General features: G+C 38.6%; 1 protein-coding gene across 2 annotated transcripts; it reads right to left on the bottom strand.

The window, feature by feature from the left end:
• Positions 1-23,153: 23,153 nt before the first annotated feature.
• On the bottom strand, positions 23,154-107,641 carry SLC38A4 (solute carrier family 38 member 4). Of its 2 annotated transcripts, none has more exons than XM_086399788.1 (16): positions 107,506-107,641; positions 58,512-58,744; positions 53,425-53,515; positions 52,803-52,918; positions 49,897-49,970; positions 48,940-49,032; positions 41,643-41,724; positions 41,474-41,556; positions 41,319-41,377; positions 40,165-40,440; positions 39,954-40,033; positions 38,774-38,874; positions 36,440-36,564; positions 27,770-27,914; positions 26,289-26,386; positions 23,154-24,115 (listed from the first exon to the last, which is right to left on the bottom strand). In XM_086399788.1, exons 2-16 carry the CDS (start codon positions 58,628-58,630, stop codon positions 24,014-24,016), a joined length of 1,644 nt encoding a protein of 547 aa, XP_086255914.1. In that variant the 5' UTR covers positions 58,631-58,744; positions 107,506-107,641; the 3' UTR covers positions 23,154-24,013. The 2 variants fall into 2 exon arrangements, with proteins under 2 accessions (XP_086255914.1, XP_086255913.1); XM_086399787.1 differs by lacking the exon at positions 107,506-107,641 and adding an exon at positions 72,819-72,929.
• Between the last annotated feature and the right edge of the window lie 36,538 nt (positions 107,642-144,179).

Below are 144,179 nucleotides of genomic sequence, written 5' to 3'. Positions count from 1 at the left end.
CATATTTAATTTCTAAGCATCTGGAGATTTTTAACTTATCTTTTGTGGTTAATTTTGAGCTTAATTCCACTGTGTTATGAACATAACATATGAATCATACTTTGTATGATTTTTATATTTGAAAAGTTTTTGAGGCCTTGATGGCTCAGTTGGTAAAGAATCTACCTGCAATGAGGGAGACCTGGGTTCAACCCCTGGGTCATATATACCTGTATATATATGTATGTATATATAAGGAAAATTTTGTTAATCTCTGTTTGTTCAAATCTCTATGTCCTTTCTGATTTTTAATCAATTACTTAGAGATTCCAGCTAATATTTTCCATTATGTTTATGGATTTATCTATTTATCCTTTAATTAAAAGGAATTATTTTAAGTTTTATTTCTACCACCACATGAACTGACTCAAAGTATCCTACTGGAGAATGAGTATTTCGCTGTCATCCCAGTCATTCCAGCTAAGGTCTGAGACATGTAAGTGAACCCAGGCATAAACAGATGATCCTGGTCCATACTAGAATGACCACCCAGTTGTTCTCAGTCTAAATTGGTAACTACAGACTCATGAGCTAGGTAAATATTTTGTTGCTTTAAGCCACTAAGTTTTTGGTTGCTATGTTATGAAGCAATGAAAGTGAAAGTCTCTCAGTCGTGACTCTTTGTGACCCCATGGACTATATAATCCATGGAATTCTCCAGGCCAGAATGCTGGAATGGGTAACCTTTCCCTTCTCCAGGGTATGAAGCAATAGATAAAATTAATTAGCAAATTTTTGTAATTTGGGGGCCATGTCAGCATTTCCTTCCTGGGTTTGACACTCTAATTGGTCTCCTGGGGCATGTTGGAATGTAGTTAAACATCTGAAAGCAACAAGAGGTGGTATAGATGGAACATGAGGAGACTTTGAGCAAGAGCTATTTCAGACAGAGAATGAGAAGATGATTTTATTGTCAAAGAATGATCAGTAGAGTTGGGGAGATTCAGAATCATCTCATTCACCATTTTAATTTTCATGGTTCCACTCTTTCTCCGTCTATGCTCTGCTTTCACATGAAGTTGTAAGACAGTTTTCCAAACAACATGACACTCCACATTTGAGTTTTGACTTATTTTTCTTGAGATAAAGAAATTCTCTTGTGATAATCTGAGAAACTGCCTGTTTCTCTGATCATGCCTTGATGTAAAAACTTACAACATCGAGCATTGGATTTCCTTTCTTTAAGCTTCAAAGTATATTAGAAGCATCCAACCCTCAGTACCTCTCTTGCATTTCTTGTGCCTTTCACACTGTGCTGTGGAAGTAGCCCCTATCTGCCAAAAGTGCTAACAGACACTTACTGCATACAGCTTTAACGATGGTTTAAGTAGCTTTTTGACATTGCATGTTGTGAATGACAAGTATTCCATTCCTTAATGGCAGTTGGATCTTCACTACCTTCCATCCACCAAATCAGAGAACCAGTCCCTGTCAATTGAGGTACCCCCAGTAAAAATTCAGTAGAGTCAACTGAATCTATTCAAGCCAGTTTAAGCAGGAAGACATTCAGTGTAGGAAATTAGATGCTTTTTAAAACTTTGAAGGCTTAAGCTGAGCTTCTAGGAATGACTCCTTAAATGGTCTTGAAGACCTGATCTCTAAGCGAGCTTCTACGTTGATTACAAGCAGGAAGCTCAGAAAAGAAAAAGCTGCCATCACAACTACTGGTTCTAGGATGACTCCCACCCCTGCTCTCTTCCATGACATGGGCAGGTAAATGGATCCCCTTGCTCTCAGTACTCATAAAGCCAGAGATGGTCTTAAAAGACCAGCATCTTCTCTATCTGACAAAGAAATACCCCATGACACTGTTTTCCAGAACTAACAGAGCAGAACTTTTCGCTTTCTAGATACCCTAGAATTTGAATCGTCCAAATCTCATGCAAATATATTTGTTGGCCTAAGCTCTGTGACTAGTTGAACTCCAAGGAATCAGGGACATTCAGCCCCTATTTTCTGACTGCACAAAGTGTATCTGTAGCCCTATGGCATCAGCAACATTTGTGAGGGAACAGAGATAAGCAAGCCCATTGCAGAACCTGACACAAGGGCCAGAGATATGCATGATGCTCAATTTATGTTAATTGTTACTGTTATTGGCCTGGCATTGCTCATCACGGGAATAAACAGACGATGGAGTAAGGAAGCCTGAGGCTTCTTCAGGCCAGAGTAGCAACAAACCTTTATTTTGTTTCTCTTTTTAAAAATTTTTAAATTTAATTCTTACTCTTTTTTTAACTTTATTTATATTTTTTGGCTGTGCTGCATGGCTTGTGAGATTTTACTTCCCTGACCAGGGATTGAACCTGCAGCCTTTGTATTGAAAGTGCAAAGTCATAACCACTGTACCCCAGGGAATTTTTTTTGTTATGAGTGTCATGCTCTGATAAAAGGCATTCCCAAAATAGTGATGCTGAAAGGGGGCAGTTTTTGATGAGTAACTTTTCAGACTGTTTCTCTCTCATCATGAACTTCCTTCATAAATTAACTTCCCTATTGAAAAAAATTTTCACTTTCTGTCTCTCCTTTCCTTGTTTTCCCATTTCTGTTTCTTGGTTTTCAGCTCTCCCTCCAACTCTTTCTTGCTCTTTTCCTCCCTTTTTCTCTCTCTTTAATGACTTAAAGTTTTTGTGTTATTAGAAACATTTTATTGTTTTTCTTCAGTAAAGCCTTTTGGATTTCACTAAAATGAATTAATATTTGTAAAGCATTTAAAATAGTCCAGACACATAGTAAGCATTGTCTGAATGTTCACTTTTATTTATTTACTGGCTTAAAAGAAGACCTACTTCAGGCATACTCTGGGGTCCATCTTTCACAGTAGGGTTTTTTTTTTTAAACCTTCAGGAATTAAACCATTTTGGATAGGATCCTACTTTTTTACAGCTATAAATAATATCTGTAGATATAATCAAAGCCTAACATTGTATTAGTTTGTGTACAACATAATGATTTGATATACGTATGCATTACAAAGTGATCACCTTAATGAACTTATCCATCACCTCACATAGTTACAATTTCTTTTCTTGTAATGAGAACATTTAAGATTCATTCTCTTTGCAACTTCCAGATACATAATGCAATATTTTTAACTGTAGTCACCATGCTATATACCATATCTCCAGGACTTATCTTATAACTGGAAGTTTGAACCCTTTGACCACCTTTACTCATTTTGCCCCGTCTCCCACCCACAGCATCAGCAATTGCCAGTCTCTTCTATCTTTGAGTTCAGCTTTTTCAGATCCCACATGTAAGTGACATTATACAGTATTTGTCTTTCTCTGACCAACTTATTTCATTTAGTGTAATGTCCTCAAGCTCCACCGATGCCGTTGCAATTATTTTATACTAAATCTTGCTCTCAAGTGAAACACATTAAGACGGTGACTTCAGGGTTGCCAGGACAAAGTTTCTAAGCCTCTAGCTAATACATTGTAGGGAGAATAAAATGATGCTGAACTTTTGGTCTAATTTAATGTGATTAAACCACATTTTATGAATAAAGATAACTCAGTTGCTTTAGGTGCTCAGTTTTGCATTTGTTTAACACCTTGTTTCACACCCACTTGCATGACTGCTTAACAAGACTGGATACTGACTTTCAAGAGAAACCCAAGATAAATTGAAAGGAAACTACATACCTATTCATCATAGACATATTTATATATTGGACAATTTTAATTATAACCTATTTTTTTTTAAAGGACTCTGAAAACATCAAGAAAATAGAAGTACAGTGACAGTGAATAAACACTTTTGAGCCTGAGAGAATGTAGCAGAAACTGAAGGGCCCACATCATATCAGGGCAAACTTTGCCTGTGAAGATGTCCTTCAGATTTGTGGGAGACAGAGAGAGCGATTGTGAGTGGGGACCCCTGAGTCTGGCTCACTTGAGCCCTTACAGCAACTAGCTGATTTGTTTTCCTGCATTTCAGGCACAGTTGAGGTTAATGCAGTTGTTGCATGGTCTTTTCATCTACACATCCTTCCTTATGTTTTCCTCAGCTGTGACCAACCCAAATGGACACTGGGTGCCCCGCTTTCAGCCTCTGAGATAGCAATTTTATCTTTTAAGTCACTTCAAAGGAGCATTTTACAACCCCTGTCTCAGTTTCTTTAAGGTGGGGAAATGATCATTTTAAACAGGGTTGCAGTAGACCTCATGTTTGGCACCTTCTTTGTTAGATTTAACCACTTTGGGAATAAAAAGAATGGCAGAGGAGGAGGTTCTCGACAAGAACAGTCATTAACAGAGCCCAATTCAAGAACTAACAGATCTTGATGTTTGCAAATCACCTCTTACATGAAATTACATAAATTCATCAGAATGTAAGTTCTTCAACAATGATGATGAAACTCCATCGATGACTTGTGGCCAAGCAAGGATCCAGCTGTTTTCTCCAACATGACAGGGCTCTCTCCAGCATAGTCAGTGTGACTGACAGATGGCTACGTTATGATCATTACAGATGATCATTTAGCCCCATTTTCCAAGAGAATCCTGGTTTAGGCATATTGTCCCTGCATTCATCCAGTTAATAGCCCCATTCACTCTCATGTGTGTACAGATTTGGATGATAAACTGCATGGACAACTTCTTTAAAAGACAAGCAAGTGGTCGGGAACAAGTCACACATGTGTGCATTATCTGCTCTTGTCCTACAGGGTTCCTGGAGTTCTGATAAACTGTGGTTTCTGCTAACTGAATCGGGAGCTTAATGGAATCTTCAGTGACAGGTGTGGGGAAAGTGCTCCCCACTCACCTGTACTCCCCCTCCAGCCTTCCATTAAAACTGTACAAGACAAGACCATTGGCATCATTTTTCTCACTTCCCATGTCCTCACTTCTGTCCTTTATTCCCTTTCTGCTGCTATTCCTTTTCTCCTTCTCTCCCTCCCCATCCCCCTCTTCTTACCTACCCTCCACTCCCCCTCACCATCCTCCTTCTATTTCTCCCTCTTTTTCTTCTCCTCCTCCTCCTTTTTCTTCTATTGTTCCAGATTATTTTAAAATCGCATTTTCTATTTTAGGAATCTTTGCTCAGCAATTGTAATACATATTACACCTGCAATATAAGAAATTATTTGTCTTGATTACATGCTCTCCTGGTTCCTTTTTCTATTTCTCCTATTCTTGCATTTTTTGTATATCTGTCATTCTTCTTCTTGAATTACATTTTTATTTTGGGTAATATTTTTCAGAGGGGTCTGTGGGTGGCAAAATTTCTAAATTGCTTGCGTGTTCAAAATTATCTTCTTTTGCTTTCAGACTTGAATGGCAATTCAGCTGGAAAAAATTTACAAATCTTTTTCCCTCAGAATATTTTGGTTATTTCTCCATGATTTTCTGACTTCTTCACTTGCTAATCAGAAGTCTGGTGCCAGATTCATTATAACTCCTTTGTGATATTCCTTCCCTTCTACCTTCTCTTTTTAAAAAATTTCTTCCACCTTCTCTTTTTTAAAAGTTTATAGAATTTTTTTTTATCCTTGGAATTCATGAAAATCATCGGAATGTGAGTTTTCTTAATATTTGTGTAAAACATGCTAAACCCTTTTGATCTGAACATATTTCTTTAGCATATAGAAATTTCTTCCACTGTTTCTTTGATTTTATTTTTCCTTCCATGCTCTCGGTTCTCTCATTTTATTGGGTAAATATTTGAATGTATATTTATCTGGATACAGCTCCAAGTTTATTAATTTCTCATAGTTTTCATTTTTATTTTTTGAATTCTTAAAAAAGCCCTTAGCCTAAGCTTCCAGGTTGCTAAGTATGCCTGTAGTCCTCTCTGTTTCTGCATTCAGTTCTTCTACTGAGTTGTTAGCAACCAGAATTTTAACTCCCAAGAATTACTTTGTGTTCTCTTGCATTAATTTTGCTTCCCCTGATGATTTTTTTACTTCTCCCATTTATTGCTTTTCTTTCTGTTTTCTCAAATGGTGTCTGCTTCTATAGTAAGTGGGTTGATGTGATGAGTGGGCTTTTTCTGAAGTCCAGAGAAGCTTACCTTTAAGTGTGAGGCTGCATGTCCTCAGAGAAGCCAGAAATGACCTGGGACATTACACCACTTCTCTCTCTAGCCCAGTGGTTCATGCTGGGCACTTCCTACAAGTAAATCTATTGTCTAGAGAGGTATTTTTAGGACTTTAGACTGGGGTGAATGCTACAGGCAGTGACCTCAAAAGCAGATTCCTATGTCCTGTTAGGTTTTGCGAACATCCAAGTCTAGTCCATCCGCTTTATACGATACAGAAATTACCTCATATTCTGGTCTGCTAACATCAGCTTTTTGGTTTACTAGTGCTTCTAAGGAGAAGGCAAGGGCACCCCACTCCAGTACTCTTGCCTGGAAAATCCCATGGACAGAGGAGCCTGGTAGGCTGAAGTCATGGGGTTGCTACGAGTCAGACACAACTGAGCGACTTCACTTTCACTTTTCACTTTCGTGCATTGGAGAAGGAAACGGCAACCTACTCCAGTGTTCTTGCCTGGAGAATCCCAGGGATGGAGGAGCCTGATGGACTGCCGTCTGTGGGGTCGCACAGAGTTGGACACGACTGAAGCGACTTAGCAGCAGCAGCAGCAGTGCTTCTAAGGATTTGGTTTTTATCCCTTCTATGGTATTGAGGGGACAGCAAGTAAGTAAGTAGTCCACCCATTTTTAGCTTTAAGGCACACCACTTCTCCAACTATTCTCATCCCAAAGATTTGCCCAATCTAAGCCATATAGATTGTATGGTTGATAAAGCTGAGCATAAAACACCTCTTATTATGTGCTTCTATTTACTGCTTTCTAATTATGGCTCCAATTTTGCATTTTTTCCCCCAATTTCTAACTCATTCATGCTTAAAAAAATCCTACAGTATGCTTCAACTGTATTATAAGGACATTATTACTAAGTTGAGCCAGTCACAAAAGACAAATATTGCATGATTCCACTTACATGAGGTGTCTAAAGTAGACAAATTCAGAGTGTGGTTGCCAGGGGCTGTGAGGAGGGAGAAAAAGTTGTGCAATGGATACTGTTTTAATTTTGCAAGATGAAAAATTGCTAAGATGGTAAATTTTACATGTTTGTTAACCACACACAAAAAAATCATAGCTTTAAATCTCAGTTTAAGAGAAGCTTTAAATAATCCAGTAAGAGGGAAACAATTGGCTTGAATTTAACCATAGGTGTAAGAGACCAGTGTCAAGCCCTGTTCTAATAGCAGGTTTGCATAGCAGGAAGGGCTTCCCCAGTGGCTCAGTAGTAAAGAACCCACCTGCCAATGCAAGAGACTCAGGTTTAATCCTGGGGTCAGGAAAATGCCCTGGAGAAGGAAACGGCAACCCACTCCAGTGTTCTTGCCTGGGAAATCCTATGGATGGAGGAGCCTGGCAGGCTAGAGTCCATGGGGTTGCAAAAGAGGTGGACACCACTTAGCAGCTAAAACAGCAACAACAAAGGATGGTTGATAGCTGGAGGCTATGGGGCTTCTGAAGGGACAAAGTAGGCAAAATGCGTTGCCAAAGGGTTAGAGAAATGCTGACTGTTACCCTGGAAAGTCAATGGCTGTTCTGATTCTGACACTTAGGGATTGAGCAACACAATGTTGAGTTGGTAGATGACATTTCTGCCAAATGCCTTCAAGGAGTCAAAGGATGTTTGGAAAATGAATCCTATGGAATATTGTATGTTGTTCAGGAAGTTATGAGCTTCTTTTGAAGATTATGTGTGTATATGAATATGCTATGAAAAGTTAAAAATATACAAGGTAAAAGATTCGTGGAGACAAAATCAGCAAAATGGTTTTGACCTGCTTTTCCTTTTTAAGCCCCTTTCATCTAACTTTCCCTAGTCATCTAATTTGCTAAAAGCTAAATTTAAAACGCCTCTGTGTTACAGGACAACTCTTCACACTGCTGTTCTAATTGCATGTTTCCAATTTCATGGCACTGACACCACACTGAGTATCAAGGGGAAGTTATGAAATACCAAAATTCCAAATGACCTAACTAATATATGAAAATCAAGAAATACTAATGTTATCTTTTGATGAAAGATCATGAAAGCAAAAACAGAACACTCAAATTTCTAAGCTGGAGCCTTATTTGGAGCAGGAGGATTTTTGCTATGTGAAGTTAATGATTTTAAACACCAAGTTCAGTTCAGTTCAGTCACTCAGTCATGTCTGACTCTTTGAGACCCCATGGACTGCAGCATGCCAGGCTTCACTGTCCATCACCAACTCCCGGAACCTACTCAAACTCATGTCCATCAAGTCGGTGATGCCATCCAACCATCTCATCCTCTGTTGCCCCCTTCTCCTCCTGCCTTCAATCTTTCCCAGCATCAGGGTCTTTTCCAGTGAGTCAGTTCTTTGCATCAGGTGGCCAGAGCATTGGAGTTTCAGCTTCAGCATCAGTCCTTCCAGTGACTATTCATGACGGATTTCCTTTAGGACTGACTGGATCTCCTTGCAGTCCAAGGGACTCTCAAGAGTCTTCTCCAACACCACAGTTCAAAAGCATCGATTCTTTGGTGCTCAACTTTCTTTATAGTCCAACTCTCACATCCATACATGACTACTGGAAAAACCATAGCTTTGACTAGACAAACCTTGTCGCAAAGTAATGTCTCTGCTTTTTAATATGCTGTCTAGGTTGGTCATAGCTTTTCTTCCAAGGTGCAAGCGTCTTTTAATTTCATAGCTGCAGTCACCTTCTGCAGTGATTTTGGAGCCCTCCAAAATAAAGTCTCTCACTGTTTCCATTATTTCCCCGACTATTTGCCATAAAGTGATGGGACTGGATGCCATAATCTTCGTTTTCTGAATGTTGAGTTTTAAGCCAACCTTTTCACTCTCCTCTTTCACTTTCATCAAGAGGCTCTCTTTATTTCTTCTTCACTTTCTGCCATAAGGGTGGTGTCATCTGCTTATCTGAAAGGGAAAACTAATCCAAAAGCCACCTTTTATTTCAGGAGGGTCTTGCTTAAGTGATTTTTTTTGTCCTCCTATCTTCTCATTATTATGAATATTTGCTTATAAATGTATTCTCCCAAGTAATCAATATCAAAGTATCTGCAGATTTAGCATCTGGTGAGAGCCCTCTTTCTGGTTTGAAAGTGGCTTTGCCTCTTCATGGCAGAAAGAGAGAGAGAGCACACACTTGGCTCTCTTCTTCTTTGTATAAGGGCACCAATCCCATCATGAGAGTCTCACCCTCAGGACCTCATCTAAACTCAATTACCTCCCAACAGTTTTACCTCCAAATAAGCATCAGATTTGGAGATAGAGCATCAATGTATGACTTTGGAAGGGGTAAAAACATTCATTCCATCTCAGTGTGTGTGTGTGTTACTGATGAGAGAGAGCTACATGGGGCTGGGATGTGAAGAATTGCATAAGCCAGGAAGCTATGTCCTGGTCCTCTACTTTAATGTGAGATTCTGCCCAAACTTTTGGGCAATCTGTCTTTCAGGGAGATTTTCAAAGTATCACGGGAATTCAGCAATTTTGAGACTTTTACTTGGTAAGTTTTCCTCTAAGTTTTCCTTTAGTTCAAGTCTCCTTCGTAGACTCAATGGGTCTCTGGTTCAGATCATTTGGTTTAATCAGTCCACCAGATGAAGGGCTTTGTTGCAGGGGGGTCTTTCCCAGGATCCCCTGGCAAGGGCTGGTATCTACCACTCAAACCTTCGAAGCCTCACTTCTTCATTTTTCTACTCTCCCATCAGCAGAGTTGGAGCTGGAGTTGGAAATAATACAATATAATTCAGTTAACTCTTATTCTAAACAAGTAGTGAAAATAATTACACAAAGCTCTACTAAATAATACTTCATTTCATAACATTATTAAATAGAAAATGATCTATGTGATGAGTATCTTTCATAAGTAAATAATTATTTGATGAAATAGTCTATCTTCTTTTCATTTTCTTGCATAGCAAGACATAAACTACTGTCATTTAAACAGCAGCTATATCCATTCAGCAACCCATCCTGGCCAAGATTTGTACCTTTAGGAAAAGAGAGAGATCCAAAATGGCAACTATTTTTAATCCTCTTTAAGTTGCTGAGTTAGTATAGGCTGAAAGAAATTCTGATTATTCATCTGAGGACAGAGGTTTGGTCTGTAGACCAAGTTTAGACAATATTTTACTCACAGAGTGAAACTTGGTGATTTTCCAAAGTTTTAAGGTGAAAAACTGGCAATAACAGAAAAAATATGCCCATCACTTTATGGAGAGCAATCAAGTTTTCCTTTGAGATGACAGTACCAGGAACAAGATCATAGAAGAATCAGTCTCATGTAGCTTATTCACAAATAACCCTGATTAAATTAGCCACAATCCTGTGCCAGGGAAGCTGAGCTATGAACAGCAAAGAATTGGGGTTCTGGCTTTCTCCCTGCACCCCCAGGGCTGGTGGAAATACTCCAGCTTAGTGACAGTTTCACTTAATGTCAAACTAAGAGTAAAGATTGTGGTCTACGAATCTTGTTGTTGGAGCTATATACTGTGTGATCCAGGATTGAGAATTACAAAGACCAGGAAGGCCAAGCGCAGTGTGGAGATCTTTTCACTATTACCCCTTCATTCCTGGGCCCTCAATTTCCCTTTTATAATATTTTCTTCTTATGGGTCTACTAACTAACGAGTTAGATCAAAATAGGTCTGATTTGGAAAAAATTCATATTGCAGTGAGTTCATGTTTCATATGGTTACCTTCTGTAACCTTTCTTTGGCTGGTCTGGCCCCCTGCATCCTACCTCCAAAGCACACACAGACACACACACACACACACACACACACACATCACCACCACCACCATCATAGAATTAGAGTGGTACATGGTGGCAGTAATCAGACCATTGTGTTCTACCATGCATAGGAACTCTAAAAAAAAAATGGAGCCTATGTCCTTTTTATCAAAGAATGTTAACAATGTTTTTTACAAAAGATATATTTTATTAAAGTTAAGATGTTTTAAAATTGTAAGATACACCATTATTTTATGAACCACTAGAAAAGGAAAATTTCTGTCAAACTAAAACACAATGCTTTATATATTTTCTCTTTTTATTTTGTCAGTCTTGGTAGAAGTTTATCAATTTTCAATTTTCCAAAGAATCAGTTTTTATCAATTTCCCTGTTGTTTTCTCATTTTCTGTTTCCCTGATACATGCTCTTACCTTTGTTGTTTTTCTTCCTTCTGATTCCTTCTGGTTTATTTTGTTCTTTTTTTCTCCTGTTTCTTAACTTAGGAATTTAACTTATTGACTTGAGAGCTTTCCTCATTTCTAATGTAAACAATTTAGTGCTGCAAATTTTCCTCTCAGCACTGCATTAGATGCAGCCCACATCTTTTGATATGTTGTTTTTAAAAATTTTAGTCAGTTCTATGTATTTAAATTTTTCTTAGACACTTTTTCTTTGATCCAAGGAGGAAATAGAAGTGGGCGTTTAATTTCCATATCTTTCTGTTACTGACTTTTAGTTGATTCCATTAAGGTCAGAAAATACACTTGGTATGACTTCAACCCTCTTAAATTTGTTGAGGTTTGTTTTATGGTCCGTGATATGGTTTATCTTGGTTGGGGTTCTGTGAGTGCTTGAATGAAGTCTATGTGTTCTGTGGCTGGTGATAGCGTGTTTCATATGTACCAGTTAGAACCTTTTGGCCGACTATGTTATTCAGATGTCTATCTTTACTGATTTTCTGTCTAGTAGTTCTATCAGTCTCTGAGAGATGAATGTGGAGGTCTGCCACTGTAATTGTGGATTCATATTTCTCCTTCAGCTCCATCAGTTTTTACTTCATGTATTTTGAGGCTCTGTGGTGTTGGAGAAGACTCTTGAGAGTCCCTTGGACTGCAAGGAGATCAAGCCAGTCAATCCTAAAGGAAATCAGTCCTGAATATTCATTGGAAGGACTGATGCTGAAGCTGAAACTCCAATACTTTGGCCACCTGATGTGAAGAACTGACTCATTGGAAAAGACCTTGATGCTGGGAAAGATTGAAAGCAGGAGAAGAAGGGGGCCACAGAGAAAGAGATGGATGGAAGGCATCACCGACTCAATGGACATGAGTTTGAGTAAGCTCCAGGAGTTGGTGATGGACAGGAAAGCCTGGTGTGCTACAATCCATGGGGTTGCAAAGAGTCGGACATGACTGACTGAGTGACTGAACTGCATTGAACTGATTTTAAGGCTCTGCTGTTTGTTTTGTGCACACTTAGAATCGTATTTTCGGCCGCATTGATTATTTTATTGTTATTTACATGATAGGGACAAAGGGACATTGCTTTGTCTCTATTATTTTTCTTTCCTCTGAAATCTATTAGATATTGATATAGTCATATTTCTATTATTATTAATTTTTTGCATGTGTATATTTTTTCACCCTTTTGCTTTCAACCTATGTCACTGAACGTGAAGCAAGTTTCTTGTAATCAGCATGTAATTGAGTCATAATTTTTATTCATTCTTCTAATCTTTTTTTGATTGGTGTACTTAGATCATTTACATTTAAAGTAATTACTGGTATGTTATTGCTTCAGTCTGCCACTTTATTATTTCTTTTCTTGCTGTTCTTTCTGGTTCTCATTCTTCTATTTCTCTTTTATTGGCATCCAGTGTGCTAAACATTTTTGAGGAATTCATCTTGGTTTAGTTACAGTGTTTTTGAATGTGTTTGTTTGGATAGTTTTTGTAGTGGTTACTCTGGATATTGTAGAATACATATATGATTTATCACATTCAACTGGTATCAACATTTAATCATCTTGAGCAAATTGTGATTCACCATTCACCTTTTTTTAATTCACCTTCACCATTAAAAAAAGATATTACCTTGAGTATCAGATGGTATTGTAATTTTTGTTTCTCACAAAAGGTATTGACAAAACTCATGAAGAAAAGAAGCGTCTATTGTATATATACATATTTCTGGTCTTTCATTTGTTTCTTCTTTACTGATGCTCTAACATCTGTTCTTTTATCATTTGCTTTCTGTTTGAAGGATGTTCTTTAATCAATTTTTAAGACTAGGTCTGGAACAATTCGTTCAGTTTTCCTTTTTGGGGGGAGTGTTGTTATCTCCCTTCATTTCTGAAGAATATAGAATTTGCAGTTGACAGTTCTTTTTCTCTCAGCACTTGAAAATTGCTGTGCTGCTTCTTCCTGATCTCCATAGGTTTGGTAGGAAATCCTGTAAGATTTGAACTGGTATTCCTCTGTAGATAACATTTTGTTTCTCTTGAAATGCTTTCAAGACTTTTTCCTCATCTTAACTTTTTAGAAATTTGACTATTATTTGTTGTGGATTTTTTTTTTAATTTATCCTTTAGAGTGTAGCTTTGTATCTTTCACCAAATTTGGAAAATATTTAGTCATTATTTCTTTAAGTTGACTTTTAAAAGCCAATTTCTTCTCATTTTCTTCTAGAATTCCAATAGTACAAATGTTGACTTTTTGTTTTCATCACATACGTTCACAGCCCAGTTCTCTTATTTCCTTCTCTCTCTCTTTCTCACTCTCGTCTCTTCCCCTCCCTCCTCGCTCTCTCTTTCTTTCTTTCTTTCTTTCCCTAGTGCCTCTTTCCTGCCTTTCTTTTGTTCAGATTAGATGAAAGTGAAATGAAAGTGAAAGTGTTAGTCGCTCAGTTCTGTCTGACTGTTTGCAACCCCATGGACTGTAACCCTCCAGACTCCTCTGTCCATGGAATTCTCCAGGCAAGAATACTGGAGTGGGTAGCCCTTCCTTTCTTCAGGGGATCTTCCAAACCCAGAGATTAAATCTGGGTCTCCTGCATTTGCAAGCAGATTCTTTATTGTGTGAGCCACCAGGGAAGCCCTCAGATTAGGTGAATTCCATTGCTATTTGCTCAAGTTCACTGATTATATCCTTCATCATCTCCATTCTATTACCAAGAACATCAATGAATTTTTCTTTAAATTTCTGTTATTGTATTTTTCAGTTTATAATTTGCAGTTGATCCTTTTTTGAACTTCAGTTTCTTTGTTAAAATGTTCCATTGTTTTCCTCTGGTTTCAAGAGAGTTTATAATTGACCACTGAAGCATTTTTATGATGGATGCTTTAAAATCCTTGTCAAATAGTTCCAACATCTGATTCGTCTCAGTGTTGGCATCAGTTAATTATCTTTTTCAATCAAATTGTACTTTCCTTGGTTCTCGATATGACTAATGATCTTCAGTTGTGTGTCAGACATTCTGTCCATTTAAATCTTTTACTGTAGCAGGCTGTCACTCTCTTTCGATTGGACACATCGGTCCTGGTCTACTTTGTGACTGTAGTATGAGGCACAGTTTAATTTTAAGAATCTTTGTTGTTTTATTTGCTCTGCTTGATTTGTATGATTCTGCTGGAGCTTCTACTGATTCCTGCTGTTGCTGTGGTAAGATAAGAAAAGATATTTTTAAAGTCACTAAGTGTGTGGCAATTTGTTATAGCAGTAAAAGGAATCTAATACATGGTTTGTGGAAGGCATGTGCATACATGTTTATGTGGGGAATGGGGAGGTCAATGAGATGAATCATTTTCTTGTGCATAATACTTGCTATTCCACTCCATCTTTTTACCTGATAACTCCCTTATTCTTTAGGATTCAATTTATGGGGTATCTGTTGCCAGAAACCCATGACTACTCCTCTTCCCCAAGGCTGACTTGGGCACTCCCTTTAGTGGTTCCAGGGAATCCTGGGTATATACTAAAGCATTTTCCATTTTTTATTGTAACTATCTGTATACATGTTTTCCCTCCTCAAGAGCCCTTAAAACTCCTTGAAGATGAGTACTGTTCTGTATTCTTGTACCTAATGTGGAATCTGGCATGTTCTTCACTGAGTAAATGTTTATCCAGTAAATTACTCAACCTGAGCAGCAAGGCAGAGTTTTCCTCCGAAGCACTTGCTGTATCTGCTCACTTCCAGGACAAACTGCTGAAATTGTTGTTGCAATGTATGCTTTGTAACTTTCCCATTGGAGAGAGTTCTTCCAGCACTCATTTGTGACTACTGCCAAGTCTTTGCATTAAAGATATGATTATGTTATAAGACAGAATCTTCTGACATTTCCAGTGATTACAAGCTAAATGATCTTGGGAATTACATTATACAGAAATTATTCCAACAAATATGAGGAAACTAAAGCTCAATAAAATTAAATGACTTACCCAGAACATGGATATAGGACTCAAAACTTGGTCTCCTGGCTCTGCTACACTGTTTTCTTCAAGTCATCCTTTTCTCATCCCAGTCCCACATCTGGTCAAGGTCTGTCCCATCCTTTGAGGGTCTGCTCCAGTCATTAACGACTATTCCCTAATTATGAATTGCACATTCATTTAATTATGCCTTTAGACTCAGCTTAAAATATAAAAATGTATAGAAATTGGCAGCATGGTTTATTTTCCAGAATAGAATTTGGAAGAAAGCCTTTTCTATTTCTGAAGAGTTTTTTCCTAATGATAAAAGGAATATATAATCTTCAAAGAAAATTTAGAAAATAATAGAAACATATGAAAATGAAAACTAACATTGCTAATCATTTTTCTACTTACAAATATCTACTTTTAACATTAGGTCACTTTCATTTCTTTTTTCTATTTCATGCTTTTATAATATATAAAATTGGGATAAGAAAGCTTTTATTCTTTTTTCACTTAATATTATACCATAGTTTTTCATTTTATTAATGAAAATATTTTTATTAAAATACTTTTGATGACTGCATCATAGTCCAGCCTATGAAGGTACTAGAATTTATTAAATGATTCCACAATTTTGTACATTTGTAATATTTCAGAACTATAAGATACTATATGTTGAAAGAAGACAGAGTATGTAATAGTCAATTCATTTTTCTGATTATTTCCTGCGAACAGAAATTAGTTAATCAACAGACATGAATATTGTATTCTATAGTTTCATATTGCTGTCATAGCCAAGTATCCCAAGTTTAGCAGCTTAAAAAGGCACTCATTTATTATCTCACAGATCTTTAGATCACAAGTCTGGCTGGCTCAACAGAATATTCTGCTTAGGCTCTCCAGGCTCAAATCAAGGTATTGGTGCCCTAGGCTCCTACTTGGAAACTTAGGAGAAGAATCATCTTATTGTCTTATTTAAGTTGTTGGAAGAATTCATTTCCTTCACACGGTTTACACGTGGTCTCCTCCATTTTCAACTCAGCAATGGCAAGTTGAGCCCTTCTGATTTAAACATTTTTGACTTTAGCTGAAGAAAGTTCTCTGATTTTAAGGGCTTATGTGACTAGGCTATTCAGCATAATCTTCCTATTTTAAGATCTGTACTTCAATTCTATTTGCCAAATTCAATTTCCCGACATATTTTCATGTGCCAGGGATTAGAGTGTGAACATCTCTGAGGAAACTACTACAAGCATTTATGAGGATCTGTATAAGCATGGCCAGAATGAGCTCCACATAAGGCTAGCAAAAGAAAGATTTCTGTCACCAGAATGAGAGTGATTAACTCCTCACAGTCATTAAAACAGAACGTTGTCTTTTCTTTATTTTATTACTCTGACAAAGCAATTTTTTTAGTTATGTTTTTACTTGCCTGCAGTTGATTCATAGTGAGATCTAATTATTTGTGAATACGCATTCACCATTCATTTCTGTATAGATTTCATGTCTGTTGTCCATTCTTCTATTAGATTCTTGATAGATCTGTATTATCTCTTCAAACATTGAGGATATATTGGTCTACATTTTGTAGTAGCTATTATCTTTGTTTATTCCTTAATGGACAGAATTATATTTTCCTGCTACATACTTATGTCTAATCATCATTGACTGCCTTTGTGCTTTTTGCCATTGTGTTTTACTTTCCCTGATGGCTCAGATGGTAAAGAATCCACCTGCAATGCAGGAGACCAGGGTTCAATCCCTGGGTCTGAAATATCTCCTAGAGAAAGGCATGGCTATTCACTCTATTATTTTTACCTGCCTTGCCTAAAGAATTCCAAGGACAGAGGAGCCCAGTGGGCTACAGTCCACAGTTGCATCACAAAGAGTTGGACACAACTGAGTGACTGATACCTACTTTCATATCCAGCTATCAAACAGTTTTTCCATAAATGTCTCCTCATTACGTTTTGGCTTTCATAATGATTTTGTTTCATTTTGGTGTTTGGTGTGAAGAAAAGCTCTAAACTGATTTTATTAAACTAATAATTTGTGCAACATTTTTTATTGAAAAAAAAGACAGTCATGAGGATGCATGATACAGAAGCAAAAACTATACAAACTGCTTCTGTACATGAAGGAAAATACAGAGTCAAGAGAAAATGGCAGGATTCCAAGCTGCTAAATGAGAATCTAATAAACTAATTTCTCTTGTTTCCTCTATATGTGCCTATAGCAAGGGCTGAGGGGTCTAGTAAAGTTGACTACAAGTAGCTGAAAAAGATGTTGGATGTCCTGGGCCTATATAGGCAGTACCAGGTTTCTGAACTAAGATTTAAAGTGACTTCAGGTCAGGTAAGATCAGGTCAGTTGCTCAGTCATGTCTGACTCTTTGAGACCCCATGAATCTCAGCACGTCAGGTCTCCCTGTCCATCACCAACTCCCGGAGTTCACTCAGACTCACGTCCATTGAGTCAGTGAGGCCATCCAGCCATCTCATCCTCTGTCGTGCCCTTCTCCTCCTGCCCCCAATCCCTCCCAGCATCAGAGTCTTTTCCAATGAGTCAACTCTTTGCATGACGTGGCCAAAGTACTGGAGTTTCAGCTTTAGCATCATTCCTTCCAAAGAAATCCCAGGGCTGATCTTCAGAATGGACTGGTTGGATCTCCTTGCAGTCCAAGGGACTCTCAAGAGTCTTCTCCAACACCACACTTCAAAAGCATCAATTCTTCAGCACTCAGCCCTCTTCACAGTCCAACTCTCACATCCGTACATGACCACTGGAAAAACCATAGCCTTGACCAGACGGACCTTTGTTGGCAAAGTAATGTCTCTGTTTTTGAATATGCTATCTAGGTTGGTCATAACTTTACTTCCAAGGAGTAAGCATCTTCTAATTTCATGGCTGCAGTCACCATCTGAAGTGACTTTGGAGCCCAAAAAAATAAAGTCTGACACTTTTCCCACTGTTTCCCCATCTATTTCCCATGAAGTGATGGGACTGGATGCCATGATCTTCATTTTCTGAATGTTGAGCTTTAAGCCAACTTTTTCACTCTCCACTTTCACTTTCATCAAGATGCTTTTTAGTTCCTCTTCTCTTTCTGCCATAAGGGTGGTGTCATCTGCATATCCGAGGTTATTGATATTTCTCCCGGCAATCTTGATTCCAGCTTGTGTTTCTCCCAGTCCAGCGTTTCTCATGATGTACTCTGCATATAAGTTATTATAATAAGCAGGGTGACAATATACAGCTTTGACGTATTCCTTTTCCTATTTGGAACCAGTCTTTTGTTCCATGTCCAGTTCTAACTTTTGCTTCCTAACCTGCATATAGGTTTCTCAAGAGGCAGATCAGGTGGTCTGGTATTCCCATCTCTTTCAGAATTTTCCACAGTTTATTGTGATCCACACAGTCAAAGGCTTTGGCATAGTCAATAAAGCAGAAATGGATGTTTTTCTGGAAATGTCTTGCTTTTTCTATGATCCAGCGGATGTTGGCAATTTGATCTCTGATTCCTCTGCTTTTTCTAAAACCAGCTTGAACATCTGGAAGTTCACAGTTCACGTATTGCTGAAGCCTGGCTTGGAGAATTTTGTGCATTACTTTACTAGCGTGTGAGATGAGTGCAATTGCGCGGTAGTTTGAGCATTCTTTGGCATTGCCTTTCTTTGGGATTGGAATGAAAACTGACCTTTTCCAGTCCTGTGGCCACTGCTGAGTTTTCCAAATTTGCTGGCATATTGAGTGCAGCACTTTCACAGCATCATCTTTCAGGATTTGAAATAGCTCAACTGGAATTCCATCACCTCCACTAGCTTTGTTTGTAGTGATGCTTTCTAAGGCCCACTTGACTTCACATTCCAGGATGTCTGGCTCTAGGTGAGTGATCACACCATCATGATTATCTTGGTCATGAAGATCTTTGTTGTACAGTTCTTCTGTGTATTCTTGCCACCTCTTCTTAATATCTTCTGGTTCTGTTAAGTCCATACCATTTCTGTCCTTTATCGAGCTCATCTTTGCATGAAATGTTTCCTTAGTATCTCTAATTTTCTTGAAGAGATCTCTAGTCTTTCACATTCTGTTGTTTTCCTCTATTTCTTTGCATTGATCACTGAGGAAGGCTTTCTTATCTCTCCTTGCTATTCTTTGGAACTCTGCATTCAGATGCTTATATCTTTCCTTTTCTCCTTTGGTTTTCACTTCTCTTCTTTTCACACCTATTTGTAAGGCCTCCCCAGACAGCCAGTTTGCCTTTTTACATTTCTTTTCCATGGGGATGATCTTGATCCCTGTCTCCTGTACAATGTCACGAACCTCCATCCATAGTTCATCAGGCATTCTATCAGATCTAGTACCTTAAACCTATTTCTCACTTCCACTGTATAATCATAAGGGATTTGATTTAGGTCATACCTGAATGGTTTAGTGGTTTTCCCTACTTCCTTCAATTTCAGTCTGAATTTGGCAATAAAGAGTTCATGATCTGAGCCACAGTCACCTCCTGGTCTTGTTTTTGTTGACTGTATAGAGCTTCTCCATCTTTGGCTGCAAAGAATATAATCAATCTGATTTCAGTGTTGACCATCTGGTGATGTCCATGTGTAGAGTCTTCTCTTGTGTTGTTGAAAGAGGTGTTTGCTATGACCAGTGCATTCTCTTGGCAAAACTCTATTAGCCTTTGCCCTGCTTCATTCTGTATTCCAAGGCCCAATTTGCCTGTTACTCTAAGTGTTTCTTGACCTTCTACTTTTGCATTCCAGTCCCCTATAATGAAAAGGACATTTTTTGGGGGGGTGTTAGTTCTAAAAGGTCTTATAGGTCTTCATAGAACAGTTCAACTTCAGCTTCTTCAGCATTACTGGTTGGGGCGTAGACTTGGATTACTGTGATATTGAATGGTTTGTCTTGGAAACAAACAGAGATCATTTTGTTGTTTTTGAGATTGCATCCAAGTACTGCATTTTGGACTCTTTTGTTGATCATGATGGCTACTCCATTTCTTCTAAGGGATTCCTGCCCACACTAGTAGATATAATGGTCATCCGAGTTAAATTCACCCATTCCAGTCCATTTTAGTTCACTGATTCCTAGAATATTGACATTCATTCTTGCCATCTTCTGTTTGACCACTTCCAGTTTGCCTTGATTCATGGACCTGACATTCCAGGTTCCTATGTAATATTGCTCTTGACAACATCGGACCTTGCTTCTATCACCAGTGACATCCACAACTGGGTGTTGTTTTTGCTTTGACTCCATCCCTTCATTCTTTCTGGAGTTATTTCTCCACTGATCTCCAGTAGCATATTGGGCACCTACCCACCTGGAGAGTTCCTGTTTCAGTGTCCTCTCATTTTGCCTTTTCATACTGTTCATGGGGTTCTCAAGGCAAGAATACTGAGGTGATTTGCCATTCCCTTCTCCAGTGGACCACATTCTGTCAGACCTCTCCACCATGACCCGCCCGTCTTGGGTGGCCCCATACAGCACGGCTTAGTTTCATTGAGTTAGACAAGGCTGTGGTCCTAGTGTGATTAGACTGACTAGTTTTCTGTGATTATGGTTTCTGTGTGTCTGCCTTCTGATGCCCTCTCACAACACCTACTGTCTTACTTGGGTTTCTCTTATCTTGGACGTGGGGAACTAGATTAGCATACATTAAATGAAGCTAAGTACAAGGCAAAAAGATACAATAACAAAAAAGAGAGAAAATTCTTGTACTCTCCAAATTTGAAAATCTAAACAATTATGACAATTAATTGACCATTCCAATTAATCTCATCCTCATTAAGACAGGAATTGCAAAACACATTTAGGAAAATGAGTAAGCATGCCATAGACTGGGAAAATACATTTGCAATCTGACAAAGGACATGTATCCAGAATATATAAAGAATTCTGACAAATACACAATAAAAAGACAACCTAATTTTAAAAATGAGCAAGTGATTTGAACAGACACTTTACAAAAGACAATGTAAATGGTCATTATATGCACGAAAAGTTTCCCACACTAGTCATCAGGGAAATGGAAACGAAAATCACGGTGAGATAATTTTCCACACCTACTTGAAGGGCAGCAAAGTACAAAAGACAATGTCAACTGCTGGCAGGGATGTGGAGCAACTAGAACTCGTGTATATTACTGGTGAAAATGAAAACGGTAGAACCACTTTGGAGAATGACTTGGAAGTTTCTTAGAAAGTTAAGCATACACTTAATGTATGACCTGTCAGTCCCACTACAAGTTCATTTCTACCCAGTTCTCAGCACTCCCATGTTGCTTTCCCTTCTCCCAAATATTTCAGATCTTTAACTATTTTCATCCTTCTTCTATTCCCTCTTTTTCCATCCCAGATGAATTCTTCATTAATTCACCATTAAGAGAGTCATTTCTTCCACATTCATTCTAGGATGATACAAAACAAGCATGATTTCAAATTAGCTGTGTATTTTGCCAGAATAAGATGGCAACTATTTTCTGAAAGCTATAAATATTAGTTTTATGTCAGAGTAACAATAAAAATGGAACATATACCAATATAAAAGAGACAATATTAAGATTTAAAATATGTTTTCACTTATAAATAATATTTTTCATGCCTTCAACAATAGAAAGAAAATTACATCATAGTCATTTGAAAAATTCATTTATTATATACCAATATACACTTTCTGTAATAAAAAAAAGCCTCCCAATATATTGAACCATCCTGTAAATGAAATAAGAAAATAAAATTTTCATCTGTTTATAAATGGGGCTAAATTAACCAGTACAATATACCATATGTATGCCTGTCCTGCAGTCTATGTGAACTCTAATCCTGAAAATGGCCATGAGGAAAAAACGACGCTTTATTATTTGGCACTGTAGTATTGCTCTTGAATATTTATATAATTTTACATGTTGATACTTTCAAGTGAGTCATTTCAAATGTAAAGCATTTAAAATATATACAGATGTTACAGCTTTTCAGTTTTTTGGATCAATCCATTGTATTTACATTTAAATACATTCAGATCAAACATTTTTAACACTCAGAAGGCACCTCTTTTCCATTTTCTATTTTGATACTCTCTTTAGATGAATTGAAAATAGAAATATATCTTAAAAATGCTATTTGGTAAATAATAGTAAGTAAGAAGTCGTGATAGTTTCTAGTAATGCTCAATTTCCCTAATAAAGTGCACCATTTTACAATATTATGCCTCTAGAGAATAATACATAAAACAAATATATATTTAAGTAAGGCACATTCCAGCAAAAACTATTGAAATATGATTTAATATTATCATACTAACATAACACCTGTATTTCATACTAGGCTATACCAAAATATACAACAAATGTGCTTGCTACTGATTGAGAAAAAAAGGAGCAAATCTAGAAATTCTAGGCAATGAGTACTAATTTTTAAATCCATTTCATGTAACTGTGTTGTAAAAGTGAGCGAGAATAGTAATTTGCATCTCTTTGTAGTGTTAGCACTTTTGTTTTTATAGACAATAGCTCAAGACTGTATTAAATGGCAAATCAATGTTAGCAAACACCTATTCAAGCTAAAATGAACTAAATCCTATTTTAGACCTGCTAAATTAAAAGAACTACCTTAGTATTGATAATTATTTGCAAATAGGACACTCATTTTCTTGTAGATGATTATGGTAATATTGTAAACACTGAAGAAGAGCATTACCAAACTATTGAATATATCACTCAGGTTTCAAATTTAACATATGCCCAATAGACAGATACATACATGGGGATTTTTGAGCCTATCAACTCAATTCCCTACCCCCACCCCCCATAACATAAATGTTTGACTGTGAAGAGAGAAAACTACACATGTAAAAAATAAAAATCAAATGTACCATACATTAAAACTCTGATAACCACAGAATAAGATTATATACATAAACATAAAGCAATCACAGTTTCCTGCACTGAATGTTTATCAAATAAAAATGTATTAAACAATACTGGGTAGTGTAGCTCCACATGAATAGTGGTATTCTAAAAATTCTGAATGAAAATGGAAGACGAGAGGGAGGGCATTGTTCAGTGACAAAAGTATGACAAGAGGACTGCGAATAACATTAATAAATGCTTCCAGAACATTCAGTATAGCAATAAGCATTGTTTTGCTGGTGCTCTATAATTTCAGTAAAGCCCCTCTCTATGTTTCATAAGATGTTTTAATATTTACAGAAGAATGATTGAATGAAGAAGTCATTAATTTAATGTCACAAGTGGGATGGGCAAAATTTTTTGTTAGTGTTGAGCATAAAATGCTCCAGCCTAGTGTCTGATCACTCATGTAACCTGTAGAGACAGTTCACAATACATGTCTTTAAATAGACCTGGAGTATTTGGTGCAAGATTGAGGGAAGGCATTAAGTGGTGATAGCTTTGCCATCAGGGCATTTTTGCTTGATGTTCTGAGAATACAGAAATTTGGTACTTTTGCGGGGAGAGGGAAAAGAGTATTATCTGATGATCATTACATGCAGCTACTCTTATTCTGCATACGCAAAAGCAAAAATACATCATCACACACTGCTCTAGTAAAACCTGGGTGGAAATGTGCACCACAGATTTTAAACATATAAATAGCCATTTGTGACAAAAATGATGATTTTCTCTTCTGTAGGTGCTTGGTAATATTGCTGGTAAACATCTTTGGAATCTTCCTGTTACTTCCTATGAATAACATTCCAAACAAGATAACTAAAATGTCTTTGGGAGCATAATTGGTAACCATCTCCAACAGGAAAAGATAGTATTTTTCCTTGGGTTAGTGATGCTTGGAATTTGGAGGATCATAAATCCAGTCAATTATAATGAGTGCCATGCTTCCCATCATGAAGATGATGCCAACCACGAGGAAAATTAAAGCCTGTAAGTCAGAAAGAACTTGTTAGGGAACACAGAAATTATACTTCCTTAGTGCAGTTTGCTTTCATAAGCTGTTTACTTAAGACAGCCATTTGATTTGCATATTGAATTGTATTATTCTTATAGCTGCCCATGCCTAGCAGTTAACCAATTTAGAACCCTACCTCAGGAAAGAGGGAAAGAATATGATAGTAGAGAGATTTAATCCAAATGTTCAATACAGAAAAATGGTTAATTGATTTGGTACATAAAATAATGGAATACCCTGTAATCCTTACAAACCAAGTGATAGAAAAAGATTAAATGACTTACGGAGGGCTCACAATCTTTTAGGTGAAAAGGGGCAGGTTATAAAAGAGTAGCATGTATGATATGATTAAATTTTTTTAAAAGCAAACAAAACAGAGCCTAGTGGCACTAGTGGTAAAGAACCCCTGCCAATGCAGGAGACATAATATGAAATGCAGGTCTGATCCCTGGGTCGAGGAGATCCCCTGGAGCGGGGCATGGCAACCTACTGCAGTGTTCCTGCCTAGAGAATCCCCAGAGGACAGAGGAGCGTGGCGGGCTACAGTCCATGGGGTCACAAAGAGTCGGACATGACTGAAGAGGCCTGAGCACACACACAATATAATGTGCATTGCATATTTCTTGGGAAAAAAAAGCCTCAAGGTATATGTGTGTGTATTAATACGTAATTACATATACATATACTAGTTTTTCCAGTAGTCATGTATGGATGTGAGAGTTGGACTATAAATTCTTCTTCTGAGTGCAGAAGAATTGATGCTTTTGGAACTGTGGTGTTGGAGAAGACTCTTGAGAGTCCCTTGGACTGCAAGGAGATCCAACCAGTCCATTCTAAAGGAAATCAGTCCTGGGTGTTCATTGGGAGGTCTGTTGTTGAAGCTGAAACTCCAATACTTTGGCCACCTGATATGAAGAGCTGACTCATTTGATAAGACCCTGAGGCTGGGAAAGATTGAAGGCAGGAGGAGAAGGGAACGACAGAGGATGAGATGGCTGGATGGTATCACTGACTCAATGGACATGAGTTTGGGTAGGCTCTGGGAGTTGGTGTTGGACAGGGAGGCCTGGCGTGCTGCAGCTCATGGGGTCGCAAAGAGTCGGAAACGACGGAGCGACTGAACTGAACTGAACTGAACATATACATATATGCCTATAATTGTAATATACCTGTAATTACATAAACATATAAATATTTCACAAATTTAACACTAAAAGGGGCCTTATAAACTACCACATAGACTTCCTAATTCTACATAAAAAGAAACAGCAACTGAAATCTTTTTTCACTAAGAAGGATCTAGGATATAATTTTACTCACTTTTATATCCAGTCAAACTGAAAAAGTGATTTACCAAGGTCACAGTGCTATAAAAGTCGAAGCGGAATGGACTACAAAGAGTGGAAATCTGGGGGCAAGATGATGGGAGGAGCTTTTGATACCAAACTTTCCTAAAGTCCCCAAACCATCCTGAGAGGAGAATGACTCACAGGCAAAATTCAGGGTCAGTCAGTCAGAGGCGCTTTTCAAGGCTTAATACAAGACTTTATTAAGCAGTCATAGATAATATTTAATATTGAATAATTATTTCTAGTATACATTTTTGTAGTACTATTGTGGGAAAGACATATATACTCCCCAGGTTAATAGGACTATAAATTATACGGAAAGAGACTAACTGGACAACAGATGGTTCTGTTCTTAGTCCACAGGGGACAACGAGGCACTGAGAAGGGAAAAAGAAAAGCAACATTTTTTGGCCTCACCTAGTGACTGTGACCAAAATGTTTATATTTTTTCACAACACTGCTAAGGAGCCTAATTCCTTCCTGCATATTTTCCTGTGGATAGTGCAACAATAGCTTGGTGGTAGAAACTGTTATAAATGTATGCCTGTGGGCAAACTCCATTAGCATTTGACAGGTAGGAAGGACTTAGCACAAGCTATTTAGTATGTGAAGAGAAGAAATCCCAGAATCATCTCAGGGCTAGAAATCTACACCTCTCTTTTTTCCACCAGAGAGTTCCAGCCATCTTCGATTTTCAGTTCTTGTACATCAATTCAGTTTTTGGAACATGTGCATGCATTTCCTGGTTTACTCTAAATAGTGGAAACTTAAAGGGAGAAATTGTAAACCTTACTTACCCCGACCTTTTGGGGTGACCTAAAAGGTTCTTTCTTGACAAGTTTAAGATAGAAAACTGCTGGAAGGATGAAGATCAGCATAGTGGCAGAAGAAGCCCCTGAGGAAAGACACAGGACAAGTCAGTCTTACTCAACAGGCAGAGATGCAAGGGCATACACTCAAAAGAAACCAAGTCTAAAACTACCCTTAGCAAAGCACAAAAAGCACTATAAGCTCATGGTTTGTTGTTCAGTCACTTAGTCATGTCCAACTCTTTGTGACCCCAGGGACTGCAGCATGCCAGGCTTCCCTGTCCTTCACCATTTCCCAGAGTTTACTCAAACTCATGTCCATTGAATTAATGATGCCATCCAACCATCTCATCCTCTGTCGCCCTCTTCTCCTGCCCTCAATCTTTCCCAGCATCAGGGTCTTTTCCAATGAGTTGGCTCTTCGCATCAGGTGGCCGAAGCATTAGCCCATGGATGTTTATTCAAAACAAAATATATTTATAAATAAAATTAAAATGCATCTAACATCATAGCTGCCTAGTAGAGATACATAACACATGATAAACAACAAAAAGGCCGAGTGTTGTAGGTTTAAAGGAAATTAGTAATATAAACACATACTGCTCTGCTAAGTCACTTCAGTCGTGTTCGACTCTGTGCGACCCCATAGACAACAGCTCACCAAGTTCCCCCGTCCCTGGGATTCTCCAGGCAAGAACACTGGAGTGGGTTGCCATTTCCTTCTCCAATGCATGAAAGTGAAAAGTAAAAGTGAAGTCGCTCAGTCGTGTCCGACTCCTCGACTCCATGGACTACAGCCTACCAGGCTCCTCTGTCCATGGGATTTTCCAGGCAAGAGTACTGGAGTGGGGTGCCATTGAACTCCTCACACACCCTTCTGATCCACTTCTAACTTTTCAAGTTGCTTACATCTGTGTTTTTATATTGTTTTATAAAGTTTTATATTGTACTTAAAATGTGAGTAAACCCTCAAATCAGCAGAATGGAAAATTAAATATATTAATGGGTCACCCAGTTAAAAGAAAAAATATGTTTACAAAGTCAATCTCCTCTTTCTCCAAAGATATCCTTTAATCCTAATCTGATACTCACAGACCATTTAAGTAGAATCTACCTTCTTTCCTCTTTTTTTTTTTTTTCTTGATGCAGAGTTAAGACCTCAGTCCAAACCCTGGGTTCACTCCAACATGATTTAACTTCTATAGGGCTAAGCTGCGTTGTTTGTCAGAAAATGCAGCTAGATTAGATGATCTATAAGGTAGGTTTTAGCACCAACACTTTCTGGTCCTGTCCATCAAGTCCAGTGTCACCTAGGAGGAAGGGATGGTGACCAACTGGAGCCCAGTTGGGCTACTCGGAATTCTAAGAGCCTGAGATGGACTGGGATCCTTGACCTCCCATCACTGGTTCCCTGCTCTCCATTTATGGACAGCTCGAGTTGACTAAATAAAAGCCTTTTGGAAACTTACCTATGAATCCAAAGATGTATTTTATAGTTGGCACAAGGATGACCAAAACATTATTAAGAGCAATAATTATGGCTGCAATCAGGAAATGCCTTATCCAGCTGAATGGTCTTTTGGGAAATAACAGTGTGGTCACTGATGTGCGAATCTGCAACAGGAAAGTTCAAAGGCAAGGTCAGTGCTTTGTGTTGTTTTTTTATTGAAAGTTCAGTTACAATGTTATGTTAGTTTCAAGTACACAGCAAATTGATTCAATTATACATATATATTTTACATATTTATACATGTACATGTATATTACATATATTTATACATATATTATACATATTCAATTATACATATAATTATACATATTTATGTATGACTATATATATTGTCTTTCAGATTCTTTTCCATTATAGATTATTACAAGATATTGACTGTAGTTTCCTCTGCTACACAGTAGGTCCTTGTTATCTATTTTATATACAGTAGTGTATATATGTTAATCCCAAACACCTAATGTATTTCCCTTGCCACTCCCACTATCACCTTTGGGTCACTGCTTTGTTTTCATCTACTTTTTCAAATATTCTCATCCCTCTAAAGCATTTTCTTTGTTTTTCTTTTCCCCCAGAACAGATCTTGATGCTGATATTTTTCCAAAAATGTAAAAAATTGTGGCAAAGTACAGATAACATAAAATGTATCATCTTAACCATTTTTAAGTCTCTAGTTCAGTGGTATTAGGTGCATTCATATTGTTGTGTAAGTTTGATGCTGATTTTTGATGTTTGGGAGGGAGTCACTTTTCCTTGGTAACCTATCTTGTGCTCACTTTCTCAGTTTTCAGAATTTTTTTCTTTAAAACAATCTCAGTCAGAAAGAGATAAAAGAACAGATAAATAAGATATATAATTCAGAGACACAGAAAAACCCCTGTTGATTTCTAATTATGTCTCATCAGCCTGGATTAAGTATGAAGGGCAAGCACTGAATTTATTTGCATATGATTGTGAGCAGAACTTTTACCAACCTAGCATCTCTTAAATTCACACTTTAACATTTTTATCACCTGGTATTTTAAGAAACATGATACTTTTTGTGTTTACTTCTTTCTTTCCCACCCCCCTTCCCCATCCCAGTATAGATTATAAATGCACAAAAGGCAAAGAACAAGACCTAGCAATCTTAACATTCCTCAGAGTTTCTATCTTAGTGTCTCACATGCAGAAGGCACCAATAAATGTTGATGGATTGAACAGAACAAATCTTTCCCCTCCCTTCAGGATTCTTATGAGATTTCAGTCCTATTGCAGCAGCTGAAATAACTAGGTAAAGGGTCAGGGAGGCTCCAATTGTAGCATCGGCTCAAGTTACCCTGATGTAACTGGATGAAAAGATCCTTGTGGGTAAAGGGAGGGAGAGCCTTTTATGTTTGTACAGCTTAACAAAGTTGAAAATATTCTTATCTTTGGAATCTTTTAGGAGACACTTTTGGACTTAGTGGAATTAGTTTATTGGCTTTGCAATAAATGAGCACTTCAGTTAAGCTAGGACTTCTTATTTTTAGAAATGTGGAATTGATTTTCACTTTAAACTTTTGCTTCTGAAGTCTCTTAATAGTGCAAAGATTGGAATTCACTGAAGAGAAAAGTAAAATATATTTTGAAACACACATGCAAATAACAAAAACTTTGAGTTGAATTGCCTCAGTTTCTAATGTAGCATTCTTTTCATGCCAGTCCACCAAAAATTAAAGCTATCTGTTTAGGTTTAAAAAGCAGTTTCATTTCCAGAATGGCAAATCTGTATAGTCTCTGGAAACAGTTTAAGACTGAGTTTGTAATGGATTTTAAAAATTGGATGAGTGAAAATTACACAATTCTGAAAAGTAGACTGAGGAAAACAAAAGGTTTGACTTTGTTTTTCCTAATAGTTTATTAATTCTACATTATGTCTGACAATTCGTGCTTATTCAATGCTGTCCAAACTTAACACACTTAAAATAAGCTTTCTGTGGTTTTAAGGATTTATTTGTCTGAAAGTGATAAAGTTATAGCATAAACAAGTAGAATACAGGTTATTTTCAGGCAGGGGGTCACATGTTTGTGCTTTTTATTCCTTTGTTGTAATAATGTCTTTAACTGTTTAAGCTAAGTTAGAGACAAGCCTAGAGAAGGTAATGGCACCCCACTCCAGTACTCTTGCCTAGACAATCCCATGGATGGAGGAGCCTGGTAGGCTGCAGTCCATGAGGTCACTAAGAGTTGGACACGACTGAGCGACTTCACTTTCACTTTTCATTTTCATGCATTGGAGAAGGAAATGGCAACCCACTCCAGTGTTCTTGTCTGGAGAATCCCAGGGACAGAGGAACCTGGTAGGAGGCTGTCTATGGGGTCACACAGAGTCTGACACGACTGAAGTGACTTAGCAGTAGCAGCAGCAGAGACAAGCCTATGTGTACTGGGTGTCTGAATGTAAATAAATACAGTTTCCTAAGATCTCATGGCTCTCAGAAACATTACAATTTGGCTTAATGATGTAAGAGTACAGAAAGCTTACAGGAATAATGGTTGAAGTAAATGGTGAAAGCTTGTGCTTCAGAATGAACAAGGAATAACAAAATCCCCAAAAGGACTGAAGACGTATAGAGTTGCCCAGTTATTCCTAAAATGGGCGACAGGGCAAAGAGGGAGATGGGAGATTGCTGGTGGTGGTAGATGGTGGAAAAAAATAGAATGAAACTTGCTAGTCGTTCCACATAAGAACACTGCCTTGCGGGGTGAGCCTGGAATCTTGAGGTCCCCAGCAGCTTTACCTATGTCAGGACAGAGGTGACTCTGGCTTATTACTGACTTATCTCAGTGTCCTTTTCTCTACTGACACAAACTGATAAGAACCTGGAAATGTGGGTCAGATACTGTGGGGACACAAGTCCCCCAGAGTGATTCCAGTCACGTTCCATGCAGCTCTAGAGAAAACATTTCCAGACTTAATGTTCCGAACAGGAGCCTATTAGGAGGTACTGTGTTCTAATATGCAGGCCCAATGGGAAAGTGAGAAATGTGGAGGCCAACTGGAAAGGGGGAGACTTCATTCTCAACTCAAAAAGAAAAAAAATCCATTCTATTGCTTAGAAGTGAACCACACTTCACTTAACAGGATTGTGTAGGACAAAGAGTGTAAGAAATACCGATGGTCACTGTGCTATTCCAGACATAGAAACATCTGCCATATTTCTATGCCTACATCCATATTCACTTCAAAAGAGGAAATCTGAAGGCAACATAAGTGAAAAGAATGGTTTTACTAAAATAAAATGAAATAGAAGTAGCTAGAGGATCCGATTGGGGGCAGGAAGAGAGGAAGATGACAGAGGATGAGATGGCTGGATGGCATCACCTACTCGATGGACATGAGTTTGAGTGAACTCCGGAATTTAGTGATAGACAGGGAGGCCTGGCGTGCTGCGATTCATGGGGTCGCAAAGAGTCGGACACGACTGAGCAACTGAACTGACTGAACTGAACAGAGGATCTGAGACATGATCTCTCTTTTGTCTTAAAGAGAAAAAGGTGCAGTGAGTAGAATTTGAGTTTTTGCTGAAAATGTCGATTCCATAATAGACAACCCAGCTGCATATCACCTTCTCCAGCTAAGAAAGAAAAAATGTTGAGCAGCTTGTAGAAAAACTAACCTTAATTCTCTTTATTTGTTCAATAAACACTTTGTGCCTTTTCTAAAAAGGAAAATGCTATCTGGAAAAAAGAAAGACAATAAATGGAGAGACAAAAGGAAAACCCAACCACAACTGACAACAAAACCCTTGTTATCTCTTCTTGGGCTCCTAAGAAAAATGACCAACAGATTTGTTGAAAAATGACCAACAGATTTGTTGAAAAATGGAGAACACCAAAAATACCTAAAACTGATAGATTTTAATCCAGATTAAACCTAATCCATTTTAGGTTTTGCTTGTTTTATTATTTATGTGTGGGGATATCAAAACAAAGTAAATAAACTTATTGGTCAAGAGTTTCTTAATTCAAAGAAACTCATCAGAAGAACCATGCTATTTGACTCAGCATGCGACACATGGAAAATTTTGGGTTGAAATTGGAAGAAACAAAGAAATGCAGCACAACCAATTTCTATCATTTTGGGAGAGAAGTGACTAAATGCAGCCTGAATGTATTTGACTAGGGCAAGGAGGCCAAACTCGTTTTTATGTCATCCATCAAAGCATGGAGGCTTGGTTCAGGTAGCCAAGATCCTCACTCAAACTGAAGTTCGTGGCAGATGTTGGCAAGGGGGAGAGTCTATGTCTTTTTTGCTAGAAAAGGCAGTTCATACAACTTAAGAAAAGGCAAGCTTCATTTGGAGATCGTCTTCCTTAGCAAATACGTTGAGCTCATCCTATGCCGGTCACCGTGCATACGCCTAACCTCTAGGGGAAAATGTGGACAATTATATAGACCATCTCAATGTAACATTGTAAGGGTGAGGCAGATTTACAAACAAAATGTTTCATAACCGCACAGTTGCACTCATCTCACATGCTAGTAAAGTAATGCTCAAAATTCTCCAAGCCAGGCTTCAGCAATACGTGAACTGTGAACTTCCTGATGTTCATGCTGGTTTTAGAAAAGGCAGAGGAACCAGAGATCATATTGCCAACATCTGCTGGATCATGGAAAAAGCAAAAGAGTTCCAGAAAAACATCTATTTCTGCTTTATTGACTATGCCAAAGCCCTTGACTGTGTGGATCACAATCAACTGTGGAAAATTCTGAAGGAGATGGGAATACCAGACCACCTGACCTGCCTCTTGAGAAATTTGTATGCAGTTCAGGAAGCAACAGTTAGAACTGGACATGAAACAACAGACTGGTTCCAAATAGGAAAAGGAGTACATCAAGGCTGTATATTGTCACCCTGCTTATTTAACTTCTATGCAGAGTACATCATGAGAAATGCTGGGATGGAAGAAGCACAAGCTGGAATCAAGATTGCCAGGAGAAATATCAATAACCTCAGATATGCAGATGACACCACCCTTACGGCAGAAAGTAAAGAGGAAAGTGAAAGTGGAAAGTGAAAAAGTTGGCTTAAAGCTCAACATTCAGAAAACGAAGATCATGGCATCCAGTCCCATCACTTCATGGGAAATAGATGGGGAAACAGTGGAAACAGTGTCAGACTTTATTTTTCTGGGCTCCAAAATCACTGCATATGGTGACTGCAGCCATGAAATTAAAAGACACTTCCTCCTTGGAAGGAAAGTTATGACCGACCTAGGTACCATATTCAAAAGCAGAGACATTACTTTGCCAACAAAGGTCCATCTAGTCAAGGCTATGGTTTTTCCTGTGGTCATGTATGGATGTGAGAGTTGGACTGTGAAGAAGGCTGAGGGCCAAAGAATTGATGCTTTTGAAGTGTGGTGTTGGAGAAGACTCTTGAGAGTCCCTTGGACTGCAAGGAGATCCAACCAGTCCATTCTGAAGGAGGTCAGCCCTGGGATTTCTTTGGAAGGAATAATGCTAAAGCTGAAACTCCAGTACTTTGGCCACCTCATGTGAAGAGTTGACTCATTGGAAAAGACTCTGATGCTGGGAGGGATTGGGGGCAGGAGGAGAAGGGGATGACAGAGGCAGAGGATGAGATGGCTGGATGGCATCACTGACTCAATGGATGTGAGTCTGAGTGAACTCCGGGAGTTGGTGATGGACAGGGAGGCTTGGCGTGCTGCGATTCATGGGGTCGCAAAGAGTCGGACACGACTGAGCAACTGAACTGAATTGAACTGAACTGAATGTTGAATGAAAATACATATTGAAGGATAGCAGTTACTTATGTGTTCTGAAATTTGGTTCTAATGGTCAATTTTGGTTTTAATGGGCATTGGATGGGAAATGCTTCCAGACCACAATGGGAAATACATCTAATGGGAAATATGTTGCCATTCTTGATAGTCAGATTTGTGCCAACGCCTTATCTGTTAAACAGGGGAAGAATTTCTATGGTCAATCTGGATTGTTAATGTCAAAGTGAAATGATCATCATCAAATGAAAGGCTAACTTCTACTTCCCGTAATTATGACTGCAGCCATCAGTGTCATCTGTAAGTAATGCATTAGCTCAACTGTTACCAGCTAGCTGGGTAACCCAACCAAGTCCATTAATCTTCCGAGACCTCGGCTTGAAAGCACCACATTTAGGGCTTATGAATAAAAAATAAAAAACCATGCAGAAGCACATAACAGATTTCTTTTATAAAATGCTTTGATTCAACAATGATATGAGTGCCCACTGTGTGCCAAAATTTAATCAGTAATATCTTTACACACAAAAAGAAGGGTTCCAGATATTCTTTTCTTGGCAATGCTGTCTGCTTGAAAATTTTACCCTATGGTACAGTTTCTAAAGGAGATCAGTCCTGGGATTTCTTTGGAAGGACTGATGCTAAAGCTGAAACTCCAGTACTTTGGCCACCTATTGCAAAGAGCTGACTTATTTGAAAAGACCCTGATGCTGGGAGGGATTGGGGGCAGGAGGAGAAGGGGACAACACAGGATGAGATGGCTGGATGGCATCACCGACTCGATGGATGTGAGTTTGGGTGAACTCCGGGAGTTGGTGATGGACAGGGAGGCCTGGCGTCCTGCAGTTCATGGGGTTGCAAAGAGTCGGACACGACTTCATGACTGAACTGAACTAACAGTTTCTGTCTACAGCTGTCTTCTGCTTTATACCTACAATGGGGCTGATTTTAGGCTAAAGCTGTGTGCATGACATTTGAAATACTTTCAGATAAATGAGAGACAAGGCATTATTTAAAAGTAAACTCTTAGCTGCCGTTGTAATAAAGATCTAATTTCATGCACTCATGAAAAAGGAATGTGCCAACAAATATTTCAGCACACAAGCTGCATTTAAAGTGACCACAGTGTCATTATATGACTAGCCCTCATGTGTTTGGCCCTGTATGGAACATTCTGTACAAGACAGTGCTGACTACTGTGCTGCTAATTTTCCCCCTAAAATGAATGGTAAATTCAGTGTTTATGAAAGGAAGGAGAGTTGGCAGGCAAGTGCAGACTTGTGTTTCTCCATAGGTAGTGGTTTTAAATTGTAATTCAAGTCTCCACAACCAGCCCTGCTCTATGATCCCCTAACAACTGACCCCAATAGTAAATGCCATGAAGGGACTGTCCCAATACCAGTCTGGCAAGAGGGTATGTGTCAGTCTTAGAAGCATTAAAAAGATATATGATGGATAATATGACTATTTTTTTAAAGGAAATTTGGTTGTAGTGTGTCATTTACTTAACATGAATCTCTTTCTCATTCACCTTCAAGAATCAGATTAAATAGGGTGACTTTTGAATGTTAAGGTAGCATAATAGCACTAGGAGGCAAAAAAATGAAATATCTTCAGAACTGTGGTGAAAATGCAATATAATCTGAAAGTGAACGTGGTTTTGGCTTTCAAACTTCAAAAGTTGTATGAATTACTACTCATTTCTACTAATCTATGAGAGAGAAGCTCAAGATCTGCTTTTTTAAATTTTAGTTTAAAAATAAATTTCAATCTCAATAAAACCATAAAACAAATAAATATATAGAAATAAATGGAAAAATACCAATACAGTATACTAATGCATATATATGGAATTTAGAAAGATGGTAACAATAACCCTGTGTAAGAGACAGCAAAAGAGACACTGATGTATAGAACAGTCTTATGGACTCTGTGGGAGAGGGAGAGGGTGGGAAGATTTGGGAGAATGACATTTAAACATGTAAAATATCATGTAAGAAACGAGTTGCCAGTCCAGGTTCGATGCACGATACTGGATGCTTGGGGCTAGTGCACTGGGACGACCCAGAGGGATGGTATGGGGAGGGAGGAGGGAGGAGGGTTCAGGATGGGGAACACATGTATACCTGTGGCGGATTCATTTTGATATTTGTCAAAAATAATACAATTATGTAAAGTTTTAAAATAAAATAAAATTTTTTTAAAAAAAGAGGAAAAAAAAAAGAAATAAATTTGGTGATTTTTTTCCCTACATTTGAAAAGTACTTCAGTTCAGTTCAGTTCAGTCGCTCAGTCGTGTCCGACTCTGCGACCCCATGAATCGCAGCACGCCAGGCCTCCCTGTCTATCACCAGCTCCCAGAGTTCACCCAAACTCATGTCCATCAAGTCGGTGATGCCATCCAGCCATCTCATCCTGTGTCATCCCCTTCTCCTCCTGCCCCCAATCCCTCCCAGCATCAGGGTCTTTTCCAATGAGTCAACTCTTTGCATGAGGTGGCCATAGTATTGGAGTTTCAGCTTAGCAGTTAAAAATACTTGCTCTATGGAATTCCCTGGCAGTTCAATGGTCAGGTCTCTGTGCTTTCACTGCTGGGGAGATGGGCTTGATTCCTGGTCGATGAACTAAAATCTGCCAAGCTGGGTGGCTTGGCCAAAATTTTTTTTTAATTTTAATAAGTAAATAAATAATAAAAACTAAAAATACTTGCTGTATCTACATAGTACATAGTCAGTAGGTTCAAAAGGCTATATAAAATATAATGTTCTCAGGAATTGCATTTGAATTGAATCAACATCAAGTCAGAGCATATGTACTAATCTATGTGGTCAAGCAGCATTCTTTTACCAAACCCAGGTACTTACAGGGAATAGCACTATGGGCACAGTTAGTGTTACTGCCATAAGAACAGCCAGGCGTACCATGAGGAGAGGGGTGTCAAATGTGTACACTTTGCTGTAAGCATGAAGCAATTCATCTTCAACTTCTCCTGCAAAGAGGAAGAGGAGAATGAGTCCGCTAGTGTAGTCAAATCGGCACTGCTCACCTTTGACAACATTTTATAGGAAGAACACAGTATAGCAGGAAGAACCCAGATCTGAGAATCCAGACACCTCTGTTTTTATCCTGTCTCAACTTATTAGTTGTGTGTGTGTGCTAAGTCACTTCAGTCGTGTCCAACTCTGTGTTCCTATGGACTGTAGCCCACCAGGCTCCTCTGACCTTGGGATTCTCCAGGCAAGAATACTGGAGTGGGTTACCATGCCCTTCTTCAGGGGATCTTCCCAACCCAGGGATTGAACCTGCCTCTGCTGCGTCTCCAGCATTGCAGGCAGATTTTTTACTGCTCGGCCACCTTGTGTGATCTTTATTCAAATGAACAAAGGGTCCTGAAATTTGTAAAGTTGCAGATTTAATATAAAATTGGTAAGGCTCTTCTCTGGGTCACTGACATTGTGGTAAATCTCTCTGCTTTACAGAAGCACCACAAAACAGGACAGGCTGAGGTCCTCTGGTTGAAAGGGATGAAACGACTAAGCCTTATCAGACTGTCACTTACATCTTGCCATCTCCTTCGACTCCCACCTACCTAGTGAGCCCTGATGCAGCTTCTCCAAACCCAGTATGGAAACCCTAGGACAAATAATCTCTTAACACTTTTCCAAGCTCAACAGTTATGACCCCATCATTACTCTCATAGACGTATTCTTGGACTTTGTCAAGTTTTTGTTTGTCTCACTGAGTTGAGACTCATTAGACTAAGTAACTGCAAGGAAATCAAACCAGTCCATCCTAAAGGAAATCAGTCCTGAATAGTCATTGGAAGGACTGATGCTGAAGCTGAAACTCCAATACTTTGGCCACTTGATGCAAAGAACTGACTCATTGGAAAAGACCCTGATGCTGGGAATGATTGAAGGCAGGAAGAGAAGGGGACGACAGAGGATGAGATGGCTGGATGGCATCACCAACTAGATGGACATGAGTTTGAGCAAGCTCTGGTAGTTGGTGATAGATAGGGAAGCATGGTGTGCTGCAGTCCATGGGGTCACAAAGAGTCGGACACCACTGAGCAAGTGAACTGAACTGAGACTAAGTAATAATGCAAAGATGAAGTAGTATGATTGCTATAGAGTCTTTCAGTGAATAATGCCCTAAGTTTAAGATGCTGCCCTCCTGGAAAACACAGTTCATTCAGGATTCCAGGCACACATGATAAGGAAATACTTATAGAATCAGATGTATTCTGATTTTCCGACTCCTTCCCTCGAAATCAAAGGAGGATAAAAATACTATCAATGACATTGTCCTGACTTTCATTAATTTACAACCAGCAGAGTTTATGCCCAATCTAAACTAGAGCTTGGTTAAAAACCAAATATTAGTCAAAAAGAAAAAAACCCAAGCAAATGGTGCCCTCTCCAGCCTCTTCCTCCCCAACTTGTCTTGCAATCAATTTAATTTACTGAGTCAGTCAGAAAAAAATACAAAACTATAGACAGTTTTATTTTAAAAATATATGTAAGTTGATAGCATTGGTTAATATTAATGTTTGATTCCCTGAGATTCATCTCTAGGGCCAGTGCATCAGGGAAGAGAAGAACAATCCTGCTCCTTTTGTAGTCATAGAAGAAATATTTTCAGCATAATCTAATGTGACCAGAATCACTTTGTTTTTTGAGAGTATGTCCCCAGATTGAAAGGAATGCTGTCGTGTCCCTTTCACTTAGAAACCAGTCACTATAATAGAATAGAATGAAATTAGCCAGAAAATTTGTCTAATGCTCCAGGCCTCCAGATCTGACTTGACTGGTAAACAAGAAGCAGGTTCTAACTCAAGGACTTTGTACTTTTTCTGCCATTTGTTTGTTAATTAGTTATTCTACCAAAAGAGCTTTGCAACATACAGCTGAAATACCCTTTATCCCTTAAGAAAAAGAATTATGATTGAGAGGTTTTTTTTTTATAAAATATGAGGGAGTTCACAAATTATTGTAAACTGTTAGGCAGCCTAATTCAATTTTTCTTAAGTCATTTTCTTAGGTCAAATGAGGAGGCTAATATAGCATGCTAATTGAGTATATGCATCTATAGATCATGCTGTTTATTGAGAGTAATTAAAAGAATTATACCTACAGGTTAATGATCTGTCCAACTAGGATTTGCACAAAGAGAATGACTTTGACAGAGTGACCTACCATAAAAGGTTAGGTAACCAAAGAGGGCAGCAAGCAGATACATGACGAGCATCCCTGTAATGGAGACATTCGACACTGTTTGCATCTTCCTCCGGGACCGACTGAAAAAGATAAAGGACATTGAGCTTTGATTTTCTGACCTGATGAAAATACTACATTTTTGCCATTTAAAAGCTAAGAACACAATATACGTCTGTGTTGTTCATTTTAAAACCACATTTTTAGTGCAGAAACATCACTTTTTAAAATTCGCCTTCGAGAATTATGGAGGATTTGCTTCCATTTTTCTTAAATGTTACCTCTTCAGTCTTAGAAATAACTATTTTCCTAGAAAAGGATCAGCTTATTTTATGTTGATAAGTACACTTGTCTATTGCACGTTTGAGAGTGTAATTGACACAAGGGTCAAGCTGGCTTCTAATGCAGAAAGCCTTCATACTTCACAATGAGATAGATTTGAGGGCAAGAATCCACAAGAATCAACAAAACACTCCTTCTAGGAGTCCAGACTACCTGAAAGCTTGATATTTTTACCTGGACAGCTTCTGGAAACCATTCTGGAGGCACCTGGCTGCTTAAACCATCATCAGGCCTCTAGGGTAATTGCTATCACTTCTCTTTGAGCTAAGATCAAGTGTAGATGAACTACTACATAGGACTTTCCAAGTAAATGGAAGTGCTCTAAAAGTTTTTCAAGAAGTATATCTGAATATATGGGGCAAGTTATTGTTGTTTAGTGAGAACTGAGTATTGAAGTCTGGGTAAAGAAGATGAGAATTATTATATGACACCTTCCCCTCAGGGTAAAAGAAGAAGCTGCTTAGCCAGGCCACCCTAACCATAATTTTTGGTCTGCATAGGTGTGGGTCATTTCCAACTCAGGTGACATCTTCTTCCCACCAATTTCAAATTCCACATGCCTGCCAAAATCCTTGCAGACATGGGCTCCTCCTCCCCCTGGACCCCTCACCTGGATCATTAGGATGAAGGAGTAGGAGAAAAGAAAGTAGCGAAGGGGCTGATTCATACCTTTGTGGTTAAAGCATGTTACTGATGAGTGGTTACAGCATAAACCTTCTGCAAAGACAAAGCTGTAAACTATGCTTCTGTATGAAGCACCTTTGAACATATAAGCACATTTTCAAAGCAAGTTTAAATGTTAAAATGATGGCTGCCTTACTCTTTAAGTTCACTGTAGATAGGAAGGACCTCAGGGTGGCATACAAAAGCAAATGCTAGGATGGGAATTGCATAGGCCGTCTGAAAAACAAAAATAACACCTCATATTTAGCATTCCAACACAGAGGGCTACCTCAGGCCATCTCAGCTTCTGAAATAAAAACTCAGAGACTCCATTGCTAGGCTCTTAGAGGTCTCTGGCTCTCACATACCCTGGAGTTGAAGACAAAGTATTTGGGCTGACACTTGTCATCACTGTGTGCTTCAAACTCTACTCCACTGCCATGAAGAGAGCCCTTGGCCTGGTTCTCATCGAGTCCGGCAGCATTCTGGTGGGTGTAATCCATCATGAAGTTCACACCACTACTCTCAGTGTTGTTGAGTAACATCACCACGTGCATTGGAACTGTATTGTTGAAAGTCAGATTCCCAACACTGTGATCCAGAATGGGCAGAGGACAGGGTATTTGGAATTTCTTGTAAATCACCTAGACCAGATCATTAACAACAACAACAAAGAGTCAGCCTTTTGAGGAAAACAATGAAACAAAAATCCATATGGTTGGTTTATGGGGTAGATATGAGGGAACTCTGCTGAAGATTCCTCTTAGACTTATGGATGATGGAGACTCCCTATAGCCTCTGTTCAAAGGAAGGAGCTGGAGCTATGGCTGGAGTTGGAGCTATGGTTGGCAACAAGACAGCATTTTGTGTGAATCCATCCTAAGCTTCATGCATACTCTTCCATGAGAAAGATGATCATTTCTTGCTGCATTTCATCTCTTTCATCTCTTCAAACTAATGAAAATAGTCATCAGAAACTCTTCCTTCCTCCTTTGCCTCTTTGGAGAAATGCTATATAAATGTTGGCATTCATGATATTTGCTGAAATTCCTCCTTTTAGAGGGGAGTGGGATAGGGTGGGAAAGGATTTCTTTCTTTAATTCCCCTTTGGTCACCTTCTCTTCATGCGTAGAATGAGTAAGAGAAAATGGCTGATTCATGCAAATAAGGATAATTCTAGAGTATATTCATTTATTTTCTGGGTCTCTTCACTTCTTCTTCCTCCACCTTTTTAAACACTGAGTTATTGTCACATTCCTGCTGAAGTGTTCCTTTTGTCCAACTATAACATCTAGTGTGCCTAGAACATACTATTAGCAATGGTCTTGACATTCTAACTCAACTATATTTAAACTCATGACTATTCGTCTCTCATTCCAAATGAGAATACAAGAAAATCGCTTGTGATGCAAGAACTATTTCATGCGAATGATGTGCTTGAACAAAAATTAGGACACCATTTCAAGCGCTGAAAGCATCACATGCCTACCAAGTTACAAGGATCATGTCAAAAATCACTTACCACACTGACAAAAAACACCATGCAAGTAAGAGAAAATCCGCTGGTATAACCAAGGTAACCTAGGAGTTAGGAAATTCCAGAAGGTGAATATGGCATCTACAGTCAGCTTACCTCTTAAAATATGAAATTAAAACCAAAGTGGAAAATGACTTTACCTAAATTTTTAAGAAGAGAAAGTGGAAGAATTATTCCAACAGACACAAATATGACGAGGTAGTTGCCGTTGAGATACCATTCTCTAGAAAAGAAAGACCAGAATATTAGGATCAGAAAAGACCAAGTAGAATGAGTCTATCGATGTTACAGAGAAAACAGAAGACATACCCAGTATTTTCTTCGAGTCCCATGAATGCTCTGATTACTTCAGGTAGTTCATATTTAATGATAAAGAGGTAGCTTGACATGGCTAAAATGGAAAACGTGACAGCTTAGTGGTGTTCATGGCACCAACGTCACAGGCAGTTGTGAGAAGTCCAGGCACTGGGGACATCCCAACTTCTCAGTACTTCCCAAACCGAAATAAAAGCCACCCACTGTGTATCCTGTATGCCTTCCAAGTTCTTCTCATAAATGGATATTGGGCCCTTTGGCTCTTCCCGATGGACGTTTGCCGACAGTATCAATGCTGATGCTGTGTTAAATCCAGCTCTGGGGTTTTCAGTGAAGCTGCAGTTTTGAAGCTTTCCTGTTAGTAGTCGTCATGGCCTTACACGTATGCCTGTTTGTATCTAAAACTCAGGCAGAGGTTTGACAACCAAAGGTGTCAACCACAAGAGAGGGGGGTAGAACTGCAAGGTGGAGTTGGGTAGAGTACGTGTCACTCTGCCCTCAGTAGGTGGACACCAGTTTAGTCCTGTGTGATCTCCATGAGGGCACACAAAATCTCAGACTGCTGATTCTCCAAATTAGAGTCATACTGGATTGATAAAGAAGAAAAGTACAAGAGAGGATAGCTTCTCTAACCTTTATCAGTGAAGTGTTTTTCTGTATCTTTTGTCCAAATAAGAAATCATAAAAAAGTGGCAAAATTTCTTGAGCATCTCTATAAGTGATGCACGCGTGAGCATGTACTCTTCTGAAAATTTGACCTATGAAAATGTGCAAACCCTCTCTCTGGAAAAACATTTATATAGACATGCACAATAAGATACAATTTGGGGGTTTTATGCAACATCCCTTTCCAAAGTCCATCCACTCAGTGAAGAATAATACTAATTTGCTATTTCACACATGGTCAAAGGGCTCAACTGAAAATAACACTGACAAGTTTCACATCGCAAGGTTTAAGGGTATGCTACATCCTTCTAGTGAAGTTTTGCTAACAGACATTTCAAGCAGCGATCCAAGTTGCAAATTGAACTATTAATAGTTTAAAATATTTCCTTAACCTCAAATAAAAGCAATAATAGTGAAAATAGTTCCCCACATGGTTTAGCTTTGCATGTGGCCAGCTGAAAAGCCATGTGAAAGAGGAAGATGCCTCTTATCGTCTTCATTCCACAGCTGAGGATATAATGATTATGAGAGCTTAAATGACATGTCCAGTATCACACAGCTTGAAAAATGACAGACCACATCCAAAATATAAGCTCCCTAATTTCAGGCCAGTGTTTCTTCTCTATTGTGAAATGAAATGATTTTTACAATATCTGATGTGTCTTCTGTAAACATGACTTGGTTAATCTTTACAAAGACCTTGGCCAAAGCTAAATCTTACAGGGTAAACAGAGGAGATATTTCTGATTAACTAGTTCAGTGAGGTACCATCCATTTTAGAGCTGTTAATTGCTGACTTTCAGTGATGTCACCCCTGTTAATGTGTTTGGTCTTCAAAAATTCAGAATGATCCAGACCTGTCTGGATAATGTCAACATTATTCTGCTAATATTGAAACATCCACGGTCAGTGTTAATTTTTCAGGGGATTGAGGGAATTAAATGTTCTAAATGTGGAATTGCCAAATACAGAAATACAAGTGCTTTCTTTTAGGCTACAATAACCATTAATCACATAGAGTAACCAAAATGAGAGATTTTCAGGAATGCTGTATGAAATTTCATCTTACTCCTTTAAAGCCATACTGTGTGTGTGTGTGGTGGGGCTTGATTGAGAGACCAAGCTATAGTTTATCCCATTGTTTAGAAGCATACTAGTAGCTACACTTGGAACAATAGACAGTGCTGTTGCCACTCAGCCTGTTGGGATCAGTGCTAAGTATGTGTATGTCCAGTTAGTTCTATGGGCCAAATAAGTATATTAGAATACCTGCAAAAGACTCCCATGAAATCCTTAAATTTAAATTTCCTACTATGAAATGCTTGATACTTAAATCTTCATTGTACCTGTTCAGTCGCTAAGCCATGTCCAACTTTTTGTGACCCAATGGACTGCAGCACACCAAGCTCCCCTGTCCTTCACTACCGGAGTTTGTTCACACTCATGTCCACTGAGTCAGTGATGCCACCCAATCATCTCATCCTCTGTTTCCCCCTTCTTCTCCTGCCCTCAATCTTTCCTAGCATCAGGATGTTTACCAATGAGTCACATCAGGTGGCCAAAGTATTGGAGCTTCAGCTTTAGCATCAGTCCTTCCAATGAACTTTCAGGGTTGATTTCCTTTAGAATTGATTGATTAAATCTTAATAAGGCTGAAAATTTGAACCAAATGTAAAGCAATTTATTTGGTGGAGGCTGGGGGACTTTTATGCTTGGGGCTCAATGCCAGTAAAAAGAATGAAACAATTACTGCCAAATTCTACCTGGGATTGTACTCTTACTATATAAAAATATGACAGACATAAATACAAATCATTATGATATGACTGGATTTTATTTATCTTCTTACTAACTATCCATTAGTAGGAGCAGTTATAGTTAAAGGTTTTTAAAGAAATTGCTGCATTTTAGAAATCCCAGATAATTCCAGTGATTTTATTAATCAGAAAGAATGGCCTCCTTGCAAGCTCTCTATAGCAGCATTGTTTGCAATAGTAAAAAACTGAAAACATTCCAAAACTGTTCATGGAGTGATTCAGTAAATCAATTACTGTGCATTTGTACAATGGAAAATTCAAAAACCATTATAAAGAGTAATATGCAAAAACATTCAAGGCATATTAGTAAATAAAAAGCAAGCTATAAATCAGTGTTATAAGATGATCTTATTTTAACAATAACACTATATTTGTTAAATTTGACAGAGAGGAAAACCTGAAGTGGTTTTTTCTAAGAGTGATTTACATAAACATTTCTTTGTAATCTGTTGCTGCTGCTAAGTCACTTCAGTCGTGTCTGACTCTGTGCGACCCCATAGACGGCAGCCCACCAGGCTCCCCCGTCCCTGGGATTCTCCAGGCAAGAACACTGGAGTGGGTTGCCATTTCCTTCTCCAATGCATGAAACTGAAAAGTGAAAGTGAAGTCGCTCAGTCGTGTCCGACTCTTAGCGACCCCATGGACTGCAGCCCACCAGGCTCCTCCGTCCATGGGATTTTCCAGGCAAGAGTACTGGAGTGGGGTGCCATTGCCTTCTCCATTGTAATCTGTATATTCATGTAATGTTTTAGTTTTTCACAATTAGCATGTATTTGTCTTATAATTGTAAAAATCTCATTTAAGAACAACCAGAAAACTGGGGAGGAATTATGCACTGAACCCGTATTATTATGACCTTGTGAGAATAAACTACTACTCTCATTTACATAGATGGAAAAAATGGACACAGATATGTAAAGTGACTTTCCCAAGGTCATAGACAGTGACAGAAACAAACTCAAATTCAGGTGCGTCAGGATCCAAAAGTCTATTCTCCACTCAAAGATTTAAAAACCTCTTGAGATGGTTAGATAGCATCAGCGACTCAATGGACATGAGTTTTAGCAAACTCTGGGAGATAATGAAGGACAGGGAAGCCTGGCATGCTGCAGTCTATGGGATCAAAAAGAGTTGGACACAACTGAGTGACTGAATAGCAACAACATATCGGTTCTATATAAACAAGGTTAAAGGAGCCCAGAGATGCTAGTACCTAATAGCTTAGAGAATAGGGGATCATGGGAACAATCAAAGAGGGAGAGAATGCATGTGTGGTAAGGCTGGAGGATGGTAAAAGTAGGGGAGCTGAATGTAGTTAGTTATGACACAAAACACATAAGGAACAGATGATAGATGAGTAAGGAGAGAGAGAGAGACAGATCGATAGGGGGTTTTTCAGGAAAGGTAGGCAAAGGAAAGATGGTTAAGACCTTTATATGTCAGACTACAGAGTTTAAATTTTATCTTGAAAATAATGAGGGCATGCTGAAGAATTTTATGCATGTGAGAAGCCGGGGTAGATCTGGATTTGAGAAAGTTAATTTGGAGGATGAATTACACATGGAAGAGGGGAAACTCAAGACAGAAAGATCAGTTAGATGGCTACTGCAACAATTTGAAGTGTGGTGATGAGACTAGAAGGAGAAAGATTCAAAAGATAAACAAGAGAAAGAACAGTTCAGTTCAGTTCAGTTCAGTCACTCAGTTGTGTCCGACTTTTTGTGACTCCATGGAGAGCAGCACGCCAGGCTTCCCTGTCCAACACCAACTCCCAGAGCTTACTCAAACTCATGTCCATCGAGTCGGTGATGCCATCCATCTCATCCTCTGTGATCACCTTCTCCTCCTGCCTTCAGTCTTTACCAACATAAGGGTCTTTTCTAATGAGTCAGCTCTTCATATCAGGTGGCCAAAGTATTGAAGTTTCAGCTTCAGCATCAGTCCTTCCAATGAATATTCAGGACTGATTTCCTCCAGGACTGACTGGTTTGATACCCTTGCAGTACAAGGGACTCTCAAGAGTCTTCTCCTACACCACAGTTCAAAAGCATCAATTCTTTGGTGCTCAGATTTCTTTATAGTCCAACTCTCACATCCATACATGACTAATGGAAAAACCACAGCTTTGACTAGACGGACCTTTGTTGGCAAAGTAATGTCTCTGCTTTTTAATATGCTGTCTAGGTTGGTCATAGCTTTTCTTCCAAGAAGCAAGTGTCTTTTAATTTCATGGCCGCAGTCACCATCTGCAGTGATTTTCAGTTCAGTTCAGTTCAGTTCAGTCCAGTCCCTCAGGTGTGTCCGACTCTTTGCGACCCCGTGAATCGCAGCACGCCAGGCCTCCCTGTCCATCACCAACTCCCGGAGTTCACCCAGACTCACGTCCACTGAGTCAGTGATGCCATCCAGCCATCTCATCCTCTGTCGTCCCCTTCTCCTCCTGCCCCCAATCCCTCCCAGCATCAGAGTCTTTTCCAATGAGTCAACTCTTCGCATGAGGTGGCCAAAGTACTGGAGTTTCAGCTTTAGCATCATTCCTTCCAAAGAAATCCCAGGGCTGATCTCCTTCAGAATGGACTGGTTGGATCTCCTTGCAGTCCAAGGGACTCTCAAGAGTCTTCTCCAACACCACAGTTCAAAAGCATCAATTCTTCGGCGCTCAGCCTTCTTCACAGTCCAACTCTCACATCCATACATGAGCACAAGAAAAACCATAGGAGCCCCCCCAAAAAAGTCTATCACTGTTTCCATTGTTTTCTCATCTATTTGCCATGAAGTGATGGGACCGGATGCCATGATCTTAGTTTTCTGAATGTTGAGTTTTAAGCCAACTTTTTCACTCTCCTCTTTCACTTTCACTAAGAAACTCTTTAGTTCTTCTTTGCTTTCTGCCATAAGTGTGGTGTCATCTGCATATCTGAGGTTATTGATATTCCTCCTGGCAATCTCGATTCCAGCTTGTGCTTCATCCAGCCCAGCATTTCACATGATGTACTCTGCATATAAGTTAAATAAGCATGGTGATAATATACAGCCTTGATATACTCATTTCTTGATTTGGAACCAGTTCCATGTCCAGTTCTAACTATTGCTTCTTTACCTGTGTACCGATTTCTCAGGAGGCAGGTCAGGTGGTCTAGTATTCCCATCTCTTTCAGAATTTTCCACAGTTTGTTGTGATCAACACAGTCAAAGGCTTTGGCATAGTCAATAAAGCAGAAGTAGATATTTCTCTGGAACTCTCTTGCTTTTTCAATGATCCAGTGGATGTTGGCAATTTGATCTCTGGTTCCTCTGCCTTTTCTAAATCCAATTTGTACATCTGGAAGTTCATAATTCACATACTTTTGAAGCCTGGCTTGGAGAATTTTGAGCATTACTTTGCTATCATGTAAGGTGAGTGCAATTTGTGTGGTAGTTTGAACATTCTTTGGCATTGCCTTTCTTTGGGTTTGGAATGAAAACTGACCTTCTCCAGTCTTGTGGCCACTGCCGAGTTTTCCAAATTTGCTGGCATATTGAGTGCAGCACTTTCACAGCGTCATCTTTTAGGATTTGAAATAGCTCAATTGGAATTCCATCACCTCCACTAGCTTTGTTCGTAGTGATGCTTTCTAAGGCCCACTTGACTTCACATTCCAGGATGTCTGTCTCTAGGTCAGTGATCACACCATCTTGATTATCTGGATCTTGAAGATCTTTTTTGTATAGTTCTTCTGTGTATTCTTGCCACGTCTTCTTAATATCTTCTCCTTCTGTTAGGTCCATACCATTTCTGTCCTTTATCGAGCCCATCTTTGCATGAAATGTTCCCTTGCTATCTCTAATTTTCTTGAAGAGAACTTTAGTCTTTCCCATTTTATTGTTTTCCTCTATTTCTTTGCGTTGATCACTGAGGAAGGCTTTCTTACCTCTCTGTGCTATTGTTTGGAACTCTGCATTCAAATGGGTATATTTTTCCTTTTCTCCTTTGCTTTTCCCTTCTCTTCTTTTCTTAAGAGCTGGTATTTAATGGAATGGTCAGAGTTAGGGAGAGAGGGAAATGCTCAGGTTGATTCCCAGATTTCTGGCTTAAGAAATCTGCTGGTATTGTTTGTTCACCAAGATGAAAGAACAGAAGGATGGAATAACCAGTTTGGGGACTGGGTAGGAGGTGGGAAAGTAAGTGCCACTGTGTGATGATATAGTCTGGATCATGCAAGAGGACATAGCCACAGGACATCAGAAATATGGATTAAAATGTCTTTAGAAGGTCAAAGACATGAGAGGACCAGTGAAGTTGGTGGGCAAGTATAACCTGGAACATGATTAAAAATATATGCTTCTCAGCTCTCTCTGGAAATGATCATTCAGGAGGAATATAAGAATCTGTTTTACAATGCTTTTGATGCCTCACCAGCATTTTACTTTAGCACAACTTCTATGAACAATGCCCAGTGGGCTGACTGCATAAGATGTGTCTCAATGACCCCAAAATTTACCACGTGCCTCAGATACTGAATATTTCCTTTTGTGAAATATACTCAATCATATATATTTATATATATTTGAAATCAAGAAAGGTTTTATTCTTTATTTTTGTTATAGAATTTATTTCATAGGGTTTATATAGTATTCATTTCAATATAGATATCACTGTTTTGGGTTACAGAGAGATAGCAAATCTGTCTAGAAAACTTTACTTATTAAATTTAAAAATGATAAAACAGGTATTTCTATTTAAATTCCTGTTCACTGCCATTAAATTTTATTATTTCTTGAACCTCCTTTAGAAAGTTTAAATGGTTTGTTGAAAGCTAGAACCTTACCTCCAATGTTCTGCATTGTAATGGAGATAAAAGCTCCGATTTTCCCAGGCCATCCAAATGCCTTTTCACCTAGTTTTTCATAAATTAAAGACCCTATAATCAGAAATGAAAAGAACCTTGTTAAGAAACTGCTTTAGTGATGAAGATATTTCTATAATATAATTCTGCACTGGAGCCTCAAACATGTAAATAACAGCATATAGAAATCACAGATCTCGACAGAAAAATGTCGAATTTTTCATTCGATAAAACAAAGCTGGTTATTTCTGTGGGCTTGGAATTCTAAAGATGTTTATGACTGCACCATAAAGTCAGTTTAAAATTTTGAGCATAAATAGTTAAATATGAGAGCTTCTATAATTGTATGTTAGATATTATTCATTTATTATGGTAAAAAAAAAAAGAAGAAATCACAGATCTCAGGTTCAGTCCCTGGGTTAGGAAGATCCCCTGGAAAAGAACTAGTAAACTGCTCCAGTATTTTTGCCTGGAAAATTCCATGGACAGAGAAGCCTAGGGGGCTATAGTTCATGGGGTCACAAAGAGTCAGACACGACTGAGCACGAGCACCTAAATGACCTAAGTGACCACCTATAGAAATCATAAACCCCAAATACACAATCTCAAAAGCCATTACAAAATACGGTGTATGTTCTCCAAACAAGGAGTGATGGCTTCATTCACTTTGGCTCCATGCAGCAAGTTAGAACTGTTACTTCCATCATCCACCAAAAGCCTTTTTCTGTATTTGGCTTGAACCTGAGCAGGCTGACTTTCACTTTCACTTGATTTTTCACTTGCCTAGATAACTAAGAACACGGAGAGGCCATGTGATTGGGATTAGAAGAAAATTAACTGTAAAATTGATTAACACCATCTTATAGGTATGGAGCTAGAGACTGAAGTGCCTTTAACCAGAATCAAAATGGCATGTCTGGTGTCTAAGGAGTAGCATACCTCCTTCTTTGGCAGTCTTTAATAAAAGATGAACTGAATAAAGAGATAGGACCGCCACGGCAAGCAGCATGATTCTGTGAAAGGAATAGAAAGGAGACAATAAGATTTATGTAAAAAATAAGACATAATAATACATGATGTTACAATACATTATTACACTGGTCTTTTCAATCATTAACTTTCCAACAATATGTGGATTTGGGGAAGCTGGAAAATTCTTTTTCAGAATGTCACAAATACTCTTTAATGCTTCAGAACTGGATTGGCTTTATTTTATGGGTCAAAATGTACTACTGGAAGTCCCTAACCCACCTTTTTTAGTGTGTTACTACTAACAATAGTAGAATCTAGTTTAAAATTTGGATGCTAAGGTACAGCAAAATTAGCAAATACTATATATACTTACTCAGTATAAGGGGCATATGTATATGTATATCATATTTGCATGATATTCTCATGAATATTTATAATTGAAGGGCTATTCAATGACCTGACTAAACATTCATCTAAAATCTAGAAACAGAGAAGCCAAAGCAAACTCTGAGTTCCATTACTACTGTCTGTGCATTATATGAGAGTGGTCAGAGGTGTGAACCAGAGGGTCTGGCAAATGCCTGTATAATAGAAAAAACAGAAAAAGGTAAGTCTAGGCTACAGGAAAACCTTTGTTGTACTCAGAAAAGAATCGTTTCTGGTTCAGGGCCCTCCACATGTTCACAGGCATATATGGTTTCTTTATGTATTCAGTGATCAGTGCTTTCCAAAAACAAGAACTGAACAGCAAAAATCGAGTGTAGATAGAAGCAATTATATAATAAATTAAGGAATAATAGTAATCTTTACCTGAAACTGAAAAAAAAAATCTTATTCTGTGTCTGTTTCCTATGATGAGAGCACACTAAACATTCTCTCCACAACTGATCTAATTCTTTGGTAATTCCTAGGAAAGTTAAGTTTGCAAACATAGATTTAGACAATGAGGTACAAATATTCTAACAATTCTAGCTCTATTGTGCTCTTATTTATCACAAAATATGTTCGCCAGAACTGTCTAATCAATGTCTTATTAATCTGTTGTTCCATACAGCTTATGAATTGACCTGTTTTTAAGAATTATGCAATTCAGATTACATAATTTTATTCCCTGGAAAAATGATGAGAATACTCTATATTCTAAACATATACTTGCTTTGGTAGAAAATACTAAAAGTAAACACCAATGAAATCCTGTGTCACTTGTTGGGAATTAAGGGAAATTGCTGAATCCATTTTGGGCTACTTGGATACACAAAACACATCTCATGATCTCTAACGATTTAATTGCTTCGGCCAAATTAATCTGGTAAATGTTTACAGGCCTAAAATGAGGCTCTCAGTTTTAAAAGTGGAATATTCTCCTCCCATGAAGATGATCTGCAGCTCTAGAATTGGAGAAAGTATCTCTTACTTCTAACTCATCAGTGATCTAGGAAAATTTCCTAATTATTTTAATGGTATGTGTAATTAGTACAGAGAAGGCAGTCTGTTTGTTTCAAAGGCAGAGTATATTACAAAAGTATACAACTACATATATGACTATACTTCTGGTCATTAAGAATCTGAGAATTTTTTAAAACTACTTTATTTCAAACATGGCTTAGAAAGGTAAAGGTGACATAAAAACCCATTCAGCTAAAAACTATAATCTAACAGTTCAATCAAAGCACTGACACAATATCAATATTTATAGTCCAGCCTGATCCTTAGCCCCCAAATAGCTATGTGGTTACCTAATCATATGTGATGTTTGGAACATAAATAGCATATATTTATAATATAAATGTTACATTCTTAGACAGTTATTCAAGACTCCAGCATTGCATTAGGGATTGTGATCTACATTCACACTGATGCCTAACTTTATTCTTGTGAAGTATTTCACTGCTGCCAACTGTGTCTTTGAAAATACCAGGCTGCACATAATGACAAATGTCTGTGGCTGTCTGTCACAAGTGGTCTCCACCCTCCAGGTTGGCTCTGTGATGCTGCTGCCACCAGGCAGCATTTGACCAAGTTTGGATAAAGCGCATTGGTTTAGGAATAAACTTTGGCCACTATGCAAAAGTTCCCCATGCCAAGCATTGTTACTAGGTCTTGGTGATACAAACAAGAGGTGAATAAAAACAGGATTGAGCCATCTCCAAAGGCTTAATGCTTTGGAGACGACAGTCTAGCCAGGGAGAGAGCCATTAAACAAATGAATCAGACAACTGCACTAAAATACTAACACTGTGATGAGACTATAAGGTGGTTTGTCCCAGTCATGGAGACTGGAGGAAGGCATAACTGAGGTGTGGCTGAACTGAGTTATGGGGAGTTAACTAGATGTAGAGGAAAGGGAAGACAGTTCCAAGATTATGTGCAAAGGCCCTGTGGTAAGAGGGGATGGCACCTTTAAGGGATGGAGAGCAGACCACTGTGCCCATTGTATCTGGCATACAGAGCAACAGATGATGGGACTTGAGATGGGATCAAGGCACACAGGACCCTGCAGGTCCGGTTTGGGAAGGGATGTTTTTCCTGAGTGTCATAAAGTCAGATTTGCTACTGGGAAAGATCTTTTAAACTATTAAACACCATATTACTTTACGATGAATAATTTTGGACTGGTAGGGCTGTTCTAGCGCTTTGGGGGAAGGGGGTTCAAACATAAACTTTCTGCCATTTGAATAGAGATGGCTGGTTGAACAAGTACCAGGATTAGACTGCTCTGATTATTTCTCATTGCTGTTTTGTTTCAAAAAGAGAGAGAATATGCTAGTACTTTCTCAAATGATTCTTATTCACAAAGATCAAATTTTGTTAATTGAAAGAGCACCAGGTATGCACAGGCTTTAAACTGAGTGTAGATACGACCAGGCACTTACATGAAAAGTATGATCCCTGTGTTGGCCATGGCATAGGACAGGCCCAGGATTCCACTGCCCATGATGGCATTACTCAGGTTGAATGAAGACATTCCAAAGGAGGTGGTCCCAGGATGCTTGAAGAAAAAGGGATGCATGATAAGCAAATACCCACCAAAGGATGAACCTTTTTTGGATTATTCTTATCCTATATCATCTTTTTTTGGAAGAGACTACCACCAAAAATTGAAGATTAAAGTTAAATCACAGCAAATAAAACCATGACTCAACTTCAGTAAAAGCATGTAATTTTCAGTGGAATGTGGTACTTGATTTCAGCAGAGGTCTCGGTAAAAATAAAAAATACAGGTTGAGTAATAGAAAGAAGGGAAAACATGTACGACTGCAGATCACATTTGAGTTAGAATGATTTCTCCAAAAAACAAATAAATTTCATAAATGATTTATGCAGCCATATGGCGAACAGGAAAAACAAGCCCTTATTCCAGTAAGGGCCTGAATAAACAGAGAATGTGCTGATCAAGGCTTGGAAAATTTCAGTCACATTGCTTTCCTGCAGAGACCCAGGTAGATCAGACATCCTCAAGTCCTGTTTACTGCCGGAAAGCAGAGAATCACTTACATGTTCATCGTCATAATCTGCCAACTTCTTTTTCCCCAAAAATCCATTTGTCAGGAATTTCTGACTTTCAGCATCTTCATTAGTAAACTGACTGAACATACATACAAAGGAAAAGAAGACAGTAGAAACAGCTAGTGAATGCTCCGATTTGTATTAATGTTTCCGGTGATCTAAGTCACTGAATCAGGGGAGGAAAACAAGGCATTAAAGCTTTTATTTTTCTCTTCTCCTCTTCATACTAGTGTTCCTTCCAGAAAAAAGGACTGAGCCCTATTTATGAGTATACTTTGGGAGGGAGGGGGAAAGCTCTGAAGGAAGAAAATATTTTTTAGTTGAAATCTTTTTAAAGCCACATTTTTCCTCCCACATTGACTATGCAAAAAATAGAATAATTAGAGCTAATTCCCTTTCTCTCCCAAAGAAAGGGGACAGAGCAGTGACTGCGTTTTCTCAACTGTTAATACACCATGACCACAGGATCTTACTAATTCAATAAGTATTTATTAAGTGCTTTGGCACTGTGATCTCATCTCTCTTCATGCTAAACTGTCCTCATAAGGGAAACTTCCATGTCTGATATGAAGCAACTATGGCTCAGAAGAGTAAGACAGCATGTCCAGCCCCACCAGATCCCGAGTCTAGGGTCTCCTACAGCACCATGCAACCCTAGACGGAGCCCTTAGCTGGCATTTTCCTCTTTTTTGATTCCACGTTTAATATGCATATCTCTTGCTGGAAAGGAGTTCAAGGGTAGCTCTGTGCTGTGTTTGGTTGTGTGCAAGAATGTGTATCTTAATTACACTGAAAATGTACTTAGTTGTGTTAGACAATTAATGAATGAAACTAAGAAAACCTTTTAAAGAAACCAAATGAATTAGCAGAAGAGTTGAGAGGGCTGTAAGATGCAGGATTAAAGAGCAGGACTTTAAGACATCACTGTCCACACAGAGCAGGTGGCTCAGTCAGTAAAGAATCTGCCTGGAATGCAGGAGATGTGGGTTCAACCCTGGGTCGGGAAGATCCCCTGGAAAAGGGCGTGGCAACTTCAGTATTCTTGTGGGGAGAATCCCAAGGACTGAGCAGCCTGGCAGGCTATAGTCCATAGGGTCACAAAGAGTCAGATATGACTGAAGAGACTGAGCAAGCACAAATCCACTAAACACTGTGATAGTGGTCTACTTGGTCCAGGCTGGAAGCTGCACATCCCACGACAGCACTGGTTGGCAACTGAAGCTGTATGCCAGAGATATGAAGGATATGAGGATATGAAGATTTGAGGATATGAAGCTAGTACCAGTCATGTTTCTGAACGTTTGACTAATAAGTTCAGCTGCCACCACTGCATTTTGATACTGGAAAATGTCACAGAGGCTTTTGATTATAGGAAATGTTCAAATATGCATGCTTTTTAAAAGTGCTTCATTATTAGATAAATTACAACTTTTAAGGCATTTCTTGCATGAGAGAGTAAGGTAAAATGATTGGAGTGTTTTTTTAAATAACCCTTAGAAATAAAAAAGGTAAAATAATTATTATAGATCTGTGCAAATTATCTCTTAGAAGTTAAGCCTGAAAATATCTTATGAGAAAGAGGGACAATAAGGCTACTTTTTGAGAACAGAGAACAATATAAAGTGCAGATAGAACTAGACAGATCACGAAGACAAAATCACAAAGTTTTACGTGCTTTTCTAAAACCCAGGAAGTGGCTTTTCTTCAACCATGTGGTGTACAAGTTAGGAATATTCCCTGTCATTTTTCTCCTATCTCTTGAAGGAAGAATAAGGCCCTCAGAGGCTATCTTCCTCCATCTCTGTACTCCTTCCTCCCTTTTCTGCTTTATTTTAATAGTCTGTAGTTAATATACTTGCTATGTGGAGACTGGTACATAATGTTCATAGCTGGAAACGGAAAAGATAAGATGAAACAGAGCCCCAAATGGGCCTAATGATAATAAAAACAAAGGTTTCATCTAGATTTAAACTCTGGAATATCCAACATTCTATTTTTAACCTCAATCAATAAGCTAGAATCCTTTAGCCCATGAGTAATTTTAAAGTTTTAAATGTAAAAGTAAATAGACTTTCTCTTTTGAGGCATTTGCATGTTCTTATTTTGACATGAGATGAATTGTAGTCATAAAACATGTCAAGATTGTATAAAATATATGAGAAATGTCCCCAGCATCTTCAGTGATTTAATATCAAGCCCAGCATATATTGAAAACATAAGTATAATGATTCCAAATAAATGTATTATGTTGAATTTCCCCCAAAATTTACATTTAAGAGATCAAACCAAACATAAATAAACCCATCTTTTTAAAATGATCATAAAATTGCAAAATAATGACCCAGTAGAGACAGGACTTACAAGCTAAGTCCTTGTAAGTGTTCCAGAACACACTGTCTGAAGCTGACAAAAGCATTCTTGCTCTTTTCATGCTGGCTTTCAGAGGACCAAATCTAATGACTCTGTAGGACTCTTCTTAGGACCCTGTCCCTTTCAGCTCTGGCACTTCCACAGAGCTCATATCTGTATGCACCTTTCTCAGAAACAAAAGAGCCCTTGGATTTGATCAATTTCCTGAGTAACAAAGTGCAGGGGAAAAAACAACAGTTCACTGAGTATCATCTATCTCAAAGGCACTCATTTAATCCTCAGCAAAGTAGGTGTTGGTTTGCCATTTTGCATTTTCCACTGAAGCTCAAAGAAGATAAATACCTTCTCCAAAGTCAGATGACTCCTCTGCTGATTCCAAAGCCCTGGTTCTACCATGCTGTGCCTCCTCAAGAGTAAGTCAGAAAGAGAAAGACAAATATTGTATACGAACATACATATGGAATCTGGGCTTCCCATGTGGTACTAGTGGTAAAGAACCCACCTCTCAATGCAGGAGACACAGGAGACCTGGGTTTGATCCCTGGGTCGTGAGGATCCCCTGGAGGAGGGCACAGCAACCCATTCCAGTATTCCTGCCTGGAGAATCCCATGAACAGAGGAGCCTGGTGGGCTATAGTCCATAGGGTCACAAAGAGTCAGACATGACTGAAGTGACTTAGTATGCACGCACATATGGAATTTAGAAAGATAATACTGATGAGCCTACTTGTTAGAGAACAAAGGAGACACAGACATAAAGAACAGAGTTTTGGACACAGTGCAGGAAGGAGAGTGTGAGATGAACGGAGAGAGTATCACTGAAACCTATATATTACCATATATAAAATAGACGGCCAGTGGGAATTTGCTGTATGACACAGGTAACCCAAAGCCGGTGTTCTGTGACAACCCAGAGGGATGGGATGGGGAGGGAGGTGGGAAGGGTTTCAAGAGGGAGGGGACATATGTATACCCAGGGCTGATTCATATTGATGTATGGCAGAAACAACCATGATATTGTAAAGTACCTTCTAATTAAAAAATTTTAAATATATTATGCTGAAAAAAAAGAGTCACCCAACCTACAAAGAGTCATGTTGACATCTCCATGGCCTCTCTTATCCAACAACACTAATGTTTACTGGGCTGGCTTCCTGGAGGAAGAACAGTGCTTCCTCCTGACACCCTTCCTGGGTGTTGTGAATGCAATAAGACATCCTGATTTGAGGATAATATTCTCTACTCCAGACCTAGATTTAATAAAAAATTCACTTCTGAATATCTTAAATCATGAATAATTGGTGTTATGTAATATTTTATAAGAAGTTACTAAACTTATTAAATAACAGTTGTGCAGCTACTCTGTTCCAGGCAGTGCCATCAACCTGGTGTAGTGGCATCATGAACATCTGGGTAGGGAGAAGGTGCACAGAGCAGGTGATCACTTCTAACTGGGGGATGGCTTCATAGGACATCTGATATTGAGCTGAGTCTTGAAGAAAGAGTGCAGCCAGTAGAGAAAAGGGGGGAAGGTGAGTGGGTAATATTTAAATCAGGGCATTCCAGGCAGACAGAGCAGAGTGAATGAAGGAACAAGAGTTTTAAGTGGCTCAACAAGGCTAGAAGACAGCACATAAACAGGGAACAGGGCAAGGGATGAAGAGGAGAGCTAGGTGAGGGCTAGATCATGAAAGGCCTCATATGCCAAGCAATGTGTAGTATAATCTTTCTCTCATAGCTACTGAGGAAGCACTGAAAGGGTTTACCTCAGGATAGGACATGAGTCCATTTGAAATTGTAAAAGATTACTTTTGCAAGGAATGTGGAGGTCTAGTTGGAAGGGAGTAAATTGTAAGATGGGGACTAATCAGGGCTGTTCTAGTGGATGAGTGACAGATGATGAGGAACAAAAGCAAGATGGCAATAGAATGGATATAGACAAGTGGGTGGACTTGAAACATTAATGAGGTAGAAGCAACTGGATATAGTCAAACATTGTACATGCAGTTCGGCAGAAGGGATGAGTCAACGTTGATACCAAAGGCCCTTTGATTGAGTTGCTGAATGATGCTGATGACTTTCACCAAGATGAAATTGCTAGAAGAAGGGAAAATTTTGAAGGGGATGACAAGAGTTCAATATTAGACACTCACAAGTGTAACTGAATCAAGGAGGCAATTCAGACACATGAGTCATCCAGTAGAGATGTGTAGTAAACAGTTGGATATGATGATCTGAAATCCAGTTGAGAAGTTTAACAGGCTGAAATGTGCCATATGTTCAGTGGGTGAAGCCATGATGGCTGTGAATAAGCTGGCTCAAAGGACACTTTTAGCCAGAGAAGAATCTCAGCAGAACTCTGGAGATGTAGAAACACTTAACAGAGCAGTCAGAAGAAGAGGAACCTGAGAGAATAACCCCAAAGGTAAGAGAAGTGGTGTGTTAATTATAATTTAAATTATTATATATTATTAATAGGAACAAGAACACTGTAACTGCAATTTTAAAGTAATCATACAAAGGACTGACATACAATAATGATATACCAATGTATACTTCAGGATCAGAGAGTTGATGTGTTAACATCAAGATCATTGTTAGCTCTCAAATAGGTAATAAATTCAGTTCTTCCCAACAAAAGTTTTGTTTTCCATGTCCATAAACCTCTCATTTTTCCATGGAGCCTGATCATTTTAACCCCATACCTGCTCATTGCTGCCTTTTCTAAATTTCCCATCCCGGTGTAGCTATCTTGAATACTTTCTCCACTGATGCTCTCATCATCAGGCTCGATGTTGACATTGCTCAGTTCCATGGGATCCATTTGAGTTGTCAGCGCTTTCTTGTCCACACACAAGCTCCTTCAGTGTAAACAAGATACTGTACCTTCAGCTTGAGGCTCTTCTACTTGGTGTTATTATGTTCAGAACACTCTGTTCTGCAAACAGAACACAGAATAAATCTTTATAAATTTCTTTAAATTAGATCAATAAGTCCAAACCACCTACTTGTGTGTGTTCTCTGTAAAAACATGAAAAGTAAATAAATTCCTGAAAAATTCACAAAGTATGTCTCCAAAGTTTCCATTACCCAATACAAAAAAAAAAAGAAAGAAAGTGAAAGAGAAAAAGGGAAATTCTTAATAAATTGCCAAATTAGCTGGTATTTATAGAATGTTTTTTCCATGGCAGGGGCTTTAATAGTCACTGTAGGAAGAAAAAAATAAATCTTAAGACATGGTAGCAGTCTTCAAGAAATTTTAGGTATTTGTTAGCAAATTGTATTACTTAAATGGGTGACAGTGGTAACCTATTGATAAAGAAAGATCTGCCAAGGTAGAATCTACCAGTGTCTCCACCAACAGTAACACAGAAAATGACTGTGTTAATTTTTCTTTAATCTGTTAATCGGGCATGAAAGAATTAACCATCAAAATACTTAACAGGCAACACAAGGTAGTGTCAGGCTCAGGGAGCCCCTTTTCAGGCACTTGGATCATGAAACCAAAGTTAAGAACAGTAACAAAAGTAAGTACAAGTTTATCTTTGAATCAGCCTCAGTCACCATCTATGCAAAGTTGAAATGCATTTTAACAAGAAAGGGATCGAGCTTTTAGGCTTTGCTCTGCCTTTAATTCACTGGATCTCAGCACATTTAACTTTTTTTAACCTCATTTTCCTCAATTAAGTGAAAAGGGGTGGACTGCTACTTTGCAAAAAAATTGCTACAAATCCATTAATGTTAATATTCTGAAATTTAATTTTTACCATTAGTTTCATTCAATTCTTATTGAATCAATATATTGGGCAAAATACTATCACTCTTGGAAGGTGTGGTTCTGAAACATACACTACCATTTGGTAAGGAAATCCTGAGCAGAGAAACTAACATAAAAATTGCTCCAGTATGCTCAACATCACTCATTATCAGAGAAATGCAAATCAAAACCACTATGAGGTACCATTTCACACCAGTCAGAATGGCTGAGATCCAAAAGTCTACAAATAATAAATGTTGGAGAGGGTGTGGAGAAAAGGGAACCCTCTTACACTGTTGGTGGGAATGCAAACTAGTACAGCCACTATGGAGAACAGTGTGGAGATTCCTTAAAAAACTGGAAATAGAACTGCCTTATGATCCAGCAATCCCACTGCTAGGCATACACACTGAGGAAACCAGAAGGGAAAGAGACACATGTACCCCAATGTTCATCGCAGCGCTGTTTATAATAGCCAAGACATGGAAGCAACCTAGATGTCCATCAGCAGATGAATGGATAAGAAAGCTGTGGTACATATACACAATGGAGTATTACTCAGCCATTAAAAAGAATACATTTGAATCAGTTCTAATGAGGTGGATGAAACTGGAGCCTATTATACAGAGTGAAGTAAGCCAGAAGGAAAAACATCAATACAGTATACTAACGCATATATATGGAATTTAGAAAGATGGTAACAATAACCCGGTGTACAAGACAGCAAAAGAGACACTGATGTATCGAACAGTCTTATGGACTCTGTGGGAGAGGGAGAGGGTGGGAAGATTTGGGAGAATGACATTGAAACATGTAAAATATCATGTAAGAAATGAGTTGCCAGTCCAGGTTCAATGCATGATACTGGATGCTTGGGGCTAGTGCACTGGGACGACCCAGAGGGATGGTATGGGGAGGGAGGAGGGAGGAGGGTTCAGGATGGGGAACACATGTATACCTGTGGCGGATTCATTTTGATATTTGGCAAAACTAATACAATTATGTAAAGTTTAAAAATAAAATCAATCAATGCAAAAAAAAAAAATTGCTCCAGTATGCATGGAATCCATAAATTCCCTGGCAAGTAAGAAACAGGTACACGAGAATGACTCCATAAATCCAGTGCTGCAGCAGCCCATCTGTGGAGGACAACCCTTGATCAAGACGATTTCATACTCCAAATCACAAAAGTTGCAAATTACATACGGAAACTGAAACTCACTAGGAGAGTCAGTGGGCACAAGAAGTAATAATTCACACCTGAGTGACTACAAACTGCAAAGTAATTTAAAACGGACTTTATGATAAAAGAAAAAATAAAATGGACTATAAAATTAGTATAATAAAAAGTAATAATAGATTTGAAATAAGAAATAACATCAACAGATTATGAACACAATACAAGATCAGACTGGTTTGAGAAAAAGGCAAAAAGAATTCTAAAAATAAAATATATAATCAAATTAAAAAAAAAAAAAACTCAGCTGGAGGGAGAGTAATGAAACTGGAAGATAGATAGGTGGAAATCACTCAAATTATACCACAAAGAAAGAAAGAAAAATATGAAGTTAAGAGACATGGGGAAGAAAAACAGAGGTAAAAAGTTAAACATGTCTGAATAGTTATTCTAATATGAAAGAATTGTGAGATGAGAGACAAAAAGGACAAAGAATTGTTGAGAACTCAAGGAAGAGAGGAGTTCTCAGGATTCAAAAACACCACACAGTACTTCCAGCAGGAGGAAGAAAAATGAATATTTTCATTAATAAAAGGTAGTGTAAGTGTATAACATCAAAGATAAAGAGAGAAATCTTAGAAGCACCAGAGAGAAGCATACAATTAAAAAAAGTAGAAACTTGTATTAACTGAGTACACACTTGTCTCAACATCCCACAGTATCCCAGAGTATCGGTTTCACTTCCCAATAGCAATCACTAATGACAGCTGCTGTTTTTACTTCTTCATTTACAGTTAGTCATTCTAAACTATTCACTAAAACCTCGATGACTTGGTTTATCAACTCTAAACTGACACTTAGGAAAGATAAGGAAATTAACATACTTCTTTCTATACTCCTAATTGCTTCCTCCACACTCCTAATTGTTTCAGCTCATGAAATACTTCTACAATGCTGAGATTCATGATAATGTCATCTATTCTGTAAAACAAATCTCTCATAATTTACCTAAAAAATCAGCATTTACAACATTGCTGTGCTATAATTTACAACATTCAGTTCAGTTCAGTCTCTCAGTCGTGTCCGACTCTTTGTGACCCCATGAATTGCAGCACGCCAGGCCTCCCTGTCCATCACCATCTCCCGGAGTTCACTTAAACTCAAGTCCATTGAGTTGGTGATGCCATCCAGCCATCTCATCCTCTGTCGTCCCCTTCTCCTCCTGCTCCCAATCCCTCCCAGCATCATAGTCTTTTCCAATGAGTCAACTCTTCACACGAGGTGGCCAAAGTACTGGAGTTTCAGCCTTAGCATCATTCCTTCCAAAGAACACCCAGGACTGATCTCCTTTAGGATGGACCGGTTGGATCTCCTTGCAGTCCAAGGGACTCTCAAGAGTCTTCCCCAACACCACAGTCCAAAAGCATCAATTCTTCAGCATTCAGCTTTCTTCACAGTCCAACTCTCACATCCATACATGACCACTGGAAAAACCATAGCCTTGACTAGACGGACCTTTGTTGGCAACACGCAGCAGTGGCCATAGGACTGGAAAAGGTCAGTTTTCATTCCAATCCCAAAGAAAGGCAATGCCAAAGAATTTACAACATTACAATTGTGTAAATAGTATGCCCAAAGAACCAAGTGGTATATTTGACTACATAATAAAGGCAATATAATCCTATACTACTAAAACTTTCACTTCCCAGGTGGCGCTAGTAGTGAAGAACCTGCCTGCCAGTGCAGGGGACATAAGAGACATAGGTTCAATCCGTGGATTGGGAAGATCCCCTGGAGAAGAGCGTGGCAACCCACTCTAGTATTCTTGCCTGGAGAATCCCATGCACAGAGGAGCCTGGTGGCCTACAATCCATGGGGTCGCAAAGAGTCAGACACGACTAAAATGACTTAGCAGGCATGCACTAGAATTTTGGAAGCAAATTATCCACACTCTTTTTACTTTCTGAAGGGCTTCCTCCTCCCTCTTCTGGGTCTTATTCAGCTGCCCATGTTTCTTGAATACCAAGCTATCTCCTTTCTTCAATTCATTTTGCATTGTGCTGAAATACTCCCTTGAATAACTTTTTCACACAATAGGTTCAGAAATAGAATTTCTGAGCTGTTTCATGTTGGAAAATGTCTTTACTTTATTCTCAAACTTTTTTGATTGTTTGAATTCTAGATTCAAAATCATTTTCCTTTACAAGGTTGAAAACCTTTGTCTCTTGACTTCCAGCTTCCTCTGATGAATCAGATTTTCATCTCTTTGGTTTTTTGTTTTTTGTTTTTTTCCCTTCTGAACGGTTTTAGAATTTTCCTCCTTAACAAAATCTGAAATTTCTCCAGGATGTAACTAGATATGAGTCGTTTTAAAGATTCATCTTAATCCACACGTGAAGAGCCCATTCACTTAAGAGACTTGTATCTTTCTTCTAATAAAAATGTTTTACCATTTTAAAATGTTTCCCTTCCTTTGAAACTTGTATTAGTCATGTACTGGTCCTCTTTATCTCTATTGCCAAGATTTTCTCTTTATTTCCCATTTTGTTACTCAATGTTCAGGGATAGTTCCTCAATTTCCAGAAAAACAGATTTGATTTTCAGCTGTGTAACACTGTGATATAATAATACATATACATTTGGTCTTCATTCCCATTTCTGGCACAAAGCTCCAAATGTAATTATATAACTAATATTTCTGTTTTGTACCCAGTTCCTGAAATAGTTCTGGAATGATAAAGATGTTTTTGTTGTTGTTGTTGCTATTCATACCAAGACCCTTTTAACCACACCTGAGTTTATGATGATGAAGTGGCTTTTGTAAAGCCCTTGGGATGGAGGCTGGTTGCTAGGGGAACCAACCAATTGATTAGAGAGCTGGAACTTCCAACCCTACTTCCAATCAACTGAGAGAGGAGAGAGGGTGTGGGCTGAGTCAATCACATATGGCCAATTATTTAGTCATGTCTAGATATGGATGGAGGAGCCTAGTAGGCTGCAGTCCATGGGGTTGCGAAGAGTCGGACAGGACTGAGTGACTTCACTTTCACTTTTCACTTTCATGCATTGGAGAAGGAAATGGCAGCCCACTCCAGTGTTCTTGCCTGGAGAATCCCAGGGACGGGAGCCTGGTGGGCTGCCGTCTATGGGGTAGACAGAGTTAGACACGACTGAAGCGACTTAGCAGTAGCAGCAGTAGCAGATATTAAACACCCTAACTGAAGGGGTTTGAAGAGCTTCTGGAGTGGTTATCATACAGAGGTGCTGGGAGAGTGGTCCACAAGGAGAGGGCATGAAAGTTCTGAGTCCCTTTCCTCATACTTTGTCCTGTGCATCTCTGCCATCTGGCAGTCCCTGATTATATCCTTTTCTAATAAACCAATAATCTAGTAAGCAAACTGTCTTCCTGAGTTCTGTGAGTGATTCTAGAAAATGATTAAATCTGATTTATAGCTGACTGGTCACAAGTACAGGAGGTCTGAACTTGCCATTGCATCTGAAGTGGAGGCAGTCTTGTAGGGCTGAGCCCTTAATATGTGGGATCTGATGCTAATTCCAGGAAACAGTGCCAGAATTGACTAACTTGCAGGACTCCCTGCTGGTGTGGGAGAATTGGCTGGTATGGGAAAAACTCATACTTTTGGTACCAGAAGAAAGTATTGGGGGTAGAGTAGAAAACCATTGTTTACTTTTAAGCTGTACCGGTTTTCTTTTTCAACCTGCCAGCTAATTATTTTTCACAATCATGTTTTTAATTTCTGATCATTTGTTTATTCTCTTCTTTTTCCATACCATCTCTTTTGTTCATTTTATAGATTCAGTATTTACACAAATCTTTCTAAGACTATTGATTTCAAGTTTCCAAAAGCTCTTGTTGTTCCCTAAATTATGTATTTTTTCCTGGAGTTATTCTGTTTGTTCATCTTGGCTCTTCTCTTCCATTTGCCTGGCTTTCCTGAAATTCTTAATGATCCTAGGTTGTCTGTTCATATTTATGAATGAAGAGTATGTTGGTTAACTTAGAAAGCTAGTACTTGGGGTTTCTCTGAAATCTTACAGGCTCATTCCACTGACGGATTGCTCCCTTGTAGGTATCCTGTAAGAATCTGCCTGCAAATGCAGGAGTTGCAGATTTGATCTCTGAGTGAAGAAGATCCCCTGGAGAAGGGGATGCCTGGGAAATCTCTTGGACAGAGCAGCCTGGCAGGCTGCATTCCACAGGGTTGCAAGAGTTGGACATGACTTAGTGACTAAACAGCAAACAACAGGTCTGGGTAAGTGGCGTCTATGCAGTCAGTCTGTCTGCAGAGCAACTCCAGGACTCCACTCCCAGACATAGCTGGTGCTGTAGACAAGGTTCCTCAGGGAGCAAAACACAATGATGTATATTCCTCTTGGTGGAGCTTCCATTTGCGCTTGTTATCTCTCTTTGCCTGCTGTGGAGGTCTTAATATTTATTATAAAGTCCATTCTTAGGCTCTCTTTACAGACTAGATTGCAGCCTTATTTTTTGACCAAAAGAGGCAACCCAAACAGATGAAGAGTCCAAACCAAAGTTCCTTGGTGAACACTTGGTCATTGGTTGCTCATGAATCGTGCCTCCTCTTTGTGTATATAGACTTAACTTGGAACTCCTACTGGACTGCCTCTGGAAAAAGCCCAATTACCTGGTTGACTCTGGTTCCTTTTCTCTTTCACAGGTGTTCCACCCCTATCTGCTTCCTGGCTTGTAGGAATTCTTAAAACTTCCATTTGTTGCTGATCAGTTCAGTTCAGTCACTCAGTCATGTCTGACTCTCTGCAACCCCATGTACTACATCACTCCAGGCTTTCCCGTCCATCACCAACTCCCGGGGCTTGCTCAAACTCATGTCCATCAAGTCGGTGATGCCATCCAACCATCTCATCCTCTGTCATCCCCTTCTCCTCCTGCCTTCAATCTTTCCCAGCATTAGGGTCTTTTCAAATGAGTCAGTTCTTCGCATCAGGTGGCCAAAGTGTTGGAGTTTCAGTTTCAGCATCAGTCCTTCCAATGAATATTCAGGACTGATTTCCTTTAGGATTAACTGGCTTGATCTCCTTGCAGTCCAAGAGATTCTCAAGAGTCTTCTCCAACACCACAGTTCAAAAACATCAATTCTTCAGCACTCAGCTTTCTGTATAGTTCAACTCTCACATCCATACATGACTACTGGAAAAACCATAGCTTTGACTAGACAAACCTTTGTTGGCAAAGTAATGTCTCTGCTTTTTAATATGCTGTCTAGGTTGGTCATAACTTTTCTTCCAAGGAACAAACTTCTTTTAATTTCATGGCTGCAGTCACCATCTACAGGGATTTGGGAGCCCCGCCAAATAAAGTCTTTCACTGTTTCCATTAATTCCTCATCTACTTGCCATTAACTGTTGGGACTGGATGCAATGATCTTAGTTTTTTGAATGTTGAGTTTTATTATTTTACAGATCTCTTGTGATTTTGTTCCTTTAAGAAGGATCATTTCATTTGAAGTTTCTTTGCTTGAATTCCTCAAGGATAGGTCCTAAACTCCCCGTGTTTCAATCTACTCCCAAGACTTCATACACCATGGACTCTCTAAATCACAGTTCTGGCCCAGGCCTTCCTTCTGACCTCCAGTTGCATATCTCCAGTGCCCTAATGTATATATATTTGTGTATCTCAAAGGCAGTTCAAATTCAACGTGCCTAAAATCTAACTTGTGACAGTTCCTCCTTCTTCCAGTATTTCCAGTCCAAAGAATATTGTCACCATTTATCCAGATCTTCACATCAGAAATATCAGTCTTCTAATTTTTTATCCTTAACATATACTCCTTTCTAAAGTCTAGTTGATTTTGCAACAATTAAAGTATTTCTCAAATTAGTCCACTTCCTTCTATTGCTTCCACCATTGGTTTTGTCCAAACTTTCTTACATTGTCAATTGCTGCTGCTGCTGCTGCTGCTGCTGCTAAGTCGCTTTAGTCATGTTGGACTCTGTGCGACCCCACAGACAGCAGCCCCCCAGGGTCCCCCGTCCCTGGGATTCTCCAGGCAAGAACACTGGAGTGGGTTGCCATTTCCTTCTCTAATGCATGAAAGTGAAAAGTCAAAGTGAAGTAGCTCAGTCGTATCTGACTCTTAGCGACCCCATGGACTGCAGCCTACCAGGCTCCTCCGTCCACGGGATTTTCCAGGCAAGAGTACTGGAGTGGGGTGCCATTGCCTTCTCCGTTTGTCAATTGCAACAATCATAATTGATACCTTCATCCTTTCTTGCCTACCCTCCCTCTCCTCATCCATTTTCTACAAATAGTCATATTGATCTTTTAAAAACAAAACTTAGATCAAGTTGTTTATTTGCATAAAATCCTGTATTGTCTTCCCTTTACTCTTAGGATAATATATAAAATTCTCCACATGCCCACAAAGTTCCACATTGTCCCTCTACTCCTGATTTCACTCCTTCCACACTCTTCCCACCTCACTGTTCTAGGTATTCTGGCCTCCTTTCAGTTTCTGGGTCTCCCTGAGTTCTCTACCACCTCAGGCCATTTGCCTGATAAGACAGATTGCGTAAAGAATGGCCCCTAATCCTAATTTTGGTCCTGGTCAAGGGACATCTTCTCACCAAAGTTGGAACACAGTTTCACAGCTCATATCTTTAGCTCTGAAGATTCTATTACTGATCTATTTTAAGGGAACAACAGCTAAAAGCACAATTTTAAAAGAATTAGAACATTACAAGAAACTAGATACACTGAGTCATTTGCCTGCTGCACAAAGTAGGTCCTTTGAAGCATTTAGACTACAGCATAATTGCTAAACCTTAACACATGATTAATCAACATGGAAGTGTATAAAGATGGTATTTATTTATTTATTCAACAAATACTGAGAATGAACTATAAGCCAGAAACGATGAAAGATAAAGCACGAATAAGACAGAATCCCTATACCTGATGAATTCTGTTTAGTAGAGAAAATAGATTTTTGAACAAGCTCTTATATTATAATCTTTACTTTTTTCTTTGAATAAATACTTATTAAACTAATCATTGAATCACTCCCTGGAGAGACTAGAAAAGAACAATGCTGTGACTGAAAAATATAATAACATAATACGTGTGTGTGCTCAGTCGCTCAGTCATGTCTGACTCTTCATGACCTCGTGGACTGCAGCCTGGCAGGCTCCTCTGTTCATGGAAAACTCCAGGCAAGAATACTGGAGTGAGTTGCTATTCCCTTCTCCAGGGGATCTTCCTGACCCAGGGATCAAACCTGGGTCTCCTGCATTGCAGGCAGCTTCTTTACTGTCTGAACCACCAGGGGAGCCTTTTTCATAATATAATATATAATATATTAGTTTTCATAGCCATAGATTCTTCTGCTGCTCCCTATCTCAGTACATGGCACTTCATAAGAAGTGCTCACAGTGAAACAGAGCAGGACCCGATAGTCCTTGCCCTCCTCCCCTTGTCCTCTGCCTGCCTTCTGCCTGTGGAAAACCTTAGTTAAAGAATAAGTTTAATCAGAGAAGTGAGAAATGCAGAAACAAAGGAAAACAGTCAAAGGAGACCAAATAATAATAATAATAATAATGTAGCCATTAAGCATAGTCAAGGACCTTCAGTTCTTTCTCAAGGGCTATAGATAATATTCTGAGCCATATCCTGTGAGCTGTCTTACAGATACTCAAACACCAGGTGGAAGAATTAACTAAATAATGACTAGACTGTACCCAAGACACGAATGGCCACAATTCTGAGAACTGGCCAAAAAAAAATGGGAACAAATGGACCCTGGAACTGAAGATTAACTATACCTACAACAACCAAGATAAGACTGACCAGACCACCAAGGATCAATTTGAAGATGACTGTCAGAGCTGACTGTGCTGGTTTTGCACATAGCTCCCTCTGTCTATAAAAGCTCTAATCCCCTGCTCTTCAGGGATGGTGGGGGCGGGGGCAGGGAGTTGGCCTTTGGACAGATGTCCGCCCTCCCCCATTCCATCCCAGTTGCCAGCATCTGAAATAAAGCAAACTTTCCTTTCCACCAACCTGCCTATGTATTGGCTTTTGGGGGGTCAAGCAGCCGGATCCCATACACCTTTCAGTAACAATAGGAGGGATCTGGCTGAACTTCCCAGGTGGTCCAGTGGCTAAGACTCTGTGCTCCCAGTGCAGGGGGGCCTGGGTTCAATCCCTGGTCAGGGAACTGAATCCCACATGCTGCAATCCTGTGTGTCGCAACTAAGACCAAGTGAAGCCAAATAAATAAAATAAATATTAAAAGAAAAAGAGGAATTTGGTTATCATTATAGGTACTTCCCCTTCTCTATACTGTACCCCCTCTCCCATGTTCAATCTATCACCATATCAATCTTTCTTGCAACATTTATTTAAAATTAATTTACTTTTCTCTCCATGACAATTATGTTAATCCAAATGACTACATGTTGAAGAACCCAAAATTATTTTTCTCATTACCTTTCAGAATAAAGTCAAATTTCCTAACATGCTATATAAGGCTCTACATAGCTTAACCCAGACAGAGCTCTTGAGTCCTGCATTGAATCACATGCCCCCCTTACTCACTAGATTCACTGGACTTCTTTCATTTCTTCATTGCCACCTCGAGACCTTTTTGACCTGCTGTTCCCTCTGCCTGGAATTCCCTTCCCCACATTCTTAACAAAGTGTCTCCCACAGTTAACTAAAAGAAACTAAAAATCTTTAAATGCCACACAGTCAGAGGGGCCCCATGTCTAAATTAGATTCTCCCATGGAACATGGTCTCCTCTTTCTTACAAACTCATCACACTTTGAACTTACATTTTTAGTTGTATGACTATTTGATATATATTAATAACTGTCTCCTCTGCTAGGCAAAAAAAATTCATGAAGGTGGGACAAGGTCAGGTTTGTAGACTACACATATTTTCCATTATCTAGCACAGTACCTGGTGACATATTCTTCGAAGACCAAGGCAATTTTATATGACCTCCTTTATAAAGGCAAGTACAATTCTTATTATAGCTTTATAGGTTAACATTTCAAAGTGAAATAGAAATGTTCCCTTCCGGTTCCCAAGAAGAAGAGCAGCTTTGCTGTACAAAGAATGTTCAAAATTCTTTTTTTTTTTTAATTTTATTTTATTTTTAAACTTTACATAATTGTATTAGTTTTGCCAAATATCAAAATGAATCCACCACAGGTATACATGTGTTCCCCATCCTGAACCCTCCTCCCTCCTCCCTCCCCATACCATCCCTCTGGGTAGTCCCAGTGCACTAGCCCCAAGCATCCAGTATCGTGCATAGGACCTGAACTGGCAACTCATTTCTTACATGATATTTTACATGTTTCAATGCCATTCTCCCAAATCTTCCCACCCTCTCCCTCTCCCACAGAGTCCATAAGACTGTTAAAAACCAGATTTGATTTGACAGAACTTTCTATAGTCTAGCCTTTCTCGCTAAAGAAGTTAGGTTTCTCTGCAATAGAGATTTTGCCGAAACAGACTGGATATTTGAGTCCAGTGATCTTCTGCATTGCCATTTTACTTTACTCATTCATTAAGGTGAAAAATCAAAATTTGAAACAAAAGTATTTGGAACACTCTCACCATTTAGAAGTCTTTGTTTCATCATACTTATTACATTATCTGAATGTCCTAAATAGCTGATTCCTTATATTTTTTAGTTATTAAACATTATATATAACATTTCTTTGTAGTATTATTTATAAACATTTATTTTACCTGATAAATGAAAGCACAAAAGGAGCTAAATTTCCCACCATTGCTATTTGTTTTTCATGCCAGTCCAGTTCTGATGAATCTACTCTGAAATCTAGGTTCAGGTAGCAGATTTTACCCTTCGGTTGGATGAGCAGGAAGTTGCTGATCTTACAGCAACTCACTCCAGTATTCTTTCCTAGAAAATCCCATGGACAGAGGAGCCTGGCAGGTTTCAGTTTATGGGGTCACAAGAGTTGGACATGACTTAGTGACTAAACCACCACCAATCACAACTTCTAAAAGCCAAATTATCTTGCATCAAAGGAGCTGATTTAAATCCACATCCAAAATATATTTTGGATAAATGAATATAGATTTGACAATGAAATGAATCTAATATTACCTTTATGTAAAATTCTCTTAAACAATTTCCCCAACAATGTCATTATAATCACATGTTGATACTCAGATGACTCATTAGTCTATGGCATGATTTCTCATAGAAATCAGCTTTCATAAAAGTGTTCACTGTCAGTCTGAAGTACATCTTACAAAAGAAACTGCCAATAATAGCAAAACTGTATTCACTTGACTTGGGCTTCACTGGTGGCTCAGATGGTAAAGAATCTCCCTGCAAAGCAGGAGACCAGGTTTGATCCCTGGGTCAGGAAGATCCACTGGAGAAGACAATGGCTATCCACTCCAGTATGCTTGCTTGGAGAATGCCATGGACAGAGGAGCCTGCTGGGCTATAGTCATTGGAGTCTCAAAGAGTCAGACATGACTGAGTGACTAAGCATGCACACATTCGCTTGACAACTTCGTATTGCTGGTACTAATATTTTAGCATTTTCATTCCCTTCCTCTACTTAGACATAGCTTAGAAATAATATCAAGGGAGAACTGTAAAGTTAAAAGAATTTACCGTATGTTGAAGTCTTGTCCCTTTGCTAAGAATATTACATGTTTGCTAATATAAGAATTAAAGCAGCCTTTTGATGAAGTATAAAGGACTATTCATAAAATCCATATACATTATTTTACTTAAAAATTTTCTAGCTCTGCTCTTAGAAAAAGACATAGATTCTCTAGTCATCTTAAATATTAAGAAATAGCTTAAATTCCTGCATAAATTTTAGTTCCTATTTTCCCAAACAGTAGTTTGTTTCCAGAAGTGCACCTCAATATGTAGCATATTTAATATTACACAGTGAACTCCTTATGCTATCCATGTTAATGTGCAATATTTAATAATCTGTCATAAATTATGGATATACTAAATTCTAAATGTCTATATTCTATATAATAGATACTAGACCACCTGCAGAGGTACTTATTTCCTTCTGAAATAAACTATTTAACTTTTTAAAAGTTAACTCATATATTAAAAATAATAGCTTCCATAACCCTTAAAGCACACTGTATAACATAGTTTAAGAAAAGTCAAGAGTTGAGCTCTCAAAACTACATTTCTCAGCACTTAAATGTTACTGATATAATTCTTAGAAGTAGAAAGACTTTCCAGAAAATCCCAAAACACTATCTAAATATAAATCTGAAAAAATGGCAGATCTTGTCTTGTAAAACAAATGGCTATCTTTTCTAGGAAACATACCTAAATTTTTTTAGTTTGTCAAGAATAAAACTTAGTCAATGAATTGTCCATGAATATGATGTATATCATCGTTTAAAATATTTTTTCACTGAGTTATGAAACAGTTTCATTATCACCTAGACATTTAATTAAAATAATCACCATATGCTCTATAAAAAGCTCAAAATACATTGAGGATTCTCCCACTGTCTGATAAATACATTTGAGGAGTACAGATCTAATTTTTAAATATGATTCCAGCCTTTCTATATCTAAAAGCTTTGCTTATATTCTACTAATCTGTCAGTTTCTTCCAGTAAATTTGCTGTAAAAATACTCCTTCACTAAAATGGTTACCTAAAAACACAAGCTAAGACACAACATTTTTTTTTTTCTTTTGAAAATGAAGCCACCCAAACACTTAGCCTTTCACATCTGCTATAGTGGTATGATGTTCCTTCTTTGAGCAAACTAAGTTTTGGTGGGTGTTTTTGTTTTTAAGATAAAGAAAGTCTTTAATAACACTAAGCGTGTACATCTCAAAGGTTATACTTTTCCCTAAGACAAACTGTGTCAGCTTTTCATTCCAGAGCCTCCTCCCAGGATCTGGGTAAATAATTTCAATATTTGACAGTATATTGAATCGATTTTTTATAAGAAAAGCAATAAATAATCAATACCATAAAAAGAAGAAATGAAGCATTATTTCAACACTGTAAGTTTTCATGTAAAATCAGCTTTACCTTAATTATTTATCCAGTCCTGTGCAGTCTTTCCAAAATTGTTTGGCATAGCAGACCCCTGTTGCAGAGTTGACTTATGTGAAATTTTGGGGACCTAGACAATGATTTAAAGACCAGTGGGAGTGATCTAGGCAAGCCAATCACCACCAACCCCTCACCCCAACACCTCCCTCTGTTCAACTTGCGTCAGCTCTTAAAAAAATAGAGAAGCTAAATCAGTTTACTGTTGTACACTTGGATTAAACACCAGTTACACCAATTTCTGTTTGCTTTTAGAATTTTGGCTTTTATACAACAAAACAGTCACTTACTGAAAGCTTTACCTTGACCGGTATCTTTCTGTATCAAGATTCTACAGCTTGGTTGACTGATAAATCTGAAATGTTAATTTTTCTAGAGGTTTATGAACTGAAGTCAAATTAAAGTAACACCATAATAATGGAATCAGACTGTTTAATGAATTATTACAATCAGAAAGTGTAGAAAGTATTAAATAGCAGAAGAGTTATTTTCTTTGGAATCGTTGATTTTATTCAGAGGAAATGTTATATTAGAATAACAGACACTCGCAACAGCACCAGGTTACTCAAGGTGATGTGAGGCTGGAAAACATAAGCCCCTTCAGACTCTGCTACCATTTCAAAGGTAGTGTGCTGAGTAAGCAAAACATTATTTGGAGTTTTTAGAGAATCTCTAAATAGACATTTTCTCCCTTTCAAAAAAATCTACTTGACTTTCCATATATCAGAAGAAGAGTTAAAATGTGTTGGCAAATAATTCATTCTGTTATGAAAATGTATAAAGCAGACAACATTCTGAAAGTTAAGTGAGAAAACAGATTAAAAAATCAGTCCAGAATTAAGAGTTCTTTGCCTCTTTAATATTTATAACACCGATGGGCTCTCCAGTAACCAATCAAAAGGAATGCTAGATGCTAGATTGCAACAGTTGTGTCAATTTCCTATTTCTGGGGGAAAAAAAAAAAGGACTAAACATTGTTGTTTGAGAAAATCTTATGTTGATGCAAGAAATTAAACATTAAGCAAAGTGTCCAATTATCCATTTCTCTTTTCCTTTTCAAATAGGCTCATTTCGTCTATTAACTTTAACATGGTATGTTTACTTTCATTTGTCTTTTAGTTCTGCTTCTTTATTTTTCAGAGTTACCTTGCAACTTTGTCCATGATCGGATGAAAAGTATTATGGTCTAGGGGAAAAATGATAACAAATACACTAATTTGTTGTCAACTGAAGCTCCAATACTTTGGCTACCTGATGCGAAGAGCTGACTCATTGGAAAAGACCCTGAGACTGGGAAAGATATAAGGCAGAAGGAGAAGGGGACAACAGAGGTTGAGATGGTTGGATGATATCACCAACTCAATGGACATGAGTTTGAGCAAACTCTGGGAGATGGTGAAGGACGGGGAAGCCTGGTGAGCTACAGTCCATAGGGTTGCAGAGTTGGACATGACTGAGCAACTGACCAACAACACTAATTTAAATTTCAGATGAATTTAAAGAATATTTCTTTTCAAGTTATTTCCATCATTTAATTATCTTTCCAACTTAAGATTTTTTTCTGTTTGCAAAGTTATCAGATGAGTATAAAATTAAGAAAGCAAAAACCTGTGCTAATTGTTAGAAAATGAAATATTTGTGTTCTAGCAAAATTTAATAGTACAATTTTATTTCATAGTATATCTTCATGCAAAATAGAGTGGAGATAAATGAATAAATACCAACAGTTTTACCTCTCAAATTTTAAGTCTTGGCATCCATATAACTCTTATGTTCTTCAAGTTCACTAAGTAATTATAGCAAATTAGCATGCTGAATTAAAATGAAAAGTACACATAAGAGACTTCTATGAAGAGTTTTATATTTTTTTAGAACCTACTCTAATTGCAAAATTCTTACCAGAAAACTTTCCTGACATTGACTCAAAAGTCAAATATACATAGATAAAAACTAACTTGACAAAAGTTGGCTAAATTAAAATGACTTAGGAACATTTTTATTGTTCAATTATTTTCCCCCTAGATATCTGACATATTTGGACGTGCAAAGATTAACAAAGAAATGTATGGTTTGGTCTTGACAAAACTCATAGTAACTTTCCTTTCACAAGGAAAATACAGACTTAAGCATTATAGTTTTATGTTCTGAATATTTCTTAAATCATATCATTATGTAATTTCATATACATTTGGCAGTAGGTCTATTCTCTTTTGATTTTTAAAACATGAAAATGCCACATAATCTGATAGGATCTAATTTGGTACAAGCATCAGTGTACAAAGAGGTAATGAACCAGAATATGTACAGACTTTTAAAAAAATGAATAAAATGACAAATATGTGGATAGTGAATAATGAAGCAAGTCTGAAGAATGAAATGACAGATATTATGATCCTTTTCGTAAGGAATTCATAGAAGTGCCACCAAGAACAGAGGTGGTTGAGGTGGGAAGTTGGTGAGACTTGGTTGAGGTGGGAAGTTGGTTTGCAAGGTGAAATATATGTCCACTTAAAGAGATACCCAGCTTCCAGATTACAATATGATTAATATTAGCAGAATTATATCATATACTCCAGGACTCTAGAAGAGGAAAAGTCCCCAGGGGGCTAAGATCATCCAAGATGACTTGAGGGAGCCTACTGATCTTGAAGAGGGCCTTAAAGTCTGGGTGAGACTCCAATGGGCAGAGATGAAAGGGAGAGCCATTTTGGACACAAAAGGTAGAAATGCTAGAAGCATATTCTGGCAACAGTGAAAACTAGTCTGGCTGCAGCAGAGACTTTTCAGAGAAAAACAGATTGGAATGGAATACTTTAGGCTATAAAAGGCATTAAATCTAGAGAACTCAGATTTCTGTGATCAAGATCTCTTGAAAGCTTCTGAAGAAAATCATAGGATCAGCAGGGAGGGATACAGGTGGGATGATAGGGTAGAGATGGAGAAGAGTTCAAGAAGGATGCTGAGGAGGCTGACTGCTGGCTTGGCTTTGGTGATATTTACCTGAGAATAATGGCAGAAGAGAAGGCAAATGGAAAGGATTTGAAGTGGGGTCAATGGTAGTTTGACTCTTTCTTGTACTACTGTTTCTATTTATCACTTTCACTAGATCACAACACATGGTGTGAATTTTATGTGATACTTCTCTTAGAAATAAGAAACTTGTAATGAAACCTTTATATTTCTTTATATAGAGAAAGAGAATATATGGTGGTAACTCATCCACTTCAGCACCCCATCAATCTGTGGTTCTCATTTTCAAATACTACAGAGAAGATCCTAGAATGTATATCCCAATATGTTATCTAATAAAAGTACAAACTTTCTGACTCAAACTGATTCAGATCATACCCATGCATTAAATCAGATTTTTTTTTCTTGCCTGTATTTAAAAGCACTACTCATCTTGTTTCAAATTTCTACCTTCATCAATGTCTTTGAAGGAAAAGTTCCAGCTAGATAAAGTTAAAAATTGATCAACAATATATATATCCTTTAGCCAGACTATGGCATTTTGCAATGACATAGGGAAAGATAACATCTTGTTCTCATAATTGCACCCAAATTTCTAATTTTAGTCACTGGACAAAATAATACTTGGAAATACAATGTGGTTATAGCCAAATTGGAAGAATATGGGTAGAAACAGTAATGACTAAGAAACAAAATCACCTAATCTTTAATAATTTTGTATTGCCTTTGTATCTGTATTCAAGTGCTTTTCTTTGCTCCTACTTTAATTTCCCTTTAGGTCACCTACCTTTTTCCTTGCTTCTGTTTCTTTTTAACTTTTCTGTGCTACATTGTATTTTTTGTACTCTATTTTTAATTGGAAGATAATTGCTTTACAGTGTTGTGTTAGTTTCTGTCTTGCGACAATGTGAATCAGCCTTAAGCATACATATATCCCCTCCCTCTTGAACCTCCCTTCCACCCCCTCTATCCCACACCTCTAGGTTGTCACAGAGCACTGGGTTGAGCTCTCTGGATTGAGCAACTTCCCACCAACTATTTATTTTACATATGGTAATATATATGTTTCAAAGTTATTCTCTCAATTGCTATACTGTCTTTACGAGGCCTTATGCTTCAATAAGTTATCTTTTACAATTTCTAGGTTTTAGATTTTTGAACCCAAAATTGAACACAGTTGATCAGTTGCCAAGATTATAGATCTGTCCTCATCCTACAATATTAGTGCTTCCAAACACAGACAATATGTGAATTAATCCAACTGTTTTTTACAGTATTGTAGGTAATCAGCTACAATGACCAAGCCATTCCTAGAAATGGAAGACACTAGCATAACTGCAATTAGAAACAAGACTTTGATTACTTCCTTTTAACTTAGGATTTATTCTCTGGCTTTTGAGTTTCCGGCTTCCAAGGACAAAGAGCATTTGTGATCTTTACTGATGTCACTCTTTGGCCCTCCAAATTCTTCATCTTATCTTAGTATGAATACATTTTTTTAAAAAGAAGAAAAACCATATAGAAATGTTGCATAATTCTTCCTAAATCATTCAAATTACAGAATTCATGTTATCTTGGAGGTGATCTGAGTACATAGGTCCTTTGATTCATCTGCAGAGAGAGGGAAGCATAGATGTGCTATAGGTCTCTCTCTTCATAGTTATGAAATTATTAATCTCAACTTACAGAAAAAAATAAGGACTACAAGAAGAAAAAACTGTAAATATGACCCTCAAAAGCCACATACGAAATTAACTGTTAACATAGAAATACAAATGAATAATTTTCTTATTCTTCTTCGGCAGAGGATTCAAAAATGCTTTTTAAATTTTTAAAAAATCCAAAAGCAGATTTCTGAACTGTCATACATTTTTCAATGTTCCTATTTCACAAAATAACACCTCAACACACATATAATACAAGTGACTTTATGAAGAGCCTTATTTGATGATACCTTCTAAAAGTCTAAATTTGGGACCCTCTCAAATGTGAGTTCTCAAAAGGCTGCCCAGCCTGGCCCCAGGGAAAGGCTCTGCTTTTCTGTTCAGAAAAAAAAAAAAATTCCCGAACCAAGAGAACAACAATGACCCACATGTGCTGAGGAAATTGCTTGATGGATGGCGTCCCCCTGTCTTGAATCCAGCCTAAACCACCTTTACAGTTATACAATGGAGCATTCTGGAAATGTTTGAATAGTCACCGTGTTGCAAAATTAGCAAACAAGTTTGGGGCAGGTTGACAAATTTACAGACTTGGCCACAGACCTAAATAAAAATTCCTTTAGTCTCAGCTGATGAAAAAAAAAAAAAGACTAGTTAGAAGACAGCTTACGTTGTTCATGTTTTGTTTTCTTCATTTTGCCTTTCAAGCAACTAAGATCCTTCTGGTCCATTTCATTTCTTGATCCCACATTGAAACGATGCAGAGAAAAGGGTATCTCAAGTTCATTCTAGGCTTCTGCCTGAGCGGCTACACCAAAGTGAAGAAAGATAAGATCTGTGGGGCCTGTGGATAATTATAACTTAAATAATGTACTGAAATTCTAAGTGTTAATTGTTGTTGTTTAGTTACAAAGTTGTGAACATGAACTGCAGCATGCCAGGTTTCCCTGTCCATCACCATTTTTTCCTAGAGTTTGTCCAAGTTCATGTCCATTGAGTCAGTGATGCCATCCAACCATCTCATCCTCTGTTGCCCCCTTCTCCTCTTGCCCTCCATCTTTCCTTGCATCAGGGTCTTTTCCAGTGGGTTGGCTTTTCACATCAGGGGGCCAAAGTATTGGAGCTTCAGCTTCAGCACCAGTCCTTCCTTGCTTTATATGATTCCTATCATGTAAAATGCCTGCTTGAGAAAATAGCACTACTAGGAGACAGTGATTAAATTATAACAGCACTTCCTAAATAAATCACCTTGATAATTTAAGTTTTTCACACAGAATACAGTGTTAACATTGTGCTAAGACTGCCTTTCTAACAAACAGCAATTAATGTTTTAAAAACTACATACTATCTGGGCGCAGCACATTAATTTTCGTTGCTTTCTCCCTTCCCTTTCCTTTCAAAGCAAATTCCCTTCCAAAACAATTTCTGGGCATTTGGATTTTGTAATTTCATCAGTGATTGGACTTTGTAATTCTGACGTCATCTTGCCTGGATTGGACAACCAATAGTTTCTTAAGCTGGGACCCGATAGGCTGCCAGGCTAAACTGGGAGGAGATAGACAGCAAAGGAGACAAAAAAAAATCACCCAGCAGGATTATTAAAGGGAAGGGGCTCTCCAAAAAGGGAATGACACAAATCCATCCTGTACGAGAATCAGTGTCCCTAATAACAAAAGATATGCTTAAGTTGGCCTCTCCAGAATTTTGAAACCAGGCAAGCAAGTCTACGCTAAGGTGTTCTTCAAAGGAATTTGAGCTGAGTGAGACTTATAATAGTGATGTTGACATTTCTTAATGGACTTTTCTGGGAATGCAGATGATTTCCTGAGTCAGATCTCAGTAAGCGAGGGGGCAGCTCTCTCTCTCTGCTGAGCTGTAAGCAACCCCCAGGGCCAGGTCATGGTGAGGTCAGAGCTCTTTGCAGCATGTTGACAGATGTGCTGTCCTCTGCTACAAGGGTTAGCAGGAGCCAACATGGCAAGATTCACTGAACTATTTGTACTTTATGGGTTTTAGGAGTTAGGAATTATACTTCCTGGAGGGCTGGGTAACACCAGACTTTACTTAAATATAGGAAAGCTGACTCAGAAAAAGTAAATGTCTTGACCTCATTCAGCAGGACAGCAGTCAAGAGGGACATTTGGGCAGATGGTATACTCAGGAGGTTTGGGGATAAATTCGAGTATGTCTAGACAGCCAAGTTAGATTAGTTGTAAATAATTTCTTTTGTTTGTTTACCTTAATATTAGACTATGCCTGTTCACAGCAGGTATTGCATAAATGATGAATGAGTGAAAGTCCTTATTAAAGGTGCTGTCTCAATGTGTGCATCCAAAACAATTCTTTAGAACTTATTTAAAGGTTGCAACGAGAAACAGTATAATTATTCTAAATGAGGATCATGCCGCATATTAAAAGGGAGTAGTTCCTTCTTGTGCTCAGAGACAGTTGTGAGATGGTATGGTGAATGTCCATACTACATGCAAGGAGCCATTAGTCCTTTTATAGAAAGCTGGATTCCTGGAATATTAAGCAGTAATCACCAATCATGTGTTCAAAGAATATTCAAATAATAATAAGGGCATGAGAAAATTCTAATTATAATAAGTTTTGAAAAGCAAGATACAAAATCTAACAATAATATGTTCCCAGTGTTGTTTTTAAAATTATACATTAATATATAAAAACATACGATATATATTTTTTCAAGGGAAAGGGAAAAATGCCTTAGAGAATACATATCAGAATATAAAGAGTGGTTATTTCCAGATTGTGAAAATGTTGATAATCTTTCTTTTCTCATCTATCAGATCAGATCAGATCAGTCGCTCAGTCATGTCCGACTCTTTGCGACCCCATGAATCGTAGCACGCCAGGCCTCCCTGTGTATGGATTACTTTTACTATGAGAAAAACAATAAATACTATTAAAATACTAGCTTTTGTAAAAATTGTTAATCAATCCCAGACATTAGCCACAAACTAAATCTCTATTTTTAGTGAGAATATTTTGGATGCTTGACCAGAAACAATCAACTCTCTTTAAAAAAAAAAAAAAAAATTCAGTTCTGAATGGGCATTTCAGTTATTTAAGGTATAGATAAAATTATCCATGTCCAGTTTATTCTGGAGGGATAGATTGTTTCTCTTCCCAATCAGCAAGAGGTACTGTAATAACTCTCAAAATATTATTGAGAAAAATAGAGATATTTAAATATATTTGGAGCCTCAATGTTTTCTCATAATGCTGTGAGACAGTCAGTTTCTGTTACAGCCTAGTAAGTAGTCATCTTCATTTATTCATTCAGTAAGTATTATTGAACACCTATGTGCCAGGCTTTATGGTAGGGGCTAAGGCAAGATAGCCCCTACCATAAAGCCTGGCACATAAGTGTTCAATAATACTTATTGAATGAATAAATGAAGATGACTGCTTAATTTAAAGGCTCAAGAGACAGTTTTCCATGACAGTTAACCTGGGGTATGCTCTAATGCACATTAATGAAGTCTCCTTTATGTACAGTTGGGAAGGGCCCCTGGAGGAGGAAATGGCAACCCACTCCAGTATTTTTGCCTAGAGAATCCCATGGACAGAGGAGCCTGATGGGCTACAGTCCATGGGGTTGCAAAAAGTCGGACATGACTGAGCAACTAATACTTTAATAATTAATAATAAAGCAAGATAGACAAAAATATAAGATCCAGTCTCTGTTCTCAAGAAGCCCTGGTCTCTCCAGGGAATCTGCTTAAGTAGGTCAGGATGCTATAATGAGGTATGTGAAGTGCCCAGGGGAATGGGGAGGGGAGTCAAAGAAGTGCAGCACCCAACTCAGCTTGAAAAGGACAGAGAAGACTTACCAGAGAGGTGACAGCTGGGCTTAGACTGAAAGAATAAACAAGAGCTGGCTAGGATCGATGACGTGGGGAGCAGACTGCAGGTAGAGAGACAGCACAAGAAAAAGCAAGAAGGCAAGAAGCAGCTCCCAGCTGTCTGGTGTCCCTGGAATGTTAAAAAAAAAACTTGACTGGCAAAGTCACTGGTGGGATCACAGGGGGTTAGGGCTCCATGTTTTTTCTCTATTCTGTTCAGTTCAGATGAGTTCATTTAAAAAGACTAGCCCAGCAATGCCACATAGAGCTCACAATTTCAGATATGTGAAGAAAATGTGCTTTGTCAGGAATGGTGATAGTTTAAGGCTACTGCAAACAGTAATAACAGCCACCAGGGTAGCGTGAGGCAATTCTTTCCTGCACTGTGGGAGCTGGGGTCACTGCTTTGTGTTTGCACCATCAGGGCTGTTGTATTATAATTTTCCTAAGAACAGAAAAATTCACGTTCATGAGGTATTTTGCTTAAAATGATGTAAATACATTATTTGTTGTTGAGTCACCAAGTTGTATCCGTCTCTTTGCAACCCCATGGACTGCAGCACGCCAGGCTTCTCTGTCCCTCACCATCTCCTGGAGTTTGTCCAAGGTCATGTCCGTTAAATCGGTGATGCTATCCAACCATCTCATCCTCTGTGGTCCCCTTCTCCTCCTGCCTTCAATCTTTCCCAGCTTCAGGGTCTTTTCAAATGAGTCAATTCTTCTCATCAGGTGGCCAAATAACTGGAGATTCCGCTTCAGCATCAGTCCTTCCAATGAATATTCAGGGTTGATTTCCTTTAAGATTGACTGGTTTGATCTCCTTGCAGTTCAAGAGACTCTCAAGGGTCTTCTCCAACACCACAGTACAAAAGCATCAATTCTTCAGTGCTCTGCCTTCTTTATGGCCCACCTCTCACATAACTACCATAATTATAAGACTTACAGGAATTGAATTTTTAACTATAGAAATCTTGACCCTTTCTTTAGTTATTCCTAGATATTTGAAGATTATATTTTAAGTTGCAATCTAAGGTTCAATCTATTTAAACTTCTCTCTTTTTTCCTTTTTCAAAGTTTTTATTAATTTGATTGCAAAAAATGTATGTCCATCATGGTAAAGATGGTATATTTTCTAAGGCTATCAAAACAGAGAGAATTTTGTATCAAAGATGGCCAGAAAGCAGACATAAACTTTTTAATATGGATAAAACTAGGGCAAATTGTTTTGGTCAAAAAGAATTCCTACCATCTTTTAAATATTAAAACGGCAGGAAAGTATTATTACTGTGTTTTTGTACTGTCCTGGTACACTTTCCTTAATTATTTTAAAATACATCTAAGTGAGGATTGATAACCAAGTAAATTATATATGAGTAATATACTTAGTAATATTAATGTCCTAACTTTCAAGTGTCTACAGTCTCTAATTCTTTTTTTTATAGTATCTAGTATAGTGTAATAAATAACAATTGAAAGACTGATACTTGCTTTTTAATGATGGGTGATCTGATTTTTACATGCACATAAGACAATCATGGTGATGCAAATAATTTTGCTTGTGGCCTTTTTTCAATTTTAAAAGACTGATGACATTTCCTTTGAAACTTATGACTTTTAACAGCTTTTTCAGAGGAAGCCTCAGAGGAGTTCACATTTTCTGTCTTGAAACAGTCTCTATTCATCCCTTCTAATCTTTGACACCCAAAGGATTTGAATGGCTAAACAAGGTCTCTCTCTTTTGTTATGCTAACATTTTCCATTGCACTTGATTCTAAAGATTTGGGTTCCTGGTCTAACTCCATCATTTACTAGCTGTGGAACTATCAACTCAGTAAACTCTGTGGGCCTTTGTTTTCTCATTTACAAAGAGTATATAATTCCTGAGGTGACAACAAGCCCACCGGAAGAAGTAAATGAAATTCACCCATTCATCTATTGAGGATCTACTGTGTGATGGAAAAACACTTATAAACATAACTATAGTTCATACTGGCAAAACAGTTATTTCTTTCTTCCCATAGAGTCCCTTTTGCCACCATTTGAACCACAAAACTTAGAAATGTAAATAGATGGTAACTATATTTATATAACTGTCAAAGAAATAGCAAAGTGGTTTTCCACTAGAGACTCTTTGGATGTAAAATTCTGATCATTGACATAAAATTCCTATCCTGAATATTTAAATAACTCATCAAAATTTTAGCAAGCTAAAAGGTGAATAACAGAATGAATTGTTTTTAATCTTTTTTTTTTTCCTTTCCTTTTCCTGTTTTCTATCAGTCAATTAGCAATCAGTCATTTAGGGTGTAAACACTGAACACCTCTTATGTATGCTCCTATAACCGTGCCCATCAGTGTTTCCCTGTCTTTAGTCTCTCCTTCTACTTCTGAACATCTGGCTGTTTCTTCTGACAAACCCCGAGTCACAAGAATGACTGGAGAGCTTTACAGTTGGGTTGAGATATACAAGAGTTCTGTGGCTATCTATATATATCTTTTAAATTATATATTCTACATTACATATACGAAAGATCTGTATCTATGTTTACATTTATATCTATTAGGATTCACAGTGCTTTTTTCCCCTTTTAAAACAAACTTAGCTTTTGTCCTTTGGTTCATATGCTAGGGCACTATAAGTGCACTGTTGTTTTCTCACTGTAATTCCCAATTCTTCTACCAAACATGGAGTTGCCCTATGAAATGGAGAGCACATTGACTCTGGAGTCCAAATTCAAGGATTTGGATCTAAATCCTATCCTGCTGCCTACTAGTTGAAGGACTTTACAAAGCAGAGTTATTCCCTCCCTCCTCTGTGCTGTCTCTGCTTTCTAAAAGCTTTGCTACCATGCCAACATGCTCTCTTAGTATATTTGTCTACAGTAGCTTCTAGGCTGTGAAGTCCTCAGGAGCAGACACTGTGTCTCATTTAGTGTAGTTGAATCTAGTATAGGTTCTGGACTTTGACTGCCTAGACTTTAATCTGATTCTTATCGCTTCATAATCGTCTGACTTTGGGCAAGTTGTTTTTTATCTCCATGTCTCAGTTTCCTCTTTTGTAAAAAGGAGATAATAATGCCTCCCTCACCCTGCTGTTGTGGAGATTAACAAGTCCCTATTTGTAGAACATTTAGAAGAGTTTCTGACACATAATAAATATTATGTATTTGTTATATGTGTATGCTTAAAGAATTGTCTCTAACCTCGAAAGCTAATATGGTACTTATTTTCTTTGTTGAAAAGTAGATAAAGAAATTTAAATATTCTAGAACTCAGTCTTTAAAATTGTGCCTAATAAGAACCATTATGACCGTGAGGATGAAATGAGATAATGGATATTTAAGCATTATAGACATAAAAAGTATTTTTGTGGCTGTTTGGTTATAAGGGCAATGTGACATTAGCAAAATCATTCATAGAATTAAATTGGTTTCAACACCTTTTGGTTTGAAAGTATTGTCACTGTTTATTAGAGTATTATTTCATCTGTTAAACTATTGATTAGTGCTGTTGAAAAGCTAGAAAACGGCAGGTTTTGACCCTGACCCGTGGAATCTCAGAAAGCAACCTCATAATAAGATACCGTTTGCAATACATGTTTTTGTTTAACATTAACCAACCTGTGAAGCTGAACAGTACCACGGTACATATTTACCTCTGAATGTGTCCTCAAGAGACAGTGTTTAAACATGCAAATGTGCTGGTAGATCTAGGGAGGTTTGATTTGGCTTGCTTTAGATTTTTTTTTTCCTATAAGATTGACGAAACACGAAGACCCCCAAATGTACCAAGACACATGTTTCAGATGCCACAATAAATGATTAACCTTTTGCTTACACTATGGGATTTGAGATTGCTGGCCTTCTTGTACTAATTCTCAAATTGTCCACCCACATAGGTTTGTCTAATCAGGACCAGTTGATTCAAAGGTAAGACCTTTTTAATCATTATGAATCAGTGTCTGGATAAGCTGGCAACATGAATGGATGACTGGCTCTCTTTGAGGCAGCTTCTTGATCAAAGAAGGACCCTACAACTTCCATTTCCTTATCTCTTAAATGCAGGGAAGTCTTATAAGCATGCTCATATTCTACTTCTCACTAATTTCCAGTTAACTTGTATAAGACTGCTTAGATTTGAGTTGAAGTTTAAATGACTAGCACGTCAAATTTTTTATTTTTTTATTACCTCCAGGTCAATTTATTCTTGGAAATTTAGAGATAAGGAAACATATATGCAGGTGTTTTCATACAGAAAGCTTTATAGAAACGAAAAACAACATTAAAAATCTTTAGTAGTCTTATCAAACATTCTTATGCTTTTTGGGAAACAGGACATTTTTTCCTGGGTGGTATGGGTAGAAATGGAAATAAACACAATGCTGGTAAAAGTTGGTGCTATCCATCCTGATATTTTACTTTCTGTCCATCTTTTCCTCTTTCAAACAGTTGGTCTTCCAATTGCTGACATAATGAACTGTTCTCACATGAGTGTACTTGTACTGACATCAAGTCCTGTCTTTCTCCTAAACAGAATAATGTTGAAGTATATTTATTATATCAATAATGTCTCGAGACTTAATACTTATCTAGACTACTAAGACTCATGGTCTCAACGATGTGGTTTAATTTTCAGAAGATAAATTTAGTTGTTTTTTAAATCTGCCCATTTGGTGGTAGGATAACAATAACTAGTCTGTTGTATTGCTCATTGTCCAATGTGTCACCATGTAGACTGGTTTTCCTGGTGCAATTGTTAAGTAAACAAGATTTTTATCACTCCCATGCCCGATTATGAAAAGCATCAACAGGAGAGAGAGCTACAATATGAAACAGAAAAAAAAATGAGACTGCAGTGAGTTGTTGAAAGTATCTCCCAAAGATTTTTCTCCATGTTTTTTGGTCATGTATTTGTCATAGGAAATACAGCTTAAATATTTCTTTTATATCTGGTATAGATAGTATTTACTGCACTAATATAAGGATTTAGAAGTATGTGGCAAAGAGATGAAACACATGTTTAGATGTCTTCTCACTCCAGCTAAAATGAAAAATATAAGACTCTTTTTATTTTTTTCTAGGATTTTAGTGAATAAAAGTGTTCAGTTTCCATATGCATTGTCACCAAATTTAGACCTACCCATGAGGAATGTCTAGGTATACGTACAGGTCATTTTCAAAGTGTAGAAACAGATGCAGTCATATGGCCTCCTGAGTTTCCACCGCAAATGCTTAAGAAACAATTTTCTTTCAAAGCTTTGCATTATCTCATCTAATCATACTTAGTTATTCTCTGTTGTGACCACTAAAATTATATTTGAGAATAATTGTACATCAGATAGTATGCCTACATTGAGCAGATTTGGTAGGGGAGGAATAACTTTTCAGAGATTCTATTTATAAAAAGTTAAAAAGCACCTATCTCGATCTCTGTGTATAGCCCTATGGATCAAATGGAAATGGTCTTTGTTTTGTATCTTGGATAGACTGATAAATTAAGACATTTTATTTTCTATTATATTGCTTTTTCCTTCTTTTTTGTTCTTATTTTTGCAAGGAACACAGTAACTTTGGGTGTTCATTTGAAGGACTGATGTTGAAGCTGAAACTCCAATACTTTGGCCACCTAATGCAAAGAGCTGACTCATTTGAAAAGACCCTGATGCTGGGCAAGATTGAGGGCAGGAGGAGAAGGGGACGACAGAGGATGAGATGGTTGGATGGCATCACCAACTCGACAGACGTGGGTTTGGGTGGACTCCAAGAGTTGGTGATGGACAGGGAGGCCTGGCATGCTGCAGTTCATGGGGTCACAAAGAGTCGGACACAACTGAGCAACTGAACTGAACACAGTAACTTATTAAAGAAGATATATGCATTTGTTACTTACTTTTCCACAAATGGGATCATATATGTACAGATATATGCCAGGCTCCTCTGCCCATCGGATTTTCCAGGCAAGAATATTGGAGTGGGTTGCCCTGCCCTCCTCCAGGGGATCTTCCCAACCCAGAGATTGAACCCTCAGTCTCTTATATCTCCTGCATATGGAGGCAGATTCTTTACCACTAGCGCCACCTCTATAGAAGTAAGCAAATATTAGTTGTTGCTGTTGGTTGTATATTTTTAAGTACTTGAACCATATGAAATAGCCTAGGAATTTAATGTTTTTATGAGAACCCTCTTAAACAGTAGATTATTTTTGACTCAGAAGAGCAATTATCATGTACTAAGTGAAGTCACTCAGTCGTGTCCAATTCTTTGTGACCCCACGGATTGTAGCCCACTATGCTCTTCCATAAACATTTCATTCTGTATTCTTGGCTGAAAACCAGGTGGCAAATTTAATTCCTCGGCCTACTAGCAAACATTCCAGGAATAGCCTCCAAACTTTTGTTATTTGCAATATTCACAGATCCCCAGGAGAAATAACTTCCTTTCGTGGGCTCCTTTGAGAGAATAACATTGAAACATGTATATTACCATATGTGAAACAAATCACCAGTCCAGGTTCGACGCATGAGACAAGGCACTCAGGGCTGGTTCACTGGGATGACCCTGAGGGATGGGATGGGATGGGGAGGGAGGTGGGAAGGGGGTCCAGGATGGGGGACGCATGTACACCCCTGGCTGACTCATGTCAATGTATGGCAAAAACCACCACAATATTGTAAAGTAATTAGCCTCCAATTAAATTAATTAATTAAAAATAAAAGTCAGCCTTTTAAGCATTAGCATTCATTGTCTTGTGTTAACTTGCCTTGGAGTTAACATTTCAAACATAGGAAACCCTGAAAACATATATATTCATAAGAGAAATACTGACATGCTCTCGATGCTTCCAGCTACCTCTGCCTGCTGTGATGTCTGTTTACTCTGGTCTGGTATTTATTAAAATATACAAATTTGCCATAGCAACCATTGCAACACAAAGCCTATATGTGTTTCTAAGATAAGGAGAACCTTTTTTTTTTTTTTTAAAGAAACATACAAAAATATGCTAGTTGTCCAAGTACAGATTAGATATTCTGCAAAATGGAAATGTGTATAGTAATAACATTTTTATATGGAACCATAAGAATATTTTTAAATACTTAGACTGTTTCTAAGTACCTATTATTGCTACCACTATTATTTTTTAAAAAAGAAATCTGAAAGTTGTGGTGTATTTGGATATATAACAGTGAATCTGGCAAAGAAGACAGACACAGCAGTGTAAGAATTTGAGTTAATGGCTATCATTTTACAAAAAATACATGATTTGTAAATATAATGTCTTATTTTTATTTTCCATGACATTTGACATTTTGTTTTCAAGTTTATTTGTTAAAAGTGAACATTGTAGAGCCTGAAAAAACCCACTCTATATCTTTTTAAAGAACAAGTAAAAAACATTCCTTCTCTTTTTATGCTGAAAAAGTGATTTGTGCTTTATTGTCAGGAGAGCAGGTGACTGGGCCTTCCTTTGGCCTCAATATTTGGTATATTTGTTGCCTTAAACCCCATGAAATTTGAAGCCCAACACACTTGACTATTTCCATGCTTTCCCTATTCAAAAGTGGGTTGCCTCCATCTATTTTTCTCACTTAATTTTGGTAGAGAATAAAGGAATAAAAAAAAATATTCACAATGAATTCACATAGGTTATTGAATCATTTTTTCTAATTTTTTTATAAAACTTAATAAATCTGGAAACTGAGGACATATACCTATATTAGTTTTATTGAAAGAATTACAAAGAGACACAAGTTAGCTTTTTATTTCAATTCAGATCAAAATTCTTAAAAAGTAAGTAGGTAGAAAGCAATAGCTCAGAGGGATTGAGGAATCTGGGTATAGAATAACTTCTCACCAATTGAGAGCATTAAACTTCTGAAAAGTCCATGAGAGGAGAATTCCAGGTTGCATAATTCAATATCTTAAGGGAAGATATGTTTTACAGGGTTAGGGCCAAGCCTGAGTGAATCCGCAAAATACTTTTACACTCATATAAGTAAAAATATCACCGATGATATTATTACATATTTTAAATTGATGATGATAAATACAGTTAAATTCCAACTCCTCACCTTTTGCCCATGAAAATGTCCCTAGAATCTTAAATTTTGCTGTTGCATAGCAGATTATAACAAAAAATTAACTATTATTTACCCTGGTGGCTCAGTGGTAAAGAATCTGCCTGCCAATGCTGGAGATGCAGGTTTGACCCCTGGGTCTGGAAAATCCCCTGGAGTAGGAAATGGCAATCACTCCAGTATTCTTGCCTGAGAAATCCAATGGACTGAGGAGCCTAGAGGGTTATAGCCCGTGGGGTCAAAAAGAGTCAGACACGACTTAGTGACTAAACAACAAAATCAATTACTTAATGAGATAATAGAAACTTATTATGAATAGAAGCTAAATGTCGTTTGAAAAGTATTTTCTAGTATATATGGCTAATATAAGCATAAGGTGTTAATTCTCTTACCTTTTCAACAAATAGAACAAAGGGAAATCAAACTAAAGTTAAATGTTGATAGGTTTTGGGAAAGTTTTGCTTTTGACCTTCACCTTGGAAAATAAAACCTGAATTCTCATCTGGCATAATAGCAGGGAAAGCTTATAAGTATGACTGTCATAATCCATCTGAGCATCTTCTCTTATGGGATAATCAAAGGGTTTGGGTCATTCCTCTTCGGGGAGTCTTTTGTCAACTATTGGTAGACTGTAGGGGCATGTTGATGGGTTCCACCACACTAGAGTGTTAAAGAAGGCAGCTTAGTCAAATCACAAAACCAATGAATCACCTCTGCACAAGTCACATTTTCAATCGCTCCAACCCCATTTCTCCATTTTATTTAAATATTATTTAATATTGATTTTTTTAACTTGAAAACTAACTTGTTTTTAGACAAACCAAAGTGCATTGTTCCTTAGACATGATGTTTTTAAATTGGAGGATAACTGCTTTACAATGCTGTGCTGTTTTCTTCTGTGCAACAAAGTGAATCAGTCATAAGTATATTTATGTGAATCAGCCATAAGTATATTTATATCTCCCCCCTTTTGAACCTATGCCCCAATCCCACCCCTGTAGGTCTAGATGATTTTTTAAGTGTCCTTGGCAATAAAGTTTCCCAAAATGGAATGTTTCATTACATAACTTAGCTTATATACTGTATTTCATCTTTATTTCTTACTAAGGAATATTTCAAAGTTATACAAATGTTGGTGGAATAATATACAGAAACCTTACATATATGCACTATCAGCTTCAACAATTATCAGCCAGGGTTAATCTCATTATGTGTAAACAACCACTCCATTATTTTAAGGCAAATCCCAAATATGTTAACTTCCAAGTAAACATATCTTTGTGTATCAGTAATAGAAAAGTACGCTTCTAAAAATGCAGTCACATAGCAGAGCTTTTAAAATCAAAACAACCCCTACTATTTACTGGTGATGTCTTGCAATCTTAGAGAAAGTTGAGCAAGCACCTGGGTTAGTAGATCAATACACATTTTGAAACCATACTGAAAGGGCACTCCAGGTTGGCCAGATTCTATCTGGAAGAAATGTTCAGTAAATTACAGATACTATGAGGAAGGATATTTGTGCAAAACTGCACAAAATGTAGCCGGCAGGACAGGACCCTCAAGGAAACAGGCAAAGAAATGACAACAAAGTGCAATTTTTCTTTAAAACAGAAGCAATTTACAAGAGTTAGATTGAAGAAGGCAGAAGATTAGAGTTTTAGGGTGACATTTTTAAGGTTGTATAAATTAACAAAATTCAGAATATTGAAAATTCTATCAGACATATGATTGGGATTTATCATCAAATAAATTACATGAGGTTAAAAAAAGAGAGAGATAAAGTGTGGTTGAACCTCTGGGTTAAAACAGACTTAGGAGAAATATCAACCAATGAGTGTGTTCACCTGTTTCATTCAGATTCAAACACAGTAAGGGTAAAACAAAAGAGAGAATCAGGTATTTGAACACTGCCTGAATATTTGATAATATTAAGGAAACATTGGTTTACTTAAGGTGTGATGACATTTTAGCTATTTTTAAAGACTTCTTATCTTTTTGAGATACATCCTGAATCATGTATGGACCAAATGGTATGATGACTGAGATCTGCTTAGAAATAACCTGGTAATGATTATGGAGAAGGCAATGGCACCCCACTCCAATACTCTTGCCTGGCAAATTCCATGGACGGAGGAGCCTGGTAGGCTGCAATCCATGGGGTCTCTAAGAGTCAGATGCGACTGAGTGACTTCACTTTGACTTTCCACTTTCATGCATTGGAGAAGGAAATGGCAACCCACTCCAGTGTTCTTGCCTGGAGAATCCCAGGGATGGGGGAGCCTGGTGGGCTGCCGTCTATGGGGTCGCACAGAGTCGGACACGACTGAAGTGACTTAGCAGCAGCAGGGAGGAAAGGCTTGGGTATAGGTGAAATGCAACAGACAAGTATTAACAACTGTTGAAGTTAGATAGAGTTACAGAATATCATTCTCTACTTTGAAATATGTTAAAGATTTCCATATTAAACATGGTTAAGTTTCCTAGTTCAGAACTACTACATGTATTTCCCTTGATATTTCTCCAAGAAGTTTAAAAGCAGAAGGAAGACACTGTAAAGTTCTTCAACCAACCAGAAATTTCTATTAACTGGCACCTTTGAATTTGGCCATTACAGATGAAGTTCATGATGGTGAGCCCAGGGCACTCTGAAACATTGAAAGATTAAATTACATTTGATAAGACTGTGATTTTAAAATGAATCTTGCTATGTTCTAATTCTTTGAAAATCAGCAATCCATAGAAGGTACAATTTCCCCTTAATCAGAACACTGTATTCCTCAGTCATTTAACAGAGGTTTTCCTGGTGGCTCAGACGGTAAAGCGTCTGCCTGCAATGCAGGAGACCGGGGTTCGATTCCTGGGTCGGAAAGATCCCCTGGAGAAGGAAATGGCAATTCACTCCAGCACTCTTGCCTGGAAAATCCCATGAACGGAGGAGCCTGATAGGCTACAGTCCATGGGGTTGCAAAGAATCGGATACGACTGAGCGACTTCACTTTTCACTTTCCATATCCTTAGTTAGACTAAGGAGACTTTTGAGCAAATGTTCTTCCTCTGTGACTGTGAAATTTGTACAGATCCATGTACATATGTGCACTTCACCTAATATTGAGAACTCCTTTAGAAGATGTTGTTATTCTGAAACAACTCTAGAGTTGTTCCAATAGAGTTTCAACCACTTAATAAAAGAGTAATTATTTACGGTGTGGCCCTAAATAGGAAAAAGTCAAAATTTGTATGGGACCCTTTATTCCAGACTCAGTATATTTTGCTATTTATTTAAAGTATAGCTGTTCTGTTTGTAATTGCATGCTATGGTCTAAACACATCCTTTTTAGGTCTGTAATTCAAAACACAAAAGGAGTTTGTTTAGACATAAGTGTAACCAGAAAAAGAGCTAATAGTTATGCCCTTGATTTGATTGAAGCCATGCTTCAGTAAAATGTCAACCAATTTGTAGGGAAGCATTAGAACTCTAATAATTTGGTATTATGTAGCTCGAATAACCAATTAATTCATGGAAATTTTCACTTGTCTGAGGCTACAGGTTGTGTCTGTGAATAGCTTCAAGGATAGATGATTCATCATGAGACTATTTTAATTACTCTTTGTAGCTAATATCTAGGATTTGTTCCCTTCTTTATAAAAATTCATCCATCACTTGATTATTTCTTACTAAAACTAAAATCTGTGCCAAACCACACATATTTCCATAGATTTAAGAAGGGAAGAATCATTCTGTTTCCATTTGTTTGTATACAGTCTCAGTGGGTGGGCCACTGGAGACTCTCTCTTCCTTGCTGACAGGCAGAGAGGGACTCTGTTCCTCCTTGTGATATCGATTAGGGTTGAAAGATGCAGAGAAGTCTAAACAATCAAGTTTTCTTCATCCTCCACTCACATCATTATCCTGTTAATTTTGTAAAGTCTGAAATCTCTTATTTAAGTTCTCACTAGTAATAAACATATTCATGACAGCCCAACATTATGCCAGGGACTTGTATCAAGTCAGTAATATCCTAACCTTTGTTCTTGTTCAGTCGTTAAGTCGTGTCTGACTCTTTGTGACCCTGTGGATTGCACCACGCCAGCCTTCCCTGTCCTTCACTCTCTCCTGGAGTTTGCTCACATTTATGTTCACTGAGTTGATGATGCCATATTATCTCCCCATTTTTCACGTGGGGCAACTGATGATCAAAAAGATGGAGTAACTTATCCAAAGACCAAAGCTGGTGAAGGACTGGCTGAGCAGGACATGCATACCCCCATGTCTGACTGCAGAATCCAGTTCAATGTCCATGGAGTACCTACTCCATGTTGAACACTATTTCTAATAGGGTCCCTGTCACCAAGTAATGGACCTAAACTGGAGGGCTCAGCAAAAGAGTTGGGGCAAATAGAGCAGGTGTCATGGAGGAAAAATGGTATGGCTTCCGAGGTGAGAGGGGTCCAGGCAGGAGTAATGGTTTCAGAAGTTTGGACCCAAAAAAGCAAAATGACTACAGTCTACTTTATCTCAAATGTAATGTTCGTGCAGAGTCTGTCTGAGGTTGGCCTTGACCACCAGTTAAGGAGTTTGAACATTCTGTAATTCTAGTATAAAAAGTAATGTAAAGCATTGGATTTTGTTTCATTCTTCAAAGCGTGGATACTGCTATAGGGTTACAACATTGTTTGAAAGTAACTGTACAGCTAGTACTTGATTTCTATGTACATTAATATAATACATGCAGTATTTATATTTTATTTTTCTTTCAGAAAAGCTCTACTTCTTTTCTTTAAAGAACAAAAATTCGAAAACAAACAACCTCCCCATCACCCCTTAAAAAAAATCACTACAGTGCTGGGAACCGCAGTTTATGTATGTGCTTATATTTTGTGTCTGCCCCCCTACACCAATGACTGTCATCATTAGTCACATAAGTAAACAGCATTAATATAAGAAAAGTAAACTACATTCAGTGGGCCTTTTGTTCAGTCTTCCCATTGACAGCCAAGTGTTGGCTCCTTCAAGATTGCAGGGTTGAGTTAACTGCCCTACCACATGCTGTGACCATGTGGTCCAAACACAGGAGACGTGACCCAGAAGAACAGCCTGTAAATCAATATGAGATATCTAACATTTACACAAAATAAAAATAAATCATAAAGACAGTACAAACAATTCTATTTCATTTTGAAAGATTCAGAAAAGCAGATTTGCCTATCAGAGATGTTATAAGTTATTTTAGCTATGACATGCCTGGTCCTTTCTATGTTTTAGGCTTTGGAACGAGCATCCTGTATCTACCTTCCATCCTCAGGCAGAGGATGTGGGATAAGAAATATTTTTCTGGTAACATAAAGCATTAAAATGGAGATTTAGTGGGCAATGCCTTCAGTTAAACTTTCTTCTAGTCAGGGTTCCTGAGTGATAGTGTTATGTTGTGAATTGTTGTGACTCAGAAAGCCCATAATGTAAAATTCTAAAAACTTAAAGGAGTATTTACACTTTCAGATCGTAGTGGATATTTCTTTCTTTCCTCTGCTTGGAGGCATGGTAGTATTAGGGTGGGAAGTTGCCTAATTAGGTGCTGACTGATGGAGGGGCCAAGCTTACCTCTTCCAGTCCTACAGAAGTGATGCACACCCTTACTCATTACAGCCACCAGCGTCCAGGATTGTGGGCATTCAGGTGAGCGGTAACATCCTCTCTTAACACTTAAGTGACCTCTAGGGGATGCTCCTCCCATTGGCCGGAGGGATGAAGCAGAGTAAGGTAACACTGACTGTCTCTGGACCCTTGATAGTTGCCCTGGGGCCAAAGATGCTATTTTGACTCTCAGTGACCCTGTTAAACTAAAGTGCCATTTGCTGGCATTTCCAGTCATGTGTCTGTCCCTGAGTTATCAGCTGTGTGACTGAGCATAAACTGGCAGGGGATTTCCTACTACAGAGGCTTTGTTTTTGTTAGTTTCAAGAAATTGGAGTTGTCTAGACTAAATGTAAAATCACAGAATAGATTATTAAATGGGTGTGGAAATTTTAACAGATTCTAGATTTTAGAACTTACTGTCTGAAGACATACTTTCTCTGCCCTATTCCTTTTCTCCTTTCCATCCCTCCAATGACCTCCATCTTAAATGGAGATGTAGTTCATACACCTTTTTGCCCTACCATACAAATGTCATTTTTAAGAGAAACATTCAAATTTTACCTTCACATTTCACGTCATCAAGTTCCTTCAGCACCTCTTTAATCCAACTAAAGTTCTAAATAAGTATATCAAGTGAGAGGAAAAAATACAAAAATATACGAGTAAGTACAGTCAAACAATTGGAATACTACTTGCCAATAGAAAGGCCCCAACTATGAATCAGATCAGATCAGTCGCTCAGTCATGTTTGACTCTTTGCGACCCCATGAATCTCAGCACGCCAGGCCTCCCTGTCCATCACCAACTCCCGGAGTTCACTCAGACTCAAGTCCATTGAGTCAGTGATGCCATCCAGCCATCTCATCCTCTGTCGTCCCCTTCTCCTCCTGCCCCCAATCCCTCCCAGCATCAGAGTCTTTTCCAATGAGTCAACTCTTCGCATGAGGTGGCCAAAGTACTGGAGTTTCAGCTTTAGCATCATTCCTTCCAAAGAAATCCCAGGGCTGACCTCCTTCAGAATGGACTGGTTGGATCTCCTTGCAGTCCAAGGGACTCTCAAGAGTCTTCTCCAACACCACAGTTCAAAGGCATCAATTCTTCGGCGCTCAGCTTTCTTCATAGTCCAACTCTCACATCCATACATGACCACTGGAAAAACCATAGCCTTGACTAGATGAAACTTTGTTGGCAAAGTAATGTCTCTGCTTTTGAATATGCTATCTAGGTTGGTCATAACTTTCCTTCCAAGGAGTAAGCATCTTTTAATTTCATGGCTGGAGTCACCATCTGTAGTGATTTTGGAGCCCAGAAAAATAAAGTCTGACACTATTTCCACTGTTTCCCCATCTATTTCTCATGAAGTGGTGGGACCGGATGCCATGATCTTCATTTTCTGAATGTTGAGCTTTAAGCCAACTTTTTCACTCTCCACTTTCACTTTCATCAAGAGGCTTTTGAGTTCTTCTTCACTTTCTGCCATAAGGTTGGTGTCATCTGCATATCTGAGGTTATTGATATTTCTCCCAGCAATCTTGATTTCAGCTTGTGCTTCTTCCAGTCCAGCGTTTCTCATGATGTACTCTGCATAGAAGTTAAATAAACAGGGTGACAATATACAGCCTTGACGAACTCCTTTTCCTATTTGGAACCAGTCTGTTGTTCCATGTCCAGTTCTAACTGTTGCTTCCTGACCTACATACAAATTTCTCAAGAGGCAGATCAGGTGGTCTGGTATTCCCATCTCTTTCAGAATTTTCCACAGTTTATTGTGATCCATACAGTCAAAGGCTTTGGCATAGTCAATAAAGCAGAAATAGATGTTTTTCTGGAACTCTCTTGCTTTTTCTATGATCCAGTGGATGTTGGCAATTTGATCTCTGGTTCCTCTACCTTTTCTAAAACCAGCTTGAACATCAGGAAGTTCACGGTTCACATATTGCTAAAGCCTGGCTTGGAGAATTTTGAGCATTACTTTACTAGCGTGTGAGATGAGTGCAATTGTGCGGTAGTTTGAGCATTCTTTAGCATTGCCTTTCTTCGGGATTGGAATGAAAACTGACCTTTTCCAGTCCTGTGGCCACTACTGAGTTTTCCAAATTTGCTGGCATATTGAGTGCAGCACTTTCACAGCATCATCTTTCAGGATTTGGAATAGCTCAACTGGAATTCCATCACCTCCACTAGCTTTGTTCGTAGTGATGCTTTCTAAGGCCCACTTGACTTCACATTCCAGGATGTCTGGCTCTAGGTCAGTGATCACACCATCTGATCACTATGATCAACTATGAATACAACAACCCATTTCCCAGGTGGTGCTAGTGGTAAAGAACCCACCAGCCAATGCAGGAGACAAAAGAGATGCAGTTTTGATCTCTGGGTCAGGAAGATCCCCTGAAGGAGGGCATGGCTACCCACTCCAGTATTCTTGCCTGGAGAATCCCATGGACAGAGGAGCCTGTTGGGATATGGTCCATAGGGTTGCAAAGAGTTGGACACAACTGAAGTGACTTAGCACGCATGCATGCATGGATACAACAACTTGAATGACTCTCAAGAGCATTATACCAAGTGAAAAAAAAATTGATCCCACAAAAGATCCCATACACTATGATTTCTTTTATGTAACATCCTCAAAATGATAAAAATAAATAAAGAGATGGAAAATAGCTGTTTGCCAAGGGCAGAGAGAAAGAGGAGGGTGTGACTACAAAGGTTCTTCATCTCGGTAGCATGGAAGCTCTGTCTCTTGGTTGTGATGTGGTTGCATAAATCTGTGCATGTGATAAAATGACAAGGAAAATATATACACATATTGCACCGATGTCACTTTCCTGGCCTTGATATTGTAAGAAAATTATGTCCCAGGTAACCACTGGAGGAAACTAGCTTTGAAAGGTACATGGGGTCTCTCTGTGTTAACTTTGCAACTTCCTGTGAAACTATAATGGCTTTAAAATTATGAATTTATACAAATCAACCAACAGTGCGGACTCCTCTGCACAGCAAGTATAAATACAGCATATCTAACGATGCCAAAAAAGTATCAGATCTTTTTCAAAGGTGTGCTGTCACTAAAGAGCTGCTTCAAAGGCAAGAAGAAATAAAATCGTGCTGAACTGTGTTCTCGGGGCTGTCACAGCGGCCTCCATTTCTGCAGAGCTCTGAACCATCTGTTTTCCAGGAATGCACAAAGTGAGGGTGGAAGCACAAACCCCTTTAGTTGGATCCCACCAACAATCAAGGTCGGTTTGGTCGTTTGGTCTATAAGAACATTCTGCATCCAGGTACCATATTCCTCTGTCCCCTTTGGAAAAATTCCAGAAAATAAGACCATAGCATGTAGCCCCATGTAGCATGCAGGAAACGTTTCTTCACCGTAGCCTCTCCCTGTAAAGAATGCCTCTCTCTCCCCACCTTTTTCAGTTCTTTGCTATGTCTCCCTCCAAGTTTGCCTGACTTATTAGCCTGATCTTTCTAGTGAAGTTGTATTAATGGCAAAGCAGGCAAACCTGTGAATGATGTGGCAACCCCAGGCGGTGGCCTTCTGTGGTCCTCCCTGTGCATAGCGACCCAGCTCATGCTCCCCACGAGCTGGCGGGACCTGAGCGTTACCTGTGAACCACCAGTTGCCCCTGGAGAAGCTGCTGGGCAGCCCTCACCAAGTACCAACACTGCGAACACAGCAGCCTGATCAGCTTTTGGCCAAAGTTGCCTCCTGGTGAATTACACCTTTTTTTCTTTTTCTCATTTAACATTTTTATAGTACTGTGAGTGTACCCAATGTTATAAAATTATGCCAAAACAAAGAGTAAAGTCCTGGTCTTGAGGAGTATGCGGTGTAAAAGGCACGAATGACGCAAGGAAAAATAACAGCAAGAATACACAGAGTGGGGAGGAAATGTAAGGTAGAATCAATAAGACTTTCAATGAACCAAGAATGGAAAGGCTACGGGCAGGGCTCCAGCTCCTCCCCATAAAACAGAAATACAATAGCAGTAGCAACAGTAACATTTGGGGGTGTTTATTGTTATTAATATGTATCGTGCAGTATTGTCGAATTAATTCTGTAACACAGGTACTTTTACTATACCTACCTGGAAATAAAGAGTTTCTTTTAACTGTTAACAAACACCTCTAATGCTTACAAAGTGCCAAATATGCTTCTGAATAAACTAACTCATTTAATTCTCATAAAATCCTTCTGAAATAGGAACTGTTTCACTCACTTTACAGATAAAGAGAATGAAGCAGTCAGGTTAAGTGACTTGCTCAGTGTGGCTCAGGTAGAAAGTAAGGGAGCCAGAATTTAAACCTGAGAAGTCAGAAGGATGGAGCCAAGATCCAAATCCAGGAAGCCCAACTCTGTGATGGCTCCAGGATTCATATCCACATGCCCTGACTCTCAAACCTGTGTGTTTCCTTATGTGCAATGAAACACAATGAAAAAATAATTTAATTTTAAAATATTTATATTGATTATTCACAATGCAGATTTATTTTGTAAAGGCCTTTAATATTGTGACGAAAAAGTGTTTATTTGAAGAATAAATATTGTTTTTAAAAAAAAAGGCATGGGATTCTCCAGGCAAGAGTACTGGAGTGGAGTGCCATTGCCTTCTCCAAAATGAAGTGTTGGGAATAGGTAAATATAGCAAGTAGATGATTGTTCACCTAGGACTAGAGTTGTGGGGCTTCCCTGGTGGCTCAGTGGTAAAGAATCTGCCTGCAGTACAGAAGACCTGTGTTTGATCTCTGGTTTGGGGAGATTCCCTAAAGGAGGGCATGGCAACTGACTCCAGTACTCTTGCCTGGACAATCCCATGGACGGAGGAGCCTGGCAGGCTGCAGTCTGTGGGGTTGCACGGAGTCGGACACGACTGAAGTGACTAAGCAGCATCAGCAGCAGAGGGATTGTGAGAAAATGGGTAATGACTGCTAATGAGTATGTGGCTTTTTTGGGGGGAGGGGTGATAAAAATGTTGCAAATTTGATTGTAATGATGGTGGCATAACTTTCCAAATACACTGAAACTCATTGAATTGTATACTTAAAATTGATACATTTTTTTCGTGTATGAGTTATATCTCAATAAACTTCTTACTGAAAAAAAAATAAAATAAAATAAAAATAAAAAAATAAAAAAAAAGGGAACATGTTTTCCTCCTTCCTTCCTTCATTCAATAAACATGCATGAGTGTCTGTTTACGCCAGACACTATGTGAGGTACCAGGGTGACAGCAGTGACCAAAAGAGACAAAAATGAGAGAAAACAAGGGAACCAGACATGATGTTCATTTTAATGATGAATACACACTAGATTTATCAGGAGCGCTGGGGGCAAAGAGCCAACAGGAAATAAGGGAGCATTTCAACCTTATTATACAGGGAATGACACTGATCTGGGCTGGACTGTCCCACGTGAGTATTATTTAGTCCTCTTTTCACTGCCTCCCTTCTGTTTCCCTCATTGTAGTTACAGCACTTCGAGGAGAACACGTTATCAAACAACACTTAGTACAGACATTTGTTAACACATCAAACAGTGCTTTGGGTGACAGAAGGAGTAACACTAATGATAAGAGCTATCACATATTAAACGCTTCTTATGTGTTAGGCATTGGTCTAGAATTTTACATATGTTAACTCATTTAATAGATCGTCAGATTGATTCTATTATGATCCAAATTTTATAGACGAAGAGATTGAAACTCAGAAAGATTAAGAAACTTACCCAAGGATCTAATGCTAAAATGTGGAGGTTTTAATCTGTTAACGGAAATTAGGTTTGGGATTACTTATAGGTTTCAGTCACTCTTTGAATTCCCTTCCTCATGACAGTGTGAGTGAGTGTTTTACAAGTCTGGAAATGGTGAAGTGGCATGCAGACCTCTGAACCTGCAATGAAAAACTAGTATAAAAGATCCCTAAAGAAAAACGAGATGCTGGGAGTTAAGTTTTCAAAGTCTACTATCAAAACCTAGAATTTTAATTGGCTTAAACCTCTATTTTGGAGATAAGAGAGTGAAATTTATTACTGTCTTCTCATTTCATTTTTTTAATAAATTTTTTACTTTCTGATTCTTCTTTAGCATGCTAAAGTGAAAAATAAAATCAACAAAAACTAAAATAAGAAGAGAAATCCACATCCCTCCAAGCTACCTTTTAAGAAAAGCATAATAAAGCATTAGCTAGGAAGTCTTTTTCATGATCATGTGGATTGTACCTATACCAGAATAAAATGTCCCCTTGAGAACAAGAAAAATAATTTGGTTTTCCCGTACAGAGGACAACAAGGTCTGGTCTTCCTATCTGAGCTTAGGTTTTAAAACACTAACATTATAAAGAGTTATAGTCCTCTATTATAGGGCCATAATAAAATGATAAAATAATAAAATGTATCACTAACTCTTATTATATTCAGACATTTTGTTCCCTGTTAGCACAGTTCACTTCCGACATTCAAGAGAGAGGCAGAGCTATGGGACATTTGCAGAGAAAGCATGTTAGGACCCAGACCATATACTCACCCAACCCCCACATCCCCACCCATCCCCACCCCCACCCTCACCTCCTCCCAGCAATCTCCACTGAACTCTTAAATTCCCCATACGGTCTCTACCTTCTTTCTCTGCTTAGGCCAGTTTTTCTGTTGAGAATCCTCCCCTACTTCCTTCACTTCTTTGCCTGGCTGACTTTCTGCTTCAAAACCCATCTGAGGTATCATCTGGTCTAGAAATGTTCTCTGACCCCTTTCCTAAGCCAGATTTGGTGGCAGAGTGCTCAAATCTGATTTTTTTCCCCTGGCCCTTCACATGCTGTTAACACAACTGTTTGCTTATTTATTCTTTCCTTCACTAGACTCATCCTTCTACTCAACAAACATTTTTTGATCACCTAGTATTCGCCTGGGACTCTGGTAGGTGTTAGGGAGACGAGGAGAAAAGAAACTCCCTAACACTTCCTGGGGGATAATGATATTCAATGATTGTTTGCAGAATGAATGAATGAAATTAGGTCACTACAAACAGTGGAAAGAAGACCAGAAGATTAGCAGGCACGTGAAAGTGATTTGTTTTTCTCCATTCTCCCGTTTCTCACAGCGCATTCTGTTGTATAACACCTCTCTAAGCTTCTTGATTTAAGTTTTTGCTCTCCTCGTGGTCTTCATCTTACTGCTGTCTTTATAGGAAGCAGGAACCTTGGCATAGGAGGGACCACAGTTCTGATGCCAGCCCTGTCGCTTACTATCTCTGTGATCCTTGGCTCTTTGCTTAATTTCTCTGAGCTGGAATCTCCTCCTCTGTAAAATGGAAATTACAAATATCTATACAGTGGAGTATTCTGTGGAAAATTCTGAAAGAGATGGGAATACCAGACCACCTGATCTGCCTCTTGAGAAATTTGTATGCAGGTCAGGAAGCAAGAGTTAGAACTGGACATGGAACAACAGACTGGTTCCAAATAGGAAAAGGAGTACGTCAAGGCTGTATATTGTCACCCTGCTTATTTAACTTCTATGCAGAGTACATCATGAGAAACGCTGGACTGGAAGAAACACAAGCTGGAATCAAGATTGCCGGGAGAAATATCAATAACCTCAGATATGCAGATGACACCACCCTTACGGCAGAAAGTGAAGAGGAACTCAAAAGCCTCTTGATGAAAGTGAAAGTGGAGAGTGAAAAAGTTGGCTTAAAGCTCAACATTCAGAAAACGAAGATCATGGCATCCAGTCCCATCACTTCATGGGAAATAGATGGGGAAACAGTGGAAACAGTGTCAGACTTTATTTTGGGGGGCTCCAAAATCACTGCAGATGGTGACTGCAGCCATGAAATTAAAAGACGCTTACTCCTTGGAAGGAAAGTTATGACCAACCTAGATAGCATGTTCAAAAGCAGAGACATTACTTTGCCAACAAAGGTCCGTCTAGTCAAGGCTATGGTTTTTCCTGTGGTCATGTATGGATGTGAGAGTTGGACTATGAAGAAGGCTGAGCGCCGAAGAATTGATGCCTTTGAACTGTGGTGTGGGAGAAGACTCTTGAGAGTCCCTTGGACTGCAAGGAGATCCAACCAGTCCATTCTGAAGGAGATCAGCCCTGGGATTTCTTTGGAAGGAATGATGCTAAAGCTGAAACTCCAGTACTTTGCCACCTCATGCGAAGAGTTGACTCATTGGAAAAGACTCTGATGCTGGGATGGATTGGGAGCAAGAGGAGAAGGGGACGACAGAGCATGAGATGGCTGGATGGCATCACTGACTCGATGGACATGAGTCTCAGTGAACTCCGGGAGTTGGTGATGGATTGGGAGGCCTGGCGTGCTGCAATTCATGGGGTCACAAAGAGTCGGACACAACTGAGTAACTGATCTGATCTGATCTGATCTGATACAGTGGAGTATTGTGTGAAGATTAAATGTGATTCACACATTAAAAGGGCTTGACTCTTAGTCTGACTTTGAAGAGTCTTCCTTTCTTTTGGCTCTCCCCTTCTTCTATCCCTCATCTTCCTACAAGACATCATCAGGGTAGTAGTAGTATGCGAGATGGTTTCATGTGACACGTGGAATTTTTTAGAATAGTAATATTACTTTTATATATATTATACATTTTTAGAACAGTAATATTACCTATACATATTAAAATATATGTTCATTAAATTTCATTAAATTTTTGTTTTCTATAGAAATTATTGCTTTGGATTTGCAAGAAATAAAACATTTAAGTTTTTTTTAAATAGGAAAAGAATCTGAAAAAGAATGGAGATATATATACTCCAATATAAAAAAAATTTTTTTAATGAGAAGAAAAAAAATAGTTACAAAAATTATTGTCAGTACAAAGGATGGGGGGGTGGGGGGGGGAATATGCCTAAAAACCACTGCAGATATGAACAAAAATGATAATATAAAAGAAGAAAAACCTTTAGCTCAGAAGTTCACAAGCTGCTATATTATGCTTGTCCTGAGAGCTTGATAAACTGAGAAGCCTCTTAAAAGTGAAAGGGAGAGTGAAAAAGTTGCTTAAAACTCAACATTCAAAAAACTAAGATCATGGCATCCAGTCCCATCACTTCATGACAAATAGATGGGGAAATAATGGAAACTGTGACTTTATTTTCTTGGGCTCCAAAATCACTGCAGATGGTGACTACAGCCATCCTGTTTTTAAAAGATGCTTGCGCCTTGGAAGAAAAGTTATGACCAACCTAGACAGCATATTAAAAAGCAGAGACATTACTTTGCCAACAAAGATCCATCTAGTCAAAGCTATGCGGTTTTTCCAGTAATCATGTATGGATGTGAGAGCTGGACTATAAAGAAAGCTGAGCACTGAAGAATTGATGCTTTTGAACTGTGGTGTTGGAGAAGACTCTTGAGAGTCCCTTGGACTACAAGGAGATCCAACCAGTCAATCCTAAAGGAAATCAGTCCTGAATATTCATTGGAAGGACTGATGCTGAAGGTGAAACTCCAATACTTTGGCCACCTGATGTGAAGAACTGACTCATTGGAAAAGACTCTGATGCTGGGAAAGACTGAAGGCAGGAGGAGAAGGGGACAACAGAGGATGAGATGGTTGGATGGCATCACTGACAAAATGGACATGAGTTTGAGCTAGCTTTGGGAGTTGGTGGTGGACAGGGAGGCCTGGCATGCTGCAGTCTATGAGTCACAAAGAGTCATACACGAATGAGCAACTGAACTGAACCATAGTTATGCATTTCTCAAATGTCACTTGTAAAAAAAAATCCAGTCCTGGGTCTGACAAATATTAATTCTTAAGCTGCTTTTGGCTTTCTTAGGATAGAATTAGTCTCTAATAGACTAAGAAGTCAGTCTTGGGTCTCCAGAACCTGTCTAGTTCTGACTATGATTAAATATAAAGTGAAAGAAGATTGTTCTGTACACTTAAGAATAATTAATGCCTAAACAGAACTTCCAAAGATGTTCTATGTCCCCCACACTGTGTATCTCCATTTCTTGATCTATAATATAGCTAGAATAATAGAATCTAGCTCAATAGGCTAGGGTCAGATGAGGGTCAAATGTTAAAAGAAGCACTTAGTAACATATAGGGAATATAGTAATTGATATGTATGCGTGAGCCATTATTATGATGAATGGAGCAGAAACTAGCCTCTTTGGGGCACCTAGCACTGCATACTCTGGCAGAAGAGCTGACCTCCTATGCCCACAGCCTTGAAAGTTATTTATCCCTTTACCCCAGTCTTCCTGTTTTTTGAGGTTTTGTGATAAAATCAGCCCGTTAGAAGCTTTCTGTCTCTGAACACATATGTGTTGTTGTTTAGTCGCTAAGTCATGTCTGACTCTTTGCCACCCCATGGTATTCTGTAACTTGGGGAGATCAGACACTGTCTTCAGTGTCTCTGTGCTTACAATCTTCTACCTAAAACACAGATTTTCTGTAGATTCATTTGTTAGAATTTGAGACTGTATCACACACACACAAACATTTCTTGTGTTCCATATGAGAGAGTCCACCAGTCTCACCCACTCCTTAGAGACTTATCTGCAGTGTGGAGACAAAAAAAAAAAAACCCCACAGGCGAATTTACACCCCCTCCCAGCAAAAGTCAAGGTAATGAAAAGTTTTAACCAATGCTGAAACAAACCCAGGCCCTGGAAATGTGATCTGGGTGTAGGATCCTCTCTTTACAACATAAGACAATTTAGTCATAATGATGTCATAATGCTTATGTCTGCACTGCCTAGGGAGCGAATAAAGATGAATATAGGAAATCAGGAATTTGGGAAACAGACCATTCATAGTGAAAGGCTGGCCACTCCCTCCTTTCCTTAAGGGTACCAAAGTGCACCACTACCCAACCAATAACAAAGAAAGCAGGTCCAGCAGCCTTGGGGGATGGGGCACCTGACCAGGAGGAGGTGGAGGTTAAGTGCAAGACCAGGTCTTCTTACACCTCCAGCAGAGGTTACCCTTCGCTTCTCCTCTCTTCTCAGGGTCTAAGATCCCTCTGAGACAGGTAGAAATACACCTTTTGCACTAAGAGATACACATCAAGAGCCAACCTGGCGTCCTCCGGTGAAATCAGGCCCAGGTATTTAAAGGCTCTGCGGAGGACTGCAGGTGGGGATTTCTGGATCATCCCTGGTTTAGTTTACCCAGTTCCTCTAACCAAGTCGGCAACCTGGTACCCACTTCCTGGGCTGGTTCGGTGCACATGGAAGGGACACTCGCAACCTTTCCCTGCTGGTTCACTAGGGGAAGCTGGGGGACGCGCGGTTCTCCACTTCCAGCCAACGCCCACTAGGGCGCACGCCCACCTGTGCGAAGAGCCCCTCCCTGAACCTCGCGGCGCTCTGGAGCTGGTCCCCGCGCTCACCCCTCTCCTCTCCCGGACTCCGAGGTGCTCCCAGCGTTCCCGCTCTCTTCCTTCCATTCTTTCTCTCCCTTTTCTCCATTTTCCTTCCTACTCCTACCCCTCTCGGGATCTGGACCCTTATCGCTCTCTCCTTCTCTCCTCCTCCTTGGACTTCAACCCTCTTCCCCGACGGCCCCTCTCCGTTCCCTTGGTTCCACTTGTCTTTCCTGCTCGCTTTTCTGCGCCGCTCTTTCCCTGTTTTCTGCGCGCCCCAGTCTTCTCAGTCCGACCGCAAGGAACGCGCTCACCGCCGGCAGCCACGGTCCCCAGATCCAGCGCTGATCTCGCCTTCTTCCTCCCCTACAGGAGCCTCCCCGGAGTTTCCTGGGCCAAGCCCGAACTCCCGACCCAGGGAACCGCGCTGGCCTCCCAGGGGGCCCAGCTGTCGGGGAAGATGGGTCTATTTTAGGTCCTGCATCCAGTGTCCCCACCCCGAGGACGCGGGCACTGGTCCCGCGACTCGGGTAACACCTCTCCAGCACGATCCTTAGCTAACGTGGAGCCAGTTCCTCCAGAGGGTCTCGGATCCCCTGGCCAGGCAGGCGGCGGCGCCACGGCTGTGGATGGCGGTCTCAAAACAAGCATCTCGAAATTCGAACACCCAGGGAACCCGGGCTCGCGGGCGGGGCGTTCCAGCGCAAGCCAACCACTGCCAGCCCCCCCCCCAGGAATAGGCCGCCTTGGCACAGTCACTTCTCCTGGCATAGAGACTCACAGGAGCTTTCCCAGCCTGTGCCCTTTACCTCGTTTTGCCCTGGTTTACTTAATTTCTAGTCAGTCCGGTCATTAGCCTGCAGTAACCCACACGCAGTGGGATCCTTTGGAAAATGATAAGGATTTAGGACCATCAACAAGACACGAGGAGCCATAACGCCTGACCTAAGCCCCAGAAGGTTGAGAGACCACGCTGCAGACGTGTGCCTGTCCCCATGCGCACACGAGCGCGCGCGCGCACACACACACATATCCCAGTTGGGATCCAGCCACAGGTTTGCACACTGACAAGTCTTTAAGTCAACGGAAAATATAAACAATTTCACTCACCCGCCTTTTTCTTCCCTCTCCCGATTGGGATCCAGGGGAAAAGGGTGGATTGAGAGACCCTTCTTTCTTTTCTTTTCGCCTTTCTAAAGAGTGGAAATTTCCATCATGTGATAGGGGGCAGCATCCCCAGTGTCGCGTTTCCTGTGGACCCTCCCTTCCAGCCCCAGCCACCAATCGTCAGGCGGCAACCTGAGATGTCAACGAAAGCATCCTCCCAGGTGGGGCTGAGCTGTCCAGCTGTCCCCCAAGAGTGAAGCCTGGGACCCGCCAGCCCCTGCTCCAGCTTTCCTGGACCCACGACAACAGAGGATATCGTGGTGTGAGTTGAGCTTTTCTGTGGTTTTTTTTTTTTTTTTTTTTTTAACAATTAAGTTCCTTCATTAGTCAAGGTTGCATTTATTGTATCTGTCCTATATGTGGAAATACATGTCCATGCTCATTTTGAAGTCTGTAAAACAGTCTTTCTTTCAGTAGGTGGCCCTAAACTTCCTGTAGGTTTGATGATGTCAAACCTGAATCTGACATAAAGGAAAAAAAAATTGAGGAAGGGTTGTAAATGAAAAACCTGTCATTCACAGTAAAAATCACTTAATGCAAGAGCAGTGTAGAAGATAGCTTTCCAGCCCTTAACCATGGCTAGGGGTCTTTTGTGGTCATTTCCCACCCACTCCAAGATTCCACTGTAAGCATAATCCTCAGTATATATGAAGAAGGAATTAGGATTTAATAAATAGCACTACAATTTCAGTTCTGCTTGTTAAAGGCACCACTTACCATTTTAAGGAAAGCTGTTTACATTGAAACTTTTCTGAGGTTAACCAAAATTCCTGTTTCCAAAAAGCCTATGCGTGTAACAAATATGTTCACAACCTCCTGTTTATTTAATGCTCGTTTGTCATTCTTTAAGGGAGAAAATGTTCTCCTGTAGAGATCTGAGCCCCACAGTTTAACAAACTTATCAGGCAACACAAATTACTTTTTAAATTATCATATACCCAATTTAACTTTATCCAGAATGGTAAGGTTCACTGTTCAGACTGTGAATATCTAGAACCGTCTTATTTTACAGTTCCCATTACCTAATACATCAGCAGCATCTCAGCACTTTAAAAAAAAAAGGAAAAAACAAAAACAAAAATCCATCCACATAATGCAGATATATAATAATCAGGAGGATTAAAAACTCTCCATTAACACACATACACACACATCAGTTCAGTTCAGTCAGTCAATCATGTCCGACTCTTTGCAACCCCATGAACTGTAGCACGCCAGGCCTCCCTGTCCATCACCAACTCCCGAAGTTTACCCAAACTCGTGTTCATCCAGTCAGTGATGCCATCCAGCCATCTCATCCTCTGTCGTCCCCTTCTCCTCCTGCCCCCCAATCCCTCCCAGCATCAGAGACTTTTCCAATGAGTCAGCTCTTTGCATGAGGTGGCCAAAGTACTGGAATTTCAGCTTTAGCATCATTCCTTCCAAAGAACACTCAGGACCGATCTCCTTTGAATGGACTGGTTGGATCTCCTTGCAGTCCAAGGGACTCTCAAGAGTCTTCTCCAACACCACACTTCAAAAGCATCAGTTCTTCGGTGCTCATCTTTCTTCACAGTCCAACTCTCACATCCATACATGACCACTGGAAAAACCATAGCCTTGACTAGACGGACCTTTGTTGGCAAAGTAATGTCTCTGCTTTTGAATATGCTATCTAGGTTGGTCATAACTTTCCTTCCAAGGAGTAAGCGTCTTTTAATTTCATGGCTGCAGTCACCATCTGCAGTGATTTTGGAGCCCAAAAAAATAAAGTCTGACACTGTTTCCACTGTTTCCCCATCTATTTCCCATAAAGTGATGGGACCAGATGCCATGATCTTCGTTTTCTGAATGTTGAGCTTTAAGCCAACTTTTTCACTCTCCACTTTCACTTTCATCAAGAGGCTCTTTAGTTCCTCTTCACTTTCTGCCATAAGGGTGGTGTCATTTGCATATCTGAGGTTATTGATATTTCTCCCGGCAATCTTGATTCCAGCTTGTGCTTCTTCCAGTCCAGCATTTCTCATGATGTACTCTGCATATAAGTTAAGCTGTGAAAAGAAGAGAAGCAAAAAGCAACGGAGAAAAGGAAAGCTATAAGTATCTGAATGCAGAGTTCCAAAGAATAGCAAGGAGAGATAAGAAAGCCTTCCTCAGCGATCAATGCAAAAAAAAAAAATAGAGGAAAGCAACAGAATGGGAAAGACTAGAGATCTTTTCAAGAAAATTAGAGATACCAAGGGAACATTTCATGCAAAGATGGGCTCAATAAAGGATAGAAATGGTATGGACCTAACAGAAGCAGAAGATATTAAGAAGAGGTGACAAGAATACACAGAAGAAGTGTACAAAAAAGATCTTCACAACCAAGAAATTAGAATACATCAGAATAATTTTGATGTCTCTTTAAACTTGTTGAAACTAGATTATCTTCACATTATTACACTTTTCCATCGATTCTTGTTTAATAAATATAAGCATCTTTTATAAAAGTATTAAATTGTCAAAATTGGTAAAATTGGAAGAGGATTAATGAGATCATGATAGATATATATTTCTCTCTACCTAAATTAGTAAAAGCAAAATCCAAGTTTCTAAAACAAAAGGTCCTTTCAGAGAAAACACAAATAAAGATGGGATCAATGCAGTCCTAAGACTGATACTAGTTCACTATGCAGCTACTCAACTTTTTAATGAATTGCTTTAGTCATGATGCTGTGAAAGTGCTGCACTCAATATGCCAGCAAATTTGGAAAACTCAGTAGTGGCCACAGGACTGGAAAAGGTCAGTTTTCATTCCAATCCCAAAGAAAGGCAATGCCAAAGAATGCTCAAACTACCGCACAATTGCACTCATCTCACACGCTAGTAAAGTAATGCTCAAAATTCTCCAAGCCAGGCTTCAGCAATATGTGAACCGTGAACTTCCTGATGGTCAAGCTGGTTTTAGAAAAGGCAGAGGAACCAGAGATCAAATTGCCAACATCCACTGGATCATAGAAAAAGCAAGAGAGTTCCAGAAAACATCTATTTCTGCTTTATTGACTATGCCAAAGCCTTTGACTGTGTGGATCACAAAAAACTGTGGAAAATTCTGAAAGACATGGGAATACCAGACCACCTGATCTGCCTCTTGAGAAATCTGTATGCAGTTCAGGAAGCAACAGTTAGAACTGGACATGGAACAACAGACTGGTTCCAAATAGGAAAAGGAGTACGTCAAGGCTGTATATTGTCACCCTGCTTATTTAACTTATATGCAGAGTACATCATGAGAAACGCTGGACTGGAAGAAACACAAACTGGAATCAAGTCTAGTCTTCAAATATAAGAGATAGATGTTGTGAAAGAGGTCAAAATTGTGTGCTTACTTTTCCATGGCCCTGTTCCAGTGCTGCAGTAGGTTTCATTCTTTCTCATTGTATGATAAATTGTTTACATGGTTCCTCTTGAGACTGTAAGTTCTGTAGATGTGATATCAAAACGTATTTGCTGAATAAATAAATAAGTGAGTCAATCAATTGATGCTTCTGTTTTACAAAAAGTTGAAAAGCTAAGTGATAATTTTCTTCAAGATAAGGATGGAATTTAATCAAACAAAAACATTTCAAATTCAAATACCAGTATGAAGACACTTTTGGAACTCACTGATTTAAAATTATAATCTGGCTTTGTGTGCTGTGCTTAGTCACTCAGTCATGTCTGACTCTTTGCGACCCCATGGACTTCAGCCTACCATGCTCCTCCATTTATAGGTATTCTCCAGGCAAGAATACTGGAGTGGGTTGCCATACCTTCCTCCAGGGGATCTTACCAACCCAGGGATCAAACTCAGGTCTCCCACATTGCAGACAGATTCTTTACTGTCTGAGCCACGAGGGAAGCCCTGGATGAGGGCATGGCAACCCACTCCAATATTCTTCTCTGGAGGATCCCCATGGATGGAGGAGCCTTACAGTCCATGGGGTGCCAAAGAGACATGACAGAGTCACTAAGCACAGTACACAAAGCCTGGTTATAATTTTATTTTATTTTTTTTTACATAACATCCCCTTTTTTATTTTTTGTTTCATATATGACATACATGTTTCAATGCCATTCTCCCAAATCATCCCACCCTCTCCCTCTCCCACAGAGTCCAAAAGACTGTTCTATACATCTGTGTCTCTATTGCTGTCTCGCATACAGGGTTATCGTTACCATCTTTCTAAATTCCATATATATGAGTTAGTATACTGTATTGGTGTTTTTCTTTCTAGTTTACTTCACTCTGTATAATAGGCTCCAGTTTCATCCACCTCATTAGAACTGATTCAAAGGTATTCTTTTAATGGCTGAGTAATACTCCATTGTGTATATGTACCACAGCTTTCTTATCCATTCGTCTGCTGATGGACATCTAGGTTGCTTCCATGTCCTGACTATTATAAACAGTGCTGTGATGAACATTGGGGTACATGTGTCTCTTTCAATTCTGGTTTCCTCGGTGTGTGTGCCCAACAGTGGGATTGCTGGGTCATATGGCAGTTCTATTTCCAGTTTTTTAAGGAATCTCCACACTGTTCTCCATAGTGGCTGTACTAGTTTGCATTCCCACCAACAGTGTAAGAGGGTTCCCTTTTCTCCACACCCTCTCCAGCATTTATTGCTTGTAGACTTTTGGATCGCAGCCATTCTGACTGGCGTGAAATGGTACCTCATTGTGGTTTTGATTTGCATTTCTCTGATAATGAGTGATGTTGAGCATCTTTTCATGTGTTTGTTAGCCATCTGTATGCCTTCTTTGGAGAAATGTCTGTTTAGTTCTTTGGCCCATTTTTTGATTGGGTCATTTATTTTTCTGGAATTGAGCTGCAAGAGTTGCTTGTATATTTTTGAGATTAGTTGTTTGTCAGTTGCTTCATTTGCTATTATTTTCTCCCATTCTGAAGGCTGTCTTTTCACCTTGCTAATAGTTTCCTTTGTTGTGCAGAAGCTTTTAAGTTTAATTAGGTCCCATTTGTTTATTTTTGCCTTTATTTCCAATATTCTGGGAGGTGGGTCATAGAGGATCCTGCTGTGATTTATGTCAGAGAGTGTTTCACCTATGTTCTCCTTTAAGAGTTTTATAGTTTCTGGTCTTATGTTTAGATTGTTAATCCATTTTGAGTTTATTTTTGTGTATGGTGTTAGAAAGTGTTCTAGTTTCATTCTTTTACAAGTGGTTGACCAGTTTTCCCAGCACTACTCGTTAAAGACATTGTGTTTTCTCCATTGTATATTCTTGCCTCTTTTGTCAAAGATAAGGTGTCCATAGGTGTGTGGATTTATCTCTGGGCTTTCTATTTTATTCCATTGATCTATATGTCTGTCTTTGTGCCAGTACCATACTGTCTTGATGACTGTGGCTTTGTAGTAGAGCCTGAAGTCAGGCAGGTTGATTCCTCCAGTTCCATTCTTCTTTCTCAAGATTGCTTTGGCTATTTGAGGTTTTTTGTATTTCCATACAAATTGTGAAATTTGGTAGCTTGATAAGGATTGCATTGAATCTATAGATTGCTTTGGGTAGTATATTCATTTTTGCTGTATTGATTCTTCCAATCCATGAACATGGTATATTTCTCCATCTATTAGTGTCCTCTTTGATTTCTTTCACCAGTGTTTTATAGTTTTCTATATATAGGTCTTTAGTTTCTTTAGGTAGATGTATTCCTAAGTATTTTATTCTTTTCGTTGCAATGGTGAATGGAATTGTTTCCTTAATTTCTCTATTTTCTCATTATTAGTGTATAGGAATGCAAGGGATTTCTGTGTGTTGATTTTGTATCCTGAAACTTTACTATATTCATTGATGATTAGCTCTAGTAATTTTCTGGTGGAGTCTTTAGGGTTTTCTATGTAGAGGATCATGTCATCTGCAAACAGTAGGGTTTTACTTCTTTTCCAATTTGGATTCCTTTTATTTCTTTTTCTGCTCTGTGCTGTGGGAAAAACTTCCAAAACTGTGTTGAATAGTAGTGGTGAGAGTGGGCACCCTTGTCTTGTTCCTGACTTTAGGGGAAATGCTTTCAATTTTTCACCATTGAGGATAATATTTGCTGTGGGTTTGTCTTATATAGCTTTTATTATGTTGAGGTATGTTCCTTCTATTCCTGCTTTCTGGAGAGTTTTTTATCATAAATGGATGTTGAATTTTGTCAAAGGCTTTCTCTGCATCTATTGAGATAATCATATGGTTTTTATTTTTCAATTTGTTAATGTGGTGTATTACATTGATTGATTTGCAGATATTGAAGAATCCTTGCGTCCCTGGGATAAAGCCCACTTGGTCATGGTGTATGTTCTTTTTAATGTGTTGTTGGATTCTGATTGCTAGAATTTTGTTAAAGATTTTTGCATCTATATTCATCAGTGGTATTGGCCTATAGTTTCCTTTTTTTGTGGCATCTTTGTCAGGTTTTGGTTTTAGGGTGATGGTGGCCTCATAGAATGAGTTTGGAAGTTTACCTTCCTCTGCAATTTTCTGGAAAAGTTTGAGCAGGATAGGTGTTAGCTCTTCTCTAAATTTTTGGTAGAATTCAGCTGTGAAGCTGTCTGGACCTGGGCTTTTGTTTGCTGGGAGTTTTCTGATTACAGTTTCAATTTCCATGCTTGTGATGGGTCTGTTAAGATTTTCTGTTTCTTCCTGTTTTAGTTTTGGAAAGTTGTACTTTTCTAAGAATTTGTCCATTTCTTCCAAGTTGTCCATTTTATTGGCAAATAATTGCTGATAGTAGTCTCTTATGATCCTTTGTATTTCTGTGTTGTCTGTTGTGATCTCTCCATTTTCATTTCTGATTTTATTGATTTGATTTTTCTTCCTTTGTTTCTTGATGAGTCTGGCTAATGGTTTGTCAATTTTATTTATCCTGTCGAAGAACCAGCTTTTGGCTTTGTTGATTTTTGCTATGGTCTCTTTTGTTTCTTTTGCATTTATTTCTGCCCTAATTTTTAAGATTTCTTTCCTTCTACTAACCCTGGGGTTCTTCATTTCTTCCTTTTCTAGTTGCTTTAGGTGTAGAGTTAGGTTATTTATTTGACTATTTTCTTGTTTCTTGAGGTATGCCTGTATTGCTATGAACTTTCCCCTTAGGACTGCTTTTACAGTGTCCCACAGGTTTTGGGTTGTTGTGTTTTCATTTTCATTCGTTTCTATGCATATTTTGATTTCTTTTTTGATTTCTTCTGTGATTTGTTGGTTATTCAGCAGCATGTTGTTCAGCCTATCCTGGAGAAGGTTTCGTGTGCACTTGAGAAAAAGGTGAAATTCATTGTTTTGGGGTGAAATGTCCTATAGATATCAGTTAGGTCTAACTAGTCTAGTGTATCATTTAAAGTTTGTGTTTCCTTGTTAATTTTCTGTTTAGCTGATCTATCCATAGGTGTGAGTGGGGTATTAAAGTCTCCCACTATTATTGTGTTATTGTTAATTTCCCCTTTCATACTTGTTAGCATTTGTCTTACATATTGCGGTGCTCCTATGTTGGGTGCATATACATTTGTAATTGTTATATCTTTTTCTTGGATTGATCCTTTGACCATTATATAGTGTCCTTCTTTGTCTCTTTTCACAGCCTTTGTTTTAAAGTCTATTTTATCTGATATTAGTATTGCTACTCCTGCTTTCTTTTGGTCTCTATTTGCATGGAATACCTTTTTCCAGCCCTTCACTTTCAGTCTGTATGTGTCCCCTGTTTTGAGGTGGGTCTCTTGTAGACAATATATATAGGGGTCTTGTTTTTTTATTCATTCAGCCAGGCTTTTTCTTTTGGTTGGGGCATTCAACCCATTTACATTTAAGGTAATTATTGATAAGTATGATCCCGTTGCCATTTACTTTATTGTTTTGGGTTTGAGTTTATACACCCTTTCTGTGTTTCCTGTCTAGAGAAGATCCTTTAGCATTTGTTGGAGAGCTGGTTTGGTGGTGCTGAATTCTCTCACCTTTGCTTGTCTGTAAAGCTTTTGATTTCTCCTCCATATTTGAATGAGATCCTTGCTGGGTACAGTAATCTGGGCTGTAGGTTATTTTCTTTCATCACTTTAAGTATGTCTTACCATTCCCTCCTGGCCTGAAGAGTTTCTATTGAAAGATCAGCTGTTATCCTTATGGGAATCCCCTTGTGTGTTATTTGTTGTTTTTTCCTTGCTGCTTTTAATATTTGTTCTTTGTGTTTGATCTTTGTTAATTTGATTAATATGTGTCTTGGGTGTTTTGCCTTGGGTTTCGCCTTGAGTGTTTGGGACTCTCTGGGTTTCTTGGACTTGGGTGATTATTTCCTTCCCCATTTTAGGGAAGTTTTCAACTATTATCTCCTCAAGTATTTTCTCATGGTCTTTCTTTTTGTCTTCTTCTTCTGGGACTCCTATGATTCGAATGTTGGGGCGTTTAACATTGTCCTGGAGGTCTCTGAGATTGTCCTCATTTCTTTTAATTCATTTTTCTTTTTTCCTCTCTGATTCATTTATTTCTACCATTCTATCTTCTACTTCACTAATCCTATCTTCTGCTTCCGTTATTCTACTATTTGTTGCCTCCAGAGTGTTTTTTATCTCATTTATTGCATTATTCATTAAATATTGACTCTTTTTTATTTCTTCTAGGTCCTTGTTAAACCTTTCTTGCATATCCTCAATCCTTGTCTTCAGGCTATTTATCTGTGATTCCATTTTGCTTTCAAGATTTTAGATCATTTTCATTATCATTATTTGGAATTCTTTATCAGGTAGATTCCCTATCTCTTCCTCTTTTGTTTGGTTTGGAGGACAGTTATCCTGTTCCTTTAACCTGCTGGGTATTCCTCTGTCTCTTCATCTTGTTTGTATTGCTGTGTTTGGGGTAGCCTTTCTGTATTCTGGCAGTTTGTGGAGTTCTCTTTATTGTGGAGTTTCCTCGCTGTGGGTGGGGTTGTACGGGTGGCTTGTCAAGGTTTCCTGGTTAGGGAAGCTTGTATCAGTGTTCTGGTGGGTGGAGCTGGATTTCTTCTCCCTGGAGTGCAATGAAGTGTCCAGTAATGAGTTAGGAGATGACAATGGGTTTGGAGTAACTTTGGGCAGCCTGTATATTGAAGCTCAGGGCTGCGTTCCTGTGTTGCTGGAGAATTTGCATGGTATGTCTTGCTCTGGAACTTATTGGCCCTTGGGTGGTGCTTGGTTTCAGTGTAAGTATGGAGGCGTTTGATGAGCTTCTGTCAATTAATGTTCCCTGGATTCAGGAGTTCTCTGGTGTTTTCAGGATTTGGACTTTTTAAGCCTCCTGCTTCTGGTTTTCAGTCTTATTTTTACAGTAGTCTCAAGACTTCTCCATCTGTACAGCACCATTGATAAAGCATCTCCTTTTGAAGACAATGGGCTGCTTTTCTGGGTGCCTGATGTCCTCTGCCGGCATTCAGAAGTTGTTTTGTGGAATTTACTCAGCGTTTAAATGTTCTTTTGATGAATTTGTTGTGGAGAAAGTGGTCTCCCCATCCTATTCCTCTGCCATCTTAGGACCACCTCCAGGTTATAATTTTAAACCAATGAGTTTCAAAAGTGTCTTCATAGTGGTATTTGAATTTCAAATGTTTTTGTTTGATTAAATTCCATCCTTATCTTAGAGAAAATTATCACTTAGCTTTTCAACTTTTTGTAAAACAGAGAAGCATCAATTGATTGATTCATTTATTTTTTTCATCAAATGGTTTTACTGGGGGTCTTATTTTATTCCAGCTTGGATGAAGGTTCTTCCTAACCTGGAACATTGGAAGAACTGAGTCTTCTTGGGATTTTCTGTGCCACTCCATATAGCTGTCGCTGACCAAGGGGGATTCCTCCTTCTGTGTCACCTAGGGGTTCAATGCTTTTCCAGATCCTTCTCTGATGAGGCTGTCAGCAAAGCAGAATATCCAGACCCTTCTCTTTCATGTCATCCTGCTTGGACAGCCTTCAATAGCTCACCAGTGCAGGACTTTGTAAATATGCTAAGTTCTGAGGAGTGAGGCACATCTCTGAAGGGTATCCCAAGGTAGACGATTCAGGGTTGAAATTCTGACTAATTTGACTGCACAAAGGAAGGCTCTGACATGAAGCCTCATGTAGTTGCTTTCACTTGAGATATCTCTCCTCTCTGGACTTTGCCTGCCCACAGGTAGTCCTCTGTTTAATGCTCATGACCCCATGTCCTTCCTCAGAAAATCCAGTCCTGTCTGCATTTGCTCATCTTCTGATTTAAAAAAACATTTACTGGGTACTTCCTAAGTTCTAGCTATGAGTGACAAAATGGGGAGTCAAAACAGACACAATCTTTGTTCTCATGGAGTTTATAATTTGGTAGGAGAAAGCATTTTAATCAAAGTGTTAAGTGTTAGTCACTCAGTTGTGACGACTCTTTGGGACCTCTTGGACTGTAGCCCTCCAGGCTCCTCTGTCCGTGGAATTCTCCAGGCCAAGAATACTGGAGCGAGTAGCCATTCCCTTCTCCAGGGGGTCTTCCCAACCCCGGGATAGAACCCTGGTCTCCTGCATTGCAGATTCTTTACCATCTGAGCCACCAGGGAAGCCCGAGAGCAAGTCAAAGCAGACACAATCTTTGTTCTCATGGGGTTTATGATCTGGTAGGATAAAACAATCAAAGTGTGACACTAATACACATAAAATGACGAAGACTGCAGTGAAAGACGGATGCACTGATCATAGGGACAGACTTACCTGAGGAAATGAGTCATGAAGATGAAAGTGAACAACTTTAATGTATTCCCATGCATATAGGAAGCCCATGCCTGTGGGGGAGGCAAGGCAGCCTGGTGCTCCTGAGATGGTGGAACATGTGGATCCACCTCAGGTAAACGGATCACCTTCGGTAGCAAGAGGGATATCTTCTCCCTCTTAGTTTTCTTTACTCATTCTCTCCGAAGGTGGACAAACTCCTGTCCCCATAATGCGTTAAATGCAAGAACCTGATTCTAGTTCTGTCTCCCTATCAGTGACAACTGTGGGCTGGCTGGTCTGTGTTTCTAGATCCTCTGCAAATCCACACATTTCACAGACACATGATTTACTCATCTAGGGACAACCAGAGTTACTCCTCTTTTTGTCTGATCCTTTAGTAACCCGATAGCTAAAGAATCCACCTGTAATGCACGGGACCCCAGTTCAATTTCTGGGTGGGGAAGATCTGCTGGAAGAAGGGATAGGCTCCCCACTCCAGTCTTCTTGGGCTTCCCTTATGGCTCAGCTGGTAAAGAACCCACCTCCAATGTGGAAGACCTGGGTGAAATCCCTGGATTGAGAAGATACCCTGGAGAAGGGAAAGGCTACCCACTCCAGTATTCTGGCCTAGAGAATTCCAGGGACTGTATAGTCCATGCAGTTGCAAAGAGTTGGACACGACTGAGTGACTTTCATACAAACTCATACTTAGGAATCCGAGAGAATCCCATCCTACCCCTAACAAAATCCTTCCAGCTCTTTTTATGTTCTTCCTTAAGCCAAGCACATCACACTAAACATCATGGTACACTAGTTATCAGTTATCCCTTTGCTTTCTGGAAGCAATGATCCAGCTTGATGGGATATTTTTGATAAGAGACCCTCTATTGATGCTCTATCAGAAAGGATGGAATGTTAGTTCAGTCTGCCATAGAGAGTTCAAGGTAAAAAAGGGTTCTGGCTTTTATAACAAAGCCAGACTGTAAACTGGCGAGAGCATCTGAGTGGGATGGTAATGAATGAGTCTCAAACTCAGGAACCCTGAACACCATCGTTTTGAGGAGGGTCTGGTACATGAAACAGAGTTTCCTTTAAAACTTAAAAAAAAAATGAAAGGTCAATTTAAAACTAAGATTTACAGTCAGTGCATAAATTTTTCTTAAATCTATGTTGACACATTGCAGCATGTAACATGTTAGGAAAGACCTGTTGCAGTATTTAATGTGTAAAGGACAAAGTCACACCTCAAGCTTCTGGGCTCTGTGTTTTTTAACATAACCCATTTTTATGTTAGCAGTTCCATTTATAACTTACAGGGAAAATGCCTCCAGATAAACTTGGCCATCCTTCTTCAAAGGTATGAGCTAGTACACAAGAGTGTCAAGGTGATCATGACAATTGGTTTCCAAATGTAAATTTCAAGTATCCTCATCAAACTGAGTCTTCTGTTCATGAACCTAGTATTTTGTTACCTTTGCTCTCACTTTAAAATCAGCTCGCCACACAGGGTCCCCACTCTTTAGGCTGGCCTTAGCCAGAGGAGTAAATGTGATGGAATGTGACTGACATTTTCTCTTACTTTCCATTTTGAGTATCCTCTGGTCCCTGCCTGAACATGTCCTATTTCCTATCTTTTGCAGGACAAGAAAGAGCCTTCTGTCCATTTAGGAAGGCAAACTCCCTACTTTGATCCCTGAGGTAGTGTCCTAATCTCTGGATACCCCATAAAAATGTAAAGCTGTTTCTCTCATTTTATTCAGAAGCTTGTACTTCTTTAGGGCAAGCAGACCTTTAAGCATCCAACACACCAAAATCCTCAGAATCACCCACTCTGTGAACAGGCCTTGAAAAGAACTGCTTGATGACAGCCTAAGAGGTGTCCTAATATGAGGGAGGTAGCACCTATTTGGGTTTCCCCAGTGGCTCAATGGTAAAGAATCTACCTGCAATGCAGGAGACACAGGAGACACGGGTTCAATTCCTGGGTCAAGAAGATCCCTTGGAGGAGGGCATGGCCACCCACTCTAGTATTCTTGCCTGGAGAATCCCATGGACAGAGAAGTCTCACAGGTTACAGTCCATAGTGTCACGAAGAGTCGGACACAGCTGTAACTGAACACATCACACACCCACATCACCCATTTAGGACTGACCTCAGCACAAAAGCTGACAGTTTGATGTACGTCTAATGCTTCTTCAGCTTTCTCTAGCCCCATGGGATGTGTTGTGGGAGGAGTTCCCACGCCCTCACATTCTTATCCTTCTCCATGTCAAGATCTGCTCAGTTGACAGACACAAGTTGTCAACTTCTGTGCTGAGGTCAGTCCTAAATAGATGATATGTGTGTGTGTTCAGTTACAGCTGTGTCTGACTCTTTGGGACCCTATGGACTGTAGCTTGCCAGGCTTCTGTGTCCATGATTCTCCAGGCAAGAATACTAGAGTGGGTGGCCATGCCCTCCTCCAGGGGATCTTCTCAACCCAGGGAACAAACCTGTGTCTCCTGTGTCTCCTGCATTGCAGGCAGATTCTTTACCACTGAGCCTCTGGGGAAACCCAAATAGGTGATACCTCCCCCATATTAGGACACCTCTTAGGCTGGCATCATCGGCATTAAGGTGTGAGGATTTGAGGTACTATCTTCTGTCTATTTAGCAACATTTATTAACACGCTGGATAATGTCTAAGATGCAGATACTAGTTAGACATTCGCTGTTCTTAAGAGGCCTTCCCAGGTGATGCTAGTGGTAAAGAACAAGCCTGCCAATGCAGAAGACACAAGAGAGGCAGGTTCTATCCCTGGGTTGAAAAGATCCCCTCAAGGAGGGCATGGCAACCCACTCTAGTATTCTTGCCTGGAGAATCCCATGGACAGAGGAGCCTGGCGGGCTTTGGTCCATAGGGTTGCAAAGAGTTGGACACAACTGAAGTCACCTAGCCCACCCACCCTGTTCTTAAGAATTAGCAGTCTAAGGGAAAGGGGTGCACAGGTAAAAATAATAATTCTAAAATAATTTTGGAGGTGAGTGGAGGACAGTGTTGAGAAAAATGCACAAAGGAATGTGGAACTAAGCAACCTCAAGGTTCCAGCTGGGTCATGGTTGGAAAACATCTCAATACCCTCACCCAAAGCAACATGATGGTGTTCAATGTTAATTATCCCTGTTCTCCAGCACTTAAAGGGACCCTCTTTCCTTGGAATGTTTGCTACTGATAGAATAACCAAACAACCTTTAGTCTAAAGGAGTGAATCTCTAAGTGTGGAATTTCGGGAACCAGAAGAAATGTGCTATATCCTAATTGTTTCTAATTGCTGACAGGTCCACACACAGATTTGTACCAGATCTATCTGAAGCATGGGGTTTATGGAAACTCCAAAACTCTATTCTGAAGAAGTTGATTTGGTGACATCAATTTGTGTCCCTTGAATCTACCTTTTAATGATATACCTTGGATCATCCTAATGTGTGGCCAGGTTTGAAAACTACAATGCTATCTCTTGAAAACCTGAGATTATACTGGGTCAGATCTTGTCTTTTTGTAAGGTCAACTCTCACCCTTCCCCAGGGTCCTAACTTGATGTCAGAGAATGACTTAGGTCCCAAACAGATTGGAGTCTTACTATTTCAGTGTCCATATCTGTTATATGGATCATACGGGCTTTGGAATCCAGGTCCATAAACTTTACCTGGATAGGGCTCATTTTCCTGGGCCTGGAACCAGATGAAAAGCATGTGTGAGGCAGGGTCCCTAAATAGCCACCTGAATGGGAATTCCCCAGAATACTTGTGAAAAATTCCCTCATTCCACCCCCAGCATGCTGAACCAGCATCTCTAGAATGTGAGGCAAACCATATTTTTAACACATTCCTCAAGTGATTCTCACTCCCACCAAGACAGAGACTATCTAGACAAGATGCACCCACTGATGAGACAAATTTGAGGATGTGCTGGGAGGGTGGCAGGTCCAGCAGTCTAAATACAGTACTTACAGGGTCTGGTGACAGCTCACTATACTATCTCTGATGCAGCTTCTTTCATGGAGAAGTGAGAGGGCCAGGCAAGTGGATATGCTGAGCAGGCAGTTCCAGAGGGTGGAACAGGAAAGGTGGAGAGACGCCCTGAGTTAGGAAATTCAAGAAGCACTACGATCATGAGCAGAAGGACCTTGGTTATAACACTGAGAACTGGGAGCTGGTGGCACTTGAATTTGCATATGAATTTGCTCAGTAAGAATGACTAATCTCTGCTCTACAGAGCATCAGCTGTGAGAATTCACTTCCAAGACAACTCATTCACATGGCTCACAAGTTGGTGATGACTGTCATCTAGTTTCAACTGGAGCTATGACCTGAGAGCTTCAGTTATTCTCCACGTGGGCCTTGCACATGGAATTGCTTGAGTGCTCTCATTGCCATGGTGACTGATTTCCAAGAGTGAATCTTCCAAAGGGTAGAAATTGGAAATGCTCTCTACTTAAGTCAGGGCCTAGAAAAGGGAATGTAGCACCTCTACCATATACTATTGGTCAAGCAGTCACAGAGCCTGACCTCATGCTCATCCTCTTAATGAAAAAATGTTAAAACTTTGAGACCTTGTTTAATCTATCACAATGAGAATGGATTGAGTCAACAGAAATAAGAAATATGATCAATTACAATATTGTGTTAATTTCAGATCTACAGCATAGTGATTTAATTTTCTGCAGATTATACTTCATTAAAGGTTATTATAAGATATTGGGTGTAATTCCCTGGGATATTTCAGTAAATCCTGTTGCTTATCTATTTCATATATAGTAGTTTGTGTCTGTTAATCTCATACTGCACATTTTCCCCTCCCCCAATCTCTCTTCTATTGGTAACCATAAGTTTGTGTTCTAAGTCTGTGAGTCTGTTTCTGCTTTGTATATAAATTCTTTTGTATTATTTTTCCGATTCCACTTGTAAATGGCATTATGTAGTATTTGTCTCTCATTTCACTAAGCATAATATTACCTAGGTGCACCCACATTACTGCAAATGACAGTATTTCATTCTTTATTTTATGGCTGATATTCCACTGTATGTATATACTACATCTTCTTTATTTATTCATCTGTTGATAGGCACTCAGCTTTCATGTCTTACATACTGTAAATAGTGGTGCTATGAACACTGGGTGCATGTATCTTTCACAAATTAGTGTTTTTGTTTTTTCTAGATATATACCTAGGAATGGAATTGCTGAATCATATGGTAGTACTATTTTCAGTTTTTAAAGGAACTTCCATACTGTTTTCCATAGTGACTGAACCAGTTTACATTCCCCCCAACAGTGTAAAGGGTTCCCTTTCCTCCATATTCTAACATTTTTGATGATAGCCATTCTGACAGGTGTGAGGTGATATCTCTTTGTTCTTTTTATTTGCATTTCCCTAATAGTTATGAACATCTTTTCATGTGCCTGTTATCCATCTGCCTGTCTTCTCTGGAAAAATATCTATTCAAGTCTTCTACTCATTTTTGTTTGTTTGTTTTTTTATATTGAGTTGTATGAACTATTTGTAGCTTTTGGAAATTTAACCCCTTGTCAATTGCATCATTTGTAAATATTTCCCCCATTCTGCAGGTTGTCTTTCCATTTTGTCATTTTGCTGATGGTTTCTTTTGCTATGCAAAAGGTTTTAAGTTTAATTAGATATCATTTGTTTATTTTTGCTTTTACTTTCTTTCGCCTTGGGAGACTGACCTAAGAAAAAATTGCTATCATTCATGTCAAAGAATGTTTCAACACAACATTGTAGGCCAACTATACCTGAATAAAAATTTGTAAAAGAATGTTTCACCTACATTCTCTTCTAAGAGTTTTATGGTGTTGTGTCTTCATTTAGGTCTTTAAACCATCTTGAGTTTATTTTTGTATAGGTGTGAGGAAATGTTCTAACTTCATTCTTTTACATGTTAACTGTCCAGTTTTCCCCACACCCTTGTAGAAGAGACAGCCTTTTCTCAATTGTATATTCTTGACTCCTTTGTTAAAGATTAATTGACCATAGGTGTGTGGGTCAATTTATTTCTGGGCTCTTTATTCTCTGCCATTGATGTGTCTGTTTTTATGTCAGTTACACAGTGAAATAAACAACAATTTAAAGTCTCTGGAAAATGTCCTAAAAAGCATATAGCAAGTGAAGAAAATTTTACTTATTCAAGAAAATCTACTAAATCTCAGTAAGAATAGCAAGAGCCTGTGGCTCTTGTAGCATGATCCTCTCTCTCACTCCCCAACTCAGTGAAATAGGAGCTCCACATTGGGGGATGTGCCTAAGAAACTGGAGCTTTCCTCAGATCTCAGTGAAGGGATACAATTTCTCATTGGTAGAGCAGGATGCCAGCATTTCTCATCACTCTTGCTTGCAGAGTCTAAATTCCTGGTGAGCACAATCAAGAGATTAGGGGCTCCTTCCTTCATCTAGCCTGCATTTCTGAGAGATAGTTACACCAAGAATACTGGGAATTGATTATACCAGCTCACTCAGAGAGCAGACGTTCCACACCAAGAGAGGCAAGCTGACACCAGAGGTTATCACCTTCACCCAGAACTCGGCTTATAAAGGAAGGGTGCCAATCAGAGAGGAGTAGACAGCTATCCCCATCTGCAGCTCCTGAGCAGGGACTCACAGGTTTTACCCAGAGAGAGAGGCAGTCAGTAAGAACATCTCAAAGCTCTTCCTAGAGGAACTGATTTTATTTGAAACAGATTTTGGGGAAGTTCAAGCTCAAGCACTCCTAAAAATAATGGTGGTTTTGGTGGTAAGCAATTAAGTGGCGGCTAATAGCTTTATGAGGGTAACAAGTTAAATTGTGGGCCAGTCTGTTTACTGAGAGAACCAGGGAAAGAAAAACTGAGATCCCTTCTAGAGTCAAGAAAAACCTCAAAGACTGGTTTCAAAGACTAACCTTGCAAAAGAACCTGAATTTAATTGGATCATACTGTCGGACAATGGATGCCCTAGGGTATCATCAAAACAAGAGTGGCCGTCCAGCAACTGCTGCTGCAGCTGCTAAGTTGCTTCAGTTGTATCCGACTCTGTGCGACCCCATTACGGCAGCCCACCAGGCTCTGCCATCCCTGGGACTAGTGGAGCCTAATATCTGGATGTGATACCAGCAGAGGCAGACAACTTAACAGTGAAATCAGGGAAAGACAGTCAAAGACAACTCTGTTAAAAGTACTATACTCCCAGGGTAAATGTGTACTTGCCCAAGATTGCATCCTTTGAGGAATAACATCAAAGACTTTACATTTATGGGAAATAGATTTCATTTAAAATATTTCAGTGAAGTCACTAAACAAATGAAAAAGCAAACAATAAGGAAAATAAACTCTAGGGAAAAAGGGAGAACAGTATCCAAAATTACTACAAATCTTAGCTAAAGTGTCCAGTTTTTCGGAGAAGGCAATGGCACCCCACTCCAGTACTCTTGCCTAGAAAATCCCATGGACGGAGGAGCCTGGAGGGCTGCAGTCCATGGGGTCGCTAGGAGTTGGACACGACTGAGCAACTTCACTTTCACTTTTCACTTTCATGCATTGGAGGAGGAAATGGCAACCCACTCCAGTGTTCTTGCCTGGAGAATCCCAGGGACGGGGGAGACTGGTGGGCTGCCGTTTATGGGGTCGCACAGAGTCGGACACGACTGAAGCGACTTAGCAGCAGCAGCAGCAGCAGCAGTCCAGTTTTTAACACAAAAAATATGAGATATAAAACATGAAGGAAAGTATGACCCGTATACAGGAAAAGAAAGCAGACAACAGAAGTTACCTGTGACTGGGTCTAGTTATTGGATTTAACAAAGACTCTACTGCAGCTATTATAAATGTATTCAAAAAAATAAAGAAAATTATGTTTAAAGAAAAAAAAAAGTATGATGACTATGTCTCATAGAGAATATTAATAAATTGATATAAATTATCCAAAAAAAAACAAAATGGAAACTTTGGCAACAAAAGGTGAAGGAATTGAAATGAAGAATGCAATACACAAGCTCATCAGTTTATTTCCACTGGCAGAAGGAATCAGAGAACTTGAAGATAGATCAATAGAGATTATGAAATATGAAGAACAAAGAGAAAAGAAAAAAGAAAAAAAAACAGAGCTGCAGAGAAGCGTGGGATCCTACTAAAGTGCACCAACATATATATAGTGGAAGTACCAGAGGGAGAGGCGAGAGAGAAAGAATAAGAAAAAAGAAAAAGCTTAAAGAAATAATGGCTGAGCATTTACCAGTTTGATTTTTTAAAAAGAAAGAAAATCCATTATCCATGATCTACACATCTAAGAGGCTCAGCAAACTCCTAGTAAGATAAACACCAAGAGATCCTCACCTAGACATATCAAAGTAAAATTCCTGAAAGCCAAGGACACTGAGAAACTTTTAAAAGATCAAGAAAAAAGCTATTAATTATATATGAGAAAATTGTAAGATTAACAGCCAACTTCATTGTTCAGAAAAGTTGGAGCCCAGAAGGCAGTGGGATGGCACAAAGTCCTCAAAGAATAAAAATGCTAAATAAGAATTTTATATTCAGCAAAACCATTTTTCAAAACTTAAGGTGAAACAAAGACTTTTCAAGAGAAATAAAGACTTTTCCATTTTGGAAAACAGCCCAGCAATTCCTCAAAAAGCTAAACAAAGTATTACCATATGACCTAGTGATTCCACTCCTACAAAAACATGCATCCACCTAAAACTTTTACACTGATGTTCATAGTATCATTATTCATAATAGTGCAAAAGTGGAAACAACCCAAATGTTCATCGATTGATAAATGGATAAATAAAATATGGTCTGTCCATACAATGGAATATTATTTGTCAAAAAAAGAAACTATTGATATATGCTACAAAGTGGATGAACATTGAAAACATTATGTCAAATAAAAGAAGCTAGCCAAAAAATAAATAAATAAAATAAGAAGACGCTCATCACACAGCCTGGGTGGGAGGGGAGTGTGGGGGAGAATGGATACATGTATGTGTATGGTTGAGTCCCTTCCCTGTCTGCCTGAAACTATCACAACATAGCTAATTGGCTATACCCCAATACAAAATAAAAGGCTATTAAAAAAAAGAAGTTTGCCATCAAAAACACATATACTATATGACTCTATATGAAATGTTCAAAACAGACAAATGCGTGGAGAGAAAATAGATTGGTGGTTTCCCAGATCTGTGTGGGGATGGGTGCTTAGGTGTGAGGGGAAGTGATGAGTGACTGTTTAAGAGTATGGAATTTCTTTTGGGGTGTGATGAAAGTGTTCTAAATTTGATTGAGCACAAATAAAAACCACAATAAGATATCATCTCTCACCTGTTAGTATAGCCATTACCAAAAAGGAAAGAGACAACAAAACTTGGCATGGATTTGGACAAAATGGGAAATGTGCACCATCAGTGAGATTGTAAATTGGTACAGATACTACAGAAAACAGTATTTAGGACGCTCAAAAATTAAAAAATCAAACTAACATATAATTCAGCAATTCCATTTCTAGGAATATATCCAGAATAAAAAACACTAAATCAAAAAGAATATATGTCCCCTATGTTTTAGTTCAGTTTAGTCACTCATTCATGTCCAACTTATATTGACCCCATGGATTGCAACATGCCAGACTTCTCTGTCCACCATCAACTCCCAGAGCTACAGTTCAGTTCAGTCGCTCAGTCGTGTCTGACTCTTTGTGACCCCATGAATCAGCACACCAGGCCTCCCTGTCCATCACCAACTCCCAGAGTTCACTGAGACTCACCTCCAACGAGTCAGTGATGCCATCCAGCCATCTCATCCTCTGTTGTCCCCTTTTCCTCCTGTCCCTAATCTCTCCCAGCATCAGAGTCTTTTCCAATGAGTCAGTTCTTTGCATGAGGTGGCCAAAGTGCTGGAGTTTCAGCTTTAACATCATTCCTTCCAAAGAAATCCCAGGGCTGATCTTCAGAATGGACCGGTTGGATCTCCTTGCAGTCCAAGGGACTCTCAAGAGTCTTCTCCAACACCACAGTTCAAAAGCATCAATTCTTCAGCGCTCAGCTTTCTTCACAGTCCAACTCTCACATCCATACATGACTGCTGGAAAAACCATAGCCTTGGCAAAGTAATGTCTCTGCTTTTTAATATTTTATCTAGGTTGGTCATAACTTTCCTTATTAAGCCCTTATTGAATATATGATATGCAAATATCTTCTCCCAATCAATAGGTTGCCTTTTCAGTTTGATGATAGTTTCCTTTTCTATTCAGAAGTTTTATAGTTTGATATGGTCCCATTTGTTTATTTTTGCTTTTGTTTCTCTTACTTTTGGAATTAGAGCCATGAAAACATCACTAAGACTAATGTCGATGAGGTAATGGCCTGTTTTCTTCTAGGAATTTTATGGTTTCAGGTCTTAACATTCACATCTTTAATCTGTTTTGAATTAATTTTTGTGAAAATTGATTTTTTACAAGATAATGGCCTTGTTTCATTCTTTTGCATGTGACTGTCCAGTTTCCCCAACCTATTTCATTGAAAAGACTGTCCATTTTTCACTGTATGTTCTCTCCTCATTTGGCATAGAATATGGGGTCCATTAATCTGTGTGCCTATTTTTGTGCCACTACCATACTATTTGATTACTATAGCTTTGTATATCATGTAAAATCATGGAGTATGATACCACAGCTTTGTTCTCCTTTCTCAAGATTGTTTCAGCAGATCAATTACTGAGCCATATATTCCTTAATATAGAGGCAGGTAATTTTTTAGAGAAAGCACCTTTATAAAATCATCCCTTACCCTCTCTTGGGGGTAGTAGGTAGGAAGGGGTAATTAGTAATTAGTGGTACTGAGTAATTAGTGGTTGCAGTAATTAGTGGTACTGAGGAGGGAGTAAGTTAAATTATTCCATACTTCATTATTCCATTATACTACCAAAGCCACTTCTGATTAGAGACCACTTGTGGATCACTACTCTTCTTTCAGACATACTTTGTTTCCAAATTTTAAATAATATCCCTGCTTATATAGTCTCACAAGAGTAGTATCCATTCATTAAGCCAGACTAATGACTTTTATGTCATTTTATGTGCAGCCAAAGCAAATAATGTTGGCCAATTTCTTGTTTCCCATTATCCAGAAATATAAACAAAGCCAAGATCTTATTTGTTATCGTTTCTATAATGTTGGAAATTCCTACAAAAATATCACCAGAATCTTTCACAGTATATCTTATTCAGTTAAGTTCAGTCACTCAGTTGTGTCTGACTCTTTGCGACTCCATGGACTGCAGCACTCCAGGCTTCCCTGTCCATCACCAACTCCCGGAGCTTGCTCAAACTCATATCCATTGAGTCAGTGATGCCATCCAGCCATCTCATCCTCTGTCGTCCCCTTCTTTTCCTGCCTTCAATCTTTCCCAGCATCAGGGTCTTTTCCAATAAGTCAGTTCTTAACATCAGGTGGCCAAAGTATTGAAGTTTCAGCTTCAGCATCAGTCCTTCCAATGAATATTCGGGACTGATTTTCCTTTAGGATTGACTGGTTTGATCTCCTTGCAGTCCAATCTTATTAGCTTGAGACTTATTAGTTCCATCTGAGGCTAAGAAATTCCTTGACAATATCTATCATCCTTTATTTTTTCCCTTAACTGCTTCTGCTGTTTAATTTTTGGCCTGAGTTTTATTGTCTTAGGCTTTATTTCCTGGAATTTATTGTTGTTACTTTTTATTGTTTTATTATTAAATATTCCACTTGTTCAAAAAGTACAGAGACATATAACAAATACCATGTATATACCTTTAGACTTAGACAAATGCCAATATCTTACATGATTTGAAATTTTTTTAATAAGTAAAAATTACAGATTTATTTGGGGTCACAGAGGTGCAAGGTGTTTTCCAGATTCTTATCGATACTAATATTTTAAACATATTTAAGAGAAATTTATTTTAAGAAGTTCATACATTTCTTCAGAAAATGTTTTTCTTTTAAATTGACTGGGAAGTGAGTTCTTTACATGAAAGTTTTGTGTATGGTTCAATCCTAGGCCTCTTTTATCCTCACTCTATAGTTCTTCCCTACTTGGTCTCATTCATGCCTATGGCTTGATAACTTTTCCTCTGATGTCTCCTAAGTTTATATCTTCAACCTAGGTGTCTCCTTTGAGTCCCAGATCTGTACATTCAGCAACAATATTATTGTGCCACAGACTCTCCAATCTTAACCCACCAAACCCATGATTTGTTCCAAATCTAGACTTCTGCCTTTCTCTGTCTCAGCAAAGGGCACCATCATTCATGCAATTGGGCATCTCAGATGCCTAAAACCTAACCTTGACACATTCTCCACTTCTTACTTTGTCAGCAAGTCCTACCAATTCTACCTCTTCAAATATGTATCAGATTGACTATTTATTTCTTCTTCATGACCACAACACTAGTGCAAAGCCATCATTTCATACTCACATGACAGCAATAGCTTCCTAGCTATTCTCTATGCATCCTCCCCAGACCAGACCCTTATAGCAAGATTCTCTACACTGTAGCCAGAGTGAACTTCTAGAACACAGATTTGAACACAGATTTGATGATAAGATCCCATCATTATTATTCTTAAGATTAAAAAGATTTGGGATGGGGAACACGTGTACACCTATGGCAGATGCATGTTGATATATGGCAAAAACAATACAATATTATAAAGTAAAAAAAATAATAATAAAAATCAAGTAAAATTTTAAAAAAAGAGAAAAAAAAAAAGAAAACATAGTGGTGAAACATATGAAACATATGAAAACATACTCAGCAATGAGTATCCTTATTTTGAGTTTTCCTTATTTTAAGTTTCCTTTCAGAGGCACTATATATATTAATAGCTGTTGTAAATGTTCAACAGATGTAATGTACCTTACTTGACCAACTGCCTGATATCAACCAGTCCAAATAAACTTTATTACAATAAAAAAAAGAGATTAAAAAGAATGAAGCATTATCAGCATAATCTAACCAGGCTACCCATCTTGGCCTCTTCTCATTACTCTCACTTTACATCCCAGCTTTCTAGGTTTTGAAAGCCTTATACTTCCTCTTCTCCCCAAAACTTTGCATATGCTGTTCCTTCATCCTGGAGTGTTCTACTTACCTGTTTATGGGCTTAACTTCTATTCATCACTCAAATCTCAACTCACATACCACTTCTTTAGGGAAGTTTTTCTGACCTACCAATATGGATCAATTTTCTTTGTTATTAGCTTATACTTAACTGCACCCTTTCCCTTCCAGGGACTTTTTTCAGATACAATAATATATTCTCTTATTCATTTAATTGATTAAACTCTTGTCTCCCCAACTCCCTATTTTCTGCTAGTATATTGTAAGCTCTATGCTATTGCTAAGTCACTTCAGTCGTGTCCACCTCTGTGCAATCCCATAGACAGCAGCCCACCAGGCTCCCCCGTCCCTGGGATTCTCCAGACAAGAACACTGGAGTGGGTTGCCATTTCCTTCTCCAATGCAGGAAAGTAGAAAGTGAAAATTGAAAGTGAAGTTGCTCAGTCGTGTCGGACTCTTAGCAACCCCATGAACTACAGCCTACCAGGCTCCTCCGTCCATGGGATTTTCCAGGCAAGAGTACTGGAGTGGGTTGCCATTGCCTTCTCCAGTAAGCTCTATGAGAAAATGAATAAATAAGTGAATCTAGAGCTGCATAATTTATAGGCAGCCTTGTCTGGATCATGTGGAAATACGTGTAATGGTGCTGATAACAAAGTTCTTGTATTCTGTATTTTCATAGCTATGAATTTCTCCCTCCCATGTTTCAAAAATAACATCAAACCACAGGCTAGTGGTCCCACTGGTATAATAAGATAAAGGAGGGAAAAGCTCCTGGCATAAGATATGCAATGAAAGCTAGAGGTTTTTTAAAGATATTTTTGTGACATGAAAAGGGCTGTGAATTCAGATGTCTGGTTTGCCTATCAGAGCTTTGAGATGAACAATTCCCAGTCTCAGATTCATCATCGGTAAAATTGCAACATGCTGTCTCCTAAGTTAGTTATAGTAACTAGAAATTATATATTCACAGTGCCTGCACCATAGTAAGAGTCAGTAAATATTTGCTGACTGAAGAAATAAATGAATGAGTAAATAAACAAAAGTAAGCACCCGCTGGAATTCCTGGCAGATCAAAGTCCTCAGTAAATTGTCATCGAAAAAATATGAAAAATGATGGACAAGAATGTTTTCCTGTGATAGAAAGGAAGAGTGAGCTGATATAGGAAGAGAAGATTGAACACAAGTGGAGAGCAGGGCCAACAGTCACCCAGAGCAGGTTTTGTTTCAGGAGTGGTGCTCAAGCAGTCTAATTCTATTAGCTGCTCCAGAATGGGCAGACACAGACAGTCAGATGCCTACCACACAATATTATAGCTAGAGACAGAAATGAGTGGAGAAATAGGGTCTCACAAAGGAAATTAAAAGCATGAGCCAGAGATAGAGCAGCAGAATCAGCAGAGGGTGTATCAGAGAGGCCAAATGAGGAGACAGCAGTCATGGTGTCAGACCTGAAAGAGTCAGTTCAGCTAGGACTGAAGGCTTTTCGTCTGTATCTAATGATAACAATAAGGCCACTGATGATTCGGCAAAGATGATTTTCAGCAAAGTGGTGCGGAAGAAGGCAGACTCCATGAGTAGGGCAGTGAGGGATGGTGCTGAATATAGACAGCGACCTTATATTATTCTTTCAAGAAATTTGTCCAGAATTCGCAGAAGAGAGATTGGGAGGAGTACTTTGAAGGGGAGACAGGGTTAAGAAAAAGGGTTTTGTTTTGTTTTTAGGTGAAAGAAGCTTGGTATATTTATAATCTGAGAAAGAAAATTAGAGGTGAGGGAGATGTGCAATGTCCAGGAAAGAGAGAGAGATAATTAATAGCGTTGAAATTCTGAAGAGGTGTCAGAATGCCAACCCGGCTCTTATTAACCTATTTGTTCACTGCTTGGTAAACTCTCCCAAATTAATTTAAAAATGCATTCTCAATGTCCCTTCTCCATTCATTCATGTGGCCCTGGACCTCTCACTTCATCTTGCTTTGCATTTACATTCTTGACTTCCTGCTGCATTCCCTTGACCTTTTACTTTGACTCATTTTCTGTCGCCTGCATTCACCCTTAAGATCTGGTGACTGATTTAGCTTCTCTGGCACCTGGCCACTGCTCTCCTTGGCCACACTATTGCCCTCACCCTCAGCTGTTGCAACTCTTGGCCTCTAGGAGTAAATGCCCTGCCAAGCCCTCCTCCCTGATTTGTCCACGTGGAGGAGAAGTGCTTCCTAGAGGAGATCACAACAAGAGGATGGAATCTGGGGCAGAAGGGGAAGGTTAACTCCTGAGGCTGGAGAGGAGGTGAGGAAGGGAGCCAGTGGAATTTACCAGGGAGGGCTATTTTGACATAATAATGTAATAGTACATGACGAATAATGTAATAATACATTATTTAATGTACTATTCTGCTTTTTTAAAAAACCAAAATAATATATGTTAAAAGCAAAACTTTTGTTTTTAAAATTGAAAGTTACATATAAGAGAAAAGAAGTGTGTTCATTCATTTGGGTAACAGTCCTACTGAGCCCCTACTAACTAGACCATGTGTTGGGAGCTGGGGACACTGATGAACAGGCTCTATCCCTGATCTAATGGTTTTCTATCTAGAAGGACAGATACCAGTAATCAGATGCCTATTTACATCTGTACAGAAGTTGGGACTCTGGGAGAGTTTGATCCAGAAAACTTCTGAAAGGTAGGAGGCAAGGTTATTTGCTCACAAAGGAGATGGAATTGAGCAAAGAGCTTGAAAGAAATGATAAAAGCTAGGAAGAGGAGTTGTAGGGAAAGGGGGAACAAACAGACCAGGAATTTGTACACAAAAGCAGAGCTATTCATAATTTTTGCTTGAATTCTCCAAATTTAAGTCTCAGAACTTGATTTTCAACTGCCCATGTGTGCCACATATTGCTTTAAAAAAGCAAATCCCTTTTCTTTCAAAACCTGTTAGTCATTGCTCTCTTTAACAACATCATCAACAATAATCTCTTTTACAAAATGTCTTCAATTCACAGTAATTGTACTGGTAATGGCTCATCTATGTCTTCAGGACTGTTAAGTGACAAGATAGATTAAAAAAAAAAACACACACACAACTGTGTCCTTATTCTGTGCTTAATTAGAGTTTAACGCAATACCCATAAGAGTTGCCTATAATTATTCACCTCTTTAGTCTTGGTGGGTGGGCCAGCTCTCTTCTACTGGGTTTTAGCAAACTTAGAACGCCACTTTCCTAGGGCATAGGCATCATAGTCCTGAGTAAGCTTCAAAGTGTATCCAGTTATCTAATGAGACTATGAATGTGAAAGAGAAATTTTCTATTAAAAGAAAGATTATCTTAGATATTGAAACTGAGAAAATTTGTAGAGTGTATTAAGGAATTTGAAAACACTTCTGATATCTAATAGTTTTTTAAGTGAAAAAACCAAAGCTTGAATTTTTAAAATAAAGACAAACAAGAAGCATTCAAAAAAAGCTTCAAAATGTGTTACTAATAAATTAACTCCAGTTGTATCTATCACATTGAAACAATAACATCCTAAATTCTTGTGAATTATAAGTGCATTAGAACTTTTAAAATGTTAAATGCACATTTCTTAATATCATTCACTATTTTATGAGAATATATTTGCTGAATATTGGAAAAGAGAGTTAAAATACATAATATTTTTCTGTTGTATTAAGGAGGGCTTTATTTAATTTATCTGCAGATTTTATCTTCTACATAGTGAGTTTCTAAATGTATTTAAATTTTGATGAGTGATATGTTAAATTTGGCATGTTTTCAGATATTAAAGAATGATGACAACAAAAAAAGAAGTTACGATAAAGAGAAGTATTTTACTGATATTTTATAGGTAATGGATTCATTCATTTTATGTATATCTTGCCCATATCCTTCTAGTCATCTCATTTGCTTTTACAGAATATCTATCTGGGGCAGCTTGATCTGCTATAAGCTGTAGAGAGAGAGAGAGGAAAAAAAAGATGTATTTCTGAATGTTTAATAACATCTGTATATGTTGCACATAACAGCAGATAATAAATATTTATTGATTTGAATTAAGTTGAGCCAGGATTAAGAATATGTGGCTGATGGTTGAAATACACGTTACTATGGAATCAAGTTGAATCAATAATTTTGGAGGGAAGGGGGGGAAAGAAGGAGGCAAAATACAAAGCAAAGTAAGCAAACAGAAATGAAGAGAGAATGATTACAATGATGATTATTTATACATATATACTTTATATATACTGTTACATACATACATATATATATATATATATATATATATATATTTGCACAGACTTATACAGATAGTAATCTCCATCATTTTGTGTGTGTGACTGTGTGAAGAAATAACATTCCGGGGTCAAACTTTAATAAATAAAAATTTCAGTTAAACTTAATCATATCTAGTGCATTCATTTTTTTAAACCAACAGCTCAGTTTCCACATCTCTTCATACCATGCAGTGATCCATGTGATGTAATGCTTGTAAGTAGCCTGAAGGACACTATTGTTATTGGAAATGTCCTTTCTTCTTTAAGTTAAAGTCCCCACTATCCATGGACTGACCCCCTTTTCAACTTTGGGCTGACTTCCTATAACCTGTTATTGCATGTAGGCCCCATCTCATTTGTGTTTGAGAATGCAAGTAAAGTCAAAATAGATGGTAAAAGAAACAAACAAGGACAGGAAACAGCAACAAGTTAGTGTTGGCATTCTCAGCTGCCCAACAGAGCCCCTACTTGTGTTTGGGAAATTCCTCACCTCTTGGGTCTTGGGGAGTGGCTCAAGCCACTCAAGCAATAGACATTGCTGTTATCACAGCAGAGTATGTCAGAGAATTGCTTTTCTTGTCTTCTTTGAAGCAAGGGCCAAAAGTAACTCAGGTATTACCAACACACTCCACCCTAGAGCCACTATCTCTGCCAGCAGCAACAAGAGTGTCAGTGGTGTGGGCTGAGCCCACGCTTGGTCTGTCACACAACAGGGTGTGGTACTCAGGGAGGGGGCAGTGAAGGAGTCCCTAGACCAGCCTTATGGAGCAGTGGAGCTTTGTTTGGATCTGTCACCCTGTATCAAATTTTTCACCCAGGGCCTGTTGAGGTCTTTGTGTGAAAAAGGAAAAGCTGCCCCCTCCTGGTAGAATGGGACTCTGCCAGCTTATAGTGGCTTTGTCCCTCCTTTGTGTGGGTCTCTGAGATATGCTCCTTTTCATGAATTTTTTTCCTATCTAAATCATTTTGCCTGGTTGCTTACAACTAAAAACTCTTGCTTATGCAATGACTACCATATGTGTCTGGTTATATCCATAGCCTTTTCCAAGTGTTATGCTCCATTTAACAGACAGTCATATGCCTAATGCAAGGCTGGATGAAGCACAAGCTGGGATCAAGATTGCCAGGAGAAATATCAATAACCTCAGATATGCAGATGGCACCACTCTTATGGCAGAAAGTGAAGAACTGAAGAGCCTCTTGCTGAAAGTGAAAGTGGAGAGTGAAAAAGTTGGCTTAAAGCTAAACATTCAGAAAACTATGATCATGGCATCCAGTCCCATCACTTCATGGCAAATAGATGGGGAAATAACGGAAACAGTGACAGACTTTATTTTGAGTGGCTCTAAAATCACTGCAGATGGTGACTGCAGCCATGAAATTAAAAGACATTTGCTTCTTGGAAGAAAAGTTATGACCAACCTAGATAGCATATTAAAAAGCAGAGACATTCCTTTGCCAAAAAAGGTCCATCTAGTCAAAGCTATGGTTTTTCCAGTGGTCATGTATGGGTGTGAGAGTTGGACTATAAAGAAAGCTGAGTGCCAAAGAATTGATGCTTCTGAACTATGGTGTTGGAGAAGACTCTTAAGAGTCCCTTGGACTGCAAGGAGATCCAACCAGTCAATCCTAAACGAAATCAGTCATGAACATTCATTGGAAGGACTGATGCTGAAGCTGAAACTCCGATAGTTTGGCCACCTGATGCAAAGAACTGACTCATTTGAAAAGACCCTGATGCTGGAAAAGACTGAAGACAGGAGGAGAAGGCGATGAGAGGATGAGATGGTTGGATGGCATCACCAATTTGATGGACATGAGTTTGAGTAAGCTCTGGGAGCTGGTGATGGACGGGGAAGACTGTTTAACTGTTGCTACTTGACCTGCCTGCAAGTTTCGCAGGAGACAGGTAAAGTGGTCTGGTAGTTCCATCTCTTGAAGAATTTCCCAGACTTTGTTGTCATCCACACAGGCAAAGGCTTTAGTTTAATCAGTGAAAAAAAGTAGATGTTTTTCTGGAATTCTCTTGCTCTGTCTATGATCCAACAGATGTTGGCAATTTGATCTCTGGTTCCTCTGCCTTTTCTAAATCCAGCTTGTACAACTAGAAGTTCTTGGTTCACATACTGTTGAAGCCTCACATGATAGATTTTGAGCATTACCTTGCTAACATGTGAAATGAGCACAATTGTATGGTAGTCTGATCATTCTTTGGCCTTGGCTTTCTTTGGGATTGGAATGAAAACTGACATATTCTAGTTCTGTAGCCACAGATGAGTTTTTCAAATTTATTGGTATATTGAGTACAGCTCTGTCACAGCATCATCTTTTCAGATTTGAGGTAGCTCAGCTGTAATTCCATCACCTCTACTAGCTTTGTTCGTAGTAATATTTCCTAAGGCCCACTTGACTTTACACTCCAGGATGGCTGGCTCTAGGTGAGTAATTTAAATAGTACTAAATAAAGTATTATTCCATCATGCCTTCTTGGAAAAACACAATCACTGGCCTTCTCTGAATATGTGTTCAAAGACTGAGCATTACCAGAAATCTTTTCACATAATTGTGAAAAATAACAGCTATAGATACTCTTGATCATTAAACTCAAATTGGCCCTCAGTACTGCTGGAAGTAAATTTGTTCTTCCTTTTACAAGTATTTCATTTGCTCTTCCCTCATACCCAACCTTGCATCTGATCTCCCTAAACTTCCCTCATAGCTCAGTCAGTAAAGAGTCTGCCTGCAATGCAGGAGACTCGAGTTTGATTCCTGGGTTGGGAAGATTCCCTGGAGAAGGAAATGGCAACCCTCTCCAGTATTCTTGTCTGGAGAATTCCATGGACAGAGGAGCCTGGTAGGCTGCAGTCCATGTGGTTGCAAGAGAATCCATGGGGTTGCAACCACCAAATTTACATGCTATCTTAATGCTACCTCATAACTTATAAAGAAAATAGAAATCATCACTCATGAGCCCCTCTTTTGCTCCAACAAGTCTAAAACTATTCCTGAATCTGTTCCACTCTTATTTTCATTCTTTCTGCTACAGGTTAATTATTCCTACAGTTATCAATAGCAAGTGTCTCTTTTATTGTTCTGTATCTTTTCCTGCCTTCCCAAAGACTTCAATCTTCTAATTATCCCATCCCCACCCTTTACCTTCCCTTTTATAAAAATTAGTTTTTATTGGAGTATAGTTACTTTACAATGATGTATTAGTGTCTGTGGTATAGTAAAATGAATCAGCTATACATAAACCTTCCCTTTTATGTAGGTCCTTCTTATAATATCTTAAGAAGAATCTCTAGATTTACCCATTTTATGGATATGTTTCAATACTATCTCCCAGTTTGTGAATTGCCATTTCCTTTGTGGTATCTTTTGATGAACATGAGTTCTTAAATGTAATTAAATTCATCAGTTTTTCATGGTTTATACTTTTATATCATATTTACAACATTCTTCCCTACCTGAAGTCATAAAGTATTCTATTTTATATTTTTAAGGTTTAATAATTTTGACTTTCTCATTTAGTTTTTAATCTGTGATTGTTTTTACTTATGATGTGAGAAAGGCTTTATCTTTTCTTAAAGTATAAATAATGCACAGAATTGCTTAGTGAAAAAAAATTATTTTCTTATTGATCTGCAGATCTATTCTTGCCTTATTTCAACAGCCCATATATTATGGGTTTATTTGAGGAGTCTCTAATTTGTTTCTTTTTATCTATTTCTCTATGCTTGTACCAATACCTTATAGTCTTAATTACTTTAACTTGATAATGGCTTATGCAAAGGAGGACAACTTGGGTGTGACTCCACCTGTCTTTTCTTCAAAAATGTCCCAGTTATTCTTGGCTCTTTGCACATATAAAATTTTTTTAAACATATGTATTGAGATTTAATTCCCATAAAACACATCCATTTAATGCATACAGTCTAGTCCTTCTTAGTATATTCATGCAAACATCACCACAATCTAAATTTAGAACATGTTCATTATTCCAAAGAAGTGTCATGTCCTTGCTCTTCCAAATTTCTTTCAATGTTAAATGTTGTGTTTTTTTTTTTTCAGTTAGCTTATCAATTTTCAAAAAAAAAATCTCAGGTATATGATTGCATTTTATTAAATTTATTTGGAGAGACAAACTTTTAAAAACATTTCATTCTCTAATCAGTGAACATGATTAGAACATGGTCTATCTTTCTACTTAATGAGGCTTCCTTAAACATCATTCGGGCTTCGCTGGTGCCTCGGCAGTAAAGAATCTGCCTACCAATGCAGGAGACATAGGAGGCGCAGGTTTGATCCCCGGATTGGGAAGATCCCCTGGAAGAGGAAATGGCAACTCAATCCAGTATTGTTGCCTGGGAAATCCGATGGACAGAGGAGCCTGGCAGACTACAGTTCATGGGGTCACAAAGAGTTGGACACGACTTAGCAACTAAACAACAACAACAAACATCATTCAGAAAAGTTTTATACATTTATCCAGAAAAGTTTTGCCTATCTCTTGTTATATTCATTATTAAGTACCTCTTTAATGTTATTTTAAATAGTATCTCTTTAATTTTATTTGTAAACTGCTGCTGGAATGTGAAATGCATGATCAATGTTTATTTGATTTTATTTCCAGCAACTTTGCTAAATTCTCTTGTTATTTCTACTAATTTTCTAGAATGTGTTTTGGAATGTTTATATGCAAGATCATAATTTCAGTTTTGTTTCTTTCTTTTTAATCCATGTAATTTTATTTTCCTCTCCTTGTCTTCTTTGCATATAGGTATGCTAAATTCAAAAGGAACTGTGCTGTGTTGTAAATATATACCACACAAATCCCATCTTTATATGTATCCATTTGCTATAGCTCTTTGGTGTGGAGGTAAATATATAATACAGACTGTCCAACAAACCTATTAAATGTAATGTTAATAATGATTTCTAAGATGTTGCAATGCTATATCATCTTGATGCTAGTAAGTACACTTTACAGAGCTATCAAACTGTGGCTTATTAAAAATGCCATTTGAAGACTGGCAAATTGGTAAAATTTTGACTGACATGATATCTGATTATCTTGAACTACCAAGCAGAGCTTTGATGTTAGTAACATGACTTTTTGCAACACATTTGAGAGCAAACATTGGCATTTATAGTGTTGATGTTAGAAAAAAAAGAGGCTGCATCTTTCAACTACTAAGTCACGCTTTGGCAATTTAACTTCTGTGAAACAGTATCTTTTATAACAGTGTGTTAGTGTTCCAAATTTGAATTCTATTTTTCCTAATGTTTAATTTGTGCATTTATTGAGTTTTATAGCCATAAGAACTATAGTTTTATTGCATAGTTAAATAATGTTATAATGAAAATAGAGGCTTCTCCAGAGCTCAGTGGTAAAGAATCCTCATATAATGCAGGAGCCACACAGACCTGAGTTCAATCCCTGGATTGAAAAGATGTCCTGGAGGAGGGCATGGCAACCCACTCCAGTATTCTTGCCTAGAATTAAAACAGGTTTAATAAATCCTGGTAGCCCATGTGTTTGTTTTTTCCTGTGAAATAGTCTCTCATTTTATTAATTTAAGAAATTCTGTTCCAATAAGCTAGGAAACTGTGCTTGGTCTCACTTTGGGGGACCCTGGCTTTGCTGGTCTTCCTAAATGTGTGTTACCTATTTATATTGGGTGATGACACCTCACTACATCTGTTTGACCATGAGGGTTCCTGAGTGCTCTTATTAAGATACAAATTGATTCTAAACTTTGTCTAAAGTTTAGACCAAGCATTTAATAGTATTCCTTCATTTTTAAGGTAATATTCAAAAATTCTTAGAAAGCTCTGTATAATCTGTTTCCCAATTGCTTCACTAGATGTACCTTTGCAAGCTGCTCCTCCCAAAGTTTACTCTATTTCAATGAAAACAGCGTTTTTCCATATGCTCAGACCAAAAACTTTGGAGGGACGCTTGGCTCCTCTCAGTCATACACCAGCTCAGCAAATCATCCAGGATCTACCTTAAAAACATATACAGAATCTCACCATTTCTCATCACTTCCACACTGTTGCCCAGACCATGCCACCAACATCTCTTGCTAGAATTTTGCAATAAATTTTTGATTAGTGTTTATTCCCTTTGTCCTGTATTCGTTTCGCGCTTTTTTTTTTTGCTCCTGTAACAAATTATCAAAGCTCAGCATTTTAAACAGCATTAATTATCATTTCACAGCTCCATAGCAATCCAACAGGCTTGGCTGGCTTTCTGATATGATGATTTTTGACAAAGTCAAAAGTATCGGCAAAGCCACATTCCTTTCTGTAGGGTCTAGGCACTTTCAAACTCATTCAAGTTGTTGGCAGAATATAGCTCCATGTGGATGGAGGCAGTGCAGTGCTGCTATCCTGACCATCACGTGCTGGCTGTGGGTCTTTGTAGTGTGGCACATCATGCTCCAATGGTTGAACTTGCTTTCACTAAGCATGGGGGAAACACAGGCATCCACAGTGAACGGAAGTAAAGTGTTTTATATATACTGTGCTATATGTGTGTCATGTGTGTGTGTTTTAAGAAAATTGCTTCAAAATAAATGATGTTGTAAAAAATCAATGCTGCAGACAGACTACTTTAAAGGAGGTATGTGTGTACTTGCAGGACTGTTTGATATTTGGCTCTTCCCCTGCTAAACTGTAAGCTTTGAACATAGAGGCCCTGCTCATGTTGTTTACCACTCAATCCTCAGTGCCAAACATAGTGTCTAGCACAGAGGAAGTAGTCAGTAAGTACATTTTGAAGAAATAAATGAGCAACAGTTTTATACTGGTCACCAAAACCAGACTACAGAAGTGTTTTAAATCTTAGTTAAGTGTTACCTTCATAAGCAAAATAATACCACTGAGCATCAAGGTAATATACCTGAGTGAGTGTAGGAGAAAATAAGTCTATGAGAAGTAAATTTCTGCCCCTGATTCAGTAGTCCTGGGGTGGATAAACCAGAGATGAGCAGGTCCTGCCCTGATGGATGGATATGGGGTGAGACCTGAGCCCAGGGCAAGCTGGGGCTGCTCTTATATCTAGCTCACTGGTTTAGGTGGTGCTTTGAAACTGATCTGTCCCCTATGTCTTCTCCCTCTGCGTAAGAAAGCAAGAATGTAGATGAAGCAGCACTCAAGCCTTGGTCCAAGAAGCCCTAGTACTTTATTTGTCCCAACCCCAGCTGCCCTAAAGGAGACAATGTAGGCCCTCAGGATACACTACCTTAGAACTATGTGGGGGATGGGATGGTCAGTCTTCTTCCTGAATTTTCTTTACAGTGTATGATTCCCTTTAAGCCGGCCCTTCTTCCTTGCGTAAGGGACTGTACTGAAAGCTCAAATTGATCTGATAATGGGGGTGGCTTACAATGTACTGTCTTTAACACCATTCAACTACTAGTAAAAAGATCCAGATGAAACTGTGCCAAGTAAAGAGAGTGGACTAATGCCATTTGTGAATATTTTTCTCTACTTCCAATATTATAGAAGCTGGAGGAATGATTGTACTAATGTATGGAGTCGATTCCATAAGCCAGAAAATGTTCAGTAAGCTAATGTTGAGCAGGACTCATAATGAGACTACCTCTTTAAACAGAAATATTAGTTTTATATCTAAATTTAAGAATGTTCAATTCATACATTCGAACAGATGTCTAAAATAATGGTATAGAAGCAGTAATAGAGACACAGATGTAGAGAACAAATGTATGGATACCAAGAGGGAAAGAGGCAATGACATGAACTGGGAGATTGGGATCGACATATATATACTATTGATACTATGTATAAAATAGATAATTAATGAGAACCTACTGTCTAGCACAGGAAACTATCTACTCAGTACTCTGTGGTGATCTAAATGGGAAGGAAATCAAAAAAGAGGGGCTATCTGCACATGTATAGCTGATTCACCTTTTTATACAGTAGGCACTAACACAACATTGCAAAGCGACTACTCCAATAAAAATTAATTTAAAAAGTAAAAATGAAAAATAAAAGAATTGTCATTCAATTTCTGTTAATGACCCAAAAAGGAAAGTTGTATTGAATAACCCCCTCTAAGTGTCCCAAGAGTTTTGTGGGTTTCCCCAGTATAATGAGCAATTACACATCAAGGTCAAAGCCAAGAAGACAAAGATACTTTGTGGTGAGGGCTAATGATTTACCATATGACTTTAGATGTGATTTTCTGATCTGGGCTCAGTCTCTAATCTCTGAGAGAGGGTGAACATTTCTCCTTAAGGGTTTTGAGAAGCAATCAATGAGCTCATTATAAAGTACTTTGCCAAAATACCATGCCACGCAAGTGCTCAAAAATAAAGGCTGCTTTGTAATTGCAGAATGTTTTGAAAGCTCAACAGAGATTATGAGAGTGATGTTCATTCTGAAGCTAAAGTTTTGGTTAGATTTGTTTTCTTTTCTTGCAGGGTGGTCCTGTGGGGAGGGCTGCAGTCCCAGGGTTTAGTGACTTAGGTCTAATTTCCTATGTAATGGGCATTTTGACAGGC

This window comes from Bos grunniens, chromosome 5 (genome assembly GCF_055505025.1).
Source record: "Bos grunniens cultivar Pamir isolate PY7600 chromosome 5, Bosgru_T2T1.0, whole genome shotgun sequence".
NCBI lineage: Eukaryota > Metazoa > Chordata > Mammalia > Artiodactyla > Bovidae > Bos > Bos grunniens.
Note: the sequence above shows the minus strand (reverse complement) of the source record. Positions and strands in the feature narration are given on the sequence as shown.

Bases quoted from the DNA above. Each gene is read 5' to 3' on its own strand.
- SLC38A4 (XM_086399788.1), bottom strand. From the start codon at position 58,630: ATGGATCCCATGGAACTGAGCAATGTCAACATCGAGCCTGATGATGAG. The intron at 53,516-58,511 runs GTATGGGGTTAA...ATGTATGTTCAG, and splicing joins GAAAAGGCAGCAATGAGCAG to TCAGTTTACTAATGAAGATG. The intron at 41,557-41,642 runs GTATGTCTTCTG...TTTCTTTTCTAG, and splicing joins GGACTCGAAGAAAATACTGG to AGAATGGTATCTCAACGGCA.